The sequence below is a fragment of the Ixodes scapularis genome, unplaced genomic scaffold (genome assembly GCF_016920785.2).
Source record: "Ixodes scapularis isolate PalLabHiFi unplaced genomic scaffold, ASM1692078v2 PGA_scaffold1__304_contigs__length_218370807, whole genome shotgun sequence".
In the NCBI taxonomy this organism is placed as follows: Eukaryota; Metazoa; Arthropoda; class Arachnida; order Ixodida; family Ixodidae; genus Ixodes; species Ixodes scapularis.
In genome coordinates this window covers 73,681,051-73,825,229 of record NW_024609846.1, presented here as the reverse complement: position 1 = coordinate 73,825,229, position 144,179 = coordinate 73,681,051, and the positions used below count along the sequence as shown (strand labels likewise).

Sequence of the window (144,179 nt, the reverse complement as noted above, 5' to 3'; positions counted from 1 at the left end):
TGGACCCTCGGTCTTTCTGCTCTCACCGGCATCTCTTTCTGAGTGCAAATAAATATTATCAATTATCATTATCTTATTGCTCGAACCCTACATTTATGGTGAACTATTTCTTTTTTCTTTTAACAGTGAAACAAACGAGTTCTATCATCGACAGGTATTTTAATTAAAACTGGAGGTATCCAGAGCTCCTCGAAGTTTAAGCGATGAGCTTAACTTAAAAAACGCGATCAGTGAAATTCAGACAAGCTTAACTACTCTGTACTTGCATCACATGCCGACTTGTGCGCAGTAAAAGCACACCAGAGTAGACTGCTTTATTTTTATAAAAAACCCAAATATAGTAGCTAGTGCGTCAATTATGTAAAATGAATAGGATGAAGGATGCCAGCCAGAATTTTATATTCACTTAAAGTAGGCATATTTTACTTGTGTCGTCGCCGCTTTTGTTATAGTCACATGAAACAGAAACGTGCAAACTGGCGCGAAATCGCCCACAAAACATATGAGCTTCTAGCATAACTCTTATTAAATACATATATTTCTTTGTTTGATCAAGCGCATATATGTTCACCACCAGGATCAATATATTTGTTAAAAAGCCTTCGAATAATAAAAGTCGAAGTCTATTTGTTTTTCAAGAACTAATTAAACAATGTAATAACGGTTTTTTTTTTTTAGGCATGTCCTTTGAATTTGGCTCCCTAGGCATTACAAACGAGGCGTTACCGACATCCACCAGGTGCTCTTTGCTAATCGTTTATTTCGTTTCAATATTCCTTTTCGTGTCTTTTTCAACCAAAGAATGGTCTGTCTGATGCGATAATGCACTATTAAACACGAATAGAACAAGAAATAAGCGCCGACATTTCGTTCTAAGTAGTATCGTTGTAAAGGCCGACGTACAACCTCGGTTTTCTGCAGGGAAGATAATCCTTTTAGCGCTCCCCTCTCCTAAGCTGCAAGGGGGAGTCAGGCTGGGGCAAGGTAAAACGTGGAGAGGATATAGAAAAGGAGGTGGCGAGCAAAAGTGGAAAGCGCGAAGTGTACGTCGGCCTTTAAAGGGACACTACAACGAAATTTCGGCGCTCATTTTTTTGGTCTACATATGTTCAAAGGAGCAGTACCATATCGAAAACACCAATATCTTGTTAGAAAAGTCAAGAAAAAGAATTATAAAACGAATTAAACGATTATCAAAGAGCACCTGGTGGATGTCGCTAACGCCTCGTTTGTAATGCCCGTCTAGGAACCTTGACAGCTAGTGGCGGTAAAGGCGCATTCACACTGAGCAAAAAACGCGCGTTGCGGTCGACGTCGACGCCGGCGTCGTAAAATACGAAGCAGTCACACAGGTCCACCCGACGGCGGCGTCGTCTCGGGGAATCTCACGTTTGTCGAGAAAACACGGCATTTTTTATTCGTCTGGTTCGCACGATTGTTGTTGCCTTGCCTTCGCGATTGCATATGCGGTGGGAGACAACCGTCTTCACTGAATGGACAACGGTGATGATTATATATACGTTTACACTTCGGTTATATGCAGCATTGGCGAAAGGCACGGACTCGAACGGGCAGCTTCAGGTGCTCTTTTGCCGCGTTTTTGTGCAAACAAAGCACGCTGCTACGCCGGCGCGCCCCAGAGCCTTCGCGTCCGTACCTTTAACACTGCACGCAGCCTGTGCGAGAGTGTTTTCGATGGAGGACGACTGTTGTATTCCGTAGTGATGGGTGTACACAAAATTACACAACACATTGGAAGTGATCGCTCCCGCACAGTCGGAGGTCGGAACACACCGCGAACTTCGGTGGCAGCTTTCGCGGCAGCTTCGCGCAAACGATGAAGAGTAGCTTCACAGCGTCGTACACGGACATAAAACACTGCTCACAGTCAGATGTCCCAATCGGCTTGCTTCTTTCCACGCTGCACTCTCAGAAAAAAAGGTGTATTATTACACCCCTTGTCCCATATAATACACCCCAAAATTTCAATTCGACGTACAGCGCCCCATAATCGAACAAGCGGCCCCAAAGTTTACGAGGGGCTTGATAGCCGTGTGGTACAACTTATTAAGATAGCTGATGTACGTATTATTGACTACAAAAAAGATTATCGGAGGTTTCTTGGCCGCACTGCAAAAGCTTCATGTTTTCTTTCTTTGGCCTTTGATACGTGCTTTAGCAATTTAATAAGTTATATTGCACCGTTATCAAGCCCCTGGTAAAATTTCGTGCCGTCTGTTCGACTCTAGGGCGCTGTACGTCGAAATGAAGTTTTGGGGTGTATTATATGGGACAAAAGGGTGTAAGGTGATACCCTTTTTTTTTAGAGTGTGGATACTTCCAGCCACGTTTGGCGAGTGCACGAATCCCCCAAGCTCTCCGCCTTTTCGCCTTCATTGTAAGTCGAAAATAAAATAAAAAAAAAACAGCGAAAACATGTCCTAACCGGAAAAGGGCGATACGTCACGTCCGGACGCTCGCTGATTGGCTCAAGCGCGCGCGTCGAGGGAGAAATTGGGTTCCGAGGCGTCGTCCCCCTGCGTCGTCCTCCTCGGCGCGCGACTTTTTTCAATACGAAAATAAGCAAAAAATTCTCCCACGACGCGCGTCTTTCCGCTGTGTGAATGCGCCTTGACTGTCTCGATTCCGGTCACGACGAGAAAAGGGAAAAAGAAGAAACTAACTTCCTCCCGAGAATCTCTTTTGTGAGTCCCAGAAGTCGCTATTGTCCCTCTACAAGATTATATAAGATTAACCCGCCACTCCAGATTCGTACAAAAGCAGCCGCTTCGGTGACTAGAACGACTAGGCCATCCTCTCGACGTCAGCCTCGCCGTGGCTTTGCTCGTCCCGAGACGAACTACGTCACGATTGCGTTGGATGACACGTGCTCTCCACTGGCTGCTGTCCGAGAGCTTGCCAGAGTGGGCCGTTTAAACGAAAAATACTGCCACCAGGCTCAAAATACAAACGTGCGATTGTCATTTACGGATATTGTGAATCATATTCATCCTCTTTTTGACCACGACCAGTATATTTCAAGTTTCGTTGAAGTATCCCTTTAAATGGGCACTGACACCGCCAAAATTATTTTTTTTTTTAATTTTTGCCAGGCAGTTCATTATGGTGTCAGAAGACTACCCAATCAATATTTTGCTACAGCGTCACCATAGATGTTCAATAAAATAAAAATAAAAATGAAACTGCTTGAAACCGAAACCGAAACTAGACTGGGGAGGAAGAAGGAATGTAGAGGAGCAGAGAGGTGGCGGAAGTCACGCGGCTGTGATACTTTTTTTGCCCCCAAACACCGCACTTGCAGCTTTTTAAAAGCCACAAAAAAAAAAAAATAGGTATCATATTTTTTTTATATTTTTAATATTGTATGTGCGCCTTCGATGACCTACGGGTTTAATTACATTTAGTGCTTGTGTCTAAACCATAGAAAACGGCACGTGGCCACGGACAAGAGAGTGAGCGCGACTCAAACCGGCCAGTTCTCGATCGGCTGTTTTCGGACGGAAAGAAAACGAATTTCGAGCCACGAATTGTTTCCTGGGTAGTCGTGCTCTCATATGTAATGTACAAATAAAAACCTTGGCGAGCAAGAATTCCCTGCCAGTGGATCTTTAAGAGTGATAAAGGACATAACCCACGCAAATCATGAAACAAAAAACGCAGTCTCTTTTCTTTTTTTTTTCTTTTTTGAGAGGGCAGTTGAAAGGGGGCTGACACAGACATCCCATATTTTTGCTACTTCTAAGGCTTCAAGAATTTCAGATGTCAGCTGGTCACGGTAACGTTTTATAACCTCACATCTTTTAATGGTGATAATGCAGTTATTGCAAAGGAGCATGCGAGCTGGACAAGAATAACGATAATAATCCCTGAATTAGAAGAAGTAGTGGACACAAACATCTTCTAAGCTCGTGCACGCTTTGAGTAATGACAATGAATGCTCAGGTGACCAGATATCACCGAGGACACTATGTAAGCGGATTCTGTTAGCCTGACATTAAGACAGCGGCCCGCTTTTCCCACATAACGCTTGTTGCACGACGAAGGGAGTGAACGAACCACCTCTTCAGCAAAAGTGACGAGATATTCATGAGGCTTCTTCTTGCAAGTTTAAGCATCCCAAACAGAGGGGTTGACGGCTGTGCACAACCTTGATAGTTTATCAGGAGCGGAGAACAACACATCCACGACACATTTCCCTGCTATTCTTTGGAGGTTGTGAACCGAACCGTGAATATACGGAGTGACAAGAAACTTTTTTTTCCCGTGCTTTGTTTTTTTGTTGTTTTTTTTTTGTTTTTTTGTACTAGCATCTTTGCAAGGCATATGCTCAATCTTTTTCTTTTTCTTTCAGAGGAAACTTTTACATTACTATCAACATGTGGGAGGGGTAACCAGCGACACTGAAGAGTTGATTTTCCTCACTGAAGCAGGGTTGCAGAGCATGTGTGTAGCAGATCCTTGCAACCACCCGCTTTACAATTTTTTAGTGTGCTGACTCAAAACGTAACAAAGGCTTTCCGGCGCTTGGTTCGTAAGCCCAATGTATATGGCTTGGACACATAGATAACATTAAATCTAGAAATCTGATGCAATTACTTCTAAGCAGTTCATGAGTTAGAACACGTGCCGAAAGGCAAACGAGCAGGGCATATAACCAGCTCACTAGTTTTATGCCCTGCTCGTTTGGCACCAATGATTTACATTACTCATTGCCTCGCAATGAACTTGTTGCTTGCATAAGTGTCTGTACTAACAAGTTCGGTGCTGATGCTTTTAGTATGCTGCGGGCCTTTCAGCTGAAGGCTTTTTGGAACTCCCTGACTTGTACCTAAGTCGACTTTTGCGACTTGGGAAATCAATATTTATTTTCAACGGCAAGGGGTTTGCATTGAATCGTGTATTGCTCCCGTGGTTATCGACTTGGTTTTGGCGAGGATTGATAGCATTATTCTAGAACACTTAGAGTCAAGCAAAATCGCAAAGGTCTCCCGTTATGTATAGGGTGGTCCAAGTCACCAGGCTCGATCTAAAATGGACCGTAAAAATCGAGGCCTGCTCGTAGCAATCTAAACTTTTCGTCAAATGTGTATTTCACAGGTCAGTCTTTTTTGTAAAATTACAAAGCGGAGCTGTTTTTCTGTAAAATATAAGGCCGAGAAACTTGCCAGGGTCTACTGCGGGCAGCGACGCAGACGACAGGAATCCAGTAGCTGGGTGTGTTTGGCGTTCGTATTGATAGACGGCACTACATCCTTATCGCGACGGCTCGCGTCCATCGTGGTTTATTAAAATAAACATAATCTTTTTGAAATGTACATTTGGTTAAAAAATAAATGCGGACAATACAAGCAAAACTTAAAGTAAAAAAAAACGCGTCTGCATGACGGCGGCGCTTTTGCTGCCAATGGATTTCGACTGCGTGTCGTCTTCTTTTTTTCGCTGGTCGGCTGCACCTTCAAACGCTGCTCCCGACGCCATCTATCAATACAAACGCCGAAGGCACCCCACTACTGGATTCCTGTCGACTGCGTCGCTGCCCGCCGTAGACTCTGGCAAGTTTCTAGGCCTTATTTTTTGCAGAAAGAGAGCTACGCTTTGTAATTTTACAAGAAAAAATGACCTGTGAAATACACTTTTGACAAAAACTTTAAATTGCTACGTGCATTGATTGATTGATAGATTTGGGTTTTATGGCGCAAAAGCATCTTAGGCCAGATACAGACTATTGCAGAGAAGGTTTCAGAGGAGAAAGAGCTTTAGTAGCTGTGGTGGATTAAAACTATGTATATGACTTGTAAATAGTGATGGAGATGAAGTTGAATATAAAATTATAGCCGGTGTAAAAGACCGACAGCTCTCAAAAAGTTAAAAACACAACTGTGTGGTACAAGTGGGTCGTTGCCAAGTAGAATACTGAGGTGTAAAGCGTATGCTCGTTATATAATTGAAAAAAATGTTTTCGACGTTCTTGGTCATACGCTGGGCATTCAAGTAAAATGTGTAAAACTGTTAGAGGACTAAAACAGTTCTCACACTCTGGGGCCTCTTCCCTGCGCAGGAGGTGGCCATGAGTAAGGTGTGTATGACCTATCCTCAGTCGACACAAGACAACCTCATAGAAACGTTCACGGTGTCGAGCACTCTCCCACTCACTGATCAATGGTTTTACAGAATGGAGCTTGTTATTAACTTCTTCATCCCATTCTTGTTGCCACTTCCTTCTAATACAATGCTTTAAAAGTGTGCTATAGTCTTTGTATGGAATGTCACGCAGGTCCACTTCTTGCTCACCAGCAGAACTTGCAGCAAGGTCCGCTTCTTCATTTCCGGGTATACCAACATGGCTAGGAACCCAGCATAGAATTATTTTAATATTCCTTTTTGAAGCATCAATAATTTTATTCTGTAACTCCATGATTATTGGGTTTTTCGAAGTCTTTAATGATGAGAGTGAGCGCAGAGAACTCAGTGAATCAGTGTACACGACTGACTGCTTGCTCTTTGTTCTTACAATATGATCAACTGCAAGACGGAGACCGCATAACTCTGCTGTTAAAATAGTGGCTGTACACGCAATCCGTTTTACACAGCGAACAGAGTGGCCGACCATAGCACATCCAACAAACGATTCTGTCTTAGTACCGTCCGTGTAGCATGAGTTGTGACCAGAATATCTACTCTGAAGCTCAAAAAATTCCTGTTTTATGTATTCTGGTGGAGTTTCTTTCTTTTTAATTTTTGTTAGTGAAAGGTCACAGGAAATGAGGCAGTGGTCCCACGGAGCTATAGTTTGGGGAACAGGAGTGACGGGCATTGTACTACTCAGTCCAATTGAATCTGCTTTGGATGCATTTCTCATACTAAAAGGTGGTATTACAGTGGGCTTGTTGTCAAAAGTATGTTTATATCTCATTTCTTCAACAGCTTCTCGGGAAGGGTGCAAGGGAACCGAACGAATTCTAAGCGAATACATAAACCCTAAAGCAAACCTTCGCTTCTCCAGAGACCATTCATTTGACTCTGCGTAAAGGCTGGGGATAGGCGACGTGCGAAATGCACCTGTAGACAGCCGCAGTCCCTGGTGATGAATAGGGTCAAGCATTCGTAGGGCTGAAGGCCTTGCCGATCCATACACACTACTACCATAATCAAGGCGCGAGCGAATCACCGATCTGTAAATTCGGAGGAGGCAGAGGCGATCAGAGCCCCAGGAGGTGTGGGAAAGCACCTTAAGGATCCTTAGTGCTTTTTGGCATTTTACTTTGAGATATCTGATATGCGAAAGAAAAGTCAATTTACTGTCAAAAATAAGCCCTAGGAATTTATGTTCAGGTTTTGTTGGAATTGAAGCGGATCGCATGGTCAACGAGGGCTTCACTGAAGTTCCCCGTAGGCGAGAAAAACAAACAGACACTGTTTTTTCAGGTGAAAAGCTGAAGCCGTTCTGGTCTGCCCACTTGAGCAAATTGTTAATTGCTAGTTGGACCCTACGTTCGCACAAAGCAAGGTTGCAGGATGAGACGGATATCTGAAGGTCGTCAACATAGAGTGAATACTGTACAGATGGTGGAATGGCCCGAGCAATTGAGTTCATTTTAACTATAAAAAGGGTCACACTCAAAACGCCTCCCTGAGGAACGCCATTTTCCTGGGAGAACTCTCTAGAGTAAGTAGTGCCCAATTTAACACGGAAGGTACGCATCCCCAGATAGCTCTTGACGAATGCTAGCATTCTACCACGAATGCCAAAACTATACAGGTCTTGCAGGAGGCCATGACGCCATGCCGTGTCGTACGCCTTTTCCAAGTCGAAGAAAACAGACAGGCAGTACTGCTTATTTACAAAAGCCTCACGAATAGTAGTCTCCAGATGAACTAAATGATCCATTGTAGACCGTGACGAACGAAACCCACACTTGTATTTGTCAAGGATATTTTCTTTTTCCAAAAAATACATGAGTCGTTTGTTAAGGATTCTCTCCAGAGTCTTACTAAGACAGCTTGTTAGCGCTATTGGGCGATAACTGGTCGAGCATGATGCATCTTTTCCAGGCTTTAGCAAAAAGATAACAGTGGCCACTCTCCATGAGGATGGAAATGTGCTCTCGTGCCAAATACGATTAAACAAATACAGGACTATGTCGAGTGTAGAGGGGTGGAGATGTGTAAGCATGTAATAATGAATTCCATCTGGTCCGGCAGCCGTAGGTTTGACTTCATGCAGCACCCGTTCCAGCTCACTCAGCGTAAGGTGAGAGTTGTAAGCTTCTCGAGCACCACCGGATGTTCGAACAGACTGCCGCTCTGCCCGAGTCTTGTGTTTCAGAAAAGCAGCTGAAGAGTGCTCGGAACTAGAAACACGTTGAAAGTGTTCCCCAAGAAGATCTGCCTGCTGTTCAAGGCTCTCGGGGCAAAGTCCATTTGCAGAAAGAAGCGGTACTGAAAAAGTACGGTAGTTCCCATTGACTTTATGAATTTTGTCCCACACTTCTTTGCTAGTGGCAGTGCTGTTAATTGAGGATGCATATCCTTGGAAACTTTTACGTTTAGACTGGCGGCGTATGTATCTCGCACGAGCCTTCATTTGTTTAAATTTGATTAGGTTAGTTTGCGTTGGGTAACGTCTGAAAATCCCCCAGGCTCTGTTTTGCTTTCTTTTCGATTTTTCACAGTCGGCATTCCACCATCGTTTAGGACGACGGGGTAGGTGAGACGAAGTCATGGGGATAGCTATCATTGCAGCATGAAGAATGTGACTACTAAGCAGACTGGTGATTTGATTGACAGACAGATTGTCAAATGATGTGCAAGCAAGCTGAGTGGCCTCACTAAAAGTACCCCAGTTTGCCTCTTCGAACTTCCAACGGGGTGTTCGTGTGGATAGTTTAGCGGGTGGATTGATGCGGTTTAAAATTATGGGAAAATGGTCGCTTCCATATGGGTTGGGATCAACAGCCCATGAAAAAAAGGGGAATAATGTTGGGTCACTTAGTGACAGATCAATGGATGTGAACGAACGAGTTGGAGCGCTGAAATATGTAGGCTCTAGTTTGTTTAACAGGCCTAAAGCAGTAGAAGAAAGAAAATACTCAATCATCGAGCCACGTGTATCACGTCGTCCACTGCCCCACATAGGGTTATGAGCATTGAAATCTCCTAAGATTAGAGCTGGTTGGGGGAGTTCGTCATAAAGAGATTCTAGCTCTCTGCGAGATAAGGTGTAGCTTGGAGGAATATACACAGAACAGACAGTTATCAGTCGATCAGATAAGATGCGAACTGCCACAGCCTCTAATGTGGTGTTGAGCGGTACCTCGACACAAGGGGTAGACCTTCCAACAATTATAGCTACACCGCCAGAGGTGTGGGATGAATGGAGACGGTCCCTACGAAAAACCTGGAAGCGCGTTAGGATGTTAGTATGATTATTGTTCAAATGAGTCTCCTGAAGGCAAAACGCTAGTGGGTGATGAAGATCTAGTAGAGAGTAAACGTCGTCATAGTTCCGGAGTAAGCCTCTGCAGTTCCACTGGAGAACTGTTTCTGCCATCTCACAAACAGGAAAAAAATGTATATATATATAAGAGTATATGTTTCACTAGACCTTAAAATCTATTTTGACGCGGGGAACATTTTTCTTTTTAGCCGTATCTTTCGGCCTGCCGGTGGTACCACCGGAGGCCGAAAGTAGGGACTCTGAACTTGAGTGGAGTCTGTCCTCGTCGGACTTTGACCCACTCTCGTCCATTGGTTCACCGGGGGTTGCCGTAGGTTGATCCTTACGGACCTGCGACCCCGACGGCTCACCGAGTTTCCGGGCGCCTTCGGAGGTGCGAGGGGGGATTCCCCGACCCCGAGGCAGCTGGGTTTTAGTGGGCGCAGGGGGTCCACACCTCTGCGCTTGGGTGGACCCTGGCGGAACAGGATCCTCCCTTTGGTTAGTGAGGGGAGTGGCTTGTACCACTCCAGGCACTCCAGGTGAGGTTGAGGGGGACTTGGGGAGGACAAACAGGTCGTCCGTCGACGTCTGTGTTCCTGCTGACACCGTTGACCGCGCAGGTCCCCTGCGCGCGGCCTCGGCGAATGAACCTCGAGATAAAAATGAGTGTCGTTTTCTTGCTTCTGTGTAGGAAATATTGTCTTTGACTTTCAGGGAAAGAATTTCCTTCTCTCTTTTCCAGACAGGACAGCTGCGAGAGTATGCCGGGTGAGGTCCCTGACAGTTGACACAAATAGTAGTGTTGTTACCACAGTTATCGGTGGGGTGGTCAGTGCTTGCACACTTGGCACAGGTAGCCTTTCCCCTGCAAGAAGCTGTTCCGTGTCCAAAGCGTTGGCAACGGAAGCAACGCCTTGGATTTGGGATGTAGGGCCGAACCCTACAGTTTAAATACCCGGCCTTTACTGTTTGAGGAAGCGTAGTCGAGTCGAAAGTTAATACTAAATGTTTTGTGGGTCGCTCTTCACCATCACGCCGGAGAGTAATACGTCGCACAGAAACGACACCCTGACCTGAAAGTCCCTCAACGATCTCGTCGGTGGGAATTTCGAGAAGGTCATCTTCGGAGATGACGCCCTGCGTGCTGTTGAGTGAACGGTGTGGGGTCACAGATACTTTGTATTCTCTTACTTCGTTGAGAGTCAGAAGTGCCGTACTCTGCTTCGCAGTAGTGACTTCTACAAGGAGTTCGCCAGAGGGAAGTTTTTTGGCTTTGAAGTCCTTTCCTATCACGTTCTCTAGGGTCTTTGCAACTAAAAAAGGCGAAAGCTTTGAGAGTGGTTGGTTGTCGTTCTCAGAGTGCATTACCAGAAACTTGGGAAAGGTAATAACTGGCATTGTAGGGCTTGCTTTTTTTTATGTTTCTTCGGTCCGACCCCTTTTCAAGGGCCGATCTAGAAAAGATTTTGCTTTGGAACCCATATGAATGGGAAAAAAATTCAGCACCCATGGTGTGCCACCCACCACCGAGTCCAACAAAGGGAATGGTCAACAGCCCATAACAAACAGGGCTTTGCTGGTACCGTTGAGCCATTAGCACTTGCCCGGGTGCTATACCCAAGCGTGGTTAGAATTTAGATAATTCATTACCACACAAGGTTGGCCCTTGCCGCCAAAGGAGATGAAATGGGTGTAAGGAAGCTGGGGTGAAGAAAAGAGAGAGATTTATAAGTAAAAGAAGAGAGGGGATAGTAGGAGAAAAGGCGACTGACTGGATCATCCTGGCCGGGCCTTACCAGGACACCCGTCTACAGGAACCAGGGGCCAAAGTGGTGTGTTGCCTCGCCCGGGGGGCCCCGAAGGGTCCAAACCTACCCCGGGCTCGGCTCAACCACCAGGATGCCCTTTTCCCTGGACACGGGCTCGCCACGCACAGCCAGACGTGGGTGGGTCTTACCCACTTTTTACTCGGGGTCTGTAATGTAGCCAATGTGGCTGGGGTCAGTGGTGTCGCTACTCACCAAGCACCTAGCACCTAAGGCGCAGGCGCCCCCTGCGGAGCTCGGGGTCCGTGGAGACGCCACTCTCCAAACACCTGCTTTCACAGGTGCCCCCCGCGGGGTGCTACGTGCAGGCGTCGATTTTTACGGTCCATTTTAGATCGAGCCTCGTCCCTTGAACCACCCTATACACAATATTTTGGTCCCGTTCATGACTAGTGCCTTGACTTTTAATGCTTCAATGACGGAAGTTTTGGCAACTCACTTTCGGCACTCGTTCCAACTCATGAACTGCCTGAAGCTGGTTGCATTATATATATATATATATATATATATATATATATATATATATATATATATACAGGGTGTTTTATTTTTTTAGAGCTTAACAGAAGTTTTGTTCAAAAACCATGAAAGCTAGATTAATGCGGTCTGCGCAGGTGAGTTATAAGGCCACGGGGACATATTATAGGAGGCTAATCGTAACGATCAGTCGGCTAATTGGACAAAATTCGTTAATGAACTTTTTAATTAATGAAATAGACATATGGTTTCAACTAGAAACTTGCTGGGCGTCATCGAAAACCCCTTAATCAGTCATTTTCAGAAAAACTTTGAGCGCGTGAGAAGCGTAGTAGTGCATAAAAGTTAGCACTCGTGGAGCACGTACAAAGCTAGTGGTTGCGATAAGGCGCCCGCGCAATTTTTCCGTCTCTTATCTAGCCCCAGCCTTGTACCTACTGCACGAGCGGTAACTTTAGTGCACAACTACGCTTCTCACGCGTTCAAAGTCTTTCTGAAAATTACTGATTTATTGGTTTTCGGGGACACTGAGCAAGTTTATAATTGGAACTATATCTCTATTTTCACTAATTAAAAAGTTAATTAACAAATTTTAACAAAGTAGCCGACCGATCGTTACGATTAGCCCCCTATACTATGTCCCCCTGGTCGTATAACTCACCTGCGCAGACTGCATTAAACTAGCTTTCATGGTTTCTTTTTAAAAATACTGTTAAGCTTAAAAAAAAACACCCTGTATATGTGTGTATATATATATATGTATATATGTATATTATTTTATTTTTATTTATTTAATGTCATTATGTGTTTAAACCACATATGTAGGGCTTACGAACCACGCGCCGGATAGCTTCTGTTTACCTTTGAGTCCGCACACTCAAAAATCGTAAAGCGGGCGATTGCAAGGACCTTTTATACTCATGCTCTGCGGAGGTCTTGCTTCAAAAACATTTAACCCAGCTTCAATAAACAAACGCAACGCCTCACCGTCACTGATTTGCCGTTACACTTGTTGATAGCGGTGTCCGAGTCTCTGCTCAAATAGATAAAGATTATGCCCATGACGTGCGAAGATACTAGGAAAAAAGCACTGGAAAAAAATAAAGTGTGTTGTCATTCCGCATATTCACGGTTTGGCCAATGATCTCAAAAGAATAGCATGCGGATGTGAAGCGGACTTCTTGTTCTCCGCTCCTGAGAGACTGTAAAGGTTGTGCAGAGCCGTCAAAATCACTGTTTAAGACGCTTAGACTTGCAAGACTAAGCATCATGATCATTTCGTCACTTGTGTTGAAAGGTGGTTCATTCACTCCCTTTGTCATACGGCAATCGCGATACGGGCTAAGCAGGCCGTTGTTCTTAGACAGGCTAAGACAACACGCTTACAATGTGTCCATGGTGATATCTGGTAACCTTGGTCTTCATTGCCGTGACTCTTTCCGTGCCCGAGTTTAAAAGATGGGAGGCTATGGAACGTCACCGTGACCAGCTGAAACGTGAAATTCTTGAAGCCTTAGAATTAGCAAGATTAGGCGTCCTCCAATTGCTCTCTCAAGAAAAGATATTGCTTTCCTTCTACCATGACTTGTGTGTGTTGTGCGCTTCTACACTTTTAAGGCATTTTTGGGGGCGTTTTTTAAGTTTGTGTTTTCATAAGCTGATCCTCTCTTTCTTTTTTTTATTTTATTATTGACTGCTCTGAAATATATAACGCTGTTTGGGTCAATAAAATTTATTGGTAAGTGAGCACTGTGTCTTTCTTCGTCTGGTCCCTCGTCCTTTGCGTTTGTTTTTATTCTCAAATATGTCATACCAACTAGCCCAAATTTCGAGTTTAGCAACGTTCCTTTAATTGGGTGACTTCTAGTTTCTTCACGCTTTGTGGTTCTTTTTTTACTTAAGCTTCACTCCGGTATAGTAATAGCATTTTGTACTTTAATTCGAAGGTTACTAACATTTGCTCAACCAGATCGCTTCAAAATGATCAGTGTACCGAGTGGAGGGTAGTGCAAAAGCTTATTGCCACACACCCTATAGCACACAACTGAAGAGGAATGAACCACATAAATGCCACGGACAAGGGGCGGGTTCATTAGGGGAGGAAAGGTTCAAAATCCGTCCTTCCTCTATCGTTCTGCACACTTTCCTGTACCCATTGCCTATTATATCCAGGTCACACATTTTTGTCTAATGTCCTTTCCTGCAACTCTGCATCCCGAACGAAAAAAAATATATCTAAGCTTACAAAATGATTAAGGACTAAAAGAAAAGCATTGCAGTACTAGCAGTAACCACCTTTGGTTTTATCAGGAAAGAACCATTCCCACTTCTGAACAAAACAAAACCATAAATCTCAAAGGGTACGGCGGACATCGCTATGAATAATTACACCCCACTTGGCGTCTCTCTCACTGATAAAACACAGGATCATTGGTTGGGCCACCAGGCACCAGCTCACGAAGTGACTTCAGAAATTTACATCTATGTATGTGCATATAAAGTTTAGCGAATTATAGTATTGTTTTATGTGAAGGCAAAATAGACATCTCTAATCTCACTAGCAGTAACCACCAAGCCAATCTTTCGGTTAATTGTCTCTATTGGTCGAACAGGGCTTCGGTATGAATGAGTTTAAGAAATCCTGGAAACTTTTACGATGCAAAAGTTCGAAAAACAGCCACTGCCTGATAGGAACAACGCAATCATATAACTAGAAAACAACGCTTTACTTATAAGTTAAAACAATGCTTTTCTTTTTAACCTTTAATATCGAGTGGCCTAGTCAGGTACTTTTTGAACGAGTAACAAAGAGCGGTATTTATTTTATTTATTTACCCTAAGGGCCCTTTCGGGCATTACATAGGGGGGAATTTTTAACACCAATATTAGAAGCAATAAAAACAATGAACAGATAGCCGTAACACACTGCGAGCAACGAAAAAAAAAAAGATAAAAGCCACGAAGAAACAATTCAAAGTTGTCATGACGAAGCAAAGCATACGGAGTGATAATGACTGAGGCTTTTTCTGAGACAAAAGAAATCAAGAAGCCTAAAAAAGTTTGGTAATCCTGTATGCCTGCAATGTTACTTGGTAATTATTGCGAGGTTCAGCGGGGAGTATTTGTATAAGTTAGTACGCGCAAATACTGAATTTACTTTGTTAGGATGATCAAAGCGGGGAAAAATGCGAGTAGCGGACATAATGTGCGTTTGACGGAAAAATGATGAACTATGGTAGATTTTATGAAATAACGAAAAACGTGCGATTCGCCTTCTGGTCGCGAGGGGCATTAAATCTAATGATGCTTTGATATTTAGTTAATTTATTTTTATCGAGGTGTACTTTACTCAATAGGCGGCAGTTTGTTAGGTTGCTTCTTGTCAACAGTAAACAGTGAAAGCTAAAAACCGAGCATAAGCTTGTTCAGTATAACAAGAAGTATAGATACTTTTCGCAACATTTACAATGCAGGGTGTTGTTGTTTTTTTTTTTGCGCTTTACAGATTTGTTTTTTGAAAAACCTGTGAAAGCTGCACTTATGTGGTTCGTCCAGGTGAGTTATACGTCCAAGGGGGCATGGTATAGGGGGCTAATGTTACAGTCAGTAGGTTAATTAAGTAACATTTGTTAATTCACTTTTTATTTAGTGAAAATTGACATATAGTTCCTAATAGAAACTTGCTAAGCGTAATCGAAAACAACTAAATCAACTATTTTTAGAAGGATATAACGCAGGAACAGCATTTTACAACGTTCTGAAAAAAAAAAAATAAAAAATAAAAAAACCTGTTTGGACGTGTTTTTGGGTCTCGGTTTCTTTTCGGAGCGCATTTCTGAGCGTGCGGTCCTGCTCCCCAGTGGCTGAGATGCACAACACACGTGTGCCCTACTTACCTCCCTCCTATGAAGGCGGTGAGGGGGTGTCATCGCGCCGCGGCCGCCGGGGAGCAGGACCGCGGGCGCAAAGGTGCGCTCCGATAAGAAACCGAAGCCTCAAAACGCGTCCAAATGGACTGATCTCACCAGGTGGTTTAACTACGCTACCACTGCCGCAATGCCATTGAGGGTACTTTAGTCTTTCTGCACGTGTGACAACCTCGATGGAGCACGTGGGGACCACGAGGCAGCACGAGCCCTTTCGTGCACTGCCGTTTGCCTCCTGTGTACTAAAGTTATGGCCGCGTCACGCATGCGCCGAACGCTTGGTGAGATCGGTCTATTGAGCGTTTTTTTTTTTCTTCAGAACGCCCTAAAATGGTTTTACTGTCTTATGTTGTCTTAAACAAGCGTCGATTTAAAAGTTTTAGATGATGTGCAGCATGGTTTCTATTTGGACACATAAGTCTACATTCACTAATTAAAAAGTTAATTAACAAATATACATAGTTGTCACACTGATCGCTACGATTAGCCCCCTGCTTTATGTACCCCCGGCCGTATAACTCACATGTACAAACCGCGTAAATATTGATTTCACGGCTTCTTTTACATAAATCTGTATATCTTTAAAAAAAAAAATCCTCTACATCTAGAGCATTCTTCTTTTGCGAAACTTTAATTTTACTTTTTTTCACACGAATAGAGTATGCCTTGTCGTGTGCATCTATCGCTTCTACTTGAACGATTTGAAGTTAACTAAATACTTCTATAGAGATGTACTTGGGTGATTTGAAATGAAATCGCACAAGTACATCTGTCGCATGTAGGTGGGCGATTTAATTTCAAATTGCACAAGAATGTGCCCTTTATGATTCAACTTCGTTTCGAATTTTTCATTGTGGTTTTCAATGGGCGGAACGAGAACAAAAAGGAGTTTTAAATAAGGATCTAACATCGATAAATGATTTTCTACAGCGGCTAAACTTTTCGAAATTCGCCCACAAAAAGCATGTTTTTTGCTCAGATTTGGCACTTATGTTTCTTTTTCCTGCAACAAGCTGAAACACTATTTATGTGCACGACGGGCCGGCGTGTGGTTATGTAATCACCACATTTGAACCGCGACACCTCAGTGGCAGACTGACCATTCGCTGTTTAAACGTTCACAACATTTGATTCGCTTTTCTGCGACTTGCTTTTGTGGCAAATGGCAGCAAACACGTCAGGCTCTTGTTTGTTTTTCCTTTGCCTATGATTATTTAATTGCCATCTAATTCATTTCTGCCGCATAAGTATCACCCCAGCCTCATGGGTATTTCAAATACATTTCACAACAAAGGCAGCAAAGAATCGGAAATTCAGCGCATCCTGTGAGCAGTGCTTAGAATTACGCTTGTGGGTTCAATTACAGGTTGCGCGAACGGCATTTGCCGAAATGCCATCGGAAAATTTACTGCCATGAACGACAGATGTTGTTGAGGCAAGCGATTTTGCTGTATTAAGTCGTAGATCCGGTTGCACGTGTGTAGGCACTATGTGGCTGTTTGGATAGTTAAGCTTGGCGTTACCGTATCTCCAGTTATTCAAGAGTATATATCTGACGTATTTGAATTATTGATGCGCGAGGCTGCAAATGAATTATAATTTCGTGCGTGGGGTTCAATGAGTTATATTTTAGGCTGATTATTGTTTGATTATTTACCTGTTTCATTTATATAAAAATACCTCGTGTCAAAATCATTTCTCGACTAAGCGTATTGCCGAGTGCGTGGCAGACTTGACAACGCACGCTGCTTCCGCACAGAGGAACAGGATTCAAATCCCTCTTAGCCCAGTATCTTTCTCTAGCAATCATTGCCGTTCTGGAAAGTTTCAGTTCATTCTGGACTTTCATCGTGTGTTCTTGTGCAGAACCTTCTTAAATGCATAGAAGTAGTCAAAACGCGCAGCTTCGAGGCAGTCACCCTTCCGTCGCCGTCGCAGGGTGCACGGTTCATTTTATTCAGTGACAGGCACAAGTTCATATAGCTTTAATTTTATTTACGTCTCATTATTCGTTAAAATAGGGCTCTCCAAATAAATACAGATAAATTTGTGGACCAGTTGTGGGCCAGTTGTGAGTTGGGTTTGAACCTTGATTAAAACGTAATCTGATTCTGGTGTACGAGGAAATGGCGTCAGTTCCGGCGAAAAACAAAGTTGTGTCTTAAAAGAGGTTCCCGACCTTTTTTAAATAGCGCGCAAGTCTAATGTCGCAAAAAGTTGCATGTAGCCCAGTCTTAAAGCGACGAAGCCGCACTGATTGTTTTACGAGGTTACTATTACTACGTCTGTCTGTTACTTCAGAGGTGGCTGACGCCTCTGATGTTATCCAAGGCCCTTTCACCGAGACAATGTTTGTTCGCTTTTCCACGTGCTCTACATTTTGTTTTTCTTGTAAGGGTTTTAATGATTATGTTCGTTTCTTTGGTAGTGCTACCTTTTTACTTCATTTGTGAACTTTTTCGGTTTTTTTATTCAGTAAAATATAATTAAACTCAATATTTATCATACCACGATGAGTGCTGTATATGCACCGCACCTATATGAATGAAAACAGTTACATTATAAAGATAACAAAAAAAATTTTCCAATGACAAATATATGCATTTTGCAGTGTAAACGTCGATCTAATATTGAACGTAATAATGATATTACTTTTTCTGTTTTGGCTCAAGTGTCCTTAGTCAAAATACAGTGCAAATATGTTTGGTTGTACTTTGCAGATGTGCATTAATAGGGAGTTCTAGAATAACGTACACAATGTTAACGCATGCCAGCCCTAAATTTTGCGCTTGTTTTAGCGCACGCTACGCATGAGTATTTCAAACCAGTGCTTCTCCTCTGGGACGTAAAAGCCCGATCATCGCGCGCTTGCAACGCCACCAAGATACAGTAGCGATTTTTATTTCACACACGAAATGCTGTAACTTGAGAAAAAAAAGTTTTCTAGTTCAGAGAAACATATTAGATTTTGATTAATATCAGAATGGGACGGGAGCGGTCGACAGGTCGTGTCCGCTCATGTCACCTCGGCAAGAGAGGTCTCGTGTACGGACATTTGCAGAGAAACGTTCGCGCGTCGCAAGCAGCAAGTTGCCGGCGATCATTGCCCACCTCGCTGGGCCTTCGAAAACGCTTCTGACGTGCACCTCCCGTAGGAGTGTAATGTCGTCCTATATTTCAAATCGTAGTCGCGACGATGCCGCCGACGTGGCGCTCACTACGTCGCCAAAGCGGCCGTAGCCGCAATCCTGGGAGCCGCCATTTTTTTACTGCGCTCGGCTTGGCATTAGCCAACATCTCATCATGAATCCTCCTTGGAGGAGCGCAAACGAGTGCAAATACTCTTTGCGTATGCACGCAATTTCTGAGAAATAGCGTACGCTAAAATAGCGCGCGCAAAGCGCAAAGCGCAGTTAGCATCCGGCGCATGCGCGTTGACGATGGCGCGATTCTTTACGCACGTAAAGCTTTAGTGTACGCTATTTTTAAAACTGCCTGGCATGTATAAGCAGCAAATGTGACGGAGCAGCGGACAATACATAAAAGCGAAAATATTGAATGAGCAATAAGGCGCGGATATATTTACGTAAAATAATATAGCTAACGATGCGTTGTGAATTTCCCGCTACCTGTACAATAAAGTTATATGTTCTCCTCGTATCCAAAGTTAAAAAAAGATAATAATACGCAATCGTTAAATATCTATTTCTGGCTTGATATCGATCAAAAGAAACACCGACTATAATTCCTATTCGTACAACTAGAGATAAACAAATCGTTCCCAATACATAAGGACATTTTTTTTATAACTTATCTTTATTTGAAACTTTCCACGCTCCCACAATTATCTCAAACCTCCGACAGCTGACGTAAGAAAACAGCGGTACAAAGAACTGACGAAAATTCAACCGCGTAGGGCTAAAGTGGGAACACAACGCGAGAAAGCAAGCAAAAGTTAAGGTCCACTTACAGCTAAAGTCAAAAACCAATTTAGAGTGCAAGCGAAGAATAATTCCGGCTCTTAAAAATAAAATAAGAATGCCACGGGCCGGTCAGAACTTTTACGTCTTTAAAGTGGAAAGGGCATAGAACTCTAACCCGAAAAGCTAAGTAACAAATATGATACATTGTTATATTTTGTGAGGGACACATCAGTAAGAAATACCGGATCAGCGGATGGAACTTAGGAGGTGCTAACCGCACGTTAAAGAAAAAGTATGCCCTTCCCCCCCCCCCCCCCCCCCAAAAAAAAAGAAAAAAAATATACAGAGGGTGACGCTTTTTTTTTTTCTGTCTGTTTTAAAGATTAGGAGATTTGTTTAAAAAATAGCCGTAAAAAATTCCGGTTTGTGCAGGTTAGTTAGACGGCCAGGGGGAGAAAATATAGAAGGGGGGGGGGGGGGGGTCTAATCGTCATCCTAAGTAAAGTATTGAAGTAAGATTTAATTAGTGAAAATAGAAATATGTGTTCAATTAGAAACTTGCTGCGCTTCTTCGAAAACCATTAAATTAGTATTTCTTAGAAAGGATCGTAGCACGTGGGACGCACAGTAGAGCGCAAAGTGAACACTCGTGCAACAGGCACAAGGCTGGGGCTACGATAAGAGGCGGAAAAAACCGCGCGGGCGCGTTATCGCACCAGTATAGCCTCGCTCTTGCTACATAAGTGGTAACTCTAGCTCTCGGCAGTGCTTCCCACGCGCTGGTCTAGTGGCTTTTAAAGACGCTAAGCAAGTTTCGAGTTAGAACCATTTGTTTATTTTCAATAATTAAGACATTAATTAGCATATTTTAGTTAATTAGCCGACTGAACGTTACGATTAGCTCCCTTTACTATGTCACCCAGTCCATATACTTCACATGTAAAAACCGGATTCGTGTAGCTTGCATGGCTTTTTTTTAAAACAAATATGTCAAGCTTAAAAAAACACACCCTTTAACTGTGTTTATACGTTTTTCGTATAATTTTTGCAGATGTTTGTTAGTAATCTCAGCTTGATATCCTAGATATCGGATTTATGGGGTTCCTTTAAGCGGACAACTCTCCAATTGACTAACGCGGTAGATAACGACAAGCACTTTCCCTTTTCACAAATTTCAAATAAGGCAATAAAATCGGAATGGTTTGTCTCCAATAGACGAACACTCACGAATAATATCTCCTTTTATGGTGGTGCACATTTGAAAGGCGAATATCCACAGCAAGTGCATATTCGGGCACGTAAAATTTGTTTGTAGAAATTTTACAAGTGAACAAAACGCTTGTTCGAAATCAAGCCGTCACTTTCTTCCCAACAAAGGACCAATAGGGTTTATTCGCACATGTTGGATACGTATTTCCGAACTTCAAAAGTCAAAGGTATTATTTATTTATTTTTTAGTTTTTGTCGATTTTTGAAATGTGTTGTTGAGCAGGCGATTGAGTTTTCAATCCAGCAGTCATTGTTCATTGTTACGCCAAAGAAACCATCGAAGAGGGCATAGTGACCATCTGGGCTTGGTTAGTTTGTTTCGTTCAAGAGATGTAGCGTTACTTTCGAAATTTTATATTTCAAAGGCCAGTTAGTAGTCTCTTGAACTTCTTGACTTCGGTGATTTTCTTTTTGTACTCTTAATCTGCTCCTGATTTAGCAGTAGTCAGTTTGCTGCAAACATACATTTTCTTGCCTTCGTTCTAGTGTAACTCGCGCTGCAGCCGGCTAATCAAAGAAAATCGTAGCAGCTATAGAATGAGACGCAGCAATCTTGGCCCTGCAGGTGTCCGGCCCTCTTCTCCACCAGTACTTCTACGGCCAACCGCGAGGTGCACGGAAAATTGTGACAATATTAAAACATACGAGAGGTGTTCAACAGGTTTCGTCTCCTTGGCTGTACCTTTGGCTGTAACCGAGCTGCAACAAAGCAAAAACCGAATTCTAGCTTTTATGTATTGAATCTGAGCCATATTCAAACCACAATTTCGTGTGGCGGTTGAACGCCTGTTCACACACTTGCGTTTGCAAAAGAAATTCTTCTTGCGATCTCTTACGACGAGAGAACTCACTGTCACGCTGTAGCTCCAGCTATGGGGTCATCCTGGAACTGGAATTTCACTAGAGTAAAGGTTTCGCGGTATTTGCGAGAGAAAAAAAAGCACGTACTGACTATGAGATATGCATGGTTATAGCTTTTTGGACACATTTCAAGTCAAGAAAGAAAGACTGATGCACAAAAAAAGGGAAAGATTCGGTAATGGCACCCAAAAACCCAATATGTATTTTCGCTATTTGGATTATGGAACTGGAAATCTTATTGGATTCTATCTCGATTTCAGGCTTTCAAAAATGATTCCTTTGTCTGCAATCTGGATTTCAGGTTTCCAGAAACAATTCCAGTTAGATTTCTAGTTCCATAATCCAGATAGCGAAAAGCTATATTGCGTTTTGCGGTTAAAAAAGTGTATTCTGTATTTAGTTTTCAGTAGCACTAAACTCTTTTGCATGACTGCGGTCACTCCCAAGGGAACGAAACAGGCGCGTTTTAAAAAAAATAATAAAATAAAAATCTCTTATTGATAGATGGCACTAGTGCGTTCTTTCGTTGCTAAATATTTTAAGTCGAACGGTCGTAAGCAGGGCCAAGTGAGCGAACCAGCTTTAACGTTAAACTGGAAAACGCGGTTCAGCGATAACTGTGCTGATTTTAACGGTGTGTCTCATTCATGGTGGTGGTGCCAAAGTGGCGAAGTATTATTTTTTAAATAGACTGTAGCGGTATGGGGACCGCTCATTAATAACTGAAATTACCATCTCTGTGAAACTGACACTGCGAATTTATTTTTACAAACATTGTTTTCCAATGCGGAGCGCAAGTTCGTCTGCTTCTTGGGCAGGGGCTGCGGTGACTTCAGAATGACGTCGACTTCTGATTGGCTTTGATTGGAAGGATAGTGGGTAGACCTCAATGCTAGATGTCTCGAGGTGTACCCCCTATTTTATTCATTCAACCAACAAGAGCTCGGTGTTCTTACATCATCGCAACCCCTGCGCAAGAAGCAGATCAACACGCGCTCCGGATTTTTAACCCACAGTACCATCTTAGATGTTTTCCTCTTTTTTTTTTTGCAAGTTTTGCTTTAAGCAGCATTAAATATAACAACACTGCAAGCTGCTCAATTTGTTGTGAAGAAAAGGCTAAACACGTGCATGCTCAATAAAACCTGTTATGTTAATTTTGAAAAAAAACGCATATTGTGGTTTTTAGTAATTACTAACAAGAATGATGAAAACGCTTGGACTTTTAAGGAAAAGTCATAATATCCCTTCTTCACGGGCCGCGAGCGAATAATCAAGTTAGAAAATACTAAAACTAGAAAAATATTTATAGAGTTTCACCGTACAAATAATTTCGTACATACATTTTTTCGCCGTAATCGCGACAATCTTTATTTCCGTTTCTTTTAAATTATTACGGTGCCTGGAACGCGTCTGCCCCTGGCGTGTTTAGTGTCGTTTTCTTCCCATTCAGGTAGTTACCATACCCTACGTCCATAACACTTCTCACCGCTTGCAGACCATCGCAGCGCGGTATGGTACTTCTGTTGTTTTCTGGTGCAAGACACGCCTAAAACAACTATGCCAAAAGGTCAATGACAGCAGTGCCCCCAAAGTGCGCTCCATCCAGCATGCCAGCATATTTGTCCCCTGCAACGAGAAGGTTGTGTATCTTAGTCCTACTACCTGCGGTGATAGGTACGTCGGACACACCGGTAGGTGCGTCAACACTCGCCTCCGTGAACACTTCCACGAGGTGACCTGTGCGTCTAGCGACTCTCTTCATCCCATTGTGGAGCACAACCGCACTTGTTCAAATTCTGAGCCAGACTTCCATGCTACGCGAGTCATCGGGAGACACGAGGGCAGACTATAACGATAAATTAATAGGTCCTTTAGGATTTCCCGGGATTATTTGAACTATACCTCACCCTCCCTTCGGTTAACCAAGGCAGAAGTTGAGTTTTTGAGAGAGAAGCTGAAGCGGTGAGCACAAGCTGGTTCTGCGCTTTTCTTCTTTTTGTTATGCCGACGGTGTTTTCTTCGTTTTCTAGGAGAGATAAGAATCTCCCTTATTGAGGAGAAATCATAAACGTCGGTTGCTAACTGAAAAAACTGTCCTGTCCGTGTCTGTCCATCCATATGTGTTTTATTATTTTGTGTTTGAAGTACACATAATAAATTGGCCGTAGAATTTCCGTTGCTTGTTCTTAAAAACAATCCGCGGTTGTTTCTCGGTGTTTATTTTTCTTAAGACATATGTGTACTTCTGTGATTTATCAGGTTTGTGCGAATAATAAGCACGGTGATTATCGGTGAGAAAAGCTAAATAAATCTAGTAATTCTACTTTGAGCGTTTTGACAAAACAATCCTAGGTGGAAAAAGGTTTAACCCTTTTTGTATTTTCTAAACAGACGGATGTCTATCGGTGTTTTTTATTAAAACCGAAAAGACTGCAATCTACCCTTACAAAAATATGTATGGACACTTCTAGGACGTTCTATAGACCAGCGTCCATAGGGAGGACAAAAGGCATCTATAGGCGGACCACGACCTCTGTTGCCTCCGTGAAGTCGTCCTATGGCTGCCCTATAGAATATTGGCCAACGGACGTTCTATGGACGTCCTATTCTATGGATGATGTGTGGTCATCCTATACCCTCTCTATGGCAAGGCGCCATATAGAGTACATAGGGACTCTATAGGGTGTCTACACAGGGTCTTTACGGTGTCTATAGGGTGCCTGTAGAAAACCCATACGAAGTCTACAAGGAGTCCCTAGGGAGTCTACAGGGAAGCCATACAAGGTCTACACAGGGTCCTCATGGGGTCTGCAGAAAAGCCATACAAGCTCTACAGGGAGTCGCTACAGGGTCCGCAGAGAAGCCACTCAGTCTGCAGGGGGTCTGCTATGGGGTCCGCACCGACCAACGTTTCTAGAGCAAGTCAGTTGGGAAACTGCTAAAGAGCTTGCTCTGAAAAAGCGGCACCCGATCTGTACTCGAAAACCAAATAATTGCGATCCCAACGCCACCATTCCACCCGCAGCGGCCACTCGGATAACTGCACGACTGCGTAAGTTGGTTTGGGACTATCGATATTCGACAGCATGTGACTGTTCTGCTTTGGCTTTAATCGGCCACTTTGGCGCCGAAACAGATACGGTAGAAGAGGGGTTTCAGGGATGCCAACCCCGTCTCCCAGGCGGACACGCCGCGAATTGCCACAGAAGTTGGGACGCACCCAAGTCGGGACGCGCTACCTGAAGTCGCCGGTGAGGCATGGCTGTAAAAAAAAAATTAATTGTGCCGCGAAACTCTGTAAGCTAAAAGTGTATGCAAACATCACGCTCTTGTCAGTTTCTACTGATCTCCAATAAAGGATTCTACAAAATGAGCTTTTCCCCATTTGTTTTTACGCAAAAACGTGCTCTGTAAAAGTCATGTTAAAGAGTGTAGGGTCCTTAGTGGTCTGCAAAGAAGCCATACAAGGTCTATAGGGAGTACGTAAGGGGTTCACAGGAAAGCCATACAGGGTCCACAGGGAAGCCATACAGGGTCTACACGGGCTCCTTATGGAGTCTGCAGAGAAGCCATACAGGGTCTGCACGGAGTCCCTACGGGGTCCATAGAGAAGCCACTTTAAGCGATGGTGGTACCGCGGTGTGAGAATCGCACTCCCTAGCTCCTGGATGATTGGCATCGTAATAAAATGGCTTGCCTACACTTTCCTGACGTGAAAAAACAAACATAAAGTAAGTCTCTGATACTGCGCGTATATAGCAAAACTACAATCCCATACGCGTCGCGCGCAGACCCAGCCTAGTATACCGCTTTGTAACGACGATCATCCAGATGACCGCAATTTTGATAGGCACCAGTGCGCCCACTATGGGTTGTGAAAGTTGCGAATATCTACGGGGGCCGCAGCGACCCACATACTACCTCCGACTGAGAAAGTAAAAACATTATTCCGGCACATACTAAACAGTTCCATCTCCACAACGAGTATACCCTGAGGTTGGATATGCCTCTAGACATCAATGTAACATATTGATATCCGGAACTTAATTAACAACTCTTTAACTCGGACACCTCGCTACACCTAAAGAAAACGTCTACCCGGCATCACTTTGTTAATGCCCCAATATATAGCTCACACCATAGAGAGGCAATAGGATGACCATAGACTCACCGGGACCATAGAACGGAAATAGGAAGGAATGAAAAACTTTTTCTTTCGCGAAGATCTCTATAGCGTTTTTGCGTCCATTCTGTGGCAAACCAATGGTACATAGACGGTCTAAGAACTGTCTACAGGAATCCATAGGATGGACAAAGAGGTAATAGAACGGCAACAGTACGGACATAGGACGTCCATACGTATTTTTGTAGGGGTAGGTATAGACTGCTGTTTTCCGATTCGCACATGATAAAACCGCAAACTTCTATTTTGTTTTCCTTACATTAATGTTGGGGTAAACCAACCGGAAAATCGATTTTGTAGTTTAATGCCGAAATATTATATGCAGCCTGACGAAAAAAAACCGGGAAGCGGCAAGCGCGAACGAGCGCTCCAAGTAACTTAAATATGGAGCCAAAGTTCGCTCCCTATGGTGTTTGTTTTTTGTACCTTGAAGGCCATACTCTAGAAAACGTAAGGCAAGACGCAGAAGAAAGAGGAACACGAAGAAAGGCTTTGCGGAGAATAAAAATAAAGCAAGACTTTGAACCTTTGACAAACGTTGCGACATAAAATTTCGTTTTTCTCAAAAATGTCAATTTTAAATTTTTTGATATTTGATAAACCTTTACAAAGAAACTGCTTATCAAATCACTCTAAACGTTTACAGCATATAGAAACAAACCTTGTAAACAGTTCGAACCAAAGGGTTTGAAGAATTCACTGCATTATAATGTTACAAAGATTTCAAAAACAAAAGTTCCCCTCTTATAGCATATGACAAGAACAATATTTGTTTTGCATGCTACGTGTTCAAGCTTTTTTTTTCAGTTTGAAGCAAATAACATATGGAAGATATTGACCAAATTAAATGGGCTTCCTATCTCTTCTTGCTGTGAAAAGTTACACTAAACTGAAACTCAGCCTAAGATTTGACACTCATTTACTGAAAATATAAAAAAAATGCTTTAGCAACAAAGTCAACAGAAAGTTAATTTAAACGATGCAAACATTCAATACATAAAATTTCACCATAAATATTCATTAGTTTTTTAGGTACAAAATTAAAGCTAAAGCCAGTTTACCCTACCATTTACACTACCGTTTACACTACTTTAAGGCTCGCGGGGTGGGTGTCGCTTCACTGCAATTAAGTTAACTTAATTCCCCTCACCCCCCCCCACCCCCCAAAAAAAAATTGTCTATATTATTGTGGTTCTGCAAATCAACTGGTTTTATATGAAAATACCAGGACTGTATACGCAAATACTATGCACAGACGGAAACCCTGAGTGTAGCTCTCTGACGGTGTGCGGGACATCTGCATCTGCAGTTATCGAATTATTATAATTGAAAACATTTTTCTATAAGAAATCGATGTAATATATTACTTTTTCGTGCGGTGTTTCAGTCATGTAATAAATAATCAGAGTGGGATCATTTTGATGTAACCACAGAAGTAATATTTTTAGGCGCTTTCGTCTGTGTAGAAAAAGCGAAGGCGTCTTTATTTTTTCGAAACACTGTTGATAGACTATAAGGGAAGGACACCAATAGTTTATAACAAAAAATACAATGTAAGTGGCTTATGCAGATACATATCTCGAAGAATAGAAATAACGTAGTAGAAGAACACGAAATGCACAATGTTATTGCTGAGAAACAAACTTGAGGCCAAAATATGAATTATCGTGGTAACCGTTGCTCGCAGGACGTCTATGACACTTTGTTTGTGAAGTTGCGTTGCTATATGCGAGGAACAAACAACGAAAGTTCGCACTAAAAATTATCTAACCTTCAAAAAGAGATTAGTAAAGTGCAAAATTAGCATTTACCGAATTATTATGGGCTAGGCGGCGACTGGGGATGAACATGCCACTGAAATTATCCTACCTCACCCTACAGGTAGAGTATGTTTCTTCCCATGATACTTATAAGTATTATGATTGCTGTCATATGCTGCTATCAAGCCCACTAGCTAGCATTTTGTTTTCTTACTTTGCTGCCTTAGTGTATGGTTTGTTTATCTATCCTACTGTGTAGTCCCGAGGTTGAGTCTAACCCTGCCCCTTATACGCAGGATCTTCTTAAGGAAATTATTGCTGGACAGACGCAAATAGCTGAGGATGTTACCTTTATAAAATATAGACAAGAGGACTTAGATGCTAGATCTGACGGCTACGATACCCGTCTGGTTCAAATTGAGTCTGGTTTGTCCTAGATATCTTATGTTGTCAGGCGAGTGCAGTCTTTGAAAGAAAAAAAAAAAGTGCCGCTCTTGAGACAGACGTCTCTCGAGTCTCGACTGACAGATGAGAATGACTATTTGGAAAATCATTCTCGCAGGAATAATTCGGTTGCAAACAGGCTGCCGGAACCTACAAATTAATGCCCTGCGTTGCTACTTGATAGTATATCCATCTGCTGTCTTCAAATTTGTCTGTGACTTGCGATTGCATAGAAAGCTGGTGTTGCCTCGGACCGTTTGTATAAGGTAAAACTAGAACTGTAATACTTAAGGTGATTGATTTTTTAGATAAAGGTCGCATCCTCAAAAATACCTACCAACTTAAGGGCACTCGGATCTTTGTTAACGAGGATTTCTCACCACGTCTAAGCAATATTCGTAAAGAGCTTTGGTTCGGTACTGTAGAATTTAGAAAGAATTGCGCTAGAGTTAATATGTGTCACGACCACGTCCCTGTTGACAATTTTTGATACTTGTGGGATGCAACAAGTCACAAACTTGTAAAAGTTCTACCTTTGGCTCAATCTGGACGTTCAAACTGACACGTAAGAAAGAAACCGTTTTTTGTAATAAACATTAAAGGGGTACCGAAACGAAAATTGAAATACACGAATTTTGTTTGGAAATGAGTCAGGCATAAAAGACAATAACCGTAAGTGATAATCGCACGCTCGTATTTTGAACGTCTGGCTATATTTTTCGTTCCAAACGGTGCTCTCGAGCAAGCGCTCGAAGAGAAGCGAACGGAGAGCGCGATGCCTCACGGAATATCCGGCGCAAACAAAAACAGAAAAAAAAAAATTTACCCGTGACGTAGCAAGGCTGGCTTGGTTATGAACTTTGCCGTTGGTGGCGTTGTCAGCGTTTAGGTGATGCTAATAGCAACGCCTTACAACCGAATCTTTCGAAGTACCCATGGGGTGACGAGCCTGTGGCTGGCCCAAGGAGCACGTAGCTTCCACAGCACAGTCAGCTTAGGGGTAACGGGGTGGGGAAAGCCACTTTTGGGGGGGGGGGGGGGGGGGGGGGTCTGAGTTTTTGGCCTGAGGAGGAAAGCTAAGAAGGAAAAAGTAAAAAATCGTTTGATGACCGCTTTAAAGAGTTGATTGTACTTCGAAAGAGCGGCACTGCTCCGATGTTGAGCACGGCTACGTAACGGTTCTTGCTACGTCATGACTTACGTATCAAGATTCCCAACATTGTTGGATTATCTCCCAACTAAGCTTCACAGGCATCTACCAGGTACACGTTGAAAGATCGTTTAATTAGCTTTAAATTTAGTTTTCTTGTGCGTTTCAACGAGAGACTAGTGTTTTTGAGGTTATGCTTCAACATGCAACACATTTAGGCTAAAAAATGAGCACTGGAATTTTGTTTCCGTACCTTTCTAAGGAGTATAGAAACGAAGTTGGTAAATAACGTAAACAAAATAACATAAAAAACTAACTTAAAAACAAATTGACTTTAAAAAATTGTATTCATGACGTTCACTAATAAGAAGACATTGTCTGTTTTTGGTTATGGTACAGATACTACAATTCGTTGCCATATGTGTGAATATAAGTATTTTAGAATTTGATTTACTCCAAGTCCTTAATGGGACAAGCACATTAATTATATCGGCGCTCGCGCTTTGCGAAAACTGGGTGGTGTTAAAATAACTTTAAAGAACTTCAACTATGGAAGTTAAAATACCCACTGCAAGACCCAAATTAGACCAATTTTAGAATATGGCGGTGTGGTCTGGGACCCGTATTTAAAGAGAGCTATTGAGCTGCTTGACCCAGTACAAGCGAAGGCAACCAGATTTATTTTTAATCAATCTGGTCGTACATTGTCTCCTACATCCTCAATGTTAGACATTAGAGTTGAAGCCTTAGGTTCGAGACGTGTCGTGGAACGACCAGAGTTGCTGCAGAAATTAGCGAGTAAGAACTGTGTATTTATTCATGAAAAATATGTTGCTTTAATAACACAATCACGCACTCGTAGCTTCCATCCTCTAAATATTTTACCATATATATGGCACCTCAATAGTTTTAAATATTCCTTGTTTCCGAGGACCATCGATACTTGGAACAGCATGGATGGAAATATTCGTTCTTTAAAATTGAGATATTTATATTAGAAGTGCACAAGGTTTTATTGTTGGTATATGTTGCTTTGTTAACGGAGTTTAACCATTGGTAATGTTTTCCTATAGAGTGCGGTCTTCATACATTGTTTGTGTCGTATTGGCATACACTGTATGTATTCTTTTCTACTCCAGCAATGACCTTCTTTAAGATCGCGGTATTTTGAAACAAATGAATTATAAAATAGTTTCAAAACAGAGAAGCTACAAATAAGACATTTTCGTCAACTGTAAAGGCAGAATGTTCGCTTTTGCTTTAGTAACGCCATGATTAGGCAGCTGCTGGTTCCCATTTTTCGCACTACCAGTTTCGCGGAGCGTATGCTTCGGGGACTGATGTCGCAGGCTGCAAGCGGCGGATTACGTAGATAGCATTTTAATGTAAATTAAATTGTCTTGAGCGCTTAATCATGAATTGTTTCCTTTTTTATTTGGAAGATAACATTTTTTTTAATTAGAAACTAAACTTTAATTTTAGCAGTATTAAGTAAAGTGTTTAGCAATAACTGAAATTACAAATAAAAGTAATATGGCAAACTCTGAGCAGCAGTATGAACCGGCAGTTTAACGGAGTAGTCTTGAAGTTCAAGTGGGCAGACTCACTGAGGGATGTCATCGAAAGCGTCTTTAACGGCATCGTCGCAAATAGGTGAAATTCTTGCTTCCGAGAAACAAGACACCTTAAACTTTATTAGATGTGTAATTTTGTGATCTGCAGCATTTTTTCAACTAACCTTGGGAATAATGTTTAAGAAACTACAGTCTTTGCTAAGAACACAGTTTGTTCTTAACCGCATGGTGTTCGTTAAAAAAGACGAATTAAAAACACAAAATCATAAAAAAAGAAAACAAATTGCATATCCGCCGAACTTTCGTAAACCAATTTTCCTTCGAAAGTGTCGATCTGGTCATGTTCACGAAACAGCATTCAAATACGACAGCAACAAAGGTAGTAGTTTGATATTTTTTTATGAGATATGTATACTTGTCTGGGGTTTTTATGGCATAGGTACAGTCAAGGCTTTTTTTGCGCGCTGGGGTGGCAGTTTAACATAAGCAGGAAACAACAAAAGCAAGTCAGACCCTATATAGACGCTTTACACACGCGCCAGATTGAGCCGCCACAGCCGCCCTTCTCTTGTCTTACCAAGATGCCGAGCCACTGAAGTGGGCGTTGACGGGTCTTCACAAGCGTCTATGCTGGGCACAAGAACACAGTAGCATTTTAAATGGCAATAACCTGTCCTGCTGTGGTAATGGTGAAGTGAACCGAACGGAATAAGAGGGAACAAAAACTGAAGGTCAGTTATGGCGGCGCCCATGCACAGCTGCTGTAAAGCGTCTATAGGGTGTTAAGTTTTTGATGATGAGGGTTCAAGGCTGGTGACTTGGATTTTCTTGGTCGCCGGGACTCACCACGCCATACTCGGCGGCAACTTTCCATAAAACTTTGTATTACTGGTGGACGTTCGCCGCAGGTGCCTTGTAGATACAACAACGTGTCTCGCCGTTTCGGTAACAGTATCCAGAACGCCACTGTTATGCCTCTCCCAGATTCCAGAGAACGATAACTGCCGTTTTCCGAACATGCTCAAAACGTTCCCCGACCTCACCCGTTCCTCCAACACCGAGGTTCCCGTGCGACACCACGTCACGCACCATACCAAAACATCGGGACCTCCCGTGCACGCAAGACCACGGCGGCTCCTCCCCGAAAAACTGCGGATCGCTGATCTACAGTTCGAGTATAGGCTTGACCTCGGAATCATCCGCCCGTCCGAGAGTCCATGGTCATCGCCATTGCGCATAGTCCCAATAATAACAGCTGGAGACTGGCGAACATGAGGGAACTACCGGTGACACTCAACCCGATCACGACAGTCGACCCCTATCCAGTGCCTCACATTCATGATTTCCGACACTCGACGGTACCACGATCTTTTCCAAAACTTATCTGTTCCAGGCGTATTGCGAAATCCCAGTTGAACCGGCCAACATCGAGAAGACCGTGATCACAACACCATTTGGTCGCTTGGAACCCGTCAGAATGCCATGCCGACTCAGACATTCTGCCGAGACGTTTCAACGTTTCGTCGTCAGGTGCGGCGAAGTCTGCCGTTTTGCTACGCCTATATCGACGGCATCCTTGTTGCAACCGGATCCGGTGTAAGATCACGCAAAACATCTGCGTACGCTCTTCGCTCGCCTGGCGGACAATGGTATCGTCGTCAATGACAGCACGTGTGTGTTCGGCAAGGATGAACTGGAGTTCCTCGGGCACCAAGTCAACGCATCGGGATTTTGCCCTCTTGACACCAAAGTGCAGGCAATCCAAGAATTACTCCGGCCCGTCAACAAAAAACAACTACGGGAGTTTTCTGAAAATGCTTAATTTCTGCCGCCGTTTTTTACCCAGCTGCCGCCGAGAAACTTCAAGTACTCACCAACTTGTTAGGAGAAAACCGCAATCCAACGACAAAACTTCACTGGGACGATCCTACCGGCCAGGCATACCACCGCGCCACAGAGCTCCTCGCAGAGTGCACAATGTTGGCACACCCCAGGGAAAACGCGTCGCTTACCCTGGTGACTGACGCCTCCATGTAGGTGCAGTGACTGACGCAACCGTGTGGGCGCGGTGCAGGTACCCTAGGCCGCTGTCGTTTTTCTACGCAAGCTCTTACCGACCGTTCAACATTACAGTGCCTTCGGTTGTGAACTGCTGGCACTGTATTTGGCGGCAACGCATATCCGCCATTTAGTGGAATGTCGCGACTTCGCCGTAATGACCGACCACAAACCACTTGTGCACGCCTTCGGCAACTTGCGGCCGGACGGTGAAACTCATTCACAATGGGAGCTGCGTCAGATGTCCTGCGTTGCGGAATTTACATCTGACATTTTCCACATCCCAGGTCGCGACAACGTCGTTGCTGACGCGCTCTCTAGGGAAAATATTTACTAACTGGAATCTTCTGCAGTGGTCGACTTCATGGAAATGGCGGCTGCTCAGCAGACGGACAGCGAGCTGCAGAACCTGGGTGATGCGCCAGGCGGGCTCGAGTTCCCGATGGTCGCACTATCGATGTGCGACACGGAGCTTAAATAATAATAATAATAATAATAATAATAATAATAGTAGTAGTAATAATAATAATAATCAATCAATCAATCAATCAATGTTTATTATACAGTGCCCAGGAACAACCCTGAGGTCTTGGTGCTGGTACACTGGTGGATAAAAAAAATACATTATACACATCTCCGCAGAAAATAAGATACATTTTTAAGCATAATACTAGCCAGTACACGAGTAGTTCGTAAAATGAGATAAAAACGAGGCAGTAACAGTAGACACGGAACACAAGACAGTGCGATATCAAATGCACAACCAGAAAACACGCCATGGAGATGACGAAATTCAGACATAACAGAGCCATTCAGCAATGCTCATCCTGCACGGGCAAGTTTTTAATAGAAAGGACAAACGTCCTGTGGCAAGGGTGGAAAATATCAAGTTTTTCCGAGTAATGATTCAAACGCTGTGTCATTCTATAGGGTTTACCGGACTAAACGTTCTAGAAACATAAAAAGATGACAGAAGACGAGTGGGCACACGTGGTACCCTAAGGCACAGTTCAGATAACAGGCCCGGAGAATTGATTAGTCCATGCAGCGTTTTAAACAAAAATAGTAAGTCCGCGTTCTCCCGACGCCGGTGCAAGCTAAGCAAACCAACACGCTCTAACGCAGACTCATATGTTAAACAGTGAACGTCCTCCTTTATGTAGCGATGTTTAAAGATGGAAACAAACTTTTTTTGCACACGTTCGATCTCCAAGGAGTGACTTTTAGAAATTCCATTCCAAACAACTGAGGCATATTCTAACTGCGACCTGGATAGCGAACAGTATAACGTGATAAAAGCCATAGGCTTTTCGAACTCCCTGGTTAAGCGGGAGGCAACACCCAACATTCGCAATGACGAGTTGACCAGCCTACCAACGTGATCAGAGAAAGAGATATTGTGAGTTTTCCGAGAGAGCGTCATGACCTTGGTTTTGAACGGGTTCAAGAAAAGGTCGTTTTCAGAGCACCATCGGTAGAAAGAACATGCATCTTCCTGGAGCTTAGCACAATCATGTTCAGTAACTATTTCTCGATAAATTTTTATATCGTCAGCATATTGCAGGAATGAAGAATTTAAAACAGCAAAAGAGACGTCATTTACGAAAATTGTGAACAGAAGGGGTCCTAAAACAGATCCCTGAGGAACGCCGGAGCGAGTCCTGTATAACGAAGAGTTCATGTTGTTGACCCGGACATACGCCTCTCTCTCTGACAAGTAGCTCTTCAACCAGCCATGTACTGAACCACATACTCCATATGAGGAAAGTTTGGATAGAAGAATATTGTGATTGACTACGTCAAAAGCCTTACTTTATATAATAATAATAATAATAATAATAAATTTATTTAATAAAACTAGCATGTCCACGTCACAAGTCAGGTTCGTCAAAGCCACCCAGGGCTTGTATGACTAAACCTATCTGCAGTGGCCTCAAAAATAACTATGCCACGAACTAAAAAAAACGTTTGAGTCAGCTCCAATAACATTTGTGACACTTATTACACTTAGACTCAAGGAAAAACACGTATACACACATTTACACATATGCACAAACACGCAAACCGGTCATTGTCACCATTGAAGAAGGTCTTGATAGATGTTATGTTCTTGGTGTTGTGGTTCTTGAAGCAGAAAGACTGGGTGTTGTAAGTCGTGTTGATTTGCTCAAACATAAACCAAATAAAATAAAAATAATAAAATCTGGTGTTCAACATTCTTTATAGAACTGAAAAGGAATTGTGAAATAAAATTGTGACGGATTACAGGGCCTCGTTGGTAGATAAAAGATGGCGAAGCGCTTTTTTGAGTTTCTTTTTGGATGTGAAGTCGAAGAATTCGGAAGGTAAAGAATTGAATATCTGAGGGACATAAAAAGATCGCAGGTTCTTGCCATAGCGGGTGTAATATACTGGAACAAGAAACCGTGAAACCGTTCTCAGTTCTCGTGAATTTGGTCGAGGTGCTTTAAAATCCTTTGTCCAATAGTGACTTAGTATAACTGATTCCAAAAACAGTGATTTGAAGGTTGGCATAGATAAGGCCTGAAAAAGATTCACGTTTGAGGTTGAAGGTTTGTTATTAACCTCTCGTACAATACTTTTTAAGATATTATTTACTTTCTTATGCCATAATCCAGAACATTGGCCGAAAACTGTAATGCCATACCGAAGTATACTATATCCTAAAGAGTAGGCTAAGAGCTTGCGAATTCCGAATGGTAAAAACGTCTTAATCTTGTAGAGTAAGCATAGGACGCTTCTTAGTTTTGAACATACTATTGTCCGATGGGAATTCCATGAAAGGTCCGAATCAAAGTGGATGCCTAAGTATTTTACCGTCTCTGAGTAAGGAATTGAACTGCAATGACATCCTACACAGTGTGATGTGTGAAGAAGAAAAGGAATATTTAGAACCACAACTTTTAAAGGATTGCGAAAGCAGACAAGCTTTGTTTTTGAGATATTTATGTTTATAAGACTAATTTCAAACCATTCCATGAGTTTATGTGTACATTCCTGAAGCATTTGTATTGCTGTATGATAAGACCGATGACTCGTTAGGAGGAGTGTATCATCAGCATATTGAAAAAGGGTACAGTTTGATACCATGCTAGACATATCATTCACATATATATTAAATAGAAGAGGAGAAAGAACTGAACCTTGAGGAACACCTTCTTTTAAGAAAACTTTGGCACTGTATACACCATCGATCGAAACCACTTGGGATCGATCTTACAGAAAATTTTGTAATAGACACAGGAAAGGTCCCCGGAAACCAACAGAAGAAAGTTTTTGTACCAAAATCGAATGGCTCACAGTGTCGAACGCCTTCGCAACGTCGAGGAAGCATGCACAGCTAAACAGGTTGTGTTCAAAACCTAAATTTAGGTTGTCAGAGAGTGTTTCGAGCAGTGCTTGTGTACCCCGTCCTGGAATAAAACCATATTGAGAAGAAGCTATTATGTTATATTTATCAACGAAAGAAGCCATGGTTCTATAAATAAATTTTTCCAATATTTGAACAAGGCACGATAGAATAGATATTGGTCGATAGTTTTCTACTTTATCTCGTTGCCCTCCCTTTTAAAGCGGTTTTACAATGACAGTTTTCATTTCATTTGGAATAGACCCAGTCTCGATTATTTCGTTAAACATAAGAAGTGTGTCCTGTATGTACCTTAAATTTTTGCGAAGATCAATAAGACATATATTATCGTGACCTGGAGCTTTATTAGGTTTGAGCCCTAATATGATCGACTCCAAATCATTAATGGACATTTTAGGGAGAAATGCGGAAGTTGAATTCGAATTCGGAAAAGATGACGGTGTGGCGTTTGAGCGTGCTCTGGCCGAAAAGGAGGCGAAGAAGTTGTTAAAGATATTGGCCGTAGCTTGCGCACTATGTCCAAAAACACCATTGAAATTGTTTGCTTTTAAACGAGGCGATGTAGCTCCGCGCAATTCGTTAATTAAAGACCAGGTTTTAATTGAGATGGATCGAGAGTCAGTGAATTGCTTCTGAAAATAGAGCCGCTTCGCAGATCTAATAAGCGTACTCGCTCTGTTCCGTAATGTTCTAAAGTCATCACGTAGGCTGGTGCTATGAGGCGAGCGGCGACATCTTTTCCAGGCAAATTCCTTAAGTTTTATAGCAGATAGTATTTCGATATTTAGCCAGCGGATATTTGTTTTCCTTTGCTTTAGCATAACAACCCTTTTTGAAGCTTGCGAGAACTCCTTGATTAGTAGCACAAAGGATGAGTAGATGTCAGATTGAGCTACAGATCGTTGAAAAGTATACCAATCATGAGTAGATATTAAGTGATCGAATTTTTTTTTATCTACACGTTCAAAACGACGAAGCTTTTTGGGGATTGGTTCTGAAGCGCAAACTGAAAATTCCAAGTGGCAGGCTACAAAGTAACGGTCCGCTAGTTTGTGTGATATAACTGCCGCATTTGTTGTAGTGGATGAAGATCTTACATTGATATGGTCAATTGCCGAAATCACTAACTTGTCTCCCAAGATTTCTTCCCTTGTGGGTGCAAGTATCAGAGGTTCAATACCGTGATCGGCCAAAAGAGTAAGATATTCACAAACCAAAGATTTGGAAGGTTTCGAAAGGTCGATGTTAAAATCGCCTACAAGGCAGAGCGATGCATGATTCGGCAAAGTTTGTAGGCCTTTATGCAGGTCAGAGATAACTTCGGAAATTTTTCCAGAAGGCGGTCTATAAAAGGCAAGTAAGTAGATTTCAAAGACAGAAGTAGAGAACGCAGTGCTATTGTCTCCGCTGAGTTGAACGATAACTGTACATCCGAAGAAAACAACGCGTTTTTTAAGAACACCGCAATTCCACCACCGCGTTTCTTGTCTCGTGTGTAGAATATGCTTTTAATACCAGGCAAGGAGAATTGGTTTACATTTTTGCTGTGAATATTAACTTCCGTAAGGACGAAGACGTCAGCTATGGGAAGTACGGACTTAACAGCGATAAGAAATTCATCCCAGTGCTTATTAACGCTTTGGATATTTACATGAAATAAATTGAAGGAGCAACTTGAGTTAGGGTTGAAGATTTCTAAGCAAGATTGAAGGTCTTTTAGCAGAAAGAAACTAGTCATCAAAACCTAGTTGATTAGATCCAGTGCATCACTGTCAGCGATGCGAAGGACTGTTGAGCTTTGATTTTGTTTTGCATAAATTTTGCCATGCCGAGTCCATATGTATTTGAAGCCTTTCTCCTTTCCTCTTATGCGTGCCATCCAGAAGAGCTTCCTATTAGCGTCAGTAAGACTGTCGTTGAAGTATATTCGAGGATGGGAATCTTCAAGGGGGATGGATCTTAAGCTTTCCCGAGTGGACATCCAAGTTTCTTTTAATGGGACTGAGGAGAAACGAATCAGGATTGGAGGTATTGATCCTGTTCTGGCCGGCAGACGTTTAGCAGACATCATATGTGCAGGTTGAAAATCGATCTTCAACTTTCCTGCCAGGTCAGTCATAATATCTGCAACTTTCTCATTCGACTTGAATGGAATCCCATGTATTTCCAAGTTCGGGAGGCGATTGGTTTTATCTGTGTCATTCTGGTTGGACTTGAGCTGTTGAATTTCCTTTGCTTGCTCTGCCAAGACAGAACGCAATGTACTCATTTCGGTTTGAAGTTCCTTGATGACGTTGTCGTGAGATTTGGATGACTCCACAAGAGAGTCGTATTCTGATGAAAAGAAATTCCGTGACTTGTGCATCTCACTCAGGCTAACTCTCAAACTATCTACAGTCTGCGTCAAAAGCAGCACAGTATCGACCTTTGGGAGTAGCTCATGGAGAGCACCAACTGAGTCTTTCCTAGAAAGAAGTAGGTCTAGTTTTTCATTAACTTCTGTGAGCTGTGCTGAGACGGCACTAGTGTTGGTTGGAGTGGATGAAATATCAAGGCTTTCCAAGTTAGCCTTTGACTGCCTTCCGCGGCATGCAGGGCAGCGCCATTTGTCTACCTTCGATGCGCTCATTCCCTTTAATGTGCTCTCAGAGATACCTGAGCATTTTTTTCCTAGGTGGTAGACCTTGGCGCATTCATCGCACTTCAGGTAGCGGCCGTCATTTGGCATGGAGTCTGAGCATAGTGCACAGAGTTCAGAAGTAGCCATGATGGTCGATTTCAGTTGAGGAAAAATGAGGAAGGTTATTGCCACCGAGGTTATGACTAAACAAAAGGAAGGCAGAATGTATAGATCGAGGCTCACCTGTGAAATGAAAGGTGTCAGTTGGCTAAGGCTACGTTAGTTTTGGGCTGATGGTGGCTCTTGAGCGATGATGTACTCGGGCCCGACACTGAGGAAACCGTGAAAGCTGTAGCGCACGAACAACACCACACCAGATCCAGACGAAACCGATGATCTTGTTCGGATGCCAGTAGTGACCAGGTGTTGCCGGCAAGACGCAGCACATGAAGCCATAGAAACGCCGATGGGAGCAGCCGTGTCGAGGTCTTGGGCTCGTTGTGAAGATGTAGGCGTGTTATAAGCAAGATGGTCGGCGGTTAGGCATAGTGGTGATTGATAAAACCTTCAATGATGTCGGAGTGAGGCAAGCACAGGCCACAAAAGGGACCCTCACCTCGGGCTCGCGAAGAATCGCCGCTGAGGACAGCCCTCAAAAGACAGATAAAGAATTGTGGGTTTGGGTTTCTTGTTTAAGTTCTTGGAGTGAGGCCAATGAACATCTTAAACCCGTTGCTTCTTCTTCTTCCTCTTAATAATTTTATTTCAAACAAGGAGGTACAGTGTTGGTGGGGGCTTGGAAGAAAAGCTGTTAAAACAACTTGGCTGGTCCCGAGCCCCCAGTCAAGCTGCGATATCCCCACCGGAACGCCTCGGCCCTACGTAGCCGAACCTTATCGACGCAAGGTGTTCGACACGATTCACAGGCTCTCTCATCCGGGAATCAAGGCAACTCAGTGCCGGCCGTCAACGGGATTCGTCTGGCCCTCCATCAACCGAGATGTCCGGCAGTGGACAAAAGTCTGCCTTCAATGCCCATGCTCCGCGTTTCACCGGCACACAGTCAAGCCCCTAGCAAACTTCCCACTGCTGGACAACAGATTCAAGCATGTGCACCTAAATACCATAGGACCTCTTCCACCATCCGAAGGTTACACGCATCTGCTCACCATGGTAGATCGATTCACATGATGGCCCGTAGCCGTTCCAATCACAGATGCTATACAGCGCCAACCGTTACTCTGTTTTATCTCAGCATGAATTTCCCGCTTCGGACTTCCATCCAGAGTCACAACTGACCGGGGTCGCTAGTTTGACTCAAATTTGTTCAGGGAGCTGATGCAACCCTTCGGCACGACGCACTTGCACACCACGGCCTACCACCATTCAGCCAACGGTCTCGTCGAACGACTCCATTGCCACTTGAAATCCGCCCTCACGGCCCATGGTGACAGCACCCGCTAAATAGAGACCTTGCCGCTAGTTCTCCTCTGAATCCGCATGGTGTATAAGTCCGACCTTGGGTGAACTAACGTAGAGTTGCTGTAAGTAGCATCTCCCAGGCTGCCTGGACAGTTTTTCGAGCAAGCGCATGACCGGCTGCATGTCGACCGACTGCGTGAAATAAAGGACAGTCTTCGAACAACGACCACCAGGACATCAAACAGCCACTGCCGTCAGGTCAACGAGAACCTGACACATCGCACGCACGTTTTTGTCAGGCACGGTGTCATCAAGTTTCCGCTTCAGGCCCCCTGCGACGGTGCTTTCTGCGTGCTAAAACGCGGACAAAAAAATACTTCCCACTCCGGATTAGGAGCCGAGAGGAGGTGATTGGTTTCGACCGTATCAAGCCCACCCACATCGAAACATAACCCCCCAGGCCCACGACGACGGAACCCGCCGCAAACGTCGAAGGAGGCAACCACAACAAAATACCCTTGCCTTCCTCGTTCCTCACTCCCAGATCTGCACCTGCACCGGACCCTCGGGTTAAGCGGGGCTCTCCGACGGCCGCTTGAAATCCCCTTTTACGACGTCCGACGGAAGGAGAATCCATTAAGACGTCTGGCTCTTGAGCCGATGGTCGCCGATGCTTGGGTACCGAGTTCTCCAACTCCGAAATGCGCGGTGCCGGGTTTCGCCAAAATGGCTCCTTCTCAACGAAACACAACGTTCGCCTACTCACTGGGGAGGGAGTGCTGTGGCGGCCCGAGTAGACAAGCTCCAGACGCGGACTATCCTGCGACGTAGACTGCGCAAGCGGACTACGGCCGCATGGGTCAAGCCCGGCACCGCGCATTCCGGAGTGGAAGAACTCGGAGCTCGAACGTTGTGGGACCATCGGCTCAAGAGTCAAACGTCTTAATGAATCTCCCTCGCCTACACGAAGACAACTCGCCGAGGGGGAGCCTTCGTCTGATGTTCATAAAGGAAAGACGCCTATCGGTGCGCCTTGTTGGCTTTGTTATTAAACTTATGTAGTCCTCGTAAAACAGTTATCTAGTTTTACTCTGCTATGTACTTATATTGCAGTTCCTTCGCAATTGCAAGTATATGATGATTCTGGTCTTGGTAAAGACATTGGTATATAGCAGGACATTGCATGAGGCTATAAAAATAAACCCTTTGCAAAACCCCATCTAGCAACATTGACGGTCGCCATTTTTTCGGCGGAAAGCACGCGAATTAACCTCAGTTCACGTCGAGCAATAATGCAGCACTCCAGTCCAATAAACGCTGAGCCGAGTTCACAGTGATTGCCGACATGCAAATCTTTGCAAATACATGCCCAGAGTGCATTCCCAAAGTATGAGGGCCTCGGGTAATTAGTGCAGTTGCTACTACACTCCGTTTCACCAGGATTTGGCAAACGGCAAAGGCCCAGTGAGCCGTTATGCGCATCAGAGAGAGGCATGTGACAACATATCATAGGAGTGCTTTATTTCTACGGAGAGTTATCACACACCTTCGCTTTGCCACTCCGGTTGGCTGAAGTTGGCTGTAGAGTTTGATGTTTGCCAAGCAATGGCAAAACAAAATATAGTCTAATACACATTTGACAAAACAAATTTCGATTGAAGAGACTGAAACGAATGATGACCAGATTTCGCTCCAAGTCTGCTTCTTCGGACACAGGACAAACACAGGTAAACTTACTTTCGTCCGGGTAATTAAAACAAGTAAATATTGACAAAACGGACACAATGGACACTTGATGGAACAAATTAACGCTGCACTAAATCCTACGAAAGTTAAAGATCTGCAGTTCATTTTTCATTTCCGAGTGGCATTACATTTAACACGTTGTTGATATTTATAAACCTACAAAGAGCGAGGCTGCATTTTTTTTTTTAATTCTAGATTTTGTAATGATGGATGAGATAACCATCTAAAACAGGAGTCTTCTGATCGTACACTGGAAGTTAGTGTGGACTGTTAATACCGATCAGCAAGTTCAGAAGCCTAGTAATACTAATTCCTAACTGAAGTCGGAGGCAGTAATTCCTGCACTGACCAATCAAAAATGTGAGAACTGGTGAACTGTCTCGTGTGCTCCGAGGGAAAAATTAACTGCCTTATGAAGGTTGGTAATGAACTATCTTCCGAGTGATTAGTTCAAATCCTTGGTTAGAGTTAGCGTGCATGTCACTTGAGGGAGTGCCAGATTTTCACTAAAAAAATGCCTAAATCGAATACAAGCTACTGCAGTGAAATAACGTTTATTTCAAGATATTGAGAACTGCCAATTCATAAAATCGTTAATCAGTACAAAAAATTGAAGATCATATGAGCTTCCTAGCTAAACGTTGCTGTGATTACACGGCGACCTAGGGCTGAAACAACTTCCCTTAGACCTTACACGCGACATATACCCTCCGTTTCGGTTCTCAGACTTTCTAACGTTCAAATAAAAGCTAAGAGAAAGCGAAAATTTTGTGTTAAAATTTTCATCGATCTTTGGACAGGTCTCAGAATCCGAGCACCTCTACAGCGACACGACTAATCCTGTATCACAAGTGCTAATATGCTCAGCGATCTTGCGCGAAAAGCGTATAAAGTCTAATTCTTGAGATCTTGATGTTATACATGTGTCAGATAGCACGAATAACTCCAAATCGTCGGCAAGCAGTGGCACATCACGACTACCGTGCACCGAACCAGCTCGCATGAACCAGGTCTCGGCGCTGCCATCTTACCGGTGACGTCACGGCTTTTGTGAGGTCACGTGACGAGTAGTCCCTCTTGTGTTCAACAGGGCGGTAACCTGGGGGGAGTGCCACTTTCTAACTTCCGGTTTATCACTTTAAATGCCTCTTCCTCGTTGAGCTAATCTGAAACGCACCTAGATATATTGTATCTCATCAGATAAAAAGAAAGTGATTAATCCTTTGCGAGGAGCCGCACATTTTAGAGCGCAGCTCTTAGGCGCTCGTTTCCGGCTTGAGCGGCGTCGGCGTCGCCGTCGGCGTCGGCGTAACCGCGTGGTGCATTATGGGAAATGTCCCATAATGCACTGCGCGAGCCCCCCACCGGGGTCACGTGACCTCGTGGGGGCACGTGACCCTCCCCCCGAAGTCACGTGACCCCCGAGGTCACGTGACCCCCGCCAATGTCGCGTGACCCCCCGATGACGTCATCGTCACTGATGACGTCACCGGCATCTACATCGTCATCGTCATCATCACTGATGACGTCACTGATGACGTCACCGGCATCCACATCGTCATCGTCATCATCACTGATGACGTCACCGGCATCCGCACCGTCATCGTCATCATCACTGATGACATCATCAGTGACGTCACTGATGACGTTACTGACATCTGCATCGTCATCGTCATCATCACTGATGACGTCATCAGTGACGTCACTGATGTCGTCACCGGCATCCGCATCGTCATCGTCATCATCACTGGTGAAGTCATCAGTGACGTCACTAATGACGTCATCGGTATCCGCATCGTCATCGTCACTGATGACGTCATCAGTGACGTCAGTGATGACATCATCGGCATTGGGGGGGTCACGTGACCCCCCCCCCCCTGGTCAGTTGAACCCCCCCCCCCCCCAGTACCCTTCCCTCCACCTCCTCAAGAGCTGCGCTCTAATTCGGCATTACAGGGAGTTGTAAACGGCTGTCACTTTTTTTACTGCGGTTCTTGATGAGAATGCCAGTACAGGTGGTATGCAGAGCGCAAGTTCGTCTACTTCTTTTGCAGGGGTTGTGCTGACGTCAGAACGCTGAGCTCTGATTAGCTCTAGTTGAAGGGTAGTGGATAGACCTCGAGACAGCTTAACTTGAGATCTACCCACTATCCTTCAGTCAGAGTCAATCCGAGTTCGGCGTTCTGAGGTCCCCACAACCCATACAAAAGAAGCAGACGAAATTGCGCTCCGCATTGGCTTCAGTCACGGCATCCAAGTGCACGCTGCCTTTTCATGGGTGTGTCCCAACATCTAACTGTGATGGGTGACATCAAAGCTCTCGGAGAGTACCAGATGAATCACTTGGGGATGACCTCGATGAAGAGGGCGGAAGCTAGAAAGCGTCTGGTCGACGCCAAAGAGCTGTACGTCAAGGACAAGCTGTGCCTCATCGTGGATCCGGACAATAGAGACGTTCGCATGAATCTGCATTTGATTGTTTTCTACGCCCCTGACGAAACTGTGAGGAAAGCCGCTGAGCCTTTTGGTAAGGTTCAAGAACTTACTCGGTTTAAATAGAGTGCAGAAGTGTTTAGTGGCGCCCAGTTAAAAACGAGGATGCCCTATTGAAAAACACTCTGAGAGGACTTTAGGAATTGTTTAAAGGGTGTGAAGGGGACCTCAGGAATTCCTGAGATGTTTAAAGGGGACACCGATATTTCCTGGTGGGTTCGTTGGCCCCGCCAGAGGCTCTCCTGAAATGTCTGAAGTGCCCTTTACAATGCCTTGAAATGTCTGAAAGCCTGTCAAGAACTTCTTTAATAGGCTCGGGTAAACCTTCGGGCTTCTTCGGACGTCTCTGGGGCCACGGCTTAGGTGGAGAAAAGATATTTCGCGGAATTAGAACAAAGCTGTTCATCGTTCCCGACGGGGAAAAAATTAAGTATCGGAAAACGCCGATCGTATGTGTGTACGGTCAGATTTTTATATTACTGCACTTCTATCAAATACGAATGGGCTCTGGATCCGTCTGTCACTTCAAGGGTGTTCGGTCACCAAGGAGACCACTGAGGGCCACCGCCGGCCGAGTGGTGTTGGCCGAGCAGCGTTTTGAGGCGAACGCAATCTTGTCCGCTCGAGGCGAGATCCTTGCAACAATGTATAATAAACAGAAGAACAAGCGAGAAAAGTGCGTTTCCCAGGGACGCGGCAGCGACTCGTTCCGGGAGCCGGTTCCTCCACGGGGGGCGGTCCCCAAAAAGCAACCCACACTACTCCTCTCTCCGCATGGCGATAGGGAGTGGGGGCAAGGACGCATCTCCAGTGGTCGGCGGTAGAGAGTTGTAAGTCGGAAAGCCAGTATAGCCATTTTCTCCCGCACGTGGGTGGTTAGCTTGTCAGCGCCGCCGCCGCCGCGGATGCGGTCCAATTTCCTCCAGGAAGGTAAGCATGGCTTTCAGCGCTCGCCCCTTGGTCTATTTTGATCCGTGCAGTTTCTTCCGTGGTTACGCAGGTGAACCACAGTTCGGCGTTGGAAGTCTTCAACATCGCTCGAGCGCCATCTTGTACAGCCAGCGCTGGTTCAGCGCATTCAAGGAGATAATGGCCGGTGTCGGCTTACTCGCTGCAAAGCCTGGCAGTCGGGGTCAGCGTCTTACCGCATGTTGTGCCTGCGCACCGGGATTATGGCACTGTGGGTCCTGAGACGGTGTATGACGGCCGCTGCCCGGCCTTGTTCCTTGCGCCTCTTCGTCCGTCCGGCTTCACAAGCATCCAGCGAGCGAAAAATACGCCGAAGACGCCGGCGCGACGTCATCATGGACGAAACCGTGACTATGCTCAGGATTTCTCAACGGTGGCGGGTGCTGCTTGCGATTTCGTAGTTTTCGCTAAGCGTGGTTACTGAGACTGTGTATGTGTCATTGGGGTGCACCTGCTCTGTTTAATTAGCTGAACTACTGTACACTAGAAATACGCCCCACGGCATTGTGTGTACTTTGAAAGATATTTTTCTTTGTGATAAAGAAGTCAGTTGTCCCAATTTGATGTGATCTCTTTCGACTACAGCTCCTTGCGCCGGGTTTGAACAAACATTGCTTTTCATCGCCTTTTTGAGTTTATGCATGTAAAATTAAATGTCTGCAATAAATTTTTGATAATGTTTTGAACTGCATTTTTTCTATGGTTCACAGTCATTCGGGCGTCTAAAGGGTTTATGGGCTAAAGGGTCTAACGAGTTCAAGGGCTGTGGGGCTAAAGGGTTCTTCTATGGGGTGTCCCTGAAGGGTTTTTCTGTGGGGTATTTCTGAAGGACTTTGAAGGCCTGTGAGGTCCCATAATCCTTCAAGGCTGATGGGCCCTTGGGAATTATTTTCAATAGGGTGGTTCGTCTAAGCCTACGGGATTACGTTATTATGGAATTTCAGTTCAGTATACTGAATACCGGTTCACCAGAGCCAAATCGTATCTTTAGCGTGTCATTGGCATGTCCTGCAACATTCTGGAATCTCAGTAGAACCGTGCGTCTTTATTGAGATTTAATTGAAAATATTAGGCTTGGACTTGTGCAGTTCAGTTATAGCTTAGGCCGCTGGTGCACACACAGTTGGCTGCTCACCATAGCCAAAAAACAACAAAAGATAGACGTCAGGACGCTTTCGTAATCAATTAACCTTGTGAAGTAAAACAGACGCTAGGGTACTCAGGGCAGATGGGTGGACGTGAAAGGGAGTAAGTGTTATATGCTTGTGTGTGATATTCCCACGGGCGTCGCTTGAGCAAGCACATGCGTGGCCGAATGATAACCGTGCTTGACTGTCGGGCGAACAGTCTAGGTTTGATTTCAGTTAGCGGATTGCATCTTTATTTATTATTTCAACTTGGCATTCTAGTAAGTTCGAGAACATTATCGTCCTATCGAGTTACAAACATTCTACGCGCCGAATGTTCTAGGCTGAATGTTCCAGAGACACACGCGGGTACAAAAGGTGCTCCGCGTGGTGAGCGGGAGTCAGTCTCGCCCCAGCGTTCGATCCTGCTGTTACACCGCTATCGAAGCCCGCGGCGCTCAGTAGTTTTCGTCTTTTCCTTCTTGTTTTGGGCACAAGTTCGCCTCATTAAACGTTTAGTTTCCTTCAGTTTTCGTCGCCCCATCACTTGTCATTCGTGACATTTTGGTGAAGGTGCTGGGTATTTGCATTCTATGCCCGTGAACCATACCCCTCCGAAAACACGCCAGCCAAGTGACGTGCTCAGCCCCGGGAGGCTACCCTTCGCAGAAGACCAAACCAAGGCCCGGTAAGTCGGCGTAACCAAGGCCTGCACCCGAATTCTGACCTCTGCCACAGAAATCAAAAAAGAAGACCGCGGCGATGATCACTCCACCGTCGTTGTCCTACCCGTCGCTGCCCGTACGCCCGCGTCCTTCCACGGTGAGCCTTTTCAAGACATCGAGTACAGACTACAGCAGTACGAGCGAGTGGCCCAGCACAACCGATGGGCAGACGAACAGCGCCTGCAGAGTCTTTACATCGCGCTCGAAGGGACGGCCAGGCACTGGTTTGAGACTCGCGAGACTTCCTTGATCTCGTGGACCGCATGCAAGGATGCGCTGAGGCGGACATTTGCAAACCAATATCAACGGGAGAGGGCCGAAGACCTTCTTCGAATAAGGGCCCAGGGCGCAAACGAGACTCTCACCAGTTTCTTCGAGGATGTTTTGCGCCTGGTCGCTCGCGTCGACCCTCGAGCCACCGACGAAAAGAAGCTGCGGATCCTAATGCGAGGTGTAAAGAATGACATCTTCGGCGGTCTTGTTCGCAACCTCCCATTCACCGTCGAAGATTTCGTCACGGAGGCCACGAACATGGAACGTGCCCTCCTCGCAAGAGCCAGCAGCTACCATCGGCACTCGAGGGTCGCTGCTGCTTGTGCATCGGGCTACGACATCAGCCCTAGCATCCCCGGCCTTCGCGACTTCATCCGCGACGTCGTCCGGGGGGAGCTTAAGAAGATTCTTCCAACTGCTGAACGCCCGGCTTCAAATAAAGGACAAGTTCAATACGTCCGCCCGGAGCAACCCTCGCCAAGGAAGACCCACGTGTGGAGGACGACCGATTTGACGCCCGTTGTGCTACCACTGCGAGGAGGCCGACCACATCTACCGCCGTTGCCCCTACCGGCAAATGGGGCTGCGCGGCCTCCACTTGAACGTTTCAAGCCTACGTTACGGTGAGCGACCACAAAAGATTGAGGAGTACTTTTGACGACCTCAGACCCCCCCGCCTGCACCTCACCGTGGTTCTCGGTCGCCGTCACCACGACGTCCGGTTTCTCCGATGCACCGACCACGTCGTGAGAGCCTGTCGCCCTTGTCCCGCCGGGAAAACTAACCGCGGCAACTCCCGGAGGTGACGTTGCCAAGGACGGACGACGTAAAGAGCTTCCACAAACGCCGGAGGGCTCCCACTTTTCCGACGTCACGCCTCGCAACTACACTCCGGCAACGGTGCCCAAAATCTTAAACGTTGTTATCGACGGCCACGACGCATCGGCACTCGTTGACACCGGTGCAGACTACTCAGTCTTGAGTGGGAGGCTCTCTCGCCGGCTTCGAAAAGTCATGACGCCGTGGGATGGACCGCAGGTACGAACCGCTGAAAACACCTATTCACGAGTATCGGAAAGTGCACTGCTCGCGTCGAAATTCACGGCGAGACGTGTCCTGTGAAATTCGCTGCTCTACAAGACAGTTCCAGAGACGTCATTCTCGGCATGGACTTTCTGTGTGAATACGGCTCCGTCATCGACCTTAAAAAAAAACGATTGACGCTGCGGACACCTGTTCTGCCTTCAAAAAAACTCCAAACTGCGTCAGCCACCGTCCGAGTCGCTGCCGACCACGTCAATCTGCCGCCGCGATCAAGTGTTGTCGTACCCGTAGTGACAGATACAGTTACCTCCGGGGAAGTTGTTCTGGAAGGTAACCTTCAATTGCTCCTGGGAAAAGGAATAGGCATCGCAAGAGGAGTAGCTGAACTTCAGGAGGGTTGCACTGTGGTCCTCGTGACGAATTTTCGAGAAGAAACGCAACACCTTACAAAGGCGCAGCTGTGGGCCATGTAGAGGAACTCTGAAACTCCGCCGAAGTCGCCGCGATTACCGAAGAATCATCACCGCCTCAGCAAGACTTTTTGTCGCCAGCGCAGCTCGACATTGCCCCAAGCTTCCCGGCCCAAAACGACGGCAGCTGAGTGATCTCCTCGCCGAATACAGCGACTGCTGTGCGACGTCTTCGAAGGTGCGCGAAACTACCGTTGCGAGGCATCGCATTGTTACCGAGGAAGACCCACTTCCTGTGCATCGATCGCCGTACCAAGTCTCCGTAGAAAAAAAAGGAGGTCATCCAGGAGCAAGTGAAAGAAATGCTGAACGACGACATAATCCAGCCTTCCAGCAGTCCATGGGCTTCTCCGGTCGTACTGGTTAAGAAGGACGGAACGCTTAGGTTTTACGTCGACTACCGACAGCTGAACGCGGTGACGCAGAGAGACGTCTACCCACTTCCCCGCATACACGACACGCTAGATCGGCTGCGCCATTCGATATTTTTCGTCGATGGACCTGAAGAGCGGCTACTGGCAGATCGAAGTCGATGAGCGGGATCGAGAAAAGACAGCTTCCATCACGGCAGACGGACTGTACGAGTTCAAGGTGATGCCTTTTGGACTATGCACGGCGCCAGACTTTCCAGCGTGTCATGAACACAGTACTGGCTCGGCGGAAGTGGCAGAGCTGTCTTGTCTACCTTGACGACGTCGTTGTGTTTTCAAGAAACTTCGACGAGCACTTGTGACGACTCCGAGCTCTTCTCCAGGCCATACAGACCACCGGGCTCACTCTAAAGCCATCGAAGTGTCGGTTCGCCTATGACGCACTGAAGTTCCTAGGCCACGTGGTTAGTAACAAAGGCGTCCGCTCTGATCCCGAGAAGACTCGCGCCGTCACGGCATTTGCAGCACCCACAGACAAGAAGGCCGTGCGAAGATTCCTTCGACTGTGTGCGTACTATCGGCGCTTCGTTCGTGATTGCGCAAGAATTCCGCACCTCTCACAAACCTCACTAAGGATGCCCAAAGTTCGAATGGGCCTAGGAGCAGCAGCAGGCTTTCGACGAGCTGAAATGACGACTCCAGACTCCTCCGGTGCTTGGACACTTCGATCAAGATGCGGAAACCGAGATTCATACGGACGCAAGTAACGCAGGACTTGGCGCGGTACTGGTTCAAGTGCAAAAAGGCACCGAGCGAGTCATCTCCTAGACAAGTCGGACACTGTCCAAAGCGAAGATAAATTACTCCACGACTGAAAAGGAATATCTTGCGGTCGTCTGGGCAACCACGAAGTTTTGCCCGTACTTGTACGCGAGATCGTTCCGCGTTGTCACGGACCACCACTCGCTCTGCTGGCTGGCGAACCTAAAGGACCCTTCAGTACGCCTCGCTCGATGGAGCCTCCGACTGCAGGAGTTTAAGATGACTGTGATCTACAAGTCAGGCCGCAAGCACAGCGACGCTGACTGCCTGTCCAGAGCCCCTGTCAAGACATCTCCCGGTAGCAGCGACGACGATGACGACGAGGCTTCCTAGGCGCAGTGAACACCGACGACATGGCACGACGTCAAAGGGACGATCCTGAGTTGCGCGCGCTAATCGAGCACCTCGAAGGACGAAGGGGTACTATCTGCCATGTTTTCTCGAGAGTCCTGCAGACCTTCGTCCTCCGACAAGGTGTACTTTACAAGGAGAACTTTGAAAAGAACAGCTCGCCATGGCTGCTGTTAATCCCTACTGACCTTAGAGAGTAGATCTTCCAAGCCTGCCACGACGACCCGACGCCCGGACACCTTGGTTACAGCCGTACGCTAGCCCGAATTCGTGAAAGGTATTACTGGCCCAAGCTCCCGAAGACCGTTCACCACTACACACGATCGTGCCACGAGCGCCAGCGACGCAAGAAGCCACCGACGAAGCCGGTAGGTCTATTGCAGCCGATTGCTCTCCCGACAGCACCGTTCCAGCAGATCGGAATGGATCTACTTAGTCCTTTCGCACCATCGCGGCAAGGAAACAAATGGATAATCGTGGCTACAGATTGTCTCACGCGATACGCCGAAATGAAAGCCCTTCTTTCACGGACTGCTGTGGAAGTCGCCAAGTTTTTCATCGAGTCCATCGTCCTCCGGCACGACGCTCCCAAAGTTCTGATCTCCGACCGAGGATTATCAATCATGGCCCAACTGACGCCAGAAATCCTTCGTCTCAGCCACACCAGCCATCGTACCACCACCACTGCGCACCACCCGCAGACCAATGGGCTGACGGAGAGACTCAACAAGGCAATCGCCGACATGATCTCCATGTACGTCGACGTGGAGCGCAAGACATGGGACGAGGCCGTATGTCACATTTGCCTACAACACGGCCGTACAAGAGACCACCGAGGTAAAACCCTTTCATCTGGTGCATGGTCGCAAGGTAACGACAATGCTGGACGCGATGTTACCACACGAACCGGCTGTCGACGGAAGCGGCGACGCCAAGGTAGTTGCCCAACGGGCAGAAGTCCGTCAGCTCGTCAGACTTCGGATTACAGCCCAAGAATGTGTCGACACTGGCCGCTACAACCTTCGTCGTCGGGACATCCACTTCCAGCCCGGAGACAGGGTGCGGGTGTGGACACCGATTCGCCGCCGAGGTCTTAGCGAGAAACTCGAAGCGCTACTTCGGACCCCACAAAGTGCTTCGTTGAATCGGGGATCTGAACTTCGAGGTGATGCCCGACGGAACACAGACTTCATCACGCCGCCCATTTACGACTGGAAGTCATCCACGTCATACGCGTCAAGCCGTACTACGATCCGTAGGACTGTGAATTGTGTTTCGTAACACGCTCGATAGGATTGTGCTGTACAGGTACACGTAGTTCGCCATTATTTTTGTTTGTTTGCTGTTTTGTTTCCCAGCACGTCGCATCGAAACGTTGCGCTTTAAAGAGGGGAGTAATGCCACGTGCGTCGTGCTTGACTGTCGCGCGAACGGTCTAGGTTCAATTCCAGTTAGCGGACAGCATCTTTATTTATTATTTCAACTTGGCGTTCTCGTAAGTTCGAGAACATTCTCGTCTGATCGAGTTCCAAATATTCTACGTGCCGAATGTTCTTAGCTGAATGTTCAAGAGACACACGCGGGTACAAAAGGCGCTCCGCGTGGCGAGCCGGAGTCAGTCTCGCCTCAGCGATCGATCCTGCTGTTACGCCGCTATCGACCCCCGCGGCGCTCAATTGTTTTCTTCTGTTTCCTTCTTGTTTTGACCACAAGTCCGCCTCATCAACGTTTAGTTTGCCTCAGTTTCCGTCGCCCCATCACTTGTCATTCGTGACAATATCATATGACTAGGGCTCCGTGCTTTCGAATAAATCCGATAACGTCTGAAAAGCTCTCCCCGGTAAAAGTTTCGGCAATTCAGATTTATCCGAAAAACTCCGAATGTCAAGGTCAACATGGCTAAATAAAAAGCAACAAAGACGGTCTAGTAGTTCTAAGTAAAAGCCAGTTCAGTTTTTGTTTCTTCATTTTATTTTATCTCGGATTACATACAAAATGAAGTATTCCGTAACGTTTTGTTCGGTACAACCGGTCAATGTACGGCTGGACGCCGACAAAAGCCACTGTTCCAGTTTTCAGTTTGAACGACACTATTCGTGCTCCTTGGAGGAAGAGGGGTTGTGTTTTTTTAACGGTGGAAGGTGAGAACCTGTAGATTTCCTAGGATAGGGAGGGCAGCTCAATGTTTTATGTGTGTTTGGCTATTTTAAAGCAGCGACGTTTATTGAAATAACAAATGTATTCAAGACTTGTCATGGTACAGTTAGTACTGTCAATCGCAAAGGCGCCATGCCATATGCACCTGCTTAAATGTCTTTCGATACCGGTGATTTTTCTTTTTAGTAATTAAGTGCACGTTTTTGTCCTGATATTGTTTTTTCTATTTTGATATATAAGGAGTGAGTAGAATTAATTTCCAAATTTCGGAGAATTGGGAATCTAACAAATTAAACTCTGATAAACCCCGGACTTCCCGAGAAAAATAAACTGAAAAAATAACCTCCGAACTAAAAAAGAACCTCCGGAAACAAGGAATTTTAGATAAAACCCATGGCCCACATAAACAAAACAAAAAAGGCGAGATTTAAGAAGTATAGAAAGGTAAGGAATACTGGGGGCCGAGGAGTTGTGACTTCATTACTTCAGACTCATCGAAGGGAGGGGGGAGGAATGCCGACTGGCACAACATACTGCATAAGACTGGTTTTAGCCTGACCATGACACGTAGAAGCAGGTATGGACTACAATTAAAAAAACAATATGATGTGCAAGCAAATATTACTCAACCGATGTCGCAAGTCCAATGCTGTTGAGATTAATGGCGGTAGGTTTACGCAACTGGTGATCAGACAGAATCGGCTTCCTTCTTTTTTTTCACTGTTCAATGCAAAGCAAGCAAATGGGATTCATGTCCGATATATTACGCTACTCGTTAGGACACAAAGTAATAAGGCTTCCAATTAGTAATAAGCCAAATGTACACATGTTTTGCGCTTTATTACAGTAATCAGATTAAGTTTTATTAGTAAATAAATCCACGTATATTCGCCAGATAATTTTGAAACGTATTTCACAGGCGTATAATAAAATTATAGGCCTTTTGTTTTTCGTTTCAGCGCCAGATTAGCACGATTCTATAAGTGATCCTTGTTCTTTACGGGCGGGTTTTTGCTGTCTACTAAAACAACGTAATTATCACGAGGCTCGCAGATTCCACAGTAGCAAAATCCAATCCTAAATATATCAAGATGTTCATGTCGACGGTAGTGCCACTGGAAGGAAAAGATATTATTGCGAAATCAACGCCCATATCAAATAAAGCAAGCATTTAACATACGTGCTTACGCTAAGTAATAATATAATTAAAAGCAAGCATTTGACGGAAATAAGCAAATGCGGAGAGCAAGCCGTCTGGTTTTTGGGTGGGGTGACGTCAGAACGACGCCGAGCTCTGATTGGCTTTGATTGAAAGGATAGTGGGTAGACCTAAATGCTAAAGGTCTACCCATTATTTTGTTTCTATCAGCCAATAAGACCTCGTCGTTCTGACATCTTCGCAACCCCTGTGCAAGAAGCAGACGAACTTGCACTTTACATGAGGTTCACAGAACGCACAGACAAGTGGGCGCACAAAGATGGGAGCCAAAATTTTCAAAGCCGAATAGTGCAGATCATGACTTGGAGCTAGCGATAAAACACGATAAATGAGTGCAAAACAAAAGGTGTATGAAAAAATAACGTGAGCCACATTTAAGTATGCCCCAGACGCAAAAGCCATTAAGACAAACGCGCTTTTTAATTTCTATCGGTGCAAAATTATTTAGGACTGCACCTAATTTGTCTTTTTTTTATCATCTTTTTAAGTTAGTACAGACTATATCTATGGTGCCTGGAACGCGTTTCCGACTGGTGTGTTTACCGTGTCCAAAAGAATGGTCCTTCGATTCCCGCCTGATGACGTCATACAACTGTCACGCTGTCGCCGGCCGCGATCCTGGCGGTGTCACGGCAGCGGGGGAAGAAGTGGCAGACGTCTATTCTGCTGCGGGTCACTCTTCTGCTTGACCGTCTACGGAAGCTTGGCAGTCAGGAGGTTGAACGCCAAAATGACAGCGACACTCGCGTTTCCTCGTGCTCTTGACAAGAACTTCTACGCCCAACCGCCAGGATCACGACATCCGACATGGCATTCCGGCATTGGTGATGTCACCTGTTGCCACTTCGGCGCCACTTTCGTTGCATGCAGTGATTTCCCTACACACCCCCTTTGTTTTTCTGAAGGCACCCCCTTAATTCGCAACGACTCCTCTATTCCCAATGCCCCCCCCCCCCCCCCCCCCTGAAAAATTTAGACCCCCCCCCCCCCTCATTTTATTTCCTGGGGAAACCCCTGGTTGCATGGGCGGAAGAGGAGGCTAAACAGAGCAGTCAGAGACGCGTTACAAGCACCGTAATATAGTCCTTTTCAAAAAGGGATACTGGCCGGTTCTATTTTTAATGTTCGTGCTCATGGCGCATTATTTGTTCGCTTTGCAAAGCGACGAACATGCGCGTGTTCGGCTGGGGAGATCGCACGCTGAGCCGATGACTTATAAATATTTAGATTATATATAACTGTGCGAATACACCGCGGGGTTTATATATTTTTTTTTTTGCTATCAGAAATTGTGTTATCAAATACAAATTGTTGTTACAATAATAACATTTGGGCTTAAATTGGTTCTTCACTGAGTGAAAGGAAGATTACGCGTTGCGTTCCCTAAACAGTGGCACGAAGGGATTCCTATATATAGAATATTAGGAGATAATGAAAATAGTAACTAGCCGTAAAAATGTGCATACAGAATAGTAGTACGTATAGCCTCTCTTAAGCCCTGGCAAAAAGTAACCCTATACTATTTTCTTCTATACTGCCATTGTAGATACCGTACTGCAAGCCACACTAATGTGTGAAACGCACTGGGCAGAAACAAGAACAGACTATGAAATAGTAATAAAATAGATTATATAGAGTGAGGAGATTTGTCTGTGCTGAGCAAGTCATATCATCAAATCATAGTTACTGACAGATTGAGAACGGCAGGGCGTGTCTTTCGAACACACGACCTCCAGCTCACGCTCCGTGCCCTCCCCTGTGCTTTGGCCGTGAACGCGCTCTCGAGATGCACGAGATGCTGAAGCATTGTCGAAGGTAGGAAGCTCGTGCTGGAAGCTTAAATACTGAAGGACTTTTTTGCTGTTCTCACCTTGACTGCGACTTTAGTACATATAAGGAGTTACACGATTGGTCATCACAAAGTATATTCCAAAAATCGTAGTGAAACGAAACGCGCCACTCAAACTCTTCTAGTGGGGTGAATTCTTAGGAGAATGCACTCGCGCGAAAAATCGGACGTCGATTAAGCGAAACCAATATTTTTAACGTGTTTTGAATAGATGTTTTGTATATGAACTCAGTATACTTACGAGGCAAAGAATATCATCTGCTCTGCGCTCAGACGTGCCGTCGCTGCATTCCGCTTGGCAGTGTGACGCTACTGTCAGCTAAAAAAGCCAAAAAGAGCACGCACAATACTTCACGTAACGGGCCCATAAATTTGAAAGCTGTTCATATTTTGTTGACTTCTAATTCATTATCCTGGCCACAAAACAAATTAAATGTATAAAACGAAAGTGTGCAGGCGAGCTGGTTAAGAAACTTTTTAATCTAAATTCTGAGACAAGAAGGAAATAAAATAAGGAACAAGACGTCTTGTTCCTTATTTTATTTTCCCTGTGTTTCAAGGCTTAGTCTGAGAAAGTAAATTTGACAGCATTCAAAATTTGTTCATACACGTGAACAAGAAACGTAAAGTTCTAAGGCCTGGGCAAAAACGCTGGATTAATGTAATTACCTAAAATATTTTTATTGCAGCGTAGTCTTTTATGCCTAATATATACTAATCTATGCAATAGTCCGTTGCAACTCAAGAAGGTAGGGAGAGGGAAAGGAAGACCGGGGAGGAGGAAGTAGACAGAACGCTGGAGAGGAGAGGCGCAAACCTTCTCCTCTCTTTAGCGTTTCGTCTGCTTCCTCCTCCCTGGCCTTCCTTTCCTTCGCCCTACCTTCTTGAGTTGCAACGGAGTACAGTATAGACAAGCGCCCTGATTGGCACAAACTGTTTATTTCTTCTTTGTGAGACCTTTGAGCCAGAGATCAATAGTTTACTTGGAATGGGGAGCGTGTTGGTAAAGGTAAAATAAATAAAGGGCCGAACATAAACGACAATCACGGACAAGACGTTTCCCAACTGGCAGCAAACGCTTATTGACCACTTCGACGACTCCGTCGGGACGGGGTCTTTTCTCCCAAGGGAGGGAGAAAAGGGCGCGTTATGAGGGAAAGAGGAAAGAAGGGAAGACCCGAAATAGCATAGATGGCAAAAGGGCGGAACGGAAAGGTCCTAAGGAACTGGTGAAAAAGACAGAGGGACGTCAAGGATGATTTTCAGGTCGAAGAAAGGCAAGGTCGGCCGCGGAGAGGGTTAGGGAGGGGGAACCGATGTCTGTAGGGCTGTGACTCATTTTGAAGGCCTCCAACATTTCCCGTCCGTACCTCGACCTGTGCGAAGCTAGTAAGGATGTGGCGTAAAAGTCTGGAGTACACCATGCACAAGTCGCGACGTGTTCGGCAATAGGATGATAACTCGAGACAAAGGGATTGAGTGCGGCGTTTTTTACCTCCCTGGCATTCTCCCGAACTCTGTCGTTGGCACATCGGCCGGACTGGACGATGTGTCAACCCCTAAAAGCCTGCCCCAAAAAACATGCCACAGTATATATCCAATGCAAACAACAGTGTGTTTAGTCCATCCCCCTCAGCTGCGGCTCCCTATAGACCAACTCATGCTTACAAACAGACTGGAGCGCCCCTAGCGGATGCCACCGGCGCCGCGCATGCGCGATGGAGTGTGGGCAAGTAGCTTGCCGTCGCCGGTAAAAAGACCATTGGAAAACGATGTTGTCGGCGTCGGTGTGAGTCCCCGCGCTCTTTTTCGAGTTGGAATTGTTAATGGCACTTCTTCCTGGCAATGTCTCGTTACTTTAGCGGCCTTAGCGAAATGAACGAGGCTCCTAACACCGCAAAACGTCACGTGAATAATGGGACATGCGGCGATTCCTTCCGCGTGGACGCCGCAGAATGGGCGCTCAAGCCTGACTCGCATGATGAGATTCTGCTCACTATTTTCAGTAGCAACGTCGCTCGGGCTGCAAAGGGGTGGACCGTAGCTGAGATGGCCAACGTCAATACTGAAAATCGCAAGCAGAACCGGACCATGCTATTCGGGCATAACAAACGAGTTGGTGATGGCCACTGGTAGCAATGATATCCCTACCCCGCTTCAAACTTGGGTCTTTTGAGGCCTACACTTATCTTCTTATAGCAAATACAGGGTGAACATTTGATCTACGGTCCGCTATTCTTTGAACGAGCAGACGACAAAAAGCAGACAAGTTTGAAACAGCAGACGACAGTTCGAGCGACCAGGCAGCCGTTTGAACTCTGACGCACTGAACGCAGTCCGCAGGTGGTCCGTACAACTTGGCGGTTTTCCCACGTTCATTTTGGAACAAAAGAAAAAAAATCTAACGACCACAAGTATCTGTGAGTTCAACCGAAAGTGTTTCCCGCACAAGCAATCGTAGTTCGACAGCGTCTGGTTTGCCCTTTTCACAACTACTATCCACGTTCTCGGAGGAACGGAGGAGACCAAAAATACATAAAAACGAATACTCAAACCTTTCCCGAGCCTTCTGGTACAGCCCCGTCGCGGCGTTTTGACCAGAAGACAGGTTTTTGTCTAGTTTCATCAAAAACAACACAGGAATGCATGTCTCGCACGGTGACTTCCCCCACCGCCCCAGACCGGAAGTGTGCCCGACACGCCACCACCGCGGAGTGATGTGACAGAGTTGAGTTCGTGTAGGCATCGGCCAGTCCGGCCGATGTGCCATCGACAATGTTCGGAGCATGCCAATGAGGTAAAAACGTCGCCCTCAATCCCTCTATTCCGAGCTGCCATACCAATGCCGAGCACGTCGCCACTTGTGTATCGTGTACCCTCGATGTTAAGGCCAGATCGGAGTTAGCTTCGCATAGATCAAGGTACAGAGGGAAACTTTTGAAAGCCTTCAAAATACGCCACAGCCCTAGAAACATCGGTTCCCCCTCGATAGCCCTATCCGAGGCCGACCTTGCCTTTCTTCGACCGGAACTTCAGCCTTGACATCTCTCTTTCTCCTTCACCCGTTCGTTGGGACGCTTTCGTTCCCCCTTTCGCTATTCATGTTATTTAGGTTCCTTCCCTCTTTCCCCTTTCCCTGTAAACGCGCCTGTCTTCCCCTTCCCTCGGGAGAAAAAACCCCGTCTCATCGGAGACGTCAGAGTGGTCATTAAACGTTTGCTGACAGTTGGGAAACATTTTGTCCGTCCTTGTCTTTCATGTACTTTCCTTTATTTATTTTGTCAGTAGTTTCAATGACAATTTGTTTTGTGCCGCACATAGCGACTGCACTTTGCATTAAAACGTTAAATTTACTAAATTAGTTTAATTGTTTTGCTATTTTGTACATCACATTTGAACACCTCAAATTGAGACCAAAATAAAATGAATATATACTTAAACAGAAGCCAATAAGGGTAAAGTATTACGTTTTCATTGATGAAAACATCCGTTCCGTTGCATCCTTTGGTTGTATTGTGAATAGGAACTTTGTACCCATCTGAAAAGTAAAAATTAAAAATAGAACACGGCATTTTAAAAAATTTTAAGTGCAATGTTTTATCGTGCACAAATCTGAGAAGTCACAACACCATCTGAAAGCAACCTAAAGGCCGGTTCGGACATTTCTGTTGTGTGCGTTCCCCCAAACTGCTACCCCTCAAAAGTTGGTGGAGCAGCTGCTCCGGTAACTTTATTTGCATGCCACTAATAACTGAACGAGAGGCGCAGGAATATATAAGGTGTCCCAAGTCACCAGGCTTGATATAAAATGGACCGTAAAAATCGAGGCCTGCACGTAGCAATCTAAACTTTTCGTCAAAGGTGTATTTCACGCGGCGGTTTCTTTTTGTAAAGTTACAAAGCGTAGCTTACTTTTATTAAAACGTAAGGCCAAAAAATTTAACAGTGTCAGCGGCGAACGGCCACGCAGATGACCGAGTTGAGTTGCGGGGTGCGTTTGGCGCGCGTATTGATAGATCGCGTAGGGAGCAGCGTCCGAAGGTGTAGCCGACCAGCGAAAGAAAGAAGACGACACGTTGACGAAATCCGTTGGCAGCGAAAGCGCCGTCGATCTGCAAACATGATTTTTTTCCTATAAGTTTTGCTTTTATTGCCTGCATTTATTTTTTACCTTAGCTAAATTACAAAAAAGAATGGTAATTTTAATAAACCACCATGGTCGCGAGCAGTCTCGATCAGGGTTCCTCTATAGGCTCCCTACGGGAGCCAGAGTTGCGCGTCTGTTTTCCACAGGCCGCCGCGCCACTTTTCGCCGAGATCCGATCACCTGAGGAGCGGGATCAAATGCCGTGCAGGAAAGTAGACGTTGCACGCGTCCCAGCATACGTTCCCCTGCTTTTAAGGGCGCCACGCGCCTCGAACGCGCGGCGCCGCTATTCGCGGAATTCAGTCACCGGAAGAGCAGGATCACCATGCTCTGCAGGAAAAACGGCGCTACGGTGATGAACGCGCAGTTCTGGCTCCCGTAGTGAGCTTATAAAGAAACCCTAACCTCGATAAGAAAGTAGCGTCATCTATCAATACGAGCGCCAAACCCGTCCCGCTACTCGACTTCGTCGTCTGCGTCACCGCCCGCTGTTGACCCTGGCAAGTTTCTTGGCCTTATTTTCTTTACAGAAAGAGAGCTACGCTTTGTCATCTTACAAGAAAACACCGACCTGTGAAATACACCTTTGACGAAATGTTTAGATTGCTACATGCAAGTGTCGATTTTTGCGGGTTCATGATAAATCCAACCTGATGACTTGGGACACGCAATATATTATATACATATATACGTATTGCAACGTCCCAAGAAACACTTAATGTTTTATTTCGATTTTTTTTTTTGCGCCGAAAAGTGGTGATCAAAACTACTAGGGTGTTAAAATAAGCTAATGTGGAGAAACCACATAAGCCATAAACTTGTTTACGATAAAAATCTTTATGAGCAGCATGGGAGAAAAAGTGATATGACGCCGTCCTTGCGTCTTTTTAACCTGAGAACGATCAGGTGAGGCAGCGTAGCCTTTGCGGACGTGCATTTTACTGTCAGTAACACAAAAGAAGCGCGTGGCTATTACGGCGATCACCGGTTCTTGGTTTGTAGTTTAACTAAAGAAAACATTGGTTGAATAACATGCGGCGCGATGCGTTTTGACAGCGGCAGCTGTGCTCCCCGTTTGAAGATATGACGATGACGATCGCAATATCATCGCCAATTTTTTCCGCCAAATTCATCGGGAAACTGAATTGGTGCATAGGTCATGTGACGCAAGTTGCTCCGCTAAATTTAGCTAGGACCCTGATATTGTCTGTAGGTCCCATTAGGTCATGTCATGTGACAGCAATTTTCCAACCAAAGTTAGCGGAGAAACTGGTTTGGTGCATAAGTCACGTGACAACAATTCTTACGCTTAGTTTAGAGGGGAAACCAAATTGCTGCATAGGTAAAGCGACGTCGCTTTTTCTGCTAAATTTAGCGGGAAACCAGAATTTGTCTGTAGGTCACGTTATGTCAGGTCACGTGAATTCAATTTCCCCTCTAAAGTTAGCGGGGAAATTGAATTGGTGCATAAGTCACATGACGCCAATTTTTATGCAAAATTTAGCCGGACAATGAATTCGTTCAGGCTCACGGCGTCCCAAAACCTATGGCACGGATGCATAACAGCTGCAGATGTAAAACAACCTACATATCCGAACCATGTCCAAAATTTCTGGATATGTCCATCCAACAAATCTTTTGATATATTTAGAAGTTCTCTAAGGATCCTTCTTTGATCACATAAATGCTTGAGACTTCTTCACAGTAGTAAATATTTGTCAGGTTTTTTAATCAGCTCAAATTCCCAAACTGTTCTCGGATACATACTTGTATGAGACGTCATTCTTTGAATTTTTTCTATTGTTGTGGCACACATCTCTAACAATACAAAGGAAGCTGTTTGACATAAGTGGGGCATAAATTAAAGCAGTAACGCTATAATAATGCAATTTTGGTGTTCTATATTTACCTATATACAAAATTACTAAAATAATTTAGTAGGAATTACTCCGTTCTCTAAAACACTTGATATGACTTCATAGGTTGATACACGTACTATCGTGGACACTGTTAGCTATAACACGGCAGCGGCGGCCGTCCCGTACCCCCAGCGCCTCATAGTAGGCGCCGTCCGAAACCCCGCGCATGCGCCGTGTGGCGGACTCGGTCTTCCCGCCTGCGAGCACACCCTCGCTTTGTCGCCTGCTAGGCACAGAGCAGACGACGCCACAGCGCTTGCCAGTTTTCCCTGAACACGGTTCAGCAAACCACGGCGTAAGAGGTGTCCACGGTTGATTCCCTGACTCCGCTGCCTAAGGATGATCATTGCCACTAATTGTAATATCACAATAGATTACTTTTTTTTCTTTTTTATGGGACAAACTTCCAGTTATACTCCGTTTCACTTTAGGTCTAGGCGCAGCGGACGCTACGAGACGATAGGGCCAACCAAAAGCGACAAAAGCTCACTTTTTGCACTTTATTGTGTCCCCCGGTGATGCACTCCGTGACATTGCACCTTTGTCGCTATTTGATTGGCTATATCGTTTTGTAACGCACGCTGCATTCGGACTTCAGGTGAAACGGAGTATAAGTCTATTTCTGTATCACACCTGCTGCGCTCATACTGGTTTGCGAGCGCATGTTGTGAAAGATACATTGCGAAATCCTGTTTCTAAAAAAGCAAAAAAAAAAAAAGCGTAGACAGCTTTAATGCCTCAATGACTCTGCAATCTCCCCCAATCAAAATCGCCGGTTTAAAATGAGTTTGAGACCAGTTCGCTAGGGCCAGGGTACCAGGCGAGCAGCACTGTGGCATCGCCTGCTCTGCGCCTAGCAGACGACAAAGCGAGAGTGTGCTCGCAAACGGGAAGAGCGAGAACGCCACACGGCGCATGCGCGGAGTTTCGGACGGCGCCTGCAATGAGGCGCTGGGGGTACGGGACGGCCGCCGCTGCGGTGTTATAGCTAACAGTGTCCACGATAGTACAAGAATAATAGACATTTATACGTAGGATAATGTAGTTGATCTCAAACTTGCAGATCTCTAACCTCTATTATTTTCTCTGGAGACTCAGTGATTTGCAAATCATATTTTATGTAGTAAAATTACTATTTTGATTGTGGGGTAGCTGCACTGGTAATAAACTTCAGTACTTGGCGTGCTGCAATATGCCTTCTACATAGCAGGTTAAAAGTATAGCTAAAAAACGGGAGGAACTCTTGAAATGGTATCACGGGTGAAAATATTTCATACATTTCAGTTTTATTCATACCTAAATAACTTTATTTAGCCACAAAAAAAATGTATGCTAATACTTGCCTCGTTTAACACACTTCCCCGAATCGCAGATACCTATTTCTTCCACAATCGTCGTAGGTTTTGTCCCAAACAAGGACCCGAACGTGAATCCCGAAGTTGAAGTTCGCAGCTATAGAGGAAATTATAGCCTTTTAAATTATAACTCGATAGTATTGCGTTTTATCACTATCATCAAATTGTCAGTGATCTATTCTAATTATTTGGATGTATGCCTCATGTTTATGTTACGGGACACAATAGATCATTTCTCAAAGTCAATCGAGCAATACTGGCGACCGACACAATTTAAGCATGCCTTCCTGCGCGAAGCGTGTCACTGGATCCGAGCTCATGCCGAGTGCTGAATCGGCACTCGTGTGCTATACTTATGGTCCCGACTACTTGCCGAACGTTTACACAGGACTCGCGTCCAATGCATACTTAATTTGCGTGTCGAAAATATGGCAGCCTCAGATAATCGAAGTGAACCTAGTGGAGAACGCGCACTTTGGAGAGGATTCTATTTTGGTAGGCAACATACAAGGTCAGGCGACTATTTATTCAAGACGTCATGAAAATATATTTATTTCTTCGAGTGCAGCAGTTACATTGGTACATTCATGCTCAATTGTTTTTTGAGATAATACTGCGTGAATAATTTATTGTTTGTGTTTGAAAATTACGCTGCTGGCGTCACGGAGCAATCTTGATCGTCGCTAAAGTACTGAAGCATCAAGAAGAAAAAAAAAACTGGCGAGCAAAGTATGCTTGTGTATTTAATTTGGTGAATGAGCTCACCCGGCGAAGCCTAAAGTTTTTAACGATGTAAGGAATAGTTCACCCTGGTGTTAGCTTACAATTAAAATGTAGGTTAATAAAATTGTGTTCATGCGTTTAGCAAAAGCATGCCACTTGTTCCGATATGCGTCGCTCCTTCATTTGCATTTCGCTGTCGGCAGACAGCGAAATGCAGGTCCTATAATCTGTACACCCCGCGGACAATATAGGTTGAAACACCCGGTCCGGCCTTTTTCTGCCTCTTCACGGCCAGTTCTATTTTCTCTCATTTTGTAGAATAGTCCGAAGTATGGGACTTCAACTTCGCATTCTATTCCTAGATTGGGCCATAGCTGCCTCAAAAACTGGCAGGTACACCACAGACGCATGAAGAACTTCTTCAGCTGATATTGTCCGCAATAGCACATATGTTACTTCTGAATGCATTATGTCAAGTGTTTATATCGTGGTTATACTTCAGAGGTACTAGCTTCGTTCAATTTGACTGAACGATACGCTAAATATGCTAACATAGCTAGCGTAGCTCCTTAATTTTATCGTTCGTAAAGAAGGAAATTTAAAATAACTTGCATTCAATAAAAATAAAACAAAACCGTGAAAGGGCATTTTCCTTATTTTTTGATGGACAAATAATTTTTCGGCGAAAAAACAACTAATCCCCGGAAAAAGTATATTCACTTTTGTGGGAAATCAGTGTTTAACTGCGGACAGGGCATACGACGTGGCTGTAAATGTAGGCCCTAGTGTGCTAGCACGCTTTCCCTAAACAATTAATGTAAACAAGTTGCGCGCTCAATATTACTTGCTTAGTTATAATTATAGTATTTTTCTCTCCCGACTAAATTGCCTTTAAAGATATTTAGAAGTTTCTTAGTACTAAGTATGATCATTATTCATAGAATTCTGCAAATAACTATAACTATCATCTCAATATCCGGCACGAGTGAGTCCAACATTTTACGTTTGTTATCAATTCTATTAGATACTGTAAGGCAGGTCTGGGCAGTATCACGATAAAAATGTATTGCGATAGAATTGTAGATATACTTTCGAGTATCTGCATCTCTGTATCGAGATACATTTGAAAAATGTATTTGTACCTCAGTAGTGAAATATATTTACAACGCATCGCTTGTATCGCGATATTTTGCTAGACTTAGGTATCTCGTTACTTTTGTTGCCATTTTTAAGATAAATGTAAAGGATAAAAACATCTGTTTGGTGCAAATTGCTGCGAAATTTATAATATGAGCCCGCCCTATAACATGATTCATCTCAATCACCAACATTTAAAATAAAAAGGTGTGATTTAAAGAAGGTTACGTGCAAAATAACAAAATCAGCTCCTCTCGCAAAGAGCTCCACTTTTTCCAGTTTAGCAGAGCGAACGCTGTAAAGGAGATGATTGGATAAAACGTACGGCCCTGTTGCCTAATCTTTTCCGACTATGGGCGACTCCGAGCATATAAGCCGACAATTTAGATTCACTTTCACGGCGAAACAGGGTTCATTGTGGGCAGACGGCTTTTGTCAAGCATGGCACGCAATCATTACAATTCTGTAACTATGTGGTTCAACGGAAGTGACTTTTTTTTTTCGGCAATAATGATAAATAAAGAGTGCGAGGTAAGGGGTGGCGCATAAATTGGCACAAGAAAGGAGCACAAGCATACACTACCACTCGCATACGCCACGAACTACAACTCCCCACGTAGCGCCTTTCGGGAACTAATATATTTCTATAAGTATCTCTCTCTGTATACCGGGATACTGTTTCGTCGTTTCTGGAGAAGTATCTCAGAAATATCCCGTTGCATAAAAGGCAAATGTATCCCAGTATCTGAATTTGGGCTTAAAACACATGTATCTCAATATTTCTATTCCCGAATAATGTTAGGAGTATATCTGCCCAGCCCTGCTTTAAGGCGACAAGAGGTCAAAAGTTATTCTACTTCAATTTTATTGGTCATGACGTGATTCGCTGAAACTCATTGTTTCAGGGTTTAGATTATGGTGTAGTCCCAAGAGCTCTGTGCTTCAGTCTGGTGCAATCTGGCTGGCGGGATCTAAAATTCAGCTAATGGGTTTTTAGGGAGCTCGTGGAGGCCGCGGAGCGATGCGGACCGGGCGCACAAGTGTGGAGCCAGCTGAACCAACATAGCGAGGACGGCAACGAAAAATCCCGCCTGAGGAAGAGCTGAAACTTTGTGTGACACAAAAAAGTGGTTTGCACCGGTAAAAGGGTAGTGGTCGAAATATCTGCTTGCGAAGTACCTTTGTGCTGCATCGTCTTCTATAATTAATTTTTCAAGATTGGGGATGCATCGTACTGTAAAGTACATAGTCAGTCCAAGCAGCCACCTGGAGCCCTGATCTGCATGATGGGAACAAGCGGGACAATGTAACCTGGACATTGCCGCCTACTGTGATTCGCTTGCGGTGCGGAGCTGACCAATCGCAGCAGGCGGCGATATTCAGGTCCATTGGTCCTGCTTTGTCCCGCCAAGTACACTTGAGCCCCTGAATGTGCTTCAATCCACATTTATAGGTGAGCGTCTCCTGTTCGCCTAACAAAATCGCACACTTAGGATAGGAATTAATTTATCTATCTGAACGATGTTCTCAACTTTACGACATAGTTGGCACACGTCTTGAATCGAAAAAGTTGTTGAAGGACCTCGAAGCAGAGTGTTGAGTGTTCTACGCACCTGAAGGCCGAATACTTCTATTGGAAACTTCCAGAACTTTGGTGACATATCACAAATTTTGCATTAAAAAAGGCAATTGAAAGAACAGCTTCAAACGTTTGGCTATTCGCAATCCACAACTTTTACCTGTACGCCCAGTAACAACGTTATTCAACCACTTATGACTATCTGAACAGATAACAATGTGGGACCATATTTTAACTTGTTCTTCCCATGGTAGATACGATCAATACCTCTGAATAAATTAAAACCGGAATGCACTGCTCAGAACGAAAATGGGTTGATTCAATGATGTGAGCTGACCTTTTGCAAGTCAGATCAAAGAAAGGAAAGCCTGGAACATCACAAAGTTTTGATTTTGCTGCATTCAAAGTATCTGATGTATAGTCGTGGATTTACTTCATGTACTTTTTTACGAGTTTGTATAATGATCGGTTTATATTTTTTTAATTCTCACCGGGACTTTTGTATTCCTGTTATAAATAATCCTAGAATTTTCTGACAATGGGCATGAACATTGTAGATCGAGACACAGGATACTCGCAGTGATTTGGACAGCACTTCCAGTCGCAAGTCGGAAAATAATATTTTGTGGACAACAGCGTCGCAATGACGTTGGGCGCCGCTTTTTGTGATTTTGATTTAAATGTTACTGAATTTCTGCGAGAATAGGAATAAAATAAATCGACACGAAATACAAGGGGACAAGGTAAGTCCCCTGAACGTTGATACTCGCCGACGCTATGTGAAAGGGGATTTTATTTGCTTAACTGTTTGATCTCAGCGAAACGTGAAAAATGCGACAAACTGTTTTGTATAGTCTTAACACTCGTTTCTTTTTTCTCTCGTGTTTGTCAACCGTTACAAACAAGGTCTCTTTGCTTATGGCCGTCGGCAAGTACAAGATGAGAGAACCAAATGTTGACACCACACGTAATCCTCTACCTTTCTTCACGTCAGCTTCGTCGTACACGCACGTAGAACTTCCCTTAGCCATCCATTTGACAGGACGCACTGGAAAACGTTACTTGTCAAAACAAACATTTCGGACATCATTAGCGTTTACGACAGGCTGTCGCTAAAAAGGAGATTAGGGTTGTCTTGAATATGCTAATTCATGCTCTCATGCTAGCCCCGTATGTAAACCCAATGTGTGTGTGTTTTTCTTCCGCATATATGGAGATGCATCGTCCTCTAAACCATGGTCCCAATCAGGCTTTCACTATTCTAGTGAAGCTCAGCATTTGTTCTGTGAACAGTTATTCCGGTATTGAAGAAATCAATGCGCAAGGTTCAATGCGTTCAGCAAAACAAATTAACTCATTATTACTCGAGTTTCTTTTTTTTAATATATTTCTAACTCTTGAATATTTAAAAATATACTTTAAACTGCATAAATAGAGAAAACATCGTGCGGTAAAGAACAAATATCTTTCCATACTTCCTCAATTCTTTTATGAAGCAGCTTTTCATAAACATCTATCAGGAAGGCATAGACACGTCATGTTACCCAAGTAAAATTGTGCTGAATAAATATTTTAACTAAGAAAAACCTAAACAATTCTTACCGCACACATTGTTCCGTTATTCAGCTGTTTCTTTAAACTGGCATTGCAAGTGACGGTGCACTCTTTATTGACGCTGAACTAAATATATCATGATGGGGGAAAAGAAATACAAGTAATATTAAAATTGTTGTAATACACCAGAACATGTGAAAGTAATCAAGTGATTATCTGTCCCAAACTAAACTAAATATGCAGTGGGATGGTTTTGAGGTACCGTATTCAATTGCTTGATTTCTTTAAATTTCATTTTATTTTAGCTCTAAGCATACTTTCAACTTCCAAATAGATAACACGTCACGATTCGTAAATATTTTCTCCCAAAACATTTTGTTACGACTAGTACGCACATGTTCAATATAGTTTTAAGTCCCATTGGAAAATAGAATGCACACACCATGTGAATGATGAATACTGTGCTATTTTACAGTGATACTAAAAATGACAAAATCATGCTCTAATCGTACCACATTTTCATTCGTAGCATACTGTTAATTGTTTTAAACAAATCGAATTAACTATCACGTTCCCCAATCGTCTATAAACAATGCCAACGGCCGTCACTTTTATGCCGATTAACAAGAATGCGTAATTTTGTAAGCCAATAAGACCCGTGTCATGATCGAGTGATATAATTTATATGCTTAACACAACGACCTCCTTCATGCTGTATTGTTCAGTTCCAAAGAAAAACACAGCGAGAAATTGGCGAAGGCTGAATAATGCGCACCGAGCAGTCGGCAGATGTGAATGAAAGGTCACCGCATTCTCACATTAACAGGGTACAACAAACCACAAATGACAGTTGCTTAAAGTATAGTATAGCTTCGATTAAATGGAGATATTTTCTCGTGCATCTTAAACCGAATTGTAAGGAAAACTTATAATTTAATACAACCCTCAGCCGCTTTCTAAAAGACCGGAACTAGCCCGTGTTTCCGCCAAAGTAAGTAAAATGTTTAGCACGCAATTTTGTACGTGCTCGGTCACCCCTTCTGTTTTTTTGTTTTTTTTTCCCTGGTGGTTCTCCTCGACTATTTTGCACTACTCTGTATAAACGGTTTTTTTCTGCTTCTGCTTGATTCTGTTGCATGTACATGAATATCCTCCAGACGTGTGGTTGGCCAACCTAGCGCGAAGGGCTCGTTGAATCAATTCTTGCAACCTTTGTAGCTATTTGAGAGTTTTATAACAGAAGGCCCGAACACTTTGAGTCCCCCGAGCAGCGTTGGGCGTCACTGCGCAAGCGCAGACGTTCAGGGCATGTGCAGTGCAACATCGCAAGCTGCTTGGAGGACTCAACGCCTCGGGTCCCCATGTTATAAAATTTCCTATTTTTTGCGATTACCGCATTGCTTGAGTGACTTCTAGCATAGTTCACACTGCCGGTACAAAATTTTTCGTCAGTGCATTGTTGTTTTCAATGCGCCTTGTACAGAACGTTCCATCCGTTTACGACACTTGGCTCGTAGAAAATGCTCGCAACTGGTTATATATAGCTTGCAAAAGCAGAAATGCACGTTGCGGCCGGTTACTATAGATCAAGAAAGGCTGCTGTTAGGAACTACCGGGCATCGCCACTGTGTGTTGCAGCTTAACATCAGTAGTGGTCTGCTAAATTACTACGTACCCTGCACTGCTTTCCTATTCAGTTTTACTGCTTGGTAACTCTGGTGCTATTTGAATGTTGTATGAATGTTTTTTTTTTCAGCACTGACCAAAAAAGTGGGATAAGAGTCACATGTATGATAACGGAGATTACATTTAGCGTTCAGTGGGCATGGGAGCAGCCTAAGGACGCAGTCATCTAACGCCGTCTGATTCCTTGCGCAGATTTTGGCTTGCCCCTGCGGCACGCTCGTCCGACCGGCATCACCTTCTCCAGTTTTCGTCACGCCAGCTTCGGGTGCGCGGGGGAATTCGTCCATCGTAAAGACGCGCCTTCCGGCGCATCCGTGGATTGGCTGCAGCGTGTCTTCCAACCTTTCAAGCCAGCGACAGCATCGACGTCATCATTCATTGACAGTGACACCACAAAACCATGGAGCGCCGCCAGTCTGTTCAGTGGGCATGGGAGCAGCCTAAGAATGCAGTCATCTATCCCCGTCTGCTTCCTTGTGCAGGTTGGTTCCTTTCCATCATTACATACCAAAATAACAAAAAACATTTGTCTTTTGCTGTTCCCATGCCCAAGTGTTCTTTATATATCCATCATTGAGTGTTTTGACGTTTTAGAATAATTTTTGTTGCTCTCTGGTGACGTTGAACTAAATCCTGGCCATATGTCTGACCCCTAGGCCAAACAGTTTTCGGAAATGTTCACGCTGTTGCAAGAGCTTTATCAACGGTCTTTGAAATCGGAGTTGGGACAGCATACTTTACTTAACTCTGTCAAATAAAGGAAATCAAAGTTCAATTGAATCAAAAATTACCAACACTGGGAATCGGCTTGTTCTTGATGAAACCAAGGTGTGTGCTTTTGAGTTGGCAGATAACGATTTGAAATCGGTGAAGAGTATTACCGAGGCATTACAAAAAGACAGTGAAGTTTTGTGCGATTGCCTCAACGATCTCGAGGATCCCTTACGCCGGGATAACCTGATTATTTGTGAAATTCCTGATTCTCCATCTGAAACTTGGCAGAAACTGAAAAGAAGGTCCTCGAACTTGTCTCCCGTTCTCTTGAGCTTCAGGTTCCTCCCGAGAGCATCAAGCGTGCACACCGTATAGGTTCTTTCTCTGCCAATAAATGCCGACCCGCGATGGTAAATTTTTCCTCGTTTATAATTATGAACGAAGTTTTTTTCTTCTCGTCTAGAACTTAAAGGGAGGACTACGTATATCTGTGAGGACTTCTCTCCAGCAACGCGTCTGGCCAGGAAAAAGCTAATCGAGTATGGAAAAGCTAGCAACGGCGTGTTTCAGTTGCGGCACAATGAAGTCCTTATTAACAAGAGGTGCTACATGTATAACGCATTTGCTGATACCGTGTATAGGTGTGGTCCAGCCCCTGATACCCGCACGACAGATAACGTATCAACGCTTCCCTCTAACAACGGCACTCCTAGCACATCACAAATGCTTTCATCATCATATAGCATGCCACGAGGGGCGTGGGCTGTGAAAGTGTTAAACCAATATCGGTACTTTTTGGTAATATCCTAGGCATAATAAGTGCTTTACGTCATAGAGACAACTTATGTTCTGTTATCGATTAACGGAGACAAGGCTTTCCTTAACTGTTAAGAGTTGTGAAATATTTTGTTGCGAAAAACGTTTCAATCTTTATCACTGTGACAGAGGTGCGAGAACTGGGGGCGGGGTTCTTATTGCTATTGCAGATAATATCGATTCTTTTTTGTCTACAGCTGATTAGTGAGTTGGAAATAACCTGTATTTGTCTGTGTGTGAATCATCAGAAGATATTAATATGCGCGTGCTATTGTCAACCCTCTAGCAATATATCGTTTGTTGTCAATCTTCATGACGTGCTTAACTTAGTTTTAGTGCGCTTTCCTTCCTCGCCTATTGTACTTTTGGGCGATTTTAACTATCCATATATATCATGGAATAGCCTGCATGCTTTCTACCGGCCATTTTCATCAGAAGCGTCTGAATTTATAAATGTATGTAATGACTTCAACGTTACTCAATTGGTCGCTCTCTCACGAGAGTTACAGCTACCTGAGCCACCGTGTTAGACCTCATCCTGGCAACATCTCCCGAGTTGATTTCTTTAGTAACAAATATGCAAGGTCTCAGTGATCATTCTTTACTGCATTTTCTACTTTAAGTTTCAACTAAAAGCACCTAGAAGAAAGTTAAAACGATACAGGACTATGGTAGAGGTGGCTTTGATGCTATAAACAGGGAACTTTGTTTGTTTCTTGACGATTACTTGACTAAATTTTTGGACCGCTCTGTAGATAAAAACTGGGAACTGTTTAAAATGAGAGTAGTTAATCTTATAAATAAACACATACCTTTACAAAATATTCCAGTTTTCTCGAAAACTCCTAGGTTTAATCTTACGTTGAAAATATGTTAAGTAGTCTGAGTATCATGACGCAGCCAAGGCTTATTAATGTGCCATTTCTACAGCAAAGGCCGTTTATTTTCAGTCGCCTTGTTGTCCCTCCTAACCAATAACCCTAAACAGTTTTGTAACCTGATCAGTCATAATATGAATGAAACAATATCTCTGTCTAGTCCATCCGGCGAACCTGTGCCCCTTGATGACTGTGCAAACGTTTTGAATTCTGCTTTGTTGATTCATTCTCTGATGCGTCTTTTTCTGTAATACAATATGACTTAATCCTCATGTACCCCATTATACTTGAGATCGGATGCGTTGCTAGTATAATTGATAACTTATAAGTGTCTTGTACTGCAGGGACCGACGACATTAACTCCAAATTTTTAAAAGTACTAAGGAATATTCTTCTATCATACTTTGTAAGGTATTCGAACAGTGTATTGCTCTTGGTTGTTTACCGGACGATTGGAAAGTGGGTAAGGTGGTGTCGATATATAAAACTGGCGATCGACATTCTCCCGTCAATTTTCGTCCCCTTTCCATAACAAGCCTTCCATGCAAAATTCTTTAACATGTCCCTTATTCACACCTGGTCAACTACCTTGAATCAAACACTTTTTTCACTCAATGGCAACATGGTTTACGCAAATCATTTTCATGCAAGACGCAGCTTCTGACCCTCACTCATGATGTTCATCTCATTCTTGATCGCCCTTCTAATGTTGATTGCATCTTTTTGACTCCTCAGAGGCATTCCCAAAAGTATCTCATAAATGTCTCCTTCGTAATATTTACCCTAACGTACTCGCCTGGCTTCATTCCTTCCTAACTAAATTCGTGTTCGTAAATAATACGTCATCTAGTCTGGCTCCCGTTACGTAAGGGTCCAGGCTTCGTATTAGGTCCCCTGCTTCTCCTTATTATCATAAATGATTTATCTTCCCTTGTTACGTCTTCATTTAACCCTTTTGCTGATGACTGCGTTATATATCAAGAAATGACTAACGACTTCGATGTTTTTTGTCTTCAGTCTGACCTCAATCGTGTGTCCGAGGGGTGTGATTTATGGAAGATGAAACTTAACACGAAACAATGTAATGACTGTTTCCCGACTTAACACCGACCCTTCTTGCTACTTCCTCAACAACACTTTTTTTGGAACGAGTATCATCGTATAAGTACTTAGGTGTTCATATTGCATCCAGTCTATTTTGGGAAACTCACACTCAGTACATAACAAGTAATGCGAACCATATGCTAGGCTTCCTCAAACGAAATTTTCCGTCTGTTCCTGTATCTCTAAAACTCCTCCTATATAAAACACTTGTTGGTTCAAAGCTGGAATAGGCTTATGTCATTTGGGACCCCGGCACTGACGTATGAACATCTGCAGTCGAAGCCATTCAAAATAGATCTGTTCGCTACATTCTTATTAATTATCACCGCACCGCCAGCGCAACATCCATGAAACTAACTTTGGACCCGCCCAATCTTGCACTCCGTCGTGAACTCTTTCATTTCTGCCTATTTCATAAGGTGTTTCATTATCCTTCCTTGCGTATCAGACTGCGAACTTCACCCTTCTACATCTCATCAGGTCTTGATCACCAACACAAGATGGGTCTTCCAGCCTGTAAGACTACTACTTTTTACAATTCTTTTATTCCCAAAACAACGGCCTCATAGAACCACCTTCCATCGTCCATGGAATGTATATCTGATCACATCAACAAGCGTTGCCCCTACATAGTCACATTTCTGCATTACATTAGAAATGTTGTTTTTGCCCTTAGGTTTTTTTTCTCTCCTTTCTTGTAGTTGACCTGTTCACCCACTCTCCTCTATAATGCCTTCGGGCCCTGAGGGATCATTAAATTAATTAATTAATTAATAATTAAATAAATATAACAAATTTAATCGCAAAATGAATTAGTTCATGAAGATCAAAGCCCACAACCAAACAAAATAGAGGGTTGTATTCAAGAAACAATAAATATTTGCCTAAAAAAAGAGTGAACCTTGAGAGAACCTTGAACACTGAGAGTCCCGGAAAACGCTTAACGCCATGCGGCTGCGGCGAAACAAGAGAGACGGCACGACGAAGGTTTTTATTTTATTTTATAGTTAAGTCTGTACTTAATTACAAACTAAAGACTCGACAACACGCATACAGAAAGAGAAAGAAAGGCCGAACAATGAATTCTGCCATACTTTGATCTATATCGGATGTTACTGTTTCTCTGTATGTATCACCTGGTTGCCATCAGCGCTGTCAGAATATGTCACCATTTTTTTGGAATTTGAGTAACAGTTTCCTATGCGGCAAGCTCGAGCGGCCATTGAATGCTGCTTCGTGCGCTCTATGTGTCTGGGTTCTGTTTCTTAACCATGCCACTCGCATTCAGTTAGAAAGAAGCAACAAGCATAATATGGTTGGGCTCTTTAGTCCCCAGCCTGGTGACAGTTAACTCTAGAGGGCGAAAATAGACAGCTATAGGACATATGCGATGTGTGGTTTGACGTTCGATCTTGCAGTTCATGTTGAAAACGTTTTATGGTAGAGCATTTCTCTGCATCCGCCAATTTTTGAGGGGATCTTTATTACGGTCAGCTTTATTCTTGTGAGCCTGTAACGGGTAGCATACCTGTTGAGTGACCTTTGTCCCCAGCCGTTACTGTCGCTTTAGCAGTCTTACCCTGGCTGGTATAACTATCAGCGATGGTTTGTCTATTATATAAAACGAGGAGAGGCGTAAAAAACTTTTGTTTGATTGGTATCATCCTGTGTTGTGTGCAATATATTATATACGCGACTATCATACACGCGTAAAAGTTTAAGAATATATTATTCTCACTCCGGGATAAACAGGCAGCTTCGTCCATAGGCATCCCTCTGTGAGAACAAAAGAAAAAGTGATAATATATATATATATATATATATTTTAAAGCATTTATAACCTTTTTTGTGTAAATAACCGGGTGGGCATATTTATGCACACCCGTTTACTTATCACGTCATATATATCACGTCGTTTATTTGTCATTACACATTCAGGCGATATATAGAAATATATTTTATCACACCTCCTGCTTTCCATGAAAAAACATTTTCAAGCTGAAAATTTTATCTTATAACACTTAAAGTATTTCCGCTCTAAAGGCGATTACATTAAGTAGTGAGAGCCAAACAGGACAAACAGCATTTAAAGATACAGGCAAACTGGTACCATTATTTGTCCGAGACCGTCAAAATTAAAACAACAAGCACAAAGAACGTCATAAAATATCTATAGTAGGGGACAGGTTAAGAGTTCAGGGGACGCTCCTCCCAGCCCTTTCCACCTCAGCAGAGCGAGCTCTGGACAGGAGGTCACCTCCACTCCCGCGTTCGCTCTGCAAAAGTGGGAAGAGATGGGAGGTTCGCTCTGCAAAAGTGGGAAGAGATGGGAGGTTCGCTCTGCAAAAGTGGGAAAAGATGGGAGGAGCTTCCCCGAGCGCGTAACCTACCACTGTCTATAAACCCGCTGCGTAAGCTGCCCTGATTTTTTTCATGCGGTTTGGTTGGGTTATGGAAGCAAAACTGGAAGTAGTTTTAGGTTTTATCTAACGATTATCAGCAGGTTCACTCTTTTTGGAGTTTCGTTTTAACGAAATTGGGAGGACCGGGTCTTCAGAGGGTATTTTTATAAGAGACTTGCCGTTTTTTGGATTCTACTTGTATTGATCACAACAAATCAGAACTTTGTTGTTTTCCGTATATATTAGTAACTTCTATTCAATTCCCAGCTCTCGCACTTTCGCATATATAGGATTGTACCTCAGTTAAAAACCAACTTAGAAATTTAGGTTCATCGGGGTTCAGTTATTATTTATTCGATATTCCCCAAAAGTTTTAACATAAAAATAATAACCACAATCAAACTCATCAGAAGGAACAACAGAAACAGAACGCGACATGAATTGTTAGTATAATATTTATAAAAATATTGCACTACAGGCAAGGAAGGCTTTAACGCTGCCTGATATTTTAGAGCTTGCAATGGACTAAATCATACACGGAAAGTTTTCGTCGCTGATAGGCCCTCACTTCGCGTTTCCATTGCATATTAAAAAAACGATGTACTCACTGACTGAGTGAGAATAGCAGGGCGTATCTTTCGACCACCCGGGATCCAGCATGCGCGGCATGCTTTCCCGGGTGCTTTGTCTGAGCTCGCGCAATCGAGGTGTACGAGAAGCCAAAGCGTTGTCAAAATTAGAAAGGTCGCGCTGGAGGTGCGACAACTAAGCTCCTCCCTGCCGTTCTCATCTTGTCAATAACTACCGTCTCAGCTGAAAATCCGAGAGCATTGGATGATAGAAGGAGTACAGTTTCTATTCATAGCTTTAGATACAATGAAAACACTGCTTCCTCCTGAATCAAGAACATCCAGTTGCACTCTACGTATTTTTTATTAATTTGGGTCGTAGACCAGAACTACAAAAACATTGATGCGTTCTCTTAAAAGGGCGTTGTTGATTCAGCTCATTGTCAATTATCCATAGTTAGAAAGGAAACTAGAGTCCCACCTCTTAGTCCTGCTAACCCGACGTTGGACGAGAATAATGTGAAGTACCCCTGCTTTGTTTCTTTGTAATTTGCTTGACTCGGCAACTTTTAGAGTCATACGTACTGGCAAGCCTACCACCTAGTGTTTTACAGCTTTTAAATGTTGTATCTAAAAACAAAAGGAGCCATAGTCCTGACCTAATTTAATGGCTTAATATTGAAGTCAAATATGTACTGTTGTTTTTACGAACGTATCCCTACCAACTGGAAAGGCCTTGATCAAAGAGAGATGTGTATTTTATCCGAATGTTTTTCGAGGACCACGTACATAAAACTATTCGAGCACAAACAAACACTTCGACTTGCGCCTCGGGCTTTTCGAAATATGTGTACAAAAGTCTACACGAACGCAGAAAATAGCATTCACAGATTTGAATAAACGCTTGTTGCTGTAATGTTTAATTCAAAATATTACAGCACTGCGATTTGATAGACGGAAAACTTAGAGCATATTGAAATTCAACTCTCAAGATCGCCGTGCTGAAGGCGTCTGCGATGCAAAATGGGTTCAGCAGACGAAATAGTACACCAACTCTCTCCATTTGGTAGGGTGTCTAACCTAGATGCAGGAGCTTACACTCTAAAATATAACATTTTTTTTATGCAGACTTGTTTTTTGTTAGGGCTACTTTTTGGTCAGAATGCTAAGATGACCGAACCATTAGGTTGACAGTCTGATTTAAACGCTTTCTCTAAAAACAGATGGTGGGACTTCAAGTTCATGTAACTTCTGTTACTTCGAACTTGAGTTATCGCAATGATAACATATTTGGTATAGGTTAGGGATGTCGCGAACCACCCTAGGTTCGATTTCGAAAGGTTTCGATATTTGCGAAGCAAACTAAGGTTCGATTTCGAAAAATTTCGATATTTTCGTACCGACCGAGGTTCGATTTCGAAAAATTCGCAACTTTTGTCCACAGCGGAGCTTCGAATTCGAAAATTTCGATGCTTTCAAGGTTTCTAAAATTTCGAATTCGAATATTTCGAATATTTTTTTACTTCAGGTTCGATAAATTCGAAGATTTCGAAATTCTTTGTAAAAAAAATTCGAAAACTTCGAACGCTTCGAATTTTTATAGACATGAAGTTCGAACAATTCGAAGATTTCGAATTTCTTTTGGCTTAAAGTTCGAAAAGTTCGAAAGTTTCGATTCTCTTTTAACGCTACATTCAAAAAAAAAAAAAAAAAGAACTTCGAAGATTTTGAATTTTTTTCTAATCCAAGTTTTCAAAGTTTGATGTCCAATTTTCAAGTTTTTCTACAGTTTCAGTTTCAAATAACGTTTTCACGACTCACTTGTTTTCACAAAATCAAGTTTAGAAAAGTTAGGGTGTGATATCTAGATTCTGCGAAGTTGGTAAGGCAATTAAATGAGACGACGAGTGTCCCGGACGTGCTAGAATATTTGCCAGTGCAGAATTGTGACCGCCAGCCCCCCGGGGGGGAAGGAGGGGGGGGTCTTTATCACGCAGTAGTGATTGCACGAACACACTGTTTTACGAGACTCATCCAGTTCGAAACGGCCAGGGGCGAGCAGGAGGTTGAGGCTCAGAAAAACCTTGAAGCGACCTGGCAAACTAGCTCGCCACCCCTTCCACGCTAATCCGATCCGGTGAAGTTTATAATTGTCCTGGAGGTTTATTTTCTGGGACGGAGGAATCGCCTCGCAAAAAGCACAAAATCCGACACAACTCGAGGTCGAGGAGCGTTCTACCATACAAGTGGCGTCGGAAGAGGAAAAACGGGGGGAAAGAGGATAGCGGCGGGGGGGGGGGGGGGGGGGGGGGGGGGGGGGGGGGGGGGCTTCAGCCTCCTTCTCCCCTTTGCAGGTATTTCGGACTGTTAAAGAAAACAATACGGGGAAAGAGGGCGTGGTCGAGCTTATTTTAATCTGAAATTATTTATGCGTATGTATAGCTACTGTCGCTCTTCACTGCATAAAAGGTTGCGTAGATGGTCACTGTTAGAAACTCGTTGTCAGAAGGCACTGCTCGTCACATGCTTAGTGGTTCGGAAGTTCAAAGCTGCCTTTTCGACCTAAACACCTGTGCCGATAGTAACAAAAGAAAAAAAAAAAAAGAAGAATAAATGCGGGAATAAAAAGCAGGAAAAAAAAAAAAAAACTATCAAGAATTCGTCGGAAGTGTTCTATTCGTGCATATTCAGAAGTTCAGAACTTCGAAACAAGTTTCTTTTACCAAAATGTGTACAGGCTAAAAGAAACACGTCCCAAGAACGTGAAGCGAAAAAAAAAAAAAGTTTTCTTTTAATGACGTGCTGAACTTGAACACTACTAGAAATCTTCTGCAATGAGTTAATTTATTCCTTAACGTGAAAAAACAATAAATATATTATTTTGTATTCTGCAGATGGCAATGATATGTACTGTCTGTGGTGCTAATTTAAATGCGATACCTCAAACAACTTAGACGAAAATAAATATCAAGTTTAGGTCATAATTGCATGCAGATACATGTTTGGACATTTCTTCGAAACTCACGTTGAATAACAATAATCACATCTTAAGACGGCACTTACCTAGGCTATACATAGATCATTCTTAAAAAAGTATAATATATCTACCATAAATAGCTCCGGCTGCAGCGTGCTTCAAATCTGGCACAAACGATAATCGTCAAAAACCCGTCGTCCGTCCTCGCCCCTTCGGGGATTTATTTCTTTAAACCTAAGCATGCCAGAACATTGAAATAAATGACATTGTCTTTCGTAAGGAACGCAGCACCGCGTGTAAAAGTTCGAGAAAAAAAATTACGAATGTACCCCACTCCTTGAAATCAAATGAAACCGGCCGCCGGTCTTTCGAAGTTCGACGAACGTCGAACTTTTACCCTAAAAGTTCGAAGTTCGTCGAACTTCTGACTTTTCAAAATTCGAAAGTTCGAAACTTTTCGAATTTTCTTGATAAATAAGTTCGAAAGTTCGAAATTTATCGAATTTTTTGGTCAGTCAAGTTCGAAAGTTCGACAAGCATCGAACCTTGCAGCGCAATAAGTTCGAAAGTTCGAAAAAGATCGAATTTTTTAGCGTAATAAGTTCGACGGTTCGAAAAGCGTCGAACTTCTTAGCTTAACAAGTTCGAAAATTCGACCTCCGTCGAATTTTACGATATAGACAATTCGAAAAATCGAAATTTTTCGAACCTTTCGAACCGCTTGATTCGATCATCGAAACTTCGATTCGAAAAAAGTTCGCGGCATCCCTAGTATAGGTACTTCGGTAATCCATATAATGTCACGTACGTTTATTCTGACAGTTGTGTTTGCGAATTCCGCCAAATTTATTTACCAGGGCTTACTACCTACTTAGTCACACCGGAAACAAAAGTAATCGCACTGGTATTTGCGGAACATATATTCCATATAAAAGCTGCAACATTTACTAAATGAAGCAAGCAACTAATTAGGAGCAACTTTTTTTCGTACAACTTGGTATAGAGCAGTATTATTGATGCATGTTATGTAAATTTTTTTCTTTAACATAGACCTTGCCATTTTAGGAGCACGCGACATTACGAGACCCGCAGTTCTATCATACACAATAAACGCTAATAAATATGGTACCTTCTTAGGGACTTGCATTTATATTGCGTCAATGCGGTTGATTCTAAGTTTCTGTGTTTGTGTTTTCGTTTTATACAGACATTTACACAGATATATATATATATATATATATATATATATATATATATATATATATATATATATATACATACATATATATATATATATATATATATATATATATATATATATATATATATATATATATATATATTGCTTGTTTGGGATTTAGGTGAATTGTACTGTATTCGTAGAGGAAAGGGGCATGACATTGCGTGCCTCTGTTTGCTGAATAATTTTTTGATTGGACAGGTATACACATCTCTCACACTCGCCACAAAAATCAGTATTATTATATGACGTGTAGTACTGAAACATTATGCACTTACGATTTTTAGTACATCTTCCATCTTGGCACGTCCCAACTTCAGCTACTTTTTCACTTAATCCAAAGAGGTATGAAGTCTTTTTGTACTGAAAAAGTAAAGACACTGGTAGAGAAAATAAAATAAAAATACAGGGAGAGCAGAAATTGCATTGAACAACTTTTAAGCAAAACAATATTATCTGCAATCTTTTACCAATGATGACGCCACTATACTGGGGAAATTTTTTCGCACACGCTCTGGAGCAACGCCAAAATAAATAACGCAAACAACCTTCGAAAACGATTGAACGAACTGGTAAATGCAAACGTTTTAACCTATATGTCCAGAATTATCTCTATCATGTTCTCAGTAATAAGCTTTCTCACAATGCACATTTAAAATGTATTCCGTGCTTGCAGTATGTTGAGTCAATGAGGAAAACGAGAGCTATCGACAGAAAATTTTGCATCTCTCAAATGCCTTATATCTATATTCGCATATGCTCATTTTTCAGACTACTAGCCAGCGAAAAATCTGCACTATCAAGATTCTCATTTCTTAAACATATAATGGTCTATCAGGAAGATCTTAAGTGTGCGTTTCTACAGATATTTTGTTTCTTTTCCGCACATCACTTGTTTCCTGATGTCCCCGATATCTTACCTGCATGCAGAGATACACATTCCGTCATCTACAAGCGAGCCTAAGAATACTTGGACGTTTACGATATGCTCTCTTCATGGAGATGGAAGCTCAAATCTCATACCCAAAATTACTCAGGAGAGAAGCTGGGCGTTTGAGGGATAAAGCACGCAGTAAGGCAAGCAAACTTGTTCGTCGAAATGACAATCACATTGTTTCGGAACCGGAACTTGTGGTGATATTACTTCTTTCAAAAATTCAGACTTAATATTCTGAAAACTTGGTCAAATTTCGTACGAAAAAAATATATTATAATTTCATGTGCTGGTTCAATTGTTTCCCGGTATAAAAATTTGCATTGGATACTACAGTTGGCGTATTTTATGAAGATGTTCATATGAGTCTTATTTTTACAAGAAAACTCGCCAATGATAGAGCGGTTGGTCTTGTCATCATCTCATGGTTGCTCGAAAGAAAAGTTACAAATATAGCTCCATTTAAGCAAACAAAGTGTGTAAATTACGTGACTTAAAAGACTACTATCAACAGATTTTTTTACTTAAAACTAAGGTTTTTATAAACGGCACTGTGGCAAAAATATATTTTTGTTGAAGCTTAGAGATATTAATTTTTCATATTCTTAACTGTGACCTTGCCATCAAGCATCGAAACTTGTAAGGATGTACAGTCGGCACGGAATGAAAGGCGAACAGTGGGTGCATGGTTTTCGCTAGATGCTGCACCACCTGAACCAGATGGGAGCTGCAAGAAGATGGCTCCTCCTTCCATGTGTTAGACTCTTGCTCACTGCATCCAAACCTTCGGTGTTGCGTCTCTAGGTGACTCAGCGTGGGTCGAAAACCATGCGGTCCTTGTTCGCGTTTCATTCCGTGCCGACTGTACACATATGAAAAAATAGATGATGAATAAATCAATGCTGCTAAACCCTTGCAGCTTAGACTCTTAGAAATGGCTTGCGCCACCTAGATAGGATTTTGAAGTATCAAACTATACTCCATTTTATCATATGTCGGAGCGCAGTCAATGGCTGAATGGCCTACAAGCGTAAAATTATATATTAAAACGCAAGGAAGCAGCGCATTCATTGCGCTTGATTAGTTCATTCGATGATCGCAGAACCACTGGAAAGTTATTAACGCTGTGACAGTGCCTTTTGCCGCTGCTTGGTTCGCCTCATTAGCCCGTAGGCTTGGTTTTGCTCTAACCTAAAGTTACAGGGGAAGCCTCTTGTCATGTTCCAAGTCAGGAATAATAAAAATGATTACTCTTGCCTCGACTTAGCTCGCCAGTTCAATTATCCCTTTAGTTCTTCCGCCTACAAAGTAGCTACACTTCTACAGCTATCTCCAATCCTAGCCCTACACTATTCCCTTTTTACCCATTCTTCCCTCTCCCCAAAGACGGTGACACAACGCCGCACAGGCGCATGATAAACGAAGTTTTCCCTTTTTTCAACGCCATCTCTCTCTCTCTCTCTCTTTTTCTCTCTCACACACTTTCTTTCTCTCTTTAGTTCTTTCCCCCTTTTCGATATCCACTTTTTTTATTTTCGGTCATTCAAACCCGGTGCATTTGCTAAATGTTACCCTTCACAATAAAAGGGAGGGTGAGCAGCACAATCTAACAGGATTGAGATCTACTGCAGATGTGAGCACAGTGTTGGTTGGCAGAACTTTTATGGTGATTGCCAAAGATGACAAGTGTACAATTCTTGAGTGCTCCCTAGTCTGTGTCAAGTAAAAGCGACCAGGTGCAGAGGTCTAATGTATCGCACATTGCGAAGAATACTTTATTGTTCAGTACGCCTGCGCTCTGCAGCATCGTTAGAAAGATGACCAGAGGTGATTAATGCACGGGCATCTGACCAACGGCTTTGCAACACCAGGACGCCTACATGGTACCGTAATAAGTTATGAATCTTCTAGACCAATCAGGAGTATTCGCAATCACCACGGTATATCTGTACGCTTCAACATGGATTTGATATTTTACCAATTCATTTTATTAACTACGCGACCTCCAAATTTTTCGGCCAGGTTGGATTGAGTACAGTTGACCAACGCAAACTTCATCGGTCATTGTTGCAAGTGGCTAATCGCAGGTCAAGGTCAAGCAGACGCCGGTGAGCAGAACATAGATTGGAAAAGTACTCACTACACACTTCTCCCCGTTTTCCAGGTTTACATCTTCAAGCGATCTATTGACATAGCAACTCTTTTTGCACTCTTCTGCTATTTCCTAGAAAACAGGAGAAAACGCCACGCAAGATTTGATCGTGTACAATCAACTGAATAAAGCAAAATAATATTTATAATTTTTCTTGTGTTCTTCTTGCTCTTTTTGTATTATTAATTCATTTCAACGTGTTTGTTTGGCGCACTTATATAGTCCTACTTCGGGCTTACCATTAAAGTGTTAGAAGTGTTAGGTCGTACGTCGCAGATATTCACAACGTTTACGTAAAAACAATTTTAAAAATCAAGCGACCATACGGGCTTTTAGTTGATTGTTTTGATACTTCGGATAACTACCCGATACTCACTGGCGTCTTTTCGCATGCATCGTGTCTTTATCGTGTATTGTTATCGGAGCTATCAAGCCCATCTACTAAAACTCTTTAATAAGTGAAGTCAATAAACGTAAACAAATCAAATTAAAAAAAAGAAAAACACATATTTAGCGAAAATGAGAAGCTGACGTCTCATGGTAATGCAGGTATTCGCGTTCAATACATCTTGAAAGGCATGTCTAGGATTTAAATATCAATGAAGACACTGACACACACCCATATAATCGTTTATTTGTCTCCATTTTGCAGACTTTAGACAAAGTGACGCACTCGCGATTCACCATCGAATTATGATGACATAACCGAAACATTTTGTTAGTTCTACTACGTCTGCTTGATCGCGAGCGGTCACAACACGACTTTCTACGCTTAACACGACAGCATGGACGCAGGAAAACATTTAGCGTACTCGTTTCACACAACAGCTACCATGTGATGCTGACCTCATTATTTCAGCTTCTCTGCAGAAATCCGTGATTAGAAGGGGCGGGGTTTCGCAGGTTGATATTCCGCTTTAGATTAATGGGTTAAAGACGGCTTGAGCGTTTGCGGTGCAATCAATCGACGTCGGATAGTCATGTTGGAACGCTGGTCTGAACCGTAGCTCCTATCGTACAGCGGCGAATGTGACTGTCGTCTGCGATATCCTGTTGCCTCGACCCCGAGAGCGAACGCGCTCTGGAGAAGGGACTAAACAGTATAGAAATATGACGGAAAGTACGTAAATTTAGAGTTTATAATTTTAAGGAAAGATCGTAGATAAAACCGACAAAAAAAACTATCCCTTATTTTGCCGTTTAGATATGGTAGGGTTCGTGGAGAAACTGCCCTTCAAGTGGGGCACTGGGATGAGCGATAAACGTTTTCGAACTCAGGACGGCAAAGCTTCGTACACTTAACACCTGCCGCAAATCGCGGCATTGCATTTAAGTTTATAGAAGAGCGATTTCTCTGCCCGTGAAACCTCGCTTACAGCTGAGTGAGTAACCCCATTACAAAGATTAACTCAAGACGACAATCGTGTCCGCACCGCACCAATATAAAAATAAATGCTATGACAGAAAAACTGGCTACGACGTGCCGTGTGGGGAAGCAAACACATGAGTTCGAATTGCAGTGGAGTGGCTTGTTTTATTGGCTTTCAAATAATCACAGATGAGCGTTTACTTTTTACTAAGAGATTTTTCCCTGAACCATTCAAAATACTTTGAAATACATGAGATTCTTGGAATAAAAATCAACATTTTGGGAATATTTACTGCTTAGGGTCACCGAGAAAATCTGTACCTTCAAACGACGAATATGAAAGGCGGAAACGTAAGCCTCAGAAGTAGTAATCGGGTCAGTGCGCTCTTGTTTTGATGTTTGCATGTGCCGTGTATGTGTGTGCGCTCAATGTATATGTTCAGCTGATGCTTCTAGTATGCGCAATGTATCTTCATGTGTGTATAATAGACCTGCCCAAAAACAATGGTAGTGCGAGCAAATAACATTATTTTGTAGCACATGAATTGGGTGGTACCTAGAGCCACCTAGCCTAGCTACTTGTAACAGTCTGCTGGACCCTGCCATCTGGTGGCAAGCAATTTAACCTTCCACGCTTTGCGGTTATTTCTGGTTACCGTGTAACAGTGTCCATCAGGGTTCTGTACTTGGACCATTCTTATTTCTTATTTATATCAATGACTTTCAAGTGCATGTGTCTTTCTCTATTAGTCTATTCATTGACGACTGTGTAATTTATAAAGATATAGTTAACGACTCTGACATTGCCGCCCTTACGGTTGATATTAACAACACCTGCAAAAGGGGCAAGGAACCGCTCATGGAGCTTAACATCACTAAATCTACATCTATGAGAGTATCTTGTCATGATAACACTGGTCCTTCCTACTCTAGCAACAATTCTACACAAGTTTTTGTGTCCTCCACTAAATCTCTCGGCATTCACATAACCAACAACCTCTCCTCGAATATCCTCGTCCAATATGTCACTAAAAACGCAAATCGACTTTTAGGCTATCTCAAACGTAACTTTTCGCTTGCTCCCCTTTCGTTAAAACTTCTCTATAAAACCCTAGTTCGTCCTTAACTTCAATATGCAGCTTCTATTTGGAACCCCGTATCGCCCTTGCATCAGCTGTCGAATCTATTCAGAATCTTTCCGCCCGCTTCAGACTTTCGAACTAGTATCGCACACCCAGTGTGATCCTAGTTCCATAAAATCGTCCCTCTTCTTGCCTGATCTTTCTTTCAAAAGAAAAATATCTGATCTTTGTTTATTTCACAAGATTTATCACCCTAACCCCGCTCTCCGTCAAGCAATGTTTTTAGAATCATCGTACATATCATCACAAGCGGACCATTACCTAAAGTAGGGATTCCCCACTGCAGCACCTCCACTTTTAATTCCTCTCTTCTACCCCAGACCTAAATTGATCAGAATCCCCTTCCCACACGTATAGTCTTAACAACTAACACTGTTGATTTTAAAAATTTTGTTACCAACTTTTTGGAAGATGTTGCATAGAACATTTTTTTTTTCTCTCGTTTAACTATGTTATTTTTATCTGCTCTTTATTAACCGCCAACTGGGTATCGGCTGTCTTCGTTTAATATCGCAGTGCTGACGAGGAGAAGGCTTGAAGGACTGGTTTCCAAACGCAAGTTTCTTTCCCGGTGGGAGGAAACTGGCTCCGGAAATAAATACCGTTCGTGGAAAGCTCGTGTTATGTTAATGGTTTTTTTTTTCTTTTTTCTTTTGCTGCTACCCTATAAAGAAGGGCAGCGTCTTTAAACATCGTTATAGGGAAGCATCTTTAAACATCGCTACCCTATAAAAAATGTTCATTGTTCAACTTATGACACAACGTTAGAGCGTTTTGACTTGCTGAGCCTTCACCGGCGTCGGCAAAAGGCGGACCTACTCTTTTTGTTTTAAACGTTCCATGGGTCGTTGAATTCACCAAGCCTCTTGTCTGAAGTGTGCCGTAGGGTTCCACGAGTGCCTACTCGGAATCAATCATCCTTTTATATTTTTAAACAATTTAGTCTTTTAAGCCCAATTATTAGACTGACTGAGTGTTATAACCAGTACCTTGAGAAACTGTATATTTTTAACTCGTGCTACAGGGCATTTGTTATTGCTATTGAAGACCTGTCCGGCGGGTGAATAATGTTTGTGGTTCACTTTAAGATTGATTCCGGAGAGCACAGACATTGTTGGGTCTGTCTTTGTGCTACTGCTTCGTATAGTATTCGTTTTGAGTGCGTCTCAAACTTTTTACATTACTGCAATTCCTCTTCATTGTCAACAAGACTTAGAAATTGTATTTTGTTATCATTCAGCTCACTGTATGTCGTGTACGGTTATATTCAGTTTCTGTATGGTGCATTGCCCTTCTGTATTTGTGTGTTTTATATATTCATTTCCATTCAGCGTGCCAGTACCAAGACCGAAGGTTGTTCCTGGGCACTATAATAAACATTGATGGATTGATTGATTGATCGATTATTTGTTGGATGTCATCCAACTGGCTGTGACAGATCCGTATTTCTACCAAGTATGATACATGTAAAAATAAACTTTTATTATTATTATCATTATTATTATCATTATTATTCGCAATAGGTCTTTAATAAGTGGCCGAGAATTATCCACCTTAGTTGAGCGCCGAAAGAAAAGCAGATTTGTTGTCCTTTTAAAAAAAGTACACAGTGTCAGTGACTGCCTGGATGTGCTAAGAGACATATCATTCAGAGCTTCACACGCGGCGACGCGATCGCGGATGCCTTTTTACGTACACCGCAACTCAGGGAATCATGATACACTATATCGTATGGCGAAGACATACAATGGTCATGACAATAACCTGGATAACTATGGTGGTCATAAAGAAAGTTTTCTAAAATCTCTTCGTATGTTATATGGGCCTATAAATCACTATCTTATGTTATTTGTCTCGTTTGCGATAACCATTCTTATTGTGCTGAATATGATGGCGCCGGAATGGCTGGGAGCCAGGACGTGTACGGAAAGTGCGCCGTTCCCTTTTTCGGCCGTCAACATTCCTAAGTTGCAGTGGCATCTTCAAGCGCGGCTTCCACTGTAAGTGCCTCAGCGTTCAAGGGGATGATTACGGCTATTAGATGTCTAGTGGCGTGAGCAGGTGAAAATATGCTTTGTGTACCAAGCGCCGTAATCTGGACAGTGATGAAATTAGAGATTGCGAGTCTAACCCTAACGTGGTTTCCGAGTGCTGTCTCCGATGGCTAAGACCGTGCGTCATCGGACACTGCTGGGCAGTGCGCTTGTGGACTCGGTGGGCTTGTGACGGCGCTCGTGCGAAAAGTGGACAACTCGTCAGCACGGTTCGCTTCCTTCGAGCTAACAGCGTTGCCATTCGCCGTGATCTTCAAATATTAAGCCTACAGTTTTTGGAATTAAAGCTTGCCGAGTCCGATGCAATCGATTCCATTAAGATTACTGAAAGTCGGCGCACATACGTCAAAGTGGCACGAGGCGCCATTTCTTCTGCTGGTCGTCCTCAATCGAATGACCATATGGTCGCACCAAGCTCAACTGGACATCGCCAAAATGCAGCGGGTGCTCCCCTCTCCTGCCGCTCCGAGTTCGGGTGTCGCAGAACAAGTGCAAGCACTGGATGAACCGGTGGGTTCATCCAGTGCTTTAACGGTGGGTTCAAGCTCGCCAGTTACTGCAAGCGTCGTGCGCCGCCGGGAATGGGTGCGCGCAAAAACGCGCCTGTGTTTTCTGTGGCTCGACCACCTGCCGAACGTGCCCTATTCGTGTCGAGACTATATTTGTGTATTACATATGAAAAGCTAAGTGAATTTTCGTCGTCCATTTTGTAGTTGCAAGAAGCTTCGTAGCAAATATGACACGTGTGCTTCGTTTCACATACCGTTGAGAAAATTACTCGTATAAACGATGCTTGCGTGTGGCCCGAAGGAGGCTTGTTTGGGTGGGCCATTTTGGGATCCGTTGGTAGATTCCGTATCTTCTGAGCAGCCGGATAGCACGCCATAACATGCCACAATGAATAGCATAAAAATTTATTATCAGAATATACGTGGTTTGCGGACAAAATCTGAAATCTTTTTAACATCAGTTCTGGTCTCGGATTTTGACATTTTATGTGTCACTGAAACTTGACTTACCAGTTATATATCTAGTTCTCAATACTTTAGCTTTGATTACCAGCTGAGATTCGACAGGTTTTTTTCCACCTTTGAGGGAGGCGTGCTTACGGCTATACGGAAATCCTTATCGTGCTTTCGGCGGTCTGACCTAGAGATGAATTAGTGCGTTTGGATTGAAGTTAGATTCACGAAAGGACTTAATTTGCTTATCAGGAACTATTACTTTGCTCCTCGTTCCGCTTCTACCACGCTGGGTCATGCTCTCTGCCACATCTCTAATTCGGTTAATTTTTCAGTTTACAACGTCATGAGTTTGCGGGATTTTAATATACCAGGAGTTAATTGGGATCTGAACATGTTCAGTACAAATTTGAAGCGCTGAATGGTAACAGGACCTACTTGATTTCGTGAATTTTAACGGTTTTTCAACAAATTAGTTATGCGGCAAATGCTGCTGGTGACGACTTTCACCTGTGCATAACGAAAATCCGAGCGGCCTCGCAGAGCGTTGTTGCCTATCCAGTCGTTCATGCTGACAATACGCATCCATTATTTTCAGTAGCGGTTACATTTTCACGTCCACTTGCTGTCAGCTCGGATGCGCGGACTCCGATGTTTCACTCATATAGTTCACATATACTAGGTAACTCTAAAGGAACAGGTCCGCCATTTGCCGATGCATTCTGGTTGCCGCAAGCGGCGGAGAATAGAGGCACACCTTTGGAGTCCCACACATGGTTACCTACTAGCTTTACATATTTTTCGCTAGATTTCACGGTCGTCCTAAGGATCAATGCACGTACTTACCAGTGGAAAGATATTCGCGTTCCTTTCGAAGCTTACTGTTTGCATAGCGCGCAGCTGTGCGGCATCGCGTCCACGCAGAACTAAACCAGATAAGCAGCTTCGCGCTAAGGTTTTGATGGGCGCGCCCCGGAAAAGCGAAACCGTGTAACCACCAGATTTCCAAGATTTCGACAGAAGACAAGTTAATGCAGCGTAATGATTATATTGCTTTTAATAAGCATTTGAAAAGCTCAAAATTTAGCTTACAACGTTAACTTATCACTGTTTATTTCGCTGAGAGTTTTCAGTTTTCGCGATTTCTATTGCGACTGTCGTCCTTCAGCTGGCAGCATTGGTTCCTTTCTCTCCTGTTCTGTCGCGCTCATTCGCGATCTTTCACTCGGGACTCCAGTTGTCGGCGCACAGGATTTGCCACTCCTCCTCACCCATCTTTATCCCCTGGTTTCACTACGCTCGTGGTGACTACTTCGGATTGTACGCCTTTTTGAGCGATATTAACTGGGACAGTTTACGAAAGCGCTGATGTTGACCTTGCCATCTCTCGGCTGGCTGATTTCTTGAAGTCTGCTATGGACCGCTTTACATTGATAAAACGTAGAAGCCGAAGTAAATTTTTTTGGTGGCTTTCACGTCATCTTCGGTGGGCACTGACTTGGAAATCGCGTTTTCACAAAAGATATAAGTCGTCTGGCGTAGACAAATAGCACTCTTTATTAAATGATCATCTCTCTGCGGTGAAGCCTCTGCTTCAAAAGAGACAAATTCCAACTACATGACTCCCTCGAGCCTGATCTAGGCGCTGTCCCAACCTCCTCTGTGAATATGATTAGTATTGTAGGCCATCCAGTAGAGCTGATACTATAACTTTCAAGACTCGGACAGTTCATGTCTCTGACTCCCTAAGTGTCTGCAGTCTCTTTGCAAACCACTTCTCATCAATAGGAAACCTTAATGGTCATGAATCCAACAACGCAAGCCGTTGCTCTGAGAATCCGCTTCTGATGTCAATTCCTTTATTTACTATTGATTAAATAGTCTTGACCATGAAAGAACTTGCCCCAAAAATGTAATGTGCGAAAGATGAAATCCCGTCCTTTATTGTTAAAGGGTGCTCTCATATCTTAGCTCCTGTACTGCAGCACATTGTTAGCATGAACTTAAAAACAAGTACATTTCTTTTGGCGTGGAAACCTGCTTTGATTGTGGCCGAACACAAATCTGGAAGCTCCACATGTGTCAATAACTACAGACCAATTCAATTGCTTTTTGATTTTTCGAAGGTTTTTGAACCTTCGAAAAACTCCCACACTTTAAGCGTGTGAGTTTTCAATTTCAGAGGACTCTCTGTCGAAGTCAGCACGGTTTTTGTCGTGGACAATCTGTTGAAACCAATTTTGTAACCATTGTGGAGTTCGTGAAACCTATAGTTGGGTCCCATGGTCAAGTTGATGTTATTTATTTTCACTGTTCGAAGGTGTTTGACATCGTAGATCACAATTTATTGCGGTTGAAGCTGTACGTGTGGGTCTTTCTTCGGGGTTCTGCGATTGGTTTCCTATTTATCTTAGCGAACGCTGTAATATGGTTTCCCACTTAGAAGGCAAATCATTCCCTATCTGTTGAACTCAGGGGTACCACAAGGGTCTAACCTTCGACCTTTGCTTTTTAATATTTTTGTAAATTATCCTGTAACTAGTGTGACTGAATCAGTGATGCTTCGGTTCGCTGATGACGTGAATTTTTTTCTAGTATCCACACGCCTGTTAACTGTGAATTGTTACAAAACGATTTTGATGCAAATCATATGTTATACAGTGCGAACTCGCAGGTTTTAGACACCACCATAACTAATTCTGTAATTTCTTTCCGTAAGGCAAATGTTGTTGTTCATTCTTAGACATTAGACGCCTCTGGAATTTCTAGATCTAGTGTTTTACATGACCTTTGCATTTTGGTCAACTCACGCCTGGACTTTAACTGTCATGTTTCAAAGGTTGTCAATGATTCCTTACGTATCCTAGGCGTAATTGCACGGATTACTCTTGACTTTCGGAATTACACCTGCATTTTGAACCCCTTTAGGTCTTTGGATCTATCACTGTTGTATTTTTGTTCTACAGTTTGTAATTCATTGGGTGTCAGTCAGGCGCCCAGGTTGGAATGTGTATATAGACGACTTGTGAGAATTGTCTGCTATCGCCACAATGGACGGAGTGTTTTTTATGATTATGAGCTTCTTTTGTACACCCTTGGTCTATCGCCTCTTTCGGCCAGACGACTAGTTCGCGACATGGTGTTTTTATATAAGTTGGTCAATGCTGTCATTGATTTCCGGATGTAATTGAGTAGAATCTCAATTCATGTCCCCCAACGACAAAATAGATCTACGTATTTTTTATCCTTCTTACTTAGACTCTAGTCCTCTGCTGGCACGGATGATGCTCATATACGACAAAAGTTTTAACCCTGTCGTGGACTTTTTTACTTATTTTGAAAAAGTCAAGAACAGTATAATGCTAACAATTGCTGTGCAGTATATGAATTTTGGTGCTCTCATTTCTTGCAAGTGTAACCCTTGGAAGGCCATAAAGCTGTTTGGGACACAAACATCCTAGGATTGATTGATTGATTGATTGATTGATTGATTGATTGATTGATTGATTGAATGTGTTATCACCTCTCCACTTATCAGGGTGACTGTTCAACTTGCGTCTTGCTCTTGTGCAGGTGATGTCTTTGTAAAGGTGGGTTTCAGTCCTGGCGTCACTTAAATGTTTGTATGATGGTTTTAAATGTTGCGTGTAGCGTGTTTTATTATTTTTTTTTGGGGGGTGGAAGGGGGTGTGTCAGTATGAAGATCGAAATGTTCATTCCTGGGCACCGAATAAAACTCATTCTTGATTATTATTATTATTATTATTATTATTATTATACATGTGGTATAAAATTATTATTATTATTATTATTATTATTATTATTATTATCATCATCATCATCATCATCATCACATGCCTCAAATTCTGCGAACTGACTGTTGTGAAGCAATAACGAGATGCTTTAGACTCTCAACGACCCGCATTTCCTCAGCTATCCGTGAACATAGCAAACAGATGGCAATTGCCGAACGCATACAAAGCACTGTCTGACCCGTTTTAAACGAGTTCCCACAGGCCATTCTAGTAATCGCCTTGTGCTCGTTGCCATGTGTCTATGCTCTGCTTCGGAGAACCCTCTGAGCATGGGCAATAACTGCTTTTTTTTTTTTGGTGGGGGGGGGGGGGGGGGTATAAAGCTTTAGAAAGGTGCATACCTCGCCGTTGTACAACATCCTATTATAATCAAAACAGGCTGGTACTTGATTTGTTCTCCTAGCGATGCTATCTGAAATTTAAAAAAAAAAATATATATATATATATATATATATTTCTTTTTACCCGTGGTTAGTAGGTTTGTTTGATTTACCTGCATCTCTTTACAGGTGAGAGTGTGTAGGGCAGTGAACTTCCGGTATGTGTACTGAGATACTACCGGAAGTGCACCGCTCTACACTTCTCTGCACCGGTTCAAGAGGTGCAGGTAAATCGAACGAGCCTATAAAGACCCTTTCAATAATCGCCTCGTGCACTGTTCCGTCTTCCTCTACTAGGTTGAGGAACGCATTCTGAGCATGTGAAGTAGCCCTTATTTGCATAATATCAGACGCCATACATGCGTCTGTAGCCCACTGACTCGACATCTAGTTTTCCTTCGTCCTAAGTGCTAGAAATGTGCATAGCCTCTTTACTCGTTGCCACATATAAAAAAGGTATTTAACGCATTATTCATGCGCAGCGCGAAGCAGTTCCCAGAATATTTTGTTGTCAAAGAAAGAAACGATGATTTTGGCTTTTCAAACACATACTCTTGACAAAGAAAAACATAAAACTAACCTACGATGCACTTAGATGGGTATATCTTAATTCAACACAGGAAGGGGATATAACGTTGTGTGGAAAGCCTGACCTGTTTACAACGGTTATTAAGGTGAATACCGAGTATAGTTGGTTCATCAAAATATCTTCAGCAGCGGAGGATTGTATAATAAAACTAAATAATCTTAACATTGAAGAAAAAGCTAGGGTGGTAAAAGGTAAAAAAATTAAAAAGATAGATTGTATTTTTTATCTATGCAAGCACAATCAGCACGCTATGACAAACGAGGAATGTCTTTTATTTAAAGAACAAAAAAAATGTTTGTTGACTCTACCGTACAGGCATAACGAAACGCTGTGCACAGGAACCAGCTGCATGTTGACCGCTCCTCCACCTTATATTTCCGACAATACGCAGGCAATAATTTAGCCGAGGACCATCTCCACAGTTGATCAGTTCTCCCATACATTCCGTTTAGAATGCCAATATTTCACCTGACATGTGGTTCCGCGAGGTTTATAAACTGTAAGTACCCCTTAGCAAAATAAAACGCGGTTTCACGCGGACTCCAAACACTCTTGCGCCCTAGCAGCCTAGTGGAGGGCTCTCTGAGCACCCTAAAAACACTCCGTAGATTATCAATATATGCTGTTGTTTTTTTTAAATTTTATATACAAAATAATATTTTTATTCTAAACAGATCAGACTGCTACATGAATGCCGTCTTCACTATGTGTTTCTTGAACTCGGCGCACATTCGAGGAGGAAATATCCGCTACAGTCTGGTGAGTAAGTAACTAAAATTCATTAACCTTTTAAATCGGAAAAATATTCATATGGTACCAATTAAAAAGTTGCTGAGCATCATCTAAAACCGCTAAATTTTTTCAAAAATACTTTGACCGCGCGCAGTAGTGCCCTAAAGTTACAACTCGTGGAGCAGGTACAAGGCTGGGGCTATGATATGAGACGGAAAAATTGCACGGGCGCCTTGTCGCACCGCTAGCCTTGCTCCTGCTGCAAGAGTGGTAACTCTAGAGCAGTGGTTCCCAAATAGGGGTCCGCGGACCCTAGGGGGTCCGCGAAGCCACTTCTGAAGCCCGCGAAACCCTCAACAAATTTTTTTTTTTTTTTAGTTGGCACGGTTTTTGTAGTTTGAAGCGCGACTGTGCCACGTATTGATGAACTGACCAGAATGAAGTAATGTGGCACCTTTGTTTTATGTTTTTCTGCTACGTAGCAATAAAAGGCACCTGTTTCATGCTCCAGATGTGTTAACTTACTAACGTCCCCCCCCTCCCCCCCCCCCGCCCCCCCCCCCCCCCCCCCCCCCCCGCTGGAAGGGGTCCCCCATCACTGAAGGCGGTCCGCAAGGGGTCCCCGACACATCCATGGCTGGGAACCACTGCTCTAGAGCACTACTGCGCTTCTCACACGCTCAAAGCCTTTCTGGAAATTACTCATTTAGTGGTTTCAAATGATGCTCAGCAAGCGTCTGCTTGAAACCATATCTATATTTTCAATATATAAAAAGTTAATTAACGACTTTTTCGAAATTTGCCTTTTTTTATTTACTGCGAATAAAATATATCACCTGGCATATATATATATATATATATATATATATATATATATATATACCAAACGCGGATCATAAGATTATCATTCGCGTTTTTGCAGCCCCAGCCTTGCACTAATTGTAACTTTAGGGCGCCCACCGCGTTTCTCATACGCTTCAAATCCTCTTAAGATTTACTGATGAAGTGGTTTTAATTACTTCGGCAAGCTTCAAATTGGAGCCATACGTTTATTCTCCTAACTAAATAAATATTATAAGATGTTAGTTAATTATCTTGCTTGTTTTGGCAATCAGCCCTCAATATTATCTGCCTCAAACCATATAACTCACCTGCAGAGACTGCATTAGTGAAACGTTCGTAGCTTTCTTAGAAACAATCTGTACAATTACTATATACTATATACAATTACTCTCTATATAATAATGATGAATGCCTCCTCCCTTCAATGCAAGGCAAAGCTTTCGGCGCCTGTGTGTTCGTTGACCTTGAACGCCACTCAAAGCTACACACTCCCACACCTCATCTCTACTAAATTGTCACAAGCTATATTCTCCCAGTAATATTGTCACGGAGCGATGGAAGTTCAGAAGCTCAAATCCGAATTTCATCTTTCATTTCACAGTTTCTTTAGGAAACGACAATGGAATGTAAGAGCACAGAAATTGTTCTTTAATTAAATACGGTATAATACCGCATTTACTAGACTAAGTTGGGACTGAAAAAAACTACGTTTATATATATATATATTGGACTTTGAATCCGTTAGATCTTGTCAGTGTTCGGTTTAGTTTAGGCGAACTCTGAGTGAAAGGCTCCGCGATTCGACACATTACAAGAAAAATCAAAGCACTTACCGGGATTTCTGCAAGATCCATTAACGCATTTCCCAGTAATCGCAACAGGTATTGGAGGATCAAATGGGTCATACTATAAAATTGTAAAATAAGGCGAACAAGATAAGACGTTTATTTAGAAAAATCTGTGGGAAAGTTTATAAACATGAAGAAGTGACTGGGTCACTTTGTTGTTTATTTTGTCAGAATAAAGGGGAGATATGTAATTTAGGTTTATTTCATTTTTTCTTAACCGCTTTACTGTCGCGATAAACGCCACAATAACCCACTATGCACTCTCATAATTTCAAGAATAAAAGCTTAGATGGAAGTTATTCTATTGTAAATAAAGTTCTTTCTTTTCTTCTTTTAATTCCCGCGAGAAAACATTTTGGTGATTTTAAATAATCAACTTGCGATTCACTCTACGATTTACTGCCCTAAATTGCAGAGTGATAGGTTAAGAAACCGTTTCATGCTGTTCCTTTAAAGGGTCAACACGCCATCGAGTCCTTGTTGTCGAAAAAAATTTCAGATCGGACAAAGAAATATTTGCAGAGAAAATCATAACGAAGTCCTTCTATTATAAAATGAAGTTTCTCAGATAAATTCAACATAAAACAAACACTGACTGGAGTGTCTTGTTTAAGTGATACGGTAAAAACGACTACACACTGTGCAGATACAAGTTTATTATGGTGATGAAAAATTTGTTCTTGTAATAGCCATTTACTTTTTTGTGTTGGAAAGTTTGGCAATTTTCCAAATTCGCAAACATCATCTTCTCGAGGCTGCTGTTGCTACACTTATCCCTGGGGAACCTCTTAAGGATGTTGAGCATCTCTCAGAAAACGATGCGCCATTGAATTCGCTTCTCAAGTTACAAGATTGCTTACTCTAGTTTTTCTGCTTAAAAAAACCCTGACATGCCAAAAAAAGAAAACAGAACAAAAAACATTTCGCGCGAGGCGTTAAAATGGTGTATCAGGACATCACCAAAAATAGCTTCACTTAAAGAGTTGCGTAGTTTGATTTATAAAAAAATAGAAATACCAAGCCCAATTCAAAGTTCCCGCCAGTGCCCTGTGACGTAACAATGTCCCGCAGGATGTCGGAGCGTTCAGAAGGGAGGCATCGATCTACGTCACTAAAAGTGGGTTCGACGGAAGTCACGCGACTTTAACTCCTCGTGCCCAGAGCCGTATATGTAGAGAGTTTGGCCATTCGTTGGGAAGTATAGGAGACAAATGCGGAGGCGCCATTGGCTGAAAGCGGGCTGGGCGTGTTCCAGAGCATCTTCAGAAATTCGAATGTGACCAACCAGACGCCAGGAAATAATTCCCTGGCGGTGGTCGCGAGAAACAAACCTGATAACTGCATTGAAGTAACTCTCGATGGCTGAAAATATGGTACACGGGATGTTTCAATCAGGCTCATCCAAAATGATGGTGGAAGAGTGTGACTAGCGGAACGATCGACATAATCCGTTCGCCAAGCGCCGAGAGCCGGGAATCTGCCGTCCGAGCGGTCACACTCTGTCCGCGCAGAACAGAGTTGAGCGGCGCATTCGTTTCTTACATCTTTCTGCATGATCATGATGAAAACAACACGTGCACCCTATATTCAACCACAAAGAGTTACTACACTTCACTCTTACGCGCTTATTAAAACCATATACGAACATAGACCTTTGATCAGAACTGTTTCTCGCTACCACCGCTAGGGGATTCTTTTCGGCTTCTGGTTGGTCAAGAGAGCATGCCAAGCCCTCTTTCCGAGTCAGACGCACGCCCTGGCTCTGCCCGCGCCTCCCATTGACCAAACTCTCTGCATATACGGCGCTGCTTGTGCCCACCGCGACCGTGCCTAAGACTTTTTTTTTTATTCTGGTTTTCTTCACGTGCGATCGTAGCAAACGAAGTTTCAGTTTCACTAGCTTTTTATCGCTGCACCGTTGGTTAGTTTGCGTGCTGTAAAAGTTGAGGACGAAGAGTCAGTTGATCGACGGGATGAAGGTCAATGATGAAAGCGCTGGGAATACAAGCCAGTGTACGAGGGCATGCCATCAGTCCGATGGTGCAGAGCCATACTGGGCACAAAAAAAAAAGCTATCGAGTTTTAAAAAATCGTTCAGCCTTTCCACTCTCGTGAAGAAGGAAGACCAGCGGAGCTGTACTCGATACACTGTGTGATCTTCTTTGTCGACGTCTGTTTTTCGCGCTGTTTACTACGATGAATTCTCACCAACGCGCCCAACTATCCATTCTTTTATTTTACAGCTGGAAAAGTTGCCGCCATCAACGAGCGACGGCGGAAACCGTACTGGTTGTGTGCTTGCCGCCGTCGCTTATAGATGGCGGTGGCTGTCCAGGTAGGTTGGTGTCGACATACACCGACACGATCCTGTGGAACCTAGCCCTTAACAGCTCGGCTGTAAAAAAAAAAATTAGAACGCTTGTATAAATTAGGATTGCTAGCATACGACACGCCCGATTACACTGCTGAAGGTTCAGACACCGAGGTCCCCGGATCATCGAATCATTCTAATAGCTGTCTTGCGGGAACCGCAGCCAGCGACCGCTTCATCTCTTGTATGTATTTTGGAAATGCATGCAGAAGGATGTATTCTTCAGTTGCTGAAATACCGGGACAGTTCCTCGCACAGCACCTTCTTTCTAAGCATTATAGTTGATTACGTCAATTTACTGACTCCTCTTCTTCTACCTTTAGAGCAACATTAAGCGATGAAAGACAAATGAAAGAAACCTTGTCTGCTTGGATCGCTCGCGGAAGTGCGGAGAATAACAAAAATATTTATAAAAAATATTACACGCGGTCGTGGTAAGCCGAGGTGTTGGTAAGCACGAGGAGTGTTACAACTCACGTGACTTTCGGCGGTGCCTCCCTTCTGACCGCCTCTACATCTTTCGGTACATGTTTACGTCACAGGGCACTGGCGATCACTTTGAATTGGGTTCGTATTTCATTTTTTTATAAAAAGATTTACGCAACTCTACAGTGAAATAGTTTTTGGGTGATATCCAGACATACCATATTCACGCCTAGCAGGAAAAAAAACGTATTGTCGTGTCAGAGACCTTTTAATTGTCGAGGGAGAATGTACATAAAATATTTTTATTATTAGCCATAGCAATTACTGAGCTTTGTCTCGTACAAATTCACAAATATACACCGCATAAACAGGAATGTTCACCGCCCGTGTACAGCTTTGATTTGCGCGCACCTAACTCGCTGGGAATTTTTATTGTGTTCATGTTTTGAACATATTGCAGTTAGTTAAGCTGCTAGTAAGACACATTATGTTTTAAACTAATTGTATTAATTTAAAAATTGATAAATAGAAAAAAAAACTCACATTGCAGAGTCTTTCGTCAGAAAAGTCTTCGGTAGTTTTTTCTCTCCAATCTGTGGTTTTGTTTGTACACATTATGAAGCACCATTTTTCCACTTCGAGCTTGAAAAAAATATGAAATTAGGAAGAATCAATAATTAACGTATTGTGAAATAGGAAAAATGCAAATTTCTTATAATCCTGGGGATCGGCAAAGAAAGTGCCGGATTCAGGCCAACACAATTCTATAAAAGCAGAGCCATCTAGCACATTAGGGTGGCGATGCGAGCTATAGTTGATCCATACTTTGAAAAATTAAACAATATAGCGCAGTAATAAAAGTCAACTCGACAAAATAAAAATGAAAAGAAAAACTACCGTCGATTATACGGTCTTACCAAACCTTTAGTATATTTTAATTACAGTGTCCTTTTCACGGCCAGTCAGTTTTACCACCTTGCTCCTACAGCCCTTGTGATTCATGGGGAAAACTATAGCAGACGTGCTCTGCCTTAATTTCGTCAGCTCACCACTAGAGACACTGTTCAGCGAAAGTAAGAAACGTAACAGCGCAAATTCAGCAAACACTTGCGAGATAGAAGCGTTCATTGCTTGACAGTTGCCATACCAATCGTCGCGGCCGTTGTGATGTGGGGGTTCGACGTGCCGCACAATCACTTTGTCAGTGACAGTTGCTATGGTAATCGTAGCGCGATGTCCGTCTTCACGTCACACGACTGACTCATGGGCAATATTTTCCTCAGCTACAGTCCATATTCTAGTATATGGCACCAATATTAATCTCTCTCTAATCTCGGTAACCGGCTTTATTTTATTATTGGTTGCCAATCTTCTTTAGTCGGCAACCGATTTTTCAGTCATACGCTGTTATTTTGAAGGTATCAATGCATCTAGATCTCACAAAACCAGTGTCTTCAATCCGAGTATTAGGAAAGGAAATGTTTAGACAGACTCGGTTTTGCTTTTATCATTGTGCCGTCATTGCCTAAATAGACCGATATAACTAAGCTAATAATGTCGTTCAACACCTGAAGCTGTGGTGCAGAAAATGACAAAAAAACTTTTGGTCGAGGACACAGAGGCAGAAGGGAAAACGATATCGGTATCGTTTTCCCTTCTGTATCGGTAGCACACTCGGCCACCGATACCCCCTTTTTTCATAAGTCATTTCTCGGAATGATATGGAGCCACCATGCAGTGTCAGTGTTACTATTCGCGGCCCGCGCTGCCACTTTAAGAAATTCTGTTTCCACAGTAAAAACATGAACAAACAAAAAGTGTGTCAGGCCATTTCTAACAGAGCGGAAAAAAATAAATTGCGTGTCTATGTCGAGTGAACACGACGTAGAAACAATCATAACACCTTGAGTGTTGGTTCAGAGCGAAAAAAGATATATGCCTAAAGCGTGTATAATCAGTTTAGCCTAAAAATAATTTATTTTCCGTAATTGTGTAATTTAAGGTCATAAAATGGTTTCAAATTAGACGTGAATCTCGGTATTGTGTTTTCAGAAATATGAGAGTAATTATTTCATTATTATTTTGCACACTTTTGCGATATTTATTCCAGGGACTGGTAAAATCTTAATTTGTAAAAATAATACAAAACACTACTCACATATTCTGTTACTTTTATCTTGTCTGCTCTGCATGTTGCATTTATTTGCACTTTTCTGATGTATTTATTTTCTGAAAGAAAAAAAATGTAATTGAGCTTCACAAGATTCACGTGATATAGTGTATGATGCTAAGTTCAGTGGCATAACTAGTGGTCACAATATGTTATAAGCACGTTTTCCAGTTTCTGAGCTGTGTAAAAAAATGGCGAATTCGGCTTGTGTCTTGGTATGTGTATATTAAAAAAATACTCTTTTCATACATTTTCGCTTACATTATACAAAAATATTGACTAATTCGTAGTTAACAGTTAACGTGCCCTTTTTGAAGGCCTTCGCTTTCTAGTTTGGTGAATTTTCAAAACGTTTGCATGAATTGGAAAGATAACAAAATATGAAAAAGAGCACACACTTCAATATATTGTTATTATAACTATATGTTCCAATTCTCTAACGTGTTCTTGCGTCAAAGGCTCTTCCTAGCTGCAATATAGGTTTGGGAAGTATCTCCTGCTTTTTTCTACCAAGAAATACTCGACCCAAGACTGCGAAAGGAGAATGGCTAACCGAAATATATAAATTTAGAAGTTTTTAAATTAAAAAAAAATAAGAATAGGAGGAGGAAGAATATGAGGAAGCAGAAGAAAACGAAGAAGAAAAAGAGCAAGAAGAAGAAGAGGAGGAAGAAGATGTGGAAGAAGAAATGCCAAACAGGCTTCCGACAGGGCCTGAGCACGCAAGCCAACCTGCTCATTTTCAATCTTGATGTGCTCGATCGTCCTTCGAAAGTTCCACCAAGAACAATCGTACCAGTCGACGTCCAAAAAGCCTTTGACCAGTAGTGTAGCCAAAAACTTTTCTGGGGAAGTGTGTGTTTTTGTGTGTGTGTGTGGGGAGGGGGGGGGGGGCTGTGTTGACCGAGATATCCTTGACTAAGGGTGCGGAGGGGGAGAAAGGGCGTCAAAACGGATATGTATGTCTCATTAAAACTTTTGTTTGGGCTAGTTGGCCCATGCTGGGTATATGGTTATAAGGTTATAAGACCTACTAGATAAAGAAGTGACTTATCTAGATGGCTGTCTGTAAAATGTTTTATTGGCTGTTAGCGTGTTTTGATATGTAGAGGCAGATGAGTTTTGCATATAAGCGTTGAACGGTCTTGCAATACATCAGTTGAGAGTAGCGCCTGTCCCTGTCGTCTGTGTTATTTTCTATCATCTCTCTCTGTCTGTGCTTTCAAACCTCATACTCGCATGTATGTTATGCGGTTGGCTCAATTTCATGGGAGGCTGAAGCCCCATAAGCCTCTTCCCTGGCTAAGCCACTGCCTTTGACTCAGTCCCTCACGCGGTGGGGGTCAAAGCGCAAGCCTGGCGGGCGTCGGCGGTCGGGCGCTCAACTGCATCTAAAACTTCCTCCGAGACAGGCGGAACAAGGTCAAGATCGGAGACAAGACGAGACTCGAAACGGTCAACACACCAACCCTGTTCAACGTAGTTAAGACGCGCCTGCCCCCGCTCCTATCCAAAATTTCACACCTTAGTTTCCCTATTTGCGGCGAGAACCGCGCTAGGCGACGCTACTGAGCAGCAGGTGAATGTCACGCGATACCTGCGATATAAACACACACAGCGGTACGGCGTGATCGCTTGCTTTCGGACGCGGCGCGGTGGTTCGTTATTGTTCTGTTCTGTCACCGGTGGCACAACACACGCGACCAAAAAAGGTGTAAGTTTCGATCCATATCCAAGAGAAAACAACTGGGGAAGTAGAGATTATATTAACTAAGGGCAAGAAGGTGTGGGCGAGCGCGATGGTGTGATCCAACCACTTCTCAGGTTCGTTCCCGACGAATCGTGTATATTGTATATATTTTGATTTTCTTCGTGAGTGTCTGTTTCTTCCTCGTACAGATTCCACTGGTGGGGACTTAGCGCCAACAATAATTCATTAATCCGTCTTTTTTTTCCCCGCGCACCCAAATTCCTTTCTTGGTGTCGTCCGCGTCGCCTGTAGCGCGAAGATTATGGACTCAAACAACCCCTTCCCAAATTTGTGAACCGTCACTTTGTCGTCACCAGTATCTTCCGCAAACGGCGATCTCGTGACAAGAAAGTTCAGAATATTCACATCCCGCCTAGGGACAATCGAGACAGCACTGACTCTAACGCGGAATAGGGATGTAGGGACACGCTGGCGCGACGACATCAGTGCAGCCGTTCAATTGACTGACCCCACGCCGTCGCTCGCGAGCGCTCCGATGAAGCTCGCTACAACTTTGTTTCACAATCTCGCTTGAATTCGAGCACCGAGAGAGTTTGGATGACTGCCATCTTGTCCCGCGTGACGCCATCGTCGCGAGAGTCCAATCAGCACGCTCTGCGAACTTCGGCCTCAACTTTGTTAGAGATAAAATGGAAAGGGTGCAGGCGAGCTGGTGAATGTTAACCATGTTGAATAAACCTGAGACTGGGGCAGAAAGGGGTACTGCTCGTCGATTCAACATGCTCAACTATGTGTTTGATGAGTTTAGCAACCCTGGACAACAGATCTCTACACCCACTGAGGTCTCAACAAGCTCGCAGAGGTGGCTGGGCAACTTCTGTCGGCGCAGAGAACCAGATTACTAAGCACACGCGTGAAAAACTGAATTCTATAGGCCCGCTTCAGACGGAGCAATTTCTCCCAGCAACTTGACGTAGCAACACCAGCAACACGGGCCGCCCGCGTTCACACGCAGCAACAACTTTCTGCACTTTGCCATGATCGTCGTTATATTTTATTTTTCTTGCACTATTTTGACACACAGTTACGCACTATAAACGTGTTTTTATTCATTCAAATGTCGTTGAGAATACTTATGCACCTTTCTGAAGCGGTTTATTTATGAAAACGATGAATTCCAAATTAGAACCAAGTCTTTAGTTGTCGTCATCACCGACAAGGCGTATCACGTGTAAATATAGCGTCCCTGATTTGCCAACAGCCGCTTGAAACGTCTTCGAATTGCTCCGAGTTGCTCGCTTGTTTCGAGCCGGACCCGATCTCAGCAATTCGTGTCGATCTAGGGAAAGCTAAGAAACAACCCGCCAGCAACACCAAAATTGCTGAGAAAGTTGCCCCGTCTGAAGCGTGCCTAAGGGGTGTTAAAAAGTCGCCCCAAAAGCTCTAAATCTGAAATGGTTACACAAGAGGCCATGTTTATCATTTTATTATACTTGAAATACACCATTTAAATAAAATACATTTAACTACATAATGTATACTAGTTGGAGTGCTTTATACATTGAAATAGTGCGTTGTAGAAGCTTCTATTTACTACTGCTGTGGCCATCAAAGCTACGTCTGCGCACAATTGGTAAAATCGTTCTTACACGTCCTCTCACATGCAATTTTGTTTTACCTAAGCAAGTTTCTTGAAAAAGTGGGGTCCATTCCGTTGTGCGGACAAGTTTCGCTACCTCATATAATAATTTAATTTAAAACAAAAAAAGTAGCCATGACAATCCCTATGACGGTCCTTATTTGAACGCGCCCATATGTGTACTGTGATCGCAGTAGTCCATGGACAAGCGTTATCCAGTTTCAACATACTCGTCGGCAGGCACGTATCCAGGATTATGTTTCAGGGGGGGGGCCCGCCCATGACAAAATGCTGTATGAGGGGGAGGGGGGAGAGGAGGTCTCAGCAAAATGAAAGATTTCGGGGGGGGGGGGGGGGGGGGCCAGGCCCCATGGGCCCCCCCCCCCCCCCCCCTGGCTACGTGCCTGCTCGTCAGCGAATGAAATGAGGAATATAACCGCCGTTGAAAATTTACGCAATTGAGTGTTGCTGGTGTTGCTACGTCAAGTTGCTGGGAGAAATTGCCCCGTCTGAAGTGGGCCTATAGAATTCAGTTTTTCACGCGTGTGCTTAGTAATCTGGTTCTCTGCGCAGACAGGAGGGTGTTGTATCTAGGAAGGTGTTGTATTTGGCGCGTGGAATTAAAGCTTAAGTGACAGGTCCCCTTTCTCCCTCCCTTTTTTACTCCTGTCCCGTGACGTACTGGACGTACCCTCTCCCACTATTTAAAAAAAAATAAAAAAGTCTAAAAGTGTGAAAGTGCGAAAGGCCTCGCTTATTTTTTTTATTTTTTTTTAATCTTCAGAGATGCATTCTTATAGCAGATTTCTATGCAAGGCAAAACATATTTTGTCATCACACTTTATTCAGGAATCCCGCATGTCGCAAGGTGGTGACGTCATCCAAATTTATTCCTTTAGGGGAGGGTCTTTCTTCATCCACCCGTCTAATTTGATAAACATTCAAGGGATGTCGACCAAGATAAATCGACTCTCTTATGAGGCAAATTTGTTCACAGTCAAGGTCGAATTCCCTGAAAGCATGGATGTCTGCCTCGTTGAGGCAATATTTTAAGTTTAGGGTCTTATATATGTCCAAGTTTACGCCGGCTTTTTTTTTTTTTTTTTGGAGGCAACTGAGTTTTGTCTGTGCACACATCGCCAATATAGATTTTTGACATCGATAACATTTTCAGTTCTACGTTAAGGATCAACTTTAGCGTGCAGTTTCCGTACGATTTTAATTGAGCCACGCTGGGATTGACGGCGATCAGGTATGCGATTAGAAGAAAAAAACCAAGATGAGGATTATGTGCGACCAGACTTTCGGGCACTCGCACAATAATCAAATGGTGCTGCCGTCCACGGTCTATATAGGTGCCACCCAGTCTACGACTGGATGAAGAGCGACACGAATGCGTTGCGCCCGCAACGACGACCTCGACGACCTTGAGCAAGTGTTCAAACAGATGTAACTCTCGAGGTAACGTTCCTCCTTAAACATTTGAAGACTTGTCTAAAAGATTGCGTGTGTAAGCGCCAATATATAGTAAAAAAACACTTGCTCTTGTTACAAAAAAAAAAAAAAAGCCGGCGTTATTTTTATGGATAGAGAGTCGGGCTGAAGGGCGAGCGATCAATTGCTAACGCGAAACGGTAGATTTTTGTTTGTTTGTTTGTTTTTTTTCCTTCGGGGAGCAAGAGCTTGACGTCACGCCGGGGGTCCGGCTCCACTTTAAAGTTTAAACACATCAAGGGGAGCTTTAGGCTCCGCCGGCGGTCAGATGGGCTCTGCCGCCGGTGGCAACGCGGTTACGCGATTGCGCATCAGCGCGCTGCGCCTGGCGCCGGATGCGCCGCCTGGTGGCAGTGCGCCGACACAGACATTATGTGGTATCGTGACGTCACGAGGGTCGGCGCTACTTAGGGCGTCGGCTCTCGTGATGAGTGCACTAAGATAAAAAAAAAGTCGGTTAGAAATGTCAACTTGCAAAAACATCGAATTCTATGTGTATTGGAACCATGACATTGGACTTTTTAAAGGAATATCGCTATAAAATGTGTGAAGACATTTGCAGGTTTTTTTTTAGATGGAACACGGAAGCACAGCGACACCAAGAGCTCATCGCAGTCATGTCTACAGTGCACAACCTGGCGTAAAAACGTCCTATCCCGTGCAAGCCTCCGTGAAGAGGCTGAAGGCCTAAGTCTGCCAAGATAGAACTGTAAAGATGACGACGACCAATGTATCTATTGTATACTATACGAATAAAATTACAATGTACCTTTTGTTCACAAACGTCTGAACACTGCTTTCTTGGAACCTTAATAAACGCTGAGGTGGCCACAGGCCAAATGATTACCTCTAAAATGTAGGGTATATAAGGCTGCAGAGCAGTCAACAAGGCCGTGATTCAGGTGTTGTGAGTGCTTCATGGTGTTTGTGGAGATTGTTTGTTTCTTCTGTGTATTTGTGGGATGTATGTAGTGCGTTCCAAAACTATATAGGAACGCAATTTCAAAACAAAATATAACATTAAAAAATGTTCGCAATTTTTTTTACCTTATTTTGCGGCAGCAAGTTTGGAGCGGAGTGAAAAGCCTCTAGGCCTTTCAAATCTTTGTTAAATAAATAGCTAAGGTTTGAGTTGCGTCATTGTATACCATGTGTTTTCCAGATATTTCTATAATGACTGTTTCTCTTTGTTTTTATGACAATGGCTGTCTTGTTATTTATTCTCATTGTAACTTGTTGTACTGTTATTTCCGCAGTATGAACTGCAGGGGGCAGAGGCCCTGTCAGGCATCATGCCTTTGTCTCTGCCCCCTGTGCGCGTATATAAAATCCGCAAAACAAATAAAGAAAAAAATTCGCGTGGCTGAAGTTTTTTTTGTATAAAAAGCTGTAGTGTTTCAATTGATACAAACTACTGAAAAGGCACATTAGAGGCGAAAGAAGACTTCTTATTTAAGAGGGGGCCAATATTCAATAAAAATACTAAAAAAAGTCAGATGAAACGGTGTTGATATTTTATAGCCTCCGATGTTCTTTTTGAACAGCTTTTCAAAAGAAAAACACTACAGTATTTTGTAAGTGTAAAAACGCTCTCGTTCTACATCCCAGCATCCGAGCCCCGAGCCTGTGAAACCTGTATGATCTACTTAAAATTAAGGCACTTCGTAAAAATCGACAGAATGTTCTATGATGAGGGAAATTTATAGTTTGCATCCGGCAATAACTATAACATCATTTATTCATTCGTGTACAAATAAAGAGCATTTTCTGGGTTTTTACGATTTGTTTAAAAAAAAAAGGGAGTGAAAGCTCCACTTATGCGGTTTGTGCAAGTGAGTCATACGGCCAGGGAAACCTGGATACTCGTCACGATAATTCAGCTAACAACTATATTGAGTTAATTAACTATTCAATTAGTGAAAGTAAACATGCTCTCAATTAGGAACTTGACTAGCGTCATCGAAAACCAATTATTCAGTCAATTTTAAAAAGACTTGAAACGCGTGGGAAGCACAGGGAAGAGTGAACTTTACCACAAGTGCAGCAGGAGAAAGGCTACCGGTGCGGTAGCGTGCCCGTGCGGTCTTTCCGTCTCTTAGCATCCGCGTTTTCTCAACATCAGCACTCCCTGTCTCTGTTGCGCGAATGATAAATTTAACGCACTCTTGCGCTCCGCGCGCGCTCGAAGACTTTTTCTAGAAATTACTAATATAGTGGTTTTCAATGATGCTCAGCAACTTTCTAATTGGACATACGTTCATTTTCAATAGTTAGAAAGGTCATTATTCGGCTTATTGTGGCGATTACTTGCCTATACTATGTCTTCCTGACCGCAGAACGCATCTGCACAGAACACATTAGTGTTGCTCTCACGAGTTTTTGTAAAAATCTGTAAAGCCTAAAGAAACACCCTGTATATCCGTGTAATAATATTTAGCAATAGTAACATCCTAAATTAGAGCATCGTGTAGGATCCTTCATCCGCACCTGAGCAGTGGAAGTGCAAGAACCCGCTACAACCGAAACTTCTTGGGTCAAATACTCCAGCATGGAGACAAAGTGTGGCTGCACCAGCCACGCCGCACCAAAGGTCACTGCCCGTAACTTCAGCCCAATTGGGAAGGCCCCTACGAAGTTGTCAAGCGACTAAACGACGTCGTTTACCGGGTTTGGCCTCTGCTGATCCAGAGGGTTCACTTAGTTCATTATCTTAGGCTAATTCCCTATCAACCCGACTGAATATTTTTTGTGCCACCTTGGGGCGAGGTTCATGTGTTGTCAGGGGTCACTGTTATGGCGGTTCTACGAATGGGAACACTACGAAAAGGAGGGCACGAAGAGGGTGCGAGAAAGAAAGTGAATGACGAAGAACGTTGAACGCCAAACGCAGGGCTTTTAAACAGTCTTGATTTTCGTAACAAGATATTTAAAAACTCCAAGAGAGTTTGTATAAAGAGTGCTATAAAATGTATCTGTGTGATGAAGGAATTATAGCCGCCTGACACCAGTGTTCAATAACGTCCAATTCAAGATTTCACCGTGATAGCTGTCTAATAATCGGAGTAAAACTATGATATCTATGGCTCTACAAGACGACTGAATTAACTTTTAGTATCTGACTTCCATGATAGGGCATTCTAACTTAACACATAAATTTGGCACTAGGAGGTGCATTACTGGTTGCATTTTAGTAGTAGTAGTAGTAATAATAATAATAATAATAACCTTCATCAGCAACGGTATTCGTACTTTGGGTGGCTCGCAAGGCAAGACAAATGCGAAGCGCAAGTTCGTCTGCTTCTTTTGCAGGGGTTGTGGTGACGTCAGATCGCAGGGCTCTGATTGGCGTTGATTGAAAGATAGTGGATACACTTCAAGGCAGCTTGCTTCAAGGTCGACCCCCTTCAATCAAAGCCAATCAGAACTAGGCGTCGTTCTGACGTCACCATACCCCTGCAAAAAAAAGCAGACGAACTTACGCTACGAATAGGCAGGATCTTGAACGCATAAGTGTATGCTATCCAGCCACCCAAAGCATCAAATAAAATGCTTAAATCAAATTCACAAACTTCAAGTCCCATTGCTTCCTTCGGATCAAATTGGAGTTAAAAGCGTTCGTGTTAAATAAACAAAAAGCTACTGTAGGTCATTGGGATATTTAATAAACGTTCAATAAAAAAGGTCGTAAACAAAATCATTCTCACTTCGCTCGCATTATTTGTTTTGCTAACTGTGCATCCACTTGTAAATAACTCCTGGCGTTATTTCTAGCATTGCTTGAAGGACCGAAAGGACCATGCAAGTCTTTGAGCTATGCCTACAAAGATGTTTCAGAACTACCCTGTTGCATATCTTGTACCTGCATATGCCAGAAATCAATGCCGTTCGAAAGGGGACAATATTCATATATTCGCACTGAGAAATGGTAATCCAAATTTATGAACTCCAATGAACCGACACTCACGATCTTCATATCCATGTATGGTGCTGCACATTTGCACAATCAGAGCCAGCGTAAGCAGCATATTTTAGCAGTATAGATGCGCTTTTCGCAGGTTAGCAAGAGAGACCAAATGCCTCCTCAAAATCAAACCGTTGGAGTATGTGGCCAGCAAACAGCCACTGGGATTTATACGGACATTAAATGAACCCTTGCCCTTTTTCAAGGAACCGGTTTATTTCATGCATTTCGTTTTGTCGTTTGTTTGTTTTTTTCCTTCGCCAGAGAAGTTAGTGCGATTTTTCTTTTTCATTGGCCATGTCTATTGTTGTTGCATTTCTATTTTTGTTTTTTCTTCTTACGTCAGAGGGATCGCGGAAGACAATCTAGAGAGACATCTGGGTTTTGTTATTCTGCCTCCTTCTGAAATACGTTTTCATCATATTAAAAATGTCACTTGCTATTTTTCGTTAAAATTAAATACGTAGGGTGCAAGAAGTAAAGGCATTCTCACAAATCTTTGCATTTACCAAATGTTACTTTTGATTTTACATCAAATTACACAAGTACCGGGTGTTGTCAAAACAAAAGGAACGTGCTTTTTCTTTTCTCTGCTTGCGTAAATAATTTATACGTACCGCGAAAAACTGCAACTCGGTGAGGATGTGACGCTAGTGGTTGGAGTAGAGCGCGAACGTTTGAGTACATGAAGTTACCTGAGTCAAAATATAAAAGGGAAAGACTATATTTTTGTGGAGCCGATGTCTTTCTAAGCCTAATATCGTCCAAGTACGAGCTGACGTTGTGGACGCATGTGGCATTTCTATTTGTCAGTGAAAAACACTTGGCAGCAACCAAGAAAGTGTTGTTTTCTTTCTTGCTGACATTCCGATCTTTTTTTTTTCTGAAATAATTTTTTGAGGCGACCACAACGCCATTCTTTAGTATTGACATTGTCATAGGCTTAGGTGGGGGTCAGCTCAGGAAGAAATTTATTTTTTGCTATTGTATCTTTTGATCCAGATAAGGTGTTCTCAAACTTTGGCATACCACCCCAGCAGCTAGCATCAGGTTCTTATGAAGCACCTGTTTCCTGAAATGCGTAGTTCTTTTACGCGGGACGAAAAACACGTTTCTTTTTTCTTAAGAACTCACGTATTTTTAGTTACGGCAAAATTCTTATCTTGTACCAACGACCTGTATGTGTTCATTATGCCTTTTAATTCACCTTGTAAGAGCCCTGTATGGGCTGACAGTATTAATAAATGAATGAACGAATGAATGAATAAAATCATAAATAGTACAATATTTAAAAGGCTCTTATGAGCCTTTAGCTAAATGATTTTGCCTCATAGCTTTTGTCTGTTCTTTTTTATAATACCGCAATAATCACTAGCTCTCAGAGCACAACTTTACTGGCAGTTTCCGTCCACTGTTGTTGGGTACGCATAGTAAAACACGTGAAAAGGCGCCTTTTACCCCACACTTTTCTGGGGAAATTTGCTTGAAACTTGTTTTCTTTTGGTAAATGAGGCGCTCCAGCTGGAGCCATTGCACTATATGTTCCCACCCGGTGCCTATACAGTGCCACTAAGTACAGCCAACTCCAGCAAAACAAAAACTATTTTACCATTTAATAAGCGAGTTGCACATGCGCATTTTGCGCGAAACAGGGGACCCAGAGCACGGACATCAAAGACGCGGTGAACTGCGCCAGTCGAGGCGTTTGTACTGCCAAGGTCATACGTATTTACGCTAATGTTTTTAAGTGTTTGAAACTAACAAAAACATTTGATTACGGTGCAAGCTTTGCGTTCTAAAGATAGAGATTTTTGTCATCCTGAATCACTTAGACTTTAAATCTGAAGGAGCACGTAACGTAATTTTGAGTTTATAAATATAAAACAATTATGAATTGGTAAAGCTTTGAATAATGAATTCCGGTTACGTTCATGTTTTCGCGTATTACGTCCGTCTCGCAATTTATAAATATTGTGGGTTATGATGTTTTTATCTTCGCCTCATTCGCAATAATTTTTTTAGTCGTGAACTGCTGAGCTAACTCTAGCCTGAGAGGTTCCTTATAGTAATAAGTAACTTTTTCGAGTATTTCGAACTCTACTCAGATGCTTTTTAGAGTTGGGTATTAAGCACTATACTCAGTTACTATTTTATCTTGTTCTCTGGTTTTTAACTCTGACATTTTTCTAGTATTTTGTGCAACACTCATTATTTGTCATCGCGCAGTTGTTCAATGCCAATTTGTTTTAACGAGCTGAATAGCCAGCTGAACAATCATATATATTGGGATGTCATCAGCTTTATGCACGTTTGTAACGCCGAAGAACGATTGAAACTAGAGATTATTAGAACCAACCAGCTTGCCGCATCTTACGGACCAACCGAAAGTTTTAAGATAAAACGCTATTTTCTAAAAATATAAAAATAATAAATGGAAATTCCAGAATTGCTATAAAGGTTGTTTCGAAATTGAAAATCAACGTACCAGGTGTCAAGTCCAATTATTTTACCAACAAAAGAACTTCATGAACGGCGTCCTCTGATCCCGATTACTAGCTTTACATTTTAACAAATATTGCGCGTTCGGTAACAAAAAGTTTAGTATTGCAGTAAAAAAAAAACGGTTTTCTTTTCCTCCAAAGTTCCCAGTATATTTCGCGAACGGACAGCGGTCAATAAGTTAGGCCCAAAACTCCGCGCTGTGCAAGTACGTTTTCCCGTAGCGCTTTAATGCACTTTTGAGTATCTGGCCCCATATGCGGAAAGTTTCCGATTTCCGGGGAAGGCCCGACAAAACGCCCCGCCCCCCCCCCCCCCCCCCCCCCGGAACCAGGTTACAAATGCGATTTCGTCTAGCGTATAGTTATTCGAAATAAGTCATTTTGCAGTGCAACATGGTAATGAGAATCAATCTCCAGATACAAGAGCAACCGAATAAATGTACGAGTATGGTTAGTAATTTCGCTTTGTCATCTTGTTAGTTTTGATCGCGAACATCTCTCTATGCATATATCTCCGTCCTAGTACAAAAGTAGCAATTACGTGAAACCCGTTTAGAACGAACCCACGTACAGCGAATTATTGTCGATATCGAACTCACGGAAAATGTAGATAAAAATGCATGAAAAAAGTCATTTTTATAACGAACATTATATTGGCTATATCGAACTTTTTTCCCCCGGGAAGGTCTCCAAAAACGCGCAAACAATCGTCTTCTAGCCTGTCCTTTCCCCCAAAAACAGAAGTAGGAAAGAAAGAAAATTCCAAAAGCTCAAGTTGCGAACATAATTGAGCGAAGAGAAGCGATTCAAAAGGGCAAAGAGCTAAAAAAAAAACAAAAAAACACTCTGCACGCAGGAACAGAAAAAAAAAAACTTTTAATCCCAATACGGTTGTCCACGAAGAGAAGCGATTCAAAAGGAGGAATAAGCTAAAAAAAAAAAACTGCACGCATGCCCAAAAAAAAAAAAAAAAAATCTTTCCAGCGCGGAGTTACAAGGCGAAGCGAAGAGATGAGAAAGAAAGAAAAACTCTCGGCCTTACTACGAACGCATTGTGGAAGTTCGTTGTAAATTTTTTTGCGATATCGAATTACTTGCTATATCGAACTGATCGTAGCGTTTCCTGCTGTTCGTTATAAACGGGTTTGACTTACTATCGTTTTGTTTGTGATATTGCTAGAACAGTATTAGGATGCAGGCTCCCACCTTACTCCTTCGTGTCTCGAATGTCGAAGTTGAAGGGAACGAAGACAGTGAGTGTAATGAAAAGCAAGTACCATCGCCTCCGGCGGAGGCGATAGTACTTGCTTTTCCGAAGGGCTCGGGAGAGGGGGTTGAAGGGGGAGGGGAGGGGCTCTGCCCCCCTCCCTTTGGAAATTTTGGGGAGACGGGGGAGGGGCCTGAACCCCCCCCCCCCTCTCTCGCCGTAGTTGGCGCCTGGCCCATTCTCAGCAAATGAGGAGTTTAATTGTTGAGAAAACTTGATGCTCTGGCTAAGTATGTTCAAGGCCTGCTTCGGCTAGAACTGATGGTGTGAATGTTCTTTGCTTCTCCGCATTGTGGCAGAAACACTAGCTGTGCATAATCCGCACGGCGGCGCCGATCCTATCTGTGAAATGACATGTGTACACACGCCGCCTTATTTTATCCGATTAGGGGATTTGTTTTATTATGACTAGAAAGAAAAAAAAAGAGGTTTAAGTTTCTTTTATATCAGCTTTTACAAAAATGAGCTCCCTATATTTTTAGTTTTCAGAGCTCATGTGTACTTTCATAGCTTTAATAGATGCGTAGAATTTTATTGTCGCATGGATATCAAGAGCCTCTCTATTCTGTTGCATTAGACTCATCGCATTGCACAAGGCTCCAGCATACCATGAATCAACTGATGAACCCTCGCCCAGCTATGACCGCACGTTTCCGCTTATTCTCCTTTTCCGGGTAGTAGTCGCCGTCTTGAATCGTAGATTTTGCGGTATGAGGGTAAACATTCTCTTTTCCGCGCCAGGCAACTGGAGGGTGTTTACGTTTTTCGACGACCTTCAATGCTGCTTGTTTTCCTCTTTTATATTTATTTACTTGTTTAAAGTTGTAATGTCTCTTCTTTTTTTTCCATCCCCCCCCCCCACCCCAAATACCGTATATGTGAACAGTGTGACTGAGGACGAGGGAAAACGGAGGTCTATAAAATTTCAGCACATTGAGACAAATATTCCATGGCTTCAGGGTGTGTGTGTGTTTTTGTGTGTGTGTGGGGGGGGGGGGTACTACGTCGAATCTAACGCAAACGTCATACATCTGTTCAGCTAATCACCTATCTGAGCCGCACCCCTGCTTGTTTTGACGAGGTACGGCATCGAACAGGCGTGCTGCTGTGTAACATCTACAGCTTTGAGCACGTTACAGACAACGCGTTAACACTCTCAGGCCGCACTGGATATGTTACCCCTCCACTCTCGCTTTTTAAAAGTTCACAGAACCCAATTTGCTTTCCTTCATTGAATACCAGAGGGATCGACGCATAAAAACACGAAAGGCTCTTTACGAATTGCAATGCACTTCCGCTGACAAAGAACGTCTGAAAGGGGGAACTTTTAGTCAACGTCACAGTTCTGCGCCAGGGTGACAACCCGGCCACATAACCTAAAAGTTAAATGTCTCTTTTCTCTACACTAAAAGACGAAGTCTCTCTTCAAGTCTTGAAAACTAATATCCTCAGATAGCGATTTGGACAGCAGGTGGCGCCATGGTTTCTGTGCCGAATAAATGAATTAAAACAAAAATTATTCAAACGGGATTGGGTAAGGATTAAACATAGGATCCCTGGGTTCTTCTGTGCGAGATCTCCGCTTCACCCGCCACCGATCCCCCGCACTCATTGGAGCCTTTTTATTGCAAAGGTCTAACGCGAAAGCGAACTCAAACGGGAAAGGAAAGGCCATTGTTAGACAAGTGTTTCTCGTGAACTCTATCAAAAAGGTGATACACGCGATCAGAGAAAAACGGAAAGGAAGAACTTTACATGATTTTAATCGTTACTTCACAGGCGCTGGTCAGGGGTTTTGTTGAGTTTTGTTTCGCCTTGCACGCGTCGTAAAAGCTTCTTTGGCAATGCTTGGTTGGCAGCAAAATGGGATTTCAAAATGAGAATAGTTCAAGGCGGATATTTAACCTTTAGAGGAAACAAAATAAACGCGAAGCTTTCTGGTCTGTTTCGTTTTCTGGTCACTCCTTGGTTTATGTGCCTTACTTGAATTTGACTTCGTCCAAAATTTGGCAGCGTTGTTCGTGTCCAAAAAATTATGAAATTTTCTTACTTGGCCACGCCCGCTCTAATTCTTTTCTGCACCCCTCTTATAAAATTATGCATATTCTATCCCCCCCCCCCCCCCCCGCGAAAGTAAAGACAAAATTCACGTCCAACCCTAAACTAAGCGGGCCTAGGGGGACGTAAGCTCTTACAGCATGTAACACCAAAAGCATGATATGCAACAAAACACCTTCAGGACGCCACACTGCCGTTTGCAGAAAAAGAAAGTATTTTCATGCTGCTATGGTATTTGTTCGTACAATAGCCACTCAATGAGATGCTTCGTGGCATCCACTCTTCCACCATTTTGGTGCTCAAAATAATAGTGGTCAATTATCAGCAGCTTTATCTGAAGTCAGGGGAAGTGGTTTTCCCTCTTCCAGAAATCTTAAAAGAGTCCGCGACGGGGCACCATGGTACCGCCTGAGCTTCCTTGCTCCGTGCGTTAAAAAACTGGGGAAGCCGCATTTTCGAATATATAGGTACACGTTGCGAATTGCGCCACCTATGCGCCCAGCACCAAAATGGCGGCACCCACAGGACAGTCGAAGATGAAGTGCCGATACTCTATAGGCGTAGCTTATTGGTGCGACTAAGAGGCAGTTTCTTACTTGATTACTACCACTGTGATTGGCAAGATTTTGCTTCTTCTTGCCCTTCCAGGTGAACGAGGGAACTGCCGCCACGTGCAGAAAGTTCGCCTTTCACCACGTGCCTTTCATTTCCTATTGTTTTATCATTTTACAAAAAAAAATATCAGGCTGAAGCGAAGCAATAGTTGGCAGATTTACTAAGAATGGAAGAAAACTTCCCAAAAGGTTAACTGGATGAACCTTATTGTGTTCATTTCTTGTGAGTTCATCGCATGCCGTTCACCTCTGCAAGGTTCAAGCAACGCTGCAACGGGTACAGCGATAGGCGTGGCCACACTCTTCTACACCCTCACGTTCTCTGCGTTTCTTTATGGATTGGCTATCAGGCGCTTCTTATGATAATCGTAAGCGCGCGCTGGGGTTAAAACAAGGCTGAGTAACGCTCGGGTAATGGTAATATCAAAAATACAAGCATTGAAAATAAATATGCACTGAAAATACTTGAATATTTTGTACTGAAATACGAACAGCATGTTTCTCTGAACACTGGCCAAATTGTTTTTGCAAAAAATATGCATCACAATGAAAAATAGGTAATGTCCTATTGTTCTCTGCCTAAGGGCCTATTTGGGAACATTAATAACCTTCCCTATAATTTTGAGTAATTCACAGTTTAATTGACAAGTTTAACAGAAAGGTTATAATCGCCACCTCTCTAGCCGTTATCCTAAGTTACTGAATTAGCCAAATTTCGAAAAACATATTATGTATACAAGTACATTACTTTATAACGTTCTAAAAAAAAAAGAGTCGAATTAGACGTTTTTCCCATATGCAGCTGCTAGTGCACCTTTCTGGCGAAATTCAGCGGCGTAAAAACTCACGTGATCGCGGGGCACGCGCCGCTTCATCACTGCGGCGCTATCACTCTCCCCATCGCCGTCGCCCCGTCGCCTGTCGCAGAACGTCAACTATGGTAAGACGCGCTATCGCTCCCTCTAGCTCGGTTTGCACTCCCCCTCCCCATCCCCCCACACACAGAAACCACTTTTTATTAACGTTTTCTTCACGATATGTGTATTATCTGGAATAATAAAGAGGACAAACTTTTGAAGCTCATTAATGTCATGAACAGTTTTAAACCGCATACTAAATTTACATATACCTACTTTGACACAGAAATACACTTTCTTGGCGTTAAGCTGAGGATTCTAGAAACTAATTTTGCAACGACATTTTAACACCTTAAATTTCGCAAGTACAGCGTAAAACATGCAGTCCTTGGACGAGTCTTGCAGGACGCTTGTGGTCAGAGGTCTCGACACAGTTACGTCTAATTTCCTTTCGGTTATCATATTGCTTTTCTGCAAGTCGTACAATAGTTTTGCAGATGTGAAATTATTTTTTTCTCAGCCTTTCACCAGCCCACGGTTGCAGTTGGGCAAATGACTCTTTAGTTTGAATGTTGTTCGGTGTCTACAAGTAATTCAGAAAAAAAAAATGTCTATTGGAAGTAAGATCATATTGACACCCATACTCTATGTCACCTCAAGAAAAAAAGAAGTTCATGCTCATTATTGATAAGCCGCGCGAAGCCGCTCTTACAAAATTTGGCTGTCGGAGGAAGAAGCGATGATTGTGGCGTTTAAAACGTGTACGCCATGATGAGATAGCATATATCTAATCTAAATTTAACCTACATATACTTTAACTATCCACATAAAGGGGAAATTAGTGATGCTCCGCGAGGAGCCTAAACTTTTTTTACTGCGGTTCTTGAGGTGAAATCGAGTATAGACAGCTTTTCTTGTATACATGCCTTGCAAGTGACGTCACGCTAGGGAAGGACGGGGCCCCGCACCATACTGGTGGTTGACTTCACACCGCGCGGATGCGCTTACCAAGGCATAGGATGCCGCTAACGGCCCGGACATGCGCTAACATACACCACATTTTCAACAAAGGTACAGTGAACTTATAAAAACGTGCCGAGCTTACAATTATGACGTTTATCCAGTACGTGCGGACTTTTTCGGCATTGGTGCGATTGCGCTACGAGCAGAAAGTTTCGAAATGCCGCCGACGAAGTTTAGACGCGGAGTGCTGCCGTGTCGCCAAAAAAAGAAAAAAAAGCTTAATTGCCCGCTTCATAATTTGACGAGCGGCTCTATGAGTAGCTTGTAGAAAAATTGCTCCGATTTTGCGAAATACTGGTAAACAACGCAATGTTACCGTCATACGCTAAACCCTGATACAAAGATAAATCAAATAACGGACAAGACAACTCTCATTGTCTCAGGGTTTATATTATGATGTTTCCTAGCCAGCTCGTCTGCCTACTTTGGCTCCTTGCAAAGGTTACCGTCTCGCGGACGGCACAAACCGATGACCCGGCGGCGGCGTCTCGGCGAGCTTGCACACGGGGTCCGCCGCCGACCGATTCGTCTGGTCGGCCTCGCAGCGCGACACTCGCCCGGATTCGGTCGGGGGCCCCGAAGGTGCGCTCGAAGCGTGGTAACGGCGTTATGTAACGAAGGCCAAAGGCCATATGCACCACGAACGAGCAAAAGCCGATGCAAAAGCGCGCGCAAACGTAAACAACAGTAGAAAAGTGCCGTCGTTCGCCGCTATGAAATGCGTCCCGCAAACTCGATAATCCGCGGCCGCATCCCTTTCCTGCCGCTCGTACTTTTAACTTGACGGCTACTCTGTCTCGCGGGGCATGCCGACGAAACGATCGGACGATCGTCGGGATACGGGGTAATCGCTACAGCCGAGCGCGGCGCAGTTTACCATTGCTCTCGCTGCGAAGGGCCATCGAGTCAACCACCAGCATGGTAGATACCGGTGTTCGACGTCATCATGTGACGTAGGTGCAAGGCATGTATAAAGCAACAAGCAAATTGCATTAGAAACCGTCAAGTTGAGCACAAACGGTGAGCACCAGCTCACCGTTTGCAGGTTTCCAAAGCAGGCATGCCTCCAGCAGGTGAAGAGTCAGTTCTCAAAAAAAAGTGTACGGTCACCTCAAGTGTCGCTGCAAATATTGGCTCCTGCACAACTAGCCAAGTCGGCAGCGCGCTTGGCTCCCACTCCTGCGACGCCACTTACCGAAACGACGCTTCTGCAAAAGTGCCCAGCAACCTCGCGTTGTCGTCGACGGCCACGACGCTTCGACACTCGCGGATACCGGAGCGGACTACTCCGTTTTGAGTGAGAGACTCTCTCGACGCCTACGGAAAGTCATTACACCCTGGGATGACCCGCAGATACTCACTACCGAAGGACACCTTATTACAACCGTTGGAAGGTGCGCCGTTCGCGATTCATGGCGAAAGCTGTCCGGTGAAGTTCGTCGTTCTTCAGGACTGAGCACGGGATGTTCTCGGAATGGACCTCTTGTGCGAGTACGATGCAGTCATCGACCTAGGAGAGAACAGGTTAAAACTCCGACGACCTGCCCAGACACCGGAAGGACCTACCGTAAAGGCAGCCGCTGATCGAGTCCTCACCGATCATCTGAACCCGCCGTCCCGGTCGAGGGTTTTGGTACCCGTCGAGCCCGATTAAGCTTGCTGCGTCGAAGTTCTGCTCGAGGACAGCGTCCAGCTGCTTCTTGAAAGGGAAATCGGAGTCGCAAGGGGTGTAACAACTCTTCAAGAATGACGTGTAACAGAGCTCGTTACAAGCTTCCGACAAGAGCTGTAGCGCGTTACCAAAGGTATTGCCATGGGCCAGATCGAGGAACTCTGGGACCCCAGAGAACGCCACCCACGGAACTTGACATTGATCCGAAGCTTCCTGCTCCAGAGCAGGACGACTGCTTCAACTTCTCCGGAGGGTTCATTGAGTGCTCTGCAACCTCCTCAAGGTTGCGACAAGGGACAGTAGAGAAGCAACGGATTCTTACCGATGACGCCCCGCCCCGGTCCATTACTCACCGAACCGAGTGGTGGACCGGGAGGCGTTTGCCTGGAGAAGGAGAAAAACGTCTCGTTCCTCCCTTCTTCTTGTGCCCACTCGAGGGCGCGTCAGTAGAAGGGAAGAAAACGCGCCATTGCTACCTCTTCCCTCCATTTTTTTCTTAGAGTGCAGTATCCGTAGTTTGAATGCCGCGTACCAAGTTTTCTCTTTGAACTCATTGCCATGCGGCATTCGAAGCGCGGATATTGCGGTGAATCGCGTTCGAATCTGTATGCAGAAAGATTTTTGTATGATGTATATATAGCAGGGCATCTGCCCGCCGCCATGTCTCTGCTATTGCTGGCAAGTGCGTGCATTTACAAGCTTGCCAATGATACGTCCACGCGCACGCTGCACATGACATACTTGCACGCATGAGGCACCAGTGAGGCGCCATGCTTGCAATGATCTATAACCAGTGTGACCCCGCCCTTATGGTTCGGCTGTTCCCGTCATCGTAGCAATTGGGCACAAGTTACTACCGGAATGCATGTTGAGGCATTAAGGCAATAATTATCGAAAGCCAAAATCGACTGCTCACGCAGTGCTCGAGCGTGTCCGTTCAATGAGCTACGTTTAAATATCGTCACCGCGGGGAACGTAAAGCTTGATGACGGAACCCTGAGGATTCGTTATCCGTAAATCACGTTTAACATGACAAACCTTTTTTTTTTTTTTTTCGGGGGGGGGGGGGGGGGGGGGGGTGGCGGGAGGGGGGGGAGAGGGGTTCAGAAAACAACATTGCGGCGCCCTGAATTGCTCGCTTCAGAACAAAATCATAATAGTCGCTGCACTTTTATGCACGTTCATCAAAAATGAATGATGCAGCGGGTTCTCGCTTTGCCTTTCGCTTAAATCCCGAAGTATAAGCGATGACCTCGCCCTGTTTAATAGATCACCTTCTGATTGTGGCCCGGTTTTCAAGCCTGTAGGACCGCGGTAATTGTTGGCATGACAGCGTCTCGCGGATTCTCCTGCTTGGATCTCGCACAAGAACAAAGACACAGAAAAGGAGCACACAGGCACGCATAAGTACTAACTCGCAACTGTTTCAAGAGCACGAAAGCAAATACTTTACTTCAGCTACGTTTCAAAAACAGCGCGCGTAACCAATCGTGCCTTGTATACTGCGGGTGTTATGCACTGGATCAGTGACATGGGGCAGAAGCCACGTCAGACAGACTGGACTTTGTGTTAATGTCAGCATTAGAAAACTTGCAACATTCTTTACAAAACAGTGGGTTGTTATCTTCCATGCTTTGCAGACGCATTAAAGGTACCATGAAATTATATTTCAACTTCTTCCTCCCTTTAGCGAAAGGAGAAATCACGCGGTCGTGAAGTGCTTTGGCACCGGTACGATGACTCCAAGCTTCCACCGTCCTTCTTAAGCACACCATGAAACTTGTTATTCGCAAGCGATGATAGCTGCCGTCACGGCACACATTAGCCACGAACGCGCGAATTCAAACATTTGTCGACGCATTGATCGTTGACGAGCGCATACGTCCGCGTGACGCAGTGGGCGTGTCCAACGCGGCTTCCTCGCTCGGCTAAGAGAATTTCCGTTTCCGGTAGAAAGGCATACATTACGTCACGGCCAACAGATTTCACATGTTGGTGGCCGAATCCGGTCTAGTCGGGGAGGAAAGCACACGTAAGTTTTCATACTTTTTTGGGGGGGCGGGGGGCAAAACTGGAGGCAGTAAAACGGAAATGGATTCCTGGGTCGCTAGACTCGTCAAACACAAGTTGGGGCTGAAGTTCGCAGAGCGTGCTGATTGGAGTTTCGCGCCGATGGCGTCACGGAGACGAGATGTCAATCATCCAAACACTCTCGGTGCTCAAATTCCAGCGAGATTATGCGCCGTATTCTTAAACGCTACTCGACTCGAAACTCGGCTCGAAACTCGACTTGAGGGTGGTTTTGCGATTCATAAACAAATCTCCACTCGAAACTCCACTCGACTCCAAAATCTCCACTCGAAACTCCAAAATTTACTCGAGATCTCGAGTCTGCGCCGGAGCTACCTTGAACGGCCACTCGAGTCACTCGAGTGCGTTCAGTGTCATGGCGGCCGACGCATCGTTCGCCGACTTCGTCGACTTCGTGTTAAGAACGGACGAAGTTCTTCACGACGACCGAGACCCCGACCAGGACGTCGATGTGCGGAGACGACGTTGCCGGGACCGGCTCAATCCGCTGGAGCATTTCAACGATTGGGAATTCCTGGTGCGCTATCGTTTTACAAAATCGACAGTTGTAAGCCTCCTGCAGTGCCTGCCGCTGGAAGCAAACGAGAGCAGTCGCGGCCTGCCACTGTCCCCGATGCTCCAGCTCCTCGTAGCGCTAAGATTTTATGGCGCCGGGACTTTTTATGTAGTCACGGGCGACCTCGTAAACGTGTCGCAGCCGACGGTGTGCCGCGTAATCGAGCGCGTCTCCCGGGTCCTCGCCGAGACTCTCTTTCCCCGCCTCGTGGATTTCCCGGAGGGCGACTGCGACGAGGTCATGCGGGATTTCTACGACATCGGGAAGTTCCCCAGTGTGACTGGGTGCATCGACTGCACCCACGTCAAAATAAAGGGACCTGGCGGTCCCAATGGGGAAGTCTTCAGGAACAGGAAGGGGTTCTTCTCCCTCAACGTGCAGGTAAGTTCCCTTCTGTTTGTGCTGTTAGCAACAGCGAAAAAGTTGAAAACAACGGCACGCCAAGACGCGGCGTCGCACGTGAAAGCTCGGCGATATCGTGACTGATATATACTAGAACTTGTGAAGAGATCTGCACTCTGCGACAGTGCAGAGTGGTGGTGGGCCAGCTAGAGAGGGTTCAAAACCAAGAATTATGTATTGTGTGTTTGGAAACATACATTTGATTGGGTGCCGAGATGGCTTTTGTTATTTTATAGCAAACGCTCATGCTTCATAGTATTTTCCCCTTGAATTATACTTTTCGAAGAAAATATTAGGGAGATTTTATCCCGTGCTCAAATTCTCTTCTATTATACCGCGTGAAAAACCTAGTAATTAAGCCACATTGAAGCTTACGTCACATAAAACTGCGAGAACTCAAATGCTAGTTAATTTCCAAAGCTTGCAGATGCACTTTGTCAAAAATATACTAATCATAGTAGAAATATCAGCTTGAGCACTTGTGTTCATATCATGGCAACCTGCTCATCCCTGTACTGCTCCTTCCTATCCACAGGCCATCACAGGACCCCAGCTGCAGTTTTTTGACCTTGTTGCTAGATGGCCAGGCTCCGTGCATGACAGCAGGATATTCGATAACAGTCGTGCAAGGGTCCTGTACGAGAATCGGCGCATCCCTGGCCTGCTGCTCGGAGATGCAGGCTATGCCTGCATGTCATTTCTTCTGACGCCCCTGAGCAGCCCAGGTGTAGCCAACAGCCCAAAGGGCAGGTATGTACTAGTTTGTTGGAAGAAATAATGGCATGAAATTCAGAACAGCTAACAAGAAGTGATGCTGTAGCCACAGTGTTCCTATTGGTTACTATTATTTCTGCAAATCTTTGTCACAGCTAGATTCACGAGCTTTGGGCCTTTGTATGGCAAAAAGAGCTGGCATTATTCACTTCCTGTGGACAAATTTTTGTTTCAAAAGTATGTAGCATACAACATTCTAGTTCTATTTTTATTTTCCTTGAGAACATTTGTTGTTCTTCCTCGTCACAGTTAGTCGGTGTCAATTGTTGCTTTTTGTCACTACAATTGGACTAGGGCCAAGAACTTGAATTAAGACGGTAATGTAGAAAACACAAGCCAAAACCACTGTATGCAGAACAGTAGCCTCTGGTAAGCAATAGAAAATGCCGAAAATGCAGCTAGCATGGATGGGCCGCACTGTACAAGTTACTGAACCATACTCATGGTTGCAGCAGTGGCGATTTTTACACCTGAAGACCTTTATCTTGCAACGTTGCTTCCATTACCAATGCTGCACCATATAGGTACCAAGCAGCTCACCCAAAAACAAGGAACTCGGTCGAACGGGCATTTGGAGTGTTCAAGCGACACTTCCCATGCCTGGACATGCGGCTACAGTACAAGGCGGAACGGTCAGCCCTCATCATCACCGCCTGTGCTGCGCTGCACAACCTGGCCCTGCTGCGAAAAGAGCCATGCCCACCTGCTCTACCCTCTCCACCAGTACCCCGACGCCGGAAGCGGCTGCGTCCTCATGTACTACCATCACCTCCAGACCCTGTCGACACAATCAACGGGTCGCTGAAACGCACACAGATCATCGGACTGTGTTTCCAATTGGGATATTCAACCAGTAGCACATGTTTATAGTCAATGACAGGTCAAGGATAGTGTACAAGCTGGAGATGAGGAAGCAGACAGAAGCTTGAGGTGGAGAGGAGAAACCTCCTCACCACTTAAAGCTTCCGTCCTATTTCTCCTCTCCAGCTTGTACTCCGTTCTTGACCCGTCACTGACTCGTGCAAATACTCGGACACGAATCCAGTAGTAAGCTCTCGGATAAATTGATTCTTAAATCAAATTCCGGGTATTCGGTCATTTAAACATATTCTGGGAAAGACTTGTGGCCAGCACAGAGCTAACGAAAGACCTGCTTTTTCCTTCAATTCTAGTGTGCTGTTTCATTCAACTTCCGAATATGCAAAACACATTTGGTTCTACCGTTTCACTACAATGTTACGCACATAATTAAAATAAATAAGTAAATCCTCAGAATGCAACTAAACTGAAAGAACCCAAATTTAATCATGATTCCCACACCCTTGTTGCTTGCAGCGCAGGGCTGCCAGCTGCTCCACCTTTATCTCTCTCTCCAGCTGGAGCAGCTGGAACTCTGCCCGTCCGCGTCGTCGCTGCTCAAACAGCTTGTTTCGGAGTATGCGCATCTCCATTAAATGTTGCGCCTCCTTTCGCCGATCTTCCCTCTCGAGGATGTCGACACGGGCATCCTTTTCGGGAGCCAGGATCCGCTCTAATGCTGCGATGCGGTTCCCAGCTTTTCTGGATGCCCCGCTTGGCAGCTCAGCACGGGGCAGGTAATGCCCCTTGCCGGCAGAGTCGCATACGCAGCTCCAACGCTGCTCTCTTGGAGAGGTGAGGCGGACGGCTCAGGAGCATCTGGGCATGCAAAACACATTGGCACTGTGAGTGCTAGGGGAAGAGCAGGTACACAGGGGAAGAGGCCCAACAGCCACATGGGCCTTTCGCAGAAATGTTCAAAGCTAAGCGTTGGCAAACTACAAAGCGTTTTCGATGGGTTATGCTCTGCACCAGTTCTAGCACTGTGGATGGTTTACGGTTGCATTATCATATAATTTGTGTCCCTCTGCTTCAACTTTCACGTCGTGCTTTGACTACGTGCGTTTTTGCCCCGATAGCATGTTTTGTTCAGTTGGTTAACGACAGACTTTGCCATGTCGGACAGCTGATGCGATCAAATTCCTATCTGAGAAACAAACAAGAGTAACTGCACTATGTAAACCTTCCTCAAAGGGGACACCACAACATGTGTACACTCAGACGGTTGTTATGGCAGACACTTTGTTAAGAGCAAATATGCGCAAGCTTGTCGCTAACTTGCAGCAGTGAACAAAAAGTTGGGGCGCAAACAAGCTGGTGAAAGTTTAACAAAAGTTTAAGGCGAAAACCCCAAAACTGGGGAAAAGAGTGACAGCACAACACGCAAGTCTCAAACACAGCTGAAATTTATTGCGCAGAGGTTCGTGTGTATTCATGTTCACAAACAAACCGGAGCGCCCCCCGCGGACGCCACCGGCGCCGCGCATGCGCGATGGAGTGTGGGCAAGAATCTCGCCGTCGCCCATAAACAAACCATTAAAATGCGATGTTGTCCGCGTCGGTATGAGTCCCCCTGCCCTTTTTCGCGTTCTAATTGTTGATTCGACGTCTTTCTGGCAATGTCTGACTACTTCAGCAGCCTCAGTGAAATTACCGAGGCTCGTTACGCCACAAAACTTCGCATGAATAATGTGACATGCGGCGATTCATTCCGCGTGGACGCCGCAGAATGGACGCTAAAGCCTGATTCGCATGATGACATTTTGCTCGCAAATTTCAGTCGCAACGTCACTCGAACTACAAAAGCGTGAACCGTAGCTCAGATGGTCGACGTCGATACTGAAAATCGCAAGCAGAATCGGACGGACCAAGTGAATCAGGCATAAGAAGTCGGTGATGGCCACTGGTAACAATGATCAACATCTCCTTGCATCTACTGTTTACATCGAGTCTGCTTACCAACCTTAAAACTTAAGTTTTTTGAGGCCTGTGCTTACTTCTTATCGCAAGTACCGAGCCAAGATTTGATCTACGGGCCGGTGTCGCCTAAAAGAGCAGACAAGCAGAAACGTTTGAAAGAGCGGACGACAGTTCGAACGACCACGCGGCCGCTTGAACTTGAATGCGCTCTGAACGTAGTTCACAAGTGGTCCGTACAACTTGACGGTTTTCCGGCGTTTATGTTGGAACAAAGCAAATAAATCTGACGACCACAAGTATCCGTGAATTCAGCCAAAGTGCTTCACGCCCAAGCAATCGTGGTCCGAAGGCGTCTGGTTTTCCCTTTTCACGGCATATTTCCACGTCGTGGGACGAACCGAGCGAATGAGAACTGACCTTAAAACTTTTCTCCCCCCTTTCGGCACTGCCCCAGTTGCGGCGTTTTGACAAGAAGGCAGGTTTTTGCCTGGTTTCTTTGAAAACAAGGCAGGAATACACGTCTCATATGGGGACATCCGCCCACAGCTCCAGACCGGAAGTGCGTCCGATGCGCCACCACCGCGTCGTGACGTAACAGAGATGAGTTGGTGTATAGGGTCTCCAAGCCCCCACAGCTGTGTTTGAGACTCGTGTGTTGTGCTGTTGTTTTTTTTTCCCGTCCCTGGGTTGTTGCCTTAAATTATGTTACAACATGGGTTGTCTTGTCAGATTGTATCTCCAGGAAAACAAATAAATCAGCATTTGGATTTAAACCAAACACATCTTTAGCAGAAAATCTTAATATTTTATACTTCCCTAAATGAGTAAATAATTTTTAAACAGCTTAAACTGCTCCTCAAATGAGCAGTGTTTACACTGTCAACCTTGACAACAGCGGAGGCTCTGTAGTAGCAGAATGCAAAGAGATTTATTTGTGTCCCTCCATTTTTGTTTTTGTTGCCCGTAACAGCAGTGCAAGTGTTACGATGTGGCTCATTGTTGTTGTGCTAGATATTTTTCGTGAATGGGACGAGACTTTTGTGGTTGTCACCTTTCATACTTTTCCATGAAATATATAGCAGCTGTAAAATGGATTAGTGCAATGCGTCGCAAGCACGAGATTTCCATGAAGGAATTTTGGGAAAAAAGACCTACAATCGCTGATGAATGCTCGGCAAAAAAAATATCTCCATAAAAAGTTTCATAACTAGAAGCGCTCAAATTGGAGAGGTGCCCCGCAATGTCTTCTCGATACCAATAGACCCTTTGCAAAAATCCCATAAGCCCGCGCGTGCCACGAGACGAATATTGAGAGTCCTAGGTACGCCCCTCCCATTGTTCTTCCTCCTGCTACCATGTGGCATACGCAAGCAGGTGCACAGAAATGCGAGAGGTTATCTCATTGGCTATCTTTTGTCAGGCTGCCCTTTTCTTATCCCTCTCCTTTGCACCGGCTCCGTCGATTGCTACACAAACTCTTTGTTGAGCCTAGTCGAACTGTGCCACGGTTGCGGTGCAAAATAAGTGGATTCGGTGACACTGCAAGACGTGATGGTAAGTTGCGATGAATGAAGTATTTCAATAGGTGAATAGCTTCACCTGTAGAGATGCGCTTACACTGCCACAGATGCGGTACGCCGCCAACGACGGTTTGGCGGATGGCTGCGACTGCTGCTGGCGGCAGCTGCCGCAACTCGCTCGCTGTCGCGGAAGCGCAACGAGAAGGCACGTGATCTGCACCAAGTCTTCCCAAAATTCTCTGCCGTCGTGGCGCTGTACGCTTTGCAACAGGTCTATTAACCACTAGTTTTGGTTTCAATTTACAGTGCTACGTCGCGACCCACTGCTCGCATTTTCAATTTTGAAACTTCGAAGATATGTACAATAGTGTAGATGTTGCCGAGCAATAAAAGAACACGGCTTGGGTGCCCGCTTTTTTTTTCCAGGTTTGTTGTTAAAATGATACGAGTCGCAAATACAAGTAGACATGTTACGGCTCACAGTACTCATCATCGACATGTTGGTGCAAATTTGTCCTAATCCAAAAGACCCCAGTTACCTGGCACGTCGTCCCAGCGGGCGTGACTGTCATCGCCTTCAGTGCCTCGCACCATTGCCTCAAACATAGCGGCCAGAGGCAGCGACAGCACTGGCCGGTCTCTTGTTCTGTCGCTGTCACAGAGATTTGTGACCACTGTCTCCATGTGGTCTGCCGCCGCTCCCACAAGGATGAGTGAGGGGCTCATCGGCCGGCTTGTTCGTGGCCCACCTCCTGTGACAGAAACCAAAGAATTTGAAGCTCACATTGGAGAGAGAGTGAGCAAAGTATGGGGCGAACAATTCAAAGTGCACACTGAATTTTCCAAATGCCTCCGTGCGAGTTAAAAACAATTATTAGGGGTACTAGAGCGAACCCAACAAAGAGAGAATCTGGCACAACCCAGCGGAGGACCACTTTTAACCACCTGGAACCTTCTTATGGGCAATTGAAAGCTGGGCACTTTGTTAGAATAGGCTTCCGGCATGATGCAAGGACCTTTTTTTTTTTTTCCAGCGGCGATTGTAGAAATAGAAATGTCAATAACGCCAAATGTTCTACAAAAAATATGTAAAAACAATAAAGAAGTAGTAGGCCCACTTTGGATCGAACCTGGATCTGCTGCCTGCGTATGCAGCGGACTAAGCTACGCTACAGCTTTGAACAACTCTTGGGTTGCCAAAGGCATAGTAGCGCTTTTTTGGACGAGGACAAAAGAAAGAAAGACAAGACAGACACGAGCGCTCGTGTCTGTCTTGTCTTTCCTTCTTTTGTCCTCGTCCAAAAAAGCGCTACCATGCCTTTGGCAACCCAAGACCAATACCAACTAGCCCAACATACAGCTTTGAACAACTCGTTTTAACAATTCGTTTTATACGAGACCCAACAAGGTGCACGACGTCGTGCACATAGCATTGTTCTGGCCGAAAAGGACTTCTCTGCGATGTTTACTTTTTACACATCGGGAACGGTTTACCAAATATACAAATGGTCGACTTACCCGTGACGTGGATGTCTCTCGTTTCGTCGGACTTCGTTTTTTTGTACCTGGATTTTTCGTTCTCCCAACGCTTCTTAAGTTGCTTAGCGCTTCGTGGGCGGACGTTTGGCTGGCTGTTATACTCGGTGCTGAGTTTCTCCCAAGCTTTAAGTTTAGCCTCCTTCGAGTAGTTATTTGTCTTTTTGCTTTCCAGAATTCGCGCATGCTTGGTTACGAGCGCTTGGAGGAGCGCCTTCTCCTCCGCAGTATAAATAAAACGAGCCCCTGCCCACTCTTCGGTATCGGCCATTTCCGAGTCGTTGCCGTTGGGGTCGTCCATGATTCGTCGTGCGAGGCGGCGAGGCGGCGAGGCGACGAAGTAGGGCTGCACGGGGCGAAATCAAGAAAGACCGAGACGGGATCGACAAACCGTGAGATGGACGACTGTCGACGAGAGAACGACCAGACGCAGTTAGCGAATGCGCTTGTTGCCAGACAAGATAACGACTTTGTCCGTTTTGTCGCTCAAACACGTCTAATCTTTACGCTGCCTTAATAAAACTTCGTAGTTCACTAATTCGATGTTTGTATGGTACACATTTTTAGATAACACGAACGAATATATTTATTTTTCACGTGAAAATGGTGTTTTGAATAAAACTTTTGGCTATTTCTCGCTCCCAGACGTCCTCAAGCTTGTTGGAGTGGAGAACGGAATCTCGAGTTCGAGTGAGTGGCGATTCGCGTCTGTGAATACGAATGGCACTTCGAGTGGAGTCGCGCGTCCACACTCCACTCAAGTCGAGTCGAGTTTGGAGTCGAGTGGGGGAACGTTTATGAATACGGCGGATGAAACACGAAGTCGTGGTGAGCTTCACCGGAGCGCGCGCGAGCAACAGCCTGGGGTCAGCCGACTGAGCGGCTGCACTAATGACGTCGCGCCCGCGTGTCTCTACATCCCTACGCCGCGCTACAGTCAGTAGGAAGTTTTCGTAAACCGGATTTCTCCCTCCGCTAAGCACTCCGAAACGAAGAAGCCGCTACTGCGCCTGCGCGCAGATGGCCGTGACTGTAGAGTTCCGGGAATCGTAGCGGGTTGCGGAGAGCGTTGCGGGACAACGGAAACGATCTGCGAAAACTTTCTCATGATGTCTAGATTGTCCCTAGGCGGGGTGTGAATATACTGAACTTTCTTGTAACAAAATTGTCGTTTGTGGAAGTTATTAGTGACGAAAAAGTGACGTTTCACAACTTTGGGAAATAGTTGTTTGAGGCCAAAATCTTCGCTTCGAATCGAGGCAAAGGTGGATGCTTTCATGCGCTATCAACCATGGATATGTTCGAACCCTACTCGAACAGACCCCAATTACTCACTTTACATGTGTGGGAACCACGTGTTCCCTTGTCTCCCTATCTACGCCTAGCACACGCAGGCCGTGAGGACCGGGATGGCGGCGGCTTCCCGGATACAAGGCAAGGCAGCATTCCTCGAAGAGGGTGGTGTCTCCTTCGCCCTTTTTGGCGAATGTGCCCCCGGCGCACCTATTTGCAATATTCCCAAGCGCCCCGGCCCGCACTCAAGAGATCAGGGGGACGGTGTTCCTTCAGCTGTTCATTAAAATTTATTCCACAAAAGAGGACGCTCTCAGCACGCAACAAACATATTCAAGAGTCTCGCAGGGGACTGATCTGTAGCATCAACTAGAGTTTAAGGCCCATCAAACAGTAAAACGTTGATCATGACGCGACCCCCACCACACAGAGGTAGCGGCACGACCACCGGCGGAGGAATTCTTGTTCGCCAAGGGAGAACCACTGGTCGTCCAGGTTGGCGGTGAGTTTTTTTCGGATGTCCCACAACAGCGGCCACAACGCGCGGCGTCGTTGTCGCTGGGCCGTCACAGCGCAACGGTTTCGCCACAGCCCCCACTCACATATTGCCATAGTAGACGTCCACCCCGAGACCGCGAAACGAGCGCTGTATTATGCGCCATAGGTCCTTCGCCGGTACACACTCTCTCACGACGTGCGCGTTTGTTTCTATTGCAATTTGCACCACAATTGACGCACTGCGCGGCTCGTACCACGCCCCAACGGAATAGCCTGTCTTTTGTTGGGAGGACAGCCGAACCCTTTAACCATTCTAAGTCGCGCACGTGGTCCGGCAGCACGGACGACGTCAGTGCCAGCCACGGGTACGACTGCACCGCGCCAGGCGGCGGCGGGGGTTGGTCTGCCACAACTAGGCGTTCGACAAGACGCAGGGGCCTTGAGTATCTCCCCTCATGACACGTAGATGTAGACGCTGAGCTTGTCGAAGAGATCCGCGGTAGACTTGAAAATTTGCGGGGGTCGTCTCCGCGCGGGGCCGAAGAGGGCTCGGAAGAGAGTCTCCCAAGAGACGGTTATTGGCCCCGAGGAAGTAGAGCGTGAGCGGCCGTGCTGGGTTATCGTGGTCGTCAAGGATTGACGGGGTTGTCTTCAGGGCCAGTATGGGCGCTTCCAGCTCCATGCACGGAAAGCTCCACCCTCCTTCACAGCAGGGGAGGCATAAGCGGGAGCGCCTCACTAGTTCCGTGCGGTTGTTCCAAAAGAAGGCAAACAGCGCCGAGCGCGCTTGGAGAATGAAGGGGCGCGGTAGGAGGGATGCGGGCCACATGCCACAACCTTCCGCAGAATACCGACTGGACAAGGTACCGCCGCACAGCCATGGGAAGTCGTAAAGGCCACCCTCAGCGGCCTTCTCGGTGATCTCTTGTCGCAGGTTGGCCCAGGTCCCCAGAGCCACGCCGGAGGCGTCGTAGAGACGCCAAGGATGGCGACGGACTGGGTTCGTGGCAGCGATGGCGGGCACGTGGGCGGAGCCCCGATGAAGAGAGATTTGCTTTTTTCAGGGTTCAACCGCGCGCCGGAGAGGCACGCGTACTCGGCGAAGAGCCGGAGGGCCTTCACCAGGCTGTCTTTGCCGAGCAGGTAGATGGTCACGCCGTCCGCATACGACGAGACGCGAAGCTCACCGGACCCAGGTAGAGCGAGTCTACTTATGCTGGGGTGCCTGTCGAGTCCAACTAGAAAAGGCTCCAAGCTGAGGGCGAAAAGGAACGGGGCAGCGGGCACCGCTGCCGAACTCCACGCGTCACCGGAAAGTGTGCCACTAAGGAGCCGCTCAGGAACAGGTCACTTTGCAAGTCACTGTACAAGGCTGCGAACAGCTGAGCGCTGCTCTCGGAGGAGAAGCCAAACAAGTCGAGAACACAGAGCAGGTATTGGTGCTCGACGAGGTCGAACGCCTCGGCTTGGTCCAACGAGACGAGAAGCCCGTTCGCCCGTCGGGAGAGTGTGAATTCCAAAATGTCGTGAGTGAGAATCGTCAAAGTATGTATGCTGCGGCCCGACACCAAGCACGTCTGTCGGGGGTTCACCAGCTCCGGCCGATCCATCCCAGCCGAAAGGATGGCGGTAGGAGGAGGTCTTCGAAGTAGACCAGCACGACAGCGATAAAGAAGTTGCCGAGAATGTGCCAGAACATGCGGTAGAACTCCGCTGGGAGACCGTCCGGCCCTGGTGCGGAGCCGTTCTTCATCCGCTCCAAACAGTGCCACAGCTCGGTCGCGGACGGGGGCCAACGCAGGCCCGCGTCATCTTCGGCGGAGATCTTCGGGAGGCCGCTGAGGAAAGGGTGCGAGGACACCGATGCTCAATCAACCAGCGCGTCCGACTCGGCTAGAGACCGGAAGTGGGCTGCGAAGCGACCATTGTCAAGGCGGCCGGGCGACCCTGAAGCGGAGGGTGTCTGCTATCTCGCTCGAAGGCTTGTAGGCTTGTGCGATGGGTGTAGCGCAGTACCTCCGGGTGGACCGACGGGCTCCCCTGAGCCCGCAAGACGGTAGACGAGGTGGAGTCCAACCAAAGTCATCGTTCGTAGCGTCTCTGCAGCTGGTCGAGGTACGCCCTCATAAAGTGTGTCAAGGCGCCCCCTCGGCGGACGATACGAATTCGGAACTAGGATTGTGTCTTGACCTTTCAGGCGGTCCCAAGAAGCAGGCTCTGGGCGCAAGCCCACTAGTCACTCCTTGGCCAGGTTGCCCGACGTGCGGCGCGTGGTCTCGTCGTGGAGGATCCTGGAATCCAAACGTCAGGGACGCGAGGAGCGTTCGACCGCAGAGTCGAAGCAGAACTTGATAAGTAGCGGATGGTGATAGGAAATCTCTTCTGGGCACGACGGGAAGTCCTCCGCAGTACAGGTCTGTAGCGCCGCGGACAGCGTGCGAGGCAAGTACAACCGGTCTATGCGACTTCCCGAAGCCCCTCTATTCCACGTCGACTGGTGGGTGGATCCATGCAGTAAGGACCATCTGCCCACGAGGTCGAAGTGCCTCACAAGCCGCCGAAGTTCACGGGCAGACTAGGTTGAGCGACCATGACCAGGACCCCGAACGTCGGTGTACATATAGAGTCCAGGACGCAATTGAAGTCGCCGACCAAGAAGCACGGGCTCGCGTCGAGTAGATGCACGTCTAGGCTGTGAAAGTAGTTGTGCTGGAAGGTCGATACAGTCGGCGCGTAGACAGTGACGAGGTGAAATTTCTGTTCGCCAAATAAAAAGTCAGAACGAACAGTTCTTTTCTCCGAATCAAAAAGACAAGTGGCGTTGCGCATCAGGCTGCGATTGCAGTCCGCCACACCCACGCCCGTCGCGCGGCGCGGCGCGTAAGGAAAGAGGGCTGTCAGAGAAAACCGGGCTTCGAAATCCGCAACGTCACGGAAGCGGGCAAAGTTGGTGTCTTGCAAGCACAGAACAGTTCTGCGTCCTCGCGAAGTGCATCACTTCAGTTTGCTTCACTGGGTTTCCAAATCCCCGCACATTCAGTGATAATGTCCGAAGGGTGGCCACAATGAAATAAAGAAGAAGAGGGACGCCGGCGTGTTGCTTAGAGCGTGGAGCTGTCGGACACTGCCGGAGAGGGGTCCGGACGCGAGGGGGAAGACTTGCGCGGTTTCTTGGGGCACGTGGCTCGTGGGCGCCCATTGTCAGGTGAGCGGGAACCGCAGTGCTGGTCGTGTCCATATATCTGTCAGTCGGTGTCACTGCGGGCTCACCTGGAACGGGGTTCTCGTCGATGAAGGAGGTGGTCGCTGTCGTGGAGACCTCGCCATCACCCGACGCTGGGCTCCACGCTGCATAGGCGGTGTCGCCGACAACAACCGCGGCGGTTCGGAAGAAATACGTCGCTTCGGCTGAAGTCACCCCCAAGCCGGTCGGGCTTGGCTCAGGTGGCGCGGGTGGGAGCGGCGACGGAGGAGGCGGGAACGCGGCCGCGGTTGCGGCGTCAGGTGGCGACGGAGCGGCGACAGCGGGCACGGGCTGGAGCCTCGGGGCCGCTGGGAGAGGTCGCGTTTCCTGGGTCCAGGGCGGGAAATCGGTGGCGTAGTTCCCTACGACCATAGACGAGTAGCTCTTCTTGGCCGTGCAGTCCACGGTTGCGTTGGTTCCACTGCAGCGTCTGCAGTTGGTAGTGCAGCCCTCAGTGGAGTGCCCGAAGACACCGCAGCGGACGCAGTAGCCCGTCGTACACTGCGCCCGGATATGGCCCTCCCGCCTGCAGCGTCGGCATACGCGCTTCAGGCCTCGGTAGTCAAAGATAGCACGAAGATCGGTGACGCGCACTAAGTTGGGCAGGGGGTTAGCCTCCCTCATTTCCACGTGGATGAAGCGGGTTCCTGTTTTCACAGTCGCCGTTCGGTGGTATGTCGCGCAGGAGACGTCGATGACTTTGCCGTACGGGGCCAGGGCTTGAATGAGCTGGTCATTGCGCACAAACATCGGTAGGAAGAGGCAGGTCACATTCGTCACCTGCGGACCCGCCAGCACGATGGGGACTGACTGGTTGGCGATGGAAACGCTGCCGGCCACGCAAAGCTTGAGGGCGGCGGCACGGGTGTTGACGAGGACTTAGAAGTTTGTGCCTCCTAGGTGCTCCGCCGAGAAAATTTCGGGCAGCCTCACAATGGCGGATACCCCATCAATAGACCGATGTCACCAAGCGAACTGCGCAGGCGCGCGCATTGCAGAAGTGGTGCTGCCACCATGCTACTTGTAGCCATCCCTTTCCAGCTTCCCGGCTGCACAGGGCTGCGCGTGTAGATCCTCGTAATTTATCGTTTGGGACGCCCCGGTGTCAGCCTGATTCTCCTGCATGTCTGTACTTCATAAAACTGTGTTGTTTCTGATTAATTAGTTTGTCAGCAAGCGCAGAAAAGCAGTTCCAGTCGTCTCATAGCTTTAGAATCGCTTTGTCGTCTGCTTCGCAGTCGCCTGCTTCGCCGCGGGAAAACAACGACGCCACTACTCGAGCATTCCTGCTGCTCGGATGTCTCAGTTAACTTGGATACAAGTGAACATCTAGTGCAACGGCAAAGAACAAAAAAATTTGAGGGATCATCGGCTCGGTGTAGCACCGAATAACAGCATCAAATATGTTGGTGAACAACTGAGCTTGGTAGTGCTCTCAGTCTTGTCTGTAACGTTTAGTCAACAATAAAGTAAGAGGAGCTAAATAGGCTCTCTCGGTGAGCGATAGTTTTCTAAAAGTTATTTCATTCCGGTTGTCAGCCTGTGCGACAGGGTACAGAAAAATGAACTGCGGGAGCACCCTGCACACAAAGAAGTAATGATATACAGAAAGGCCTTGCCTTACGCGCCATAATAATTGGCATCTGTCAAAAAGAAGCAACCATACCAGATACCTGTAGCCATGGGGTGGAGATGATTTTTTGTGTGCAGTTTCTATTCATTTGTATTTTCTTTGCGCAAGCTCTGAACGCTAACAGCCGCCGGACGGGGGAAGCTTTTTCTGCGGTCTTGATTGGTGTTAATGCAGAATGGATCAGTAACGTCAGCTTGATAGGTCACCACAAAATGGATAAGGATCGTTTGTTACATATTTGGCGGTAAGTGATCCACTTCTAAATTGCATTATGTGGTGTTTTCACGTTTGTATAAAAAGAAAAGTGAAGACTGCTTTCGAAAAAGTTGTTTTATTTCAAGCGATGCATATCGGGAATCGCTGCTCTTTTCTCATGGATTGTCCTGATCTTTTGAAGCACACTTGTGCTTGTAACATGTCCTTGCAATAACTGTTATAACCACCAAAATACATCGAGCAGAATGTCTATTAAAAAGGGCCTCCGCAAAGCAGTGCGGAGGTCCTATTTGAGATGGATCAACGGATAGATCACTACGGAGCGAATGCTCAAAGAGATTCCAACGTACGGAAGACTTCGGCACGCTTTATGTCTCGTGCCCTGTAATCTTACGCATTTAAGCTGACGTACGGTAGGGTGGATATATATTATGAAGCAAATCGCAAAACGCTATTTTTACTACCGTTTTGTCTGGCCCTGTTTACCTTTCTTTGCAATGCTTCTTTCTTTCGCGAAAACATAATATCCGAGGCCTTTTTGCCTGGTGCTGTTGTAGCTCCGTGGAATACAATAGGTGAAGCCACTCATTGAAAACCATGAGCAAACACCCGGCTAAAAGTTTCGTGCTCTCTCGAAAATTTCCAAACGCCGGGCGTACAATGCGCATTGATGCAGCCGGAAAACTGGGGAGAACTGCAAGTACCGGAATGCACCGCGGCAGCGGTGGGTCGCGCAACTCCTGGTGAGATCGGTCTATGAGGTCGTCCGCCGATGTCCTATACTGGCAAGACAACGTCGAAAGCATGCGCTTTCGGCGGGTGCGAAGACTGCGTCGATGCGGCCGCCATGGCGGTCGGCACCCTCGCCGGAAAGCTCGCGACGACACGTGATTAGGGACCGCGGAAGGCAGGCCCCGGACGAGACAAAACCAGAAACTCAGGAATAGCGGCGGGACGTTTCACCTCCCTATGATCGCTAAATTCGACCAATCCTATGGTTACACAGTTTGTGAGCGTAGTTTGGAGTCACCCTGAACAAGCGCCTGATTTACCCCAAGGACCTGTCATTTCCCTATGCGATCCACCTTTCAACCTGGCCCGAGCTGCAGAAATCTCTTACAATATTATCATCTTCGTGCTTGCTCTTTCAGCAGGAATTGCTTAAAAAGCCAAGAATTCACAGCAACAAAAAAAAAAAAAACAGGATTTAGCTCGGAGTCAGCGAAGCTGTTTATAGCAATATTTCGCGTTTCTAGCTTAATACCAGCGTCTTTGAACCTGTACTAGAATAATAATAATGTAAGACATTTCCGCAGCCCATCCAGGTTGAAGGGTGGACAGCATGCACAGTATCAAAAACCCTGACATTGAGCAGAAATTTAAAAACCAAATTACAGGTTCTTGTGGTACATCAGGCGCTTGTTCAGGGTGACTCCGATTTCCGCTCAAAGGCAGTGTAACCAAGGATTGGGCTGAAATTACCGATCACTAAGGAGCTGAAGGAAGGCCGTCTCCATGATTTCACTAGTGCGGGCCGGGGCGCTTGGGGACTTAGCAAATGGTCTATTGTGGACGCAACCCATCTGCGGGATAAGCCACAACACCTACCCTGGGCGCATCCATTTCCCGGAGGCTACATAAGCCGGCCACGAACGGCGGTCAAGACTCTCGTTGGGGGAGGCTCTAGCCTCGGAGCCTCTTTCTTTTTGTGCTTCCCCCTTGGCCCGCGAAACTGCCTAGTATGGCAGCATGGGCCCCCTCAAGGTGAATCTGTCTAATACGACAACGCCGACATCTTTCCGTTATTTTCATTTAATAGCTTTGCCGACGGGCACAGCGTGGTGGCACAGAAATCAATAAAACACGTCACTCTACGGACCCACAGACGTCCTGTGCTCCTACGTGGTACCCCCGTTAAAAGGGGAAACCCACATCTCGCGCCCCAATGTGAGGCCTGACCAGCGACTGCAAACAAAACAGCACTCATCCCTTTCGCAGTACAGCGAACCAGGTCAATTTCCGGCCTTGGATTTTGTGGACGGAAGGAGAGGCAACTGCCCAAAAACCGACGCCACTCAACGGCTTTGTGGCCACGTCAGCCACGACCGAACACGATGAGCTAGTGTCTTTCGAGGCGAGCTTCCCCAGCGAAGGTGACTCACAATGCACGAAATGCACCGAGGCACCCCCTCAAACCTGCCAAAGCGATAACGAACGAACAACGTTCACCTGGAGTCGAAATAGGTACAACATCGCAGGTCGTGCGCTCCACAAGCAGAGACTGCGCCCGAGTATGCGCGCCTTTCTACGCTGCGACAACGGGCCAGCAGTCAACACGACGACGGTGGAACCTTCCCTAATCCAGAAGCGAGATTGACCATCCATGGAGAACTACTGAGTGAGTGCTTTCATTTTTCTCCCAAGCCTTTCCGTCACCATCGAGGGAACAGGATTGGCGTCAGAACTGTTTTTGGTGAACTAACTTTTAAGGTTTCCCGATAAAGACAATAAGCGTCGCACGTAACGACATCGTTAGAAACCTCTGTGTGCACTTGACAAGGTGTGACTCTGAAAAATAAAAAACGACGTCTAAAACGCCGCGGAGTTTGGGACACGTTTAATTAACCAGCGCTACCGGACAAGCAGGAGAGATTGAACAGCGTCCCGGGAAAGCGGTAGAAACCACCCCGTAATTTCGTGTCATAAGGTGACCACCATACGGTCAATGGGCGATATCGGGAACCATGGCACTAGAAGTGTCCGTTGGGAATCGACCGTAGCACCGATGAATTTTTGATGCTCAGCAGAACGATCCGGAGTATAGATATGTGAATAGTTGTAAATACTTTCGCGGACTCATGCGGAGTCGGGCGGTGCGTCCGCCGGGCCGTACGCTTGCCACTAATATCGCGAAGCAACTTGCATTGTTGCAGACGGACTTCGGCAGCCGGGCAGCGTACCCGCCATATCGAGCAACTCGTGTTGTTGCCAACGTGTATGCTGTGAACAATCTATAATATTGCTGGTGGCACGGGGTTTTTCTTTGTATCGGTTTCTGCCCTTGCTGATGCGGATAGACTTGTGCTACGGCGCTTGGCCTCAACGAACATTGCAGTTCGAGGTGGCTGTTCTGCGCGTCTGGGAGGTGCATTCGGTGCTTTCCTTGGTTCGCGTTGGCCAGGGCAGCACGCGGCTTCAAGACTTTTCGAAGTTAGGACGCTGTGCTACACCTGGCTAGGGAGCCTTCATGTGCGCTTTGCTAGGGTGATGCCACCCTTTGTAATACCACCCGCCGACAAAACCAGCAGCCATTTTGGTTCTCGGCGATAATCTGTGGGGCTTATAACCCTCCCGAAAACAAGCACCTTATTTCACAAGTTCGGAGCAGCGTTGTGGAAGCCACGGAGGGAGGATTAGCATTTTCCTCCTCGAATGGGATTACCGATGGACACAAAGGCCATTTTCCGGCGCACGGGGAAACAATGAGAGGAACAAAATGGCGGTGGAAAAGGGTGTGGGAAAGGGAAACAGGCAGTTGGCATCACTCTATGCGAAGCGCACATGAAGGCACTCTACACCTGGCCACATTCATTTCGATTTTAGCTTAAGGTAAAAGCTAACATGTTTGGAAAATAACAATGTTGGCGAGCCTGCCCGATTGTAGCCCTGCATCGTTTTAATATCACAAGAAAAGACAGGGTGGTGCATTTGGCGTTTCATTGCGCTCGGAAATCGAGACATCATCAGCAAAAGCAGCGACAAAGAACTTTGCCTCGTCGAGCAGTCACCAACAAATCCATTGTCCGGGTTGACGCGAGTCAGCTTGGTATGTGGACATCCGTGTTCACATTAAGCGGAGTCGTGTAACTATTTTTACATTAACCAGAGCTGGCAGTAATGTAATTACTGTAAAGAAATTACTGTAATTTAATTACTTGTTCCAGTAATTAGTAATGTAATTCATTACTTTTTGTAGCAGGTAATTTAGTAATGTAATGAATTACTCCAGCGACGGTAATGGTAATTAAAATACCTAATTACTTTTTCGCACCAGGCATATTTTTTGTCCACAATACACAAGAGCGCTTTTCTTTTTATTTTACATTTTCTTTTTCCTCTACACCTTTCCAAAAAAAGCTCTTCGGCCGCCGCTATGTTGCTGATGCTAAAGCGGCTGTTGCGGCTCTCGCGCCCGCTATCAGCTAGACATTTTCTGCCACTCTCTTGAACTGTGAAAACCCGCTCAGCGCGATTCTCTACTACGTTTTCCGGTTTTGCATTCGATGTGTTCTGGCCCCTCTTGAAAGTTTCCGCTTACTTTTTCTGATGCATGCTGCCATAGCCTCCTCTAAATGCGTACCCTCTCTGTGTTATCTTCCACTGTGAGAAATAGGGCTGGTAAGTGCCTGCCATTCGAGCTTTTCTGCTCGACATTCTCGGGAAACGAAGGAGGGGAAGTAGGTCGAACTAAGGCCCCTGGTGGAACGGCCGCGACGCGATTTTGCGAACAATGACAAGTGTTCTCCCCCCACCCAGAGATAATCCGCGTAGGGTCCTCAGTCATCTCCAAAAATAGTTGTCCGCGTTGGGGTGGGAAACGGATCAGTCGCGTGCGTTCCTCTGTCCATCGGTAAACATGCAACAGAGAGTTCTAGCTGTGTGCCATGAACTGTGTAAATAATGTAAATAAAGTTATCTGTAAAAGGAAGTTATCAATACCTCCTTTATATTTAAAAGTATACAAAAGTAATGCGAAAGTAATGTCATTACTTTTAAAAGTAATTTGTAATGGTAATTAATTACTTTCTGGCTGTGGTAATTTGTAATGTAATTTAATTACATTTCAGCATTTTTTTAGAAAAGTAATTAGTAATGTAATTTAATTACAAAGTATGAGTAATTTGGCCAGCTCTGTTAACTACGCAACCCGAGTCAGTGCGAAGCACGTGACTCACAGCAGAAAAGACACCCTTGTCTCTGTCTCTTTTTTATCTCTGGGGCCTCAAGCACCCAGGGATTGGTTTCCGCCGCTCCGGAGCGGAAACATGTAGGCACCCTAGGGCCCTAGGTCGAGTGTCCTCGGTGGGACGGCTCGACCTTGCTCGGAATTTCCGAAGGTTTCTTTTCAGAAAAGGAAAGGGAGAGGGGGCAAAGCGTAAGCTGCATCGTAGTTCCCTTCCCGGCGGTTTGTGAGTCATTGCGCGGCCCACGAGGAGGACGACAATGCCGGGGCAACGTCATCATCGCCGGAGCTGCCAGCCTGCCTGTCCCCCTGCCGGCCCGAAAGACTTGGCCACTTCTGCTGTGTCCAAGATGGCGTCAGGTATCCTCCCGCTGCCTGGTGCCGTCTCCAACCCTGGGAACCTGGAGCTGGAAACTTGCTGCTTCGAGTGTCATTCCCCGGCACACTCCGCCATCACGGCGACCCTGCTGCTGGCCCAACCTGCGGATTCCCGTCCCGACGCCTACAAGACGTGGCCTATTGCGGCCCTGCGGGTGGGCGCTCGTGCCGGCGCCAACGACGGGGCGCATCGTAGGGAGACGCTTCTGTGTCGTCATTCCTGGACTTCGGCCAAGGCATCGTCCTGCCCCTGCGCCATGGTGAGGTACGGACTTCAACGTCGAAAGCGCCCCCGAAGATTTTTTTTTTTTTTTTTGAGAGAGAGAGTTTGATTTGTTTGAGAACTAACTTTCTAATTTGCGACTTTTAGGTCCATGCGGCTATTACAATTTTGTAGGCTACCACAATGGAACGCTAAAGCAATTTACAGAAAGTAAAAAGAAGCAACAGTGGTGACATTTGCCGACGAACTTTCCGCTGTTTATCAGTATGATTTCCGAAATGAGTAAAGTTTTTAAACGTAGTAATTCACTACGTTTAAAAATAAATTTTTAATCGTAGTGAATATTTGTTTTATGATCTTATTGTTTGCGATTTGTTAAAGCTTTGCCTGAAACACCCGGTGTATAAAACATAACGGCTTTTTGCTTACGAAAGAACGCGTGGTGTATGCATCTTGCCCGTGCTTTTTGTTTTCGGCCTATAAAAAAAGCTTGTGACAATTGAAATTACGTCCATGATGCGGCGGGCGCATTAAGGACTGTTCCTAGAGGATACTACAAAAATATTGAGGCGATACGACTCCGACATAAATAGTGCAACAAGCTTTTTTTTTTTTTTTTGGTTTAATTAAACTTTTTTTTTTTTAATGTTGCTTGTGTTTTTTAGGGGACCTTGAGCATGTTTATTACGTGGGTCCGGACGGCCACTAACAAGCTCTGTTGGCGGTCAGTCAATCGTATAAGGCGTCCGCTGCTCTTCAGGTCCCGAAAACGGGAAAGGGAAAGGCTGTGTTCGAAGTCTTACCCAAATAGACCCGAGCTACTCCGGCGGGTCATGTCACGCGATAACAGAGACAGAGCGACGCTGGACGCGGGTAGGTTTTCGAACGCAAAGGTTCAAAACCCTTACCCTGGAGTAAGATCGAGTAAATTTTGGAACACGGCCAAGAATTTGAGGCCCCGCCAAAAGCGATGGACAGTATTGGCAGGTGGCGTGTGGCGTCAAACCTGACGAGAACCGAGGTCACCGAAAAGCGGAGGAAGCGAGGGTGAAAATCGTGTTGTTCGCTTGGCCGGAGTTCAATCAGACGTCGGACTGCCGGGGATACGGTCCATTCGTCACATGCACACTCGTCACAGGACGATTCGTCACACTGGAAAATTCGTCATAGGATGACTCGTCACGCGGCCAACCGGTCCCACAATAGTTCGTCCCCCCAAAAGTGTATTTTTCAATTCGGTTCGCGCGGACAAAGTGGCTCACCTAATATCTTAGTATGTCTTTGGCTTCTGAAAGGCGAAGAATTTGTAACAGACATGATAGTTTCTGGTTCGGTCCCGAACATTGAATCTTGGTTCGGCCTGACAAAGTGGGTCACCTCTTATCTTAGCATGTCTTTCGCTTCCCAAGGTCAAAGAATTTATAACAGACGTTTTAGCTTCTGTGTCCGTCCCGAACGGTGAATGCGGAGGCCATATAAGAGCCACTATTTTTGAATTCAGACTACATTCAAAAGGATGGAGGTGATCGCAACAGAGAGAGGTAGAGCCATGATGCCGCACGAGGGGTGCTCGTAAACATTCAGCGGAAAGAATTCCGATACGTATTGGTTTTGTCGAATAGCTGTATGCAAGGCAAAAGTAAAAACTGATTTGGCTGCCAGTCAGATTATTGCTCGTTCAAGCCAGCAACTGAGATCAACCTGCTGAAGACTCGTAATATTATGCA

General features: G+C 44.6%; 1 protein-coding gene and 2 pseudogenes across 1 annotated transcript; all 3 read right to left on the bottom strand.

Annotated features, from left to right (window-relative positions):
• Positions 1-20,900, bottom strand: part of LOC120840203 — a 37,396-nt pseudogene extending 16,496 nt beyond the window's left edge.
• Positions 20,901-53,719: 32,819 nt separating this feature from the next.
• LOC115314361 lies at positions 53,720-110,498 on the bottom strand. Its single transcript, XM_040210610.1, has 13 exons — positions 110,359-110,498; positions 101,539-101,609; positions 99,924-100,022; positions 96,569-96,641; positions 93,533-93,603; positions 83,838-83,921; positions 81,042-81,126; positions 75,314-75,351; positions 68,426-68,503; positions 63,373-63,481; positions 59,431-59,501; positions 56,205-56,282; positions 53,720-54,010 (listed from the first exon to the last, which is right to left on the bottom strand). The coding sequence occupies exons 1-13, from the start codon at positions 110,417-110,419 to the stop codon at positions 53,873-53,875; spliced, it is 1,056 nt and encodes a 351-aa protein (XP_040066544.1). The 5' UTR covers positions 110,420-110,498; the 3' UTR covers positions 53,720-53,872.
• Positions 110,499-125,449: 14,951 nt separating this feature from the next.
• Positions 125,450-130,305, bottom strand: LOC120840189 (annotated as a pseudogene).
• Between the last annotated feature and the right edge of the window lie 13,874 nt (positions 130,306-144,179).

Coding starts and splice junctions, on each gene's coding strand:
- LOC115314361 (XM_040210610.1), bottom strand. CDS start 110,419: ATGCTGCTTACGCTGGCTCTGATTGTGCAAATGTGCAGCACCATACAT. Junction 96,642..99,923: donor CTGACGAAAGACTCTGCAAT/GTGAGTTTTTTT, acceptor ACAATTTTATAG/TATGACCCATTTGATCCTCC. Junction 81,127..83,837: donor AAAACGGGGAGAAGTGTGTA/GTGAGTACTTTT, acceptor TTACTTTTTCAG/TACAAAAAGACTTCATACCT.